The following is a 111,576-nucleotide window of genomic DNA, read 5'->3' as shown; positions in this document are numbered from 1 at the left end:
TGTTATTTTAAACTATTTTATCATTTGTTATTTATTATTTAAATCTCCAGTAAAATATCATATTCACATCTTTATCAAATACTTCAAAGTTAACCTGACTGGTGACTGAAATAATATGGGTAAACGTGGAATTTCCTACAAACTATAATCTACCAGTATCTAAACATCACAGTTTGTTTACCACCTCTGTTTGTTTTGCATTTTAACTGATGTGTATTTTCATGGACTTTAACCTCACACACAAACATTAAGGGACAATAAAGCAACTCCAGTGTTGATATCGTTATCTTCTCAGTGTCGGAGAATTAGCAAAAGGCGGAACACTTTCTTCGGTTCCGCCCGCACGGACGTTTTACAGCGTAGCACACGACATGGACGCATGCTGCAGCGACTTCCGGCAGCCTCCATCAACACAGTGTGTGTGAGCGGAGTTTGTGTGTGTGTCCGCTGAACAGGAGAAAGCAACATGGAGGTGTTAGGAGGAGAGTTCTGTGAGATGACTCCTCAGGAGCTGGCGGCTCCTGTCAACACGGTGGAGGTGAGTTCCGACCAGACACACACTCACAAGCTGAGACACACACAAGCTAACGTGGTGGAAATAGAGAGCAACACAACATGGACACACGTTCAGTACAGTGTGTGTGTTCGTGTAGTTAAACTTAGTCGGTGCAGATGACAGGAGACGTTTTGTCATTTGATCCTGAAACGAGCTTCGGGAATAAAAATGTGTCAAACAAAAACTTCAACTGTTTGACAACAACTGACTTACTGTGTTTTTCATTTTGACAGGAAAAATGGAAACTGTTACCAGCCTTCCTGAAGGTAACACACACACACACACACACACACACACACACACACACACACACACACACACACACACACACACACACACACACACACACACATACACAGACACACCAAACACGCACACACACACACATACACACCAAACACACACACACACACACACACACCTGCTTTTTACTAAACTCTATCCCCTGTCTGTAAAATAAATGTATAACCTCTGTGAAGACATAAGCAGTTATAATCATATTGATTGTTATGTGAAATAGGAAAACGTACAAGGTGATATGGCTTAAGTTATATAAAAATTAAATATATCAGTCGTTACTGATAATTACCACAATCAATTTATATTATTATTATGATTAGTAGTAGTAGTAGTAGTAGTATCAGTAGTACGTTTAAAGACAGACTTTTTGCTCCTGAGGGAAGGTTGTGGGTTTTTTACTCTTCTTTATGGAGAGAGATTGACAAACAAAAAAAGCTAAACATTAACAAGTCTGAAGCAGATCACTTAAATTGTTAAACCTCCTCACTGTTGTAGTGTATATAAAAAAATGATTTCCAGTGTTTTATCTCTAGTCGCTTTAAGGGTATTACATTATAGTTGCCCATTCAGCACTCATACAAACTGTATTTTATTTCACTGTGCGTAACTGTTTTCCAGGTGAAAGGTCTGGTGAAGCAGCACATTGACTCATTCAACTATTTCATCAATGTGGAGGTAAAAACGCCTGTGTCTGTCTCTGTGTGTGTGTGTGTGTGTGTGTGTGTTTGTGTGTGTCTGTGTGTGTGTGTGATTGTGTGTGTGCAGTCACAGCTGCCTCGGTGTCGTCTTGATTTCAATTCATCGTGAGTGTCTTTTTTTGCAGATCAAGAAAATAATGAAAGCAAATGAGAAAATCACAAGTGATGCTGATCCGATGTGGTACCTGAAGTAAGACCCACGTGAAACCTCTTTGTCTGATTTAACTAACTCACTGTTTCTCATTCAACACGGTCAACCTGCAGTCATACGTGTGTCCACTTAATCGTCAAAACTAAATATATAAACGTTTCTCTTCTAGATACCTCAATATCTATGTCGGGATGCCTGATGTAGAGGAAAGCTTCAACGTAACTCGACCAGTGTCACCTCACGAGGTCAGTTTACTATTAAGGTTTTCATGTTAAATCAATATAACTTGTTATTTTCAATTGTCAGAACATCGGGCTCTGTTGTGATGCAGCTCATCGTCCTGTATGTTTCCTCAGTGTCGTCTCAGGGACATGACGTACTCCGCTCCCATCACAGTGGACATAGAGTACACCCGCGGCAGTCAGAGAATCATCCGCAATGCCCTGCCCATCGGAAGGTAGCAGAGCTTTTCTTTGTTTGTTTGTTGTCTTTGTTTTGTTCCAGAGTGTCATTTCCTGCCACAGCAACTTCACCTCTGACCTCACTGGAAAGAAATCATGTTCACATTCAGTGATTTCAGTTTTTTCCTAAATGCCACTAACAAGCATCATCTCCTCACAGGTTTGTGTTAATTGTGTTGTAAAACTGACTGTGTGTTGTTCTCAGAATGCCGATCATGCTGCGGAGCTCCAACTGTGTTCTCACAGGAAAGACGCCCATGGAATATGCAAAACTCAACGAATGTCCTCTGGATCCAGGTACACAGTATGAATACAAACTATAAAAAAACATCCAGCTCACAAAAACATGAAAGAAAGAATAACAAATTAAAACAGCAACAGCACAAGTTATTTTTTCTGGTGTTTATTCACCGTGTTCACTGTGTCTCTTCACAGGAGGTTATTTCATTGTAAAAGGTCAAGAGAAGGTCATTCTGATTCAGGAGCAGCTGTCGAAGAATCGAATCATCGTGGATCAGGACAGGAAGGGAACAGTGGGAGCTTCAGTCACCAGGTACTGTGATTACATATCCTTATTTATTCAAGAGTGTGTACAGCCAATAATGAAACACACAACAACTACCAACAAACTCTTAAGTTCAAACCCTTTTTTCTTTATTTGCATTTTTTAAATACTTTGTGTTCCAAAAGTTAATTTATGGTTCTAATTAAAGAATCTTCCCGCAAACAAACAGTGTCTGATTAATTTCAGTGTTGCACATAGAAAACATGACAAACGAGTTACATCTCCTTCCTGTGTGTTGATTTTCAAAATGTGGAAACCTGCTTTGTCTACATCGAGGTTTAGTTGCTTCCTCTTACTATTTATTTAAATGTGCCTTTGACCATTGGCACGACTGTGTATGAAGTCACCTTCACACTTGTTCACAACACAAACAAAACAGGCAGTTACTCATAAACATATAATCCACAAATTCACTTCATGATTTTTGTTAATTTCTTGATATGAATAATTCTTGTTCATTTGACATTTGATTATTTAATTGTGCCCCATTAAGAGACACTGTTAAAGAGAAATGTTTAAATTTAATGGCGATTCTATCTTTAAAAAATGTCTCTAGACACATTTATCTCAGTTGCACATATTTACCTCTTTAGACAAAATTATTTCCTGAGTTTTGTGAAGCTGCTCCTTCTTTCTCAAAGTTTTCTTCATCTCCTCTAACGTCTGTTTCATTGTATCTTGTTCTTATAATTCCAGTTCCACTCACGAGAAGAAAAGCAGAACAAATATGATCGTTAAGCAAGGACGGTTCTACCTGAGACACAACACGCTGTCAGAGGACGCTCCCATCGCCATCATATTCAAGGTAGAAGGGATTTTCGACTTGAGTCTCTGACAGAGCTGATGCGTCCAGTAGAGGGCGCTACAGGACATTTAGATGATGTTAGATGAAGCTGTTTGTCATGATGACTTTCCACAGGCTGTATAATAGAGATCTGTGTTTGTTTCCAAATTAACTATCTGATCATCAATGTATCTTTAACTCTGCTTTACTGAATATCTAGATATTTCACACAGTATAAGTAATACATGGATTTGCTGCTAGGTCTAGTTTATCGTCACTGAGCAGTCGGAGATCAGTATTCAGTTGTTTTACGTCAGATTAATTTTCGCGTGTTGCTCTCTGCTCTCTTGTGAAAATGTCAGTGAGCCAGCTGGCATCATTAACTTCTGTCCATGTGAGGACAAATCTCTTCAAACATGTCAGCCTGTGAGCGTCGAGTGTTGGGAGCTGAAGTCGTTATCCACAGGACACAGTTTGCTCGCTCTGTTTGCCGTGTACTTGTATATCCTGGGTGACTTCTTCCAGATCCAGTGTGGGACACGGATAAGTTCCCACAGCCTCCCATTTCCATAAGCAAATGTCACGGAACCATATGACTCCCAGTTCACCCCTCGCTCCCTGTACACACACACACACACACATCTCTTACGTCTCCTGTCTCACTGCTCCTGCTCCAGGTGCAACATGTCTGAGCGTTTCACCTCCGCAGCGAGCTCTTATCTGGCCCCACATATTGAATATTAAAACAGTTATGCACTTGTCCACCATCTTGTCTCTCATCTTGCTTTCTATACAGTTTCAGTGCTCACTCTCTGTTTCCATGTCCTCCACACAGGGTATGGGTGTGGAGAGCGACCAGGAGATCGTGCAGATGATCGGCACAGAGGAGCACGTCATGGCCAGCTTCGGCGCCAGTCTGGAGGAGTGTCAGAAAGCTCAGATCTTCACGCAGACGCAGGTACATCAGTGATCCTACTGAGCCTACGGAGCTTTCATTCTCTTCTAATTTGGATTTACAAAGACGCTTCAGTTATTTAAACATAATGTTCAAACTATGTGTTTTTAAACAATAAAGGTCACAGACTGCAAATCGAACAAATAACAGGAAAACTATTTACATATAATATTTAAGACAAAAAGAGAAAAATTCAAACACAACAGCATAAACAGAACCATGACTTAATTTGGTTTTAATGTGTTGCTAAACAATCTAACCACTGAGGAAGGAGCTTTTAAAGTTTTTGAAGTAAAATTATGATTTCACATTTTTCACAACCTGAGCTGTGAAGTTTAATTGATGTCTTAGCGTTTAACACGGAGAGAGGGTTAAATAAGATTTGGGAAATTGACCAGTATTTGTTAAGAAATGTCGGGACATCTCGTCCTCTGCCGCTTTGAGTTTTCTTCCTTTGATAGAAAATAGTCACTAAAAGACTAATTCAACATTTTGGCAAATGCACTCATTTGCTTTTTTTAACTTTATGACGACTGTTCATTACTGTACAATAACAGCACAACATGCAGCCATTGACCACAAATAACAGGCTAATAGCTAGCTTAGCTTTGTCCAACAGTAAAATCAGCACATTGATTTGGATTGTAGCTGGTTGCCTGGCAACCTCACCCTGACAACAGGAGTCAGTAAGTCACATGACTTTGTGTCGAACCGCAACTTGTGTGTTTCCTCTGGTTTTTGTTCAGATCAAACAAACAAGATGTTACATGTTAATTAGGGAGCTTTCTTTATGCTAAGCTAAGCTCAGTAGTATTTAGCATAAATATGTGTAAGTGACTCGCTCAGCACTCATAAACTTATTTCCTAAAGCTAATGACATTTTAAAAAAAACGTGTTTATTATGATGATGTTAAGTTTTAAAAAGAAAAAATAATTCAAGCTGAATAAACTGAATTCAAAGTTAATTTGTAAATTTGGTAATTGTTTATAAATCAAAGCCTGTTCAGACCACAAAATCTGTAGAACAATAGTATTAAGTATTACACATAGTATTTACAGTATTATTCAGCCTTATATATAAATAAACAACGGTATCGAACACAGCCCTGATGTGTGCCTATTAACTTTGATGCCGATTAACTTTGATGCTGTGGACATGAGGGTATTTTCTTTGTCCCCCTGAGATCAGATGACTCAGGCTTTGTCTTATGAAGTTAAGTGATGGTTCTCACTCCTCTCGGTCACTGAGGAGGCCCACACGTTTTTCTTTGACATCTTCAGGTGAATGCGAGCGGCCAAATAAAGATTATGTCGTTAGAGGAGGAACCACTGATGCATTGATGAGGCCATATTTGCCTCCTAGTAACCAGTCGCTGTAGCTCTCGTGTTCGTCTGTCTGGGAGCAGCCATGATGTCTTTTCATGGTATTCATTGGGTCATTGTACTCTGCACAATGAGGCCTAAATCTATATAATTAAAGGCAGATAAGGCTGAAGAAACATTATCAGATTATCAGATGGTAAGTAATCTGCCTAAACCACATTTGTAAGTCATGTTTTTCTCCTAGTGATGTATAAATAGACACCATCAATATTTAGATAATTGTATATATATTTATATGTGTGTTGATAGATTATAGTTTTTTTTTTGTTTATTTAGAGTTGTGTATTTACATATTATTATTTCTATTTTCTATATGCTCTTTGGATCATGAAGGGCAGGGTGGGTGGTCTTTCAGAAAGTCTTCAGCCTCATTAACCTTTGACCTTTCCTATAGTTGTGTAGAGGGATCCAAAGGCACACTGACTCAGGTGTTAGTGTTGGTGTGTGTGTGTTTGTGTGCGTCCATGCAATGTGCATTATTTCCTTTGTGATTTACTTGACCTACCACAGTCCTCATACACACGTTTTCTGTTCTCTTCCTCTTGAAAATAAAAATAATTCCACATCCAAACATGAAACACACGTCTTGAAATGCAACTCTTGACTGTTGATGCCTTTTAAGGCTTCAGTCAAAAAAACAGTCAAAGTTGACAAACAGTGTCCTGGAGTCTGAGCCTCTGCCCATGTAACTTTAACATCTCCAGTTTGAATGGAACTGAGGAGCTTTGAGGCCTTTATGTCCTCCGCCAGCTCTTGCTCCTGTCACTTCTCTTTTGTCTCTTCTTAAAAACAAATTAAGGACACTTTTATACTTCAAAGTACTACTGTAATACTGTATAATGTATGAAACACTGCATAACGCATATTATGTAAACACTTCTTAACCTCACTTTCACTTTTCAAATGGTCATGGATGAGTGAAACCTTGTCACTGTTGTGCTCGATGCTGAGGACGACAATGATCCCACAACACCCCCAACCTCCATAGTGTTTAATTAGTAATTCAATGCATTAGCTTGTATCAGCTACTTAATAATTTATTTTTGTATATATTTGTAAAGGTTTTATACACAGCAGGTTGAGTTGGGTGGGCAGATTCTATTTTATGTTAGATTTTTGAAAAAGTTCAATATTTTAGAAAAAAGATTTGTTTAAAAATATAAATCTTTAAACGAAGGAAACATAAACGTTTGGTTATGATATCTGTTTTCGAGATTGACTTGTTCACTGCTCTCTGACCTCTGCTGTGTCTGCCCCATCATCTCAGGCTCTGAGGTACCTCGGGAATAAAGTGCGGAGACAGCGAATGTGGGGAGGCCCCAAGAAAACCAAGATGGAGGAGGCCAGAGAGCTTCTTGCATCTCTTATCCTCACACATGTGCCCGTACGTAAACACACAGACAGGAATCATGGGTAATCACACTCCGTGCATTACACAAACTATAATCACTGTGTGTTTTCTCTGCAGGTCAAAGAGTTTAACTTTCGGGCTAAGTGTATTTACCTGGCTGTGATGGTGAGGAGAGTGATTCTGGCCCAGGGCAACAAAAACAAGGTGGACGACAGAGATTACTATGGCAACAAACGTCTTGAGTTGGCGGGACAGGTACGTCTTCATGCACCCGTCCCATTTACAGCTCGTACACGACCCAATTTAACTTTTCTACTTAGTCTCCAACTAAACATTAGTCCCATTTAGGGTTGCAAAGGGGCGGAAAGTTTCCGGTAAATTTACGGAAACTTTCTGGAAACATTCCATGGGAAGTTAAGCTCGGGAATTTAAATAAAAAAAAATAAAAAATAGACGCTGAGCAATAAAAACATAATTTTAAACTCTATTTTAAAGATGGATGGAATGCAGCACACGCTGCACGTTGAATTTCAACCGCTGTGCATTGTGCATTCTTCCATCATAATAATTGCTGGGATAATTCCCAGCATCCTGCACACTACAGCAGGGCTATTGAGGCCTGCTGTAGTGTGCAGGACTAGTCAGGTAAGTTTCGATGATATTACTGGAGAAAATATATTAGCATGCTGATTGAGGATTGTTCATCTGTTCATCTAGCCTATTTCCATTTATTTATCCATCAAATATGAGTACAGACGATTCCAATTGTTTGGCTAACTATTTATATCTCTGGCATTGCATTAGTGTTTTTTTACAAACTTTTTTCTCATCTTATTCTACAGAACAATGCCACGTGCACTCATGTGTGGAGACATTTCACCCAATCCAATGTAGAAGGAAAGGCTGTGTACATTTGCAAATACTGTGCAGAGACCTATGTTAAGAATGCCACAACGATGCAGAAGCATTAAGTCAAGTGCCCAAAGTTTCTCAGGGCTCAAATCAGCCTATGACAAAATAAATGTTTATATTTATGTCTGTATATGACAAGGTTAACACAGTTAGTATAAATTACCCACAACATTTCCAGTTTATTCCCGTTAATTCCCGTTAATTCCCATGGCAAGTTTCCAACTTTGAATATTCCCGGAATTTTGCAACCCTAGTCCCATTAGGTTCCGTTTATTTGTTAATTTGTGAACTGATCAACAGGATTCTGTAAATGAGCCGAACTTCAGTTCTGATATTAAAGGCCCCCTGTTGTAGTGTTGTTTATTCATTTCCATGCAACTACCTTTTCTTCACCCGTAGAGCCCCCAGAGCACAACACACGCTTGACGCTCATTAATAATATACGTATAGAAATGTACCAATAATGCTCACACGCTTTAGTGCAAATGGATCACAGGAGCGGACCAGAGGACAGAAAGCTGTTCCAGCCCTGATCTCTCACCTGCATCTTTGTTCCAGCCTCCGTCTTTTAATAAGACTCTCATTATTTCCCCTCAGCTTTGTTTTTCCCTGTTTTGTTTTCGTCCCCCCTCCCCCTGTATTTCAGCCTGGCTTTGTCAGGAGAGAGATATGCAGTGGCACCAAAATCCGGAGGCTGTGGAAGCATGGGGATTTTTCAGCACCGTGACAATAGAACTGCTGCCTTGACTGGAGCGATTGAGCTAATCCGCAGGCCCGGCTCTGATAATGTAATTACTGCTGTCTTAAGGCCTTTAATTTCCCCCCCCCAACCTGCTCTGTAGAAGGAGCAGGAGATGGGAGGAGGGGGGGGCCCAGAGCCCTCTTTCAATAGGGGGCTTACACACTAACAACGCCAGCAATCTCCTCACTCTCCAATTATGGTTCCCTGACATTCAACTAATTGGCCTGGCTGCGCGACGGAAGCTTAATTTCTTTATTAATTTCAAGCAGAGCTGCCTGTTTGTTTTGATGTATGCTAATGCACAGGGTGGGTGGGGGTTGTGGGAGAGGTTGCCTCCTGTAGGCCTGGCAGAGGAGGACAGGGACCTGGGACGGAGGCCAGGTCAGGCTTATCAGTGAGCCGGCACACCTGGTTATTAAATCTGACTGTAAACGCACCTCAGCGCTGATTAGAGCTGTGAGCAGATGCAGGGACGCCAGGAGATCTGGGAGTCAGACTGTGTGAAGAAACAATGACATCTCAAACTCTGAGAGGATTGTCTCCCTCTGTGTTCAGTTTGGAGACTTGACGACTGACTAATATCTGTCAAACGTGTTTTTTTTACAAACAACGCTCTCCCTTTCTCTGTTGTTGCCTTTTCCAGCTGCTGTCTCTGCTGTTTGAAGATCTCTTCAAGAAGTTCAACTCCGAGCTGAAGAAAATCGCGGACCAGATCATTCCCAAGCAGAGAGCCGCTCAGTTTGACGTGGTGAAGCACATGCGGCAGGACCAGATCACCAACGGCATGGTCAATGCCATATCCACGGTGAGTGTGCGACACCCTGGATGTAATGAAATCATTAAACAGAGAGGATTTACTGTTCCCCTGGAGGAAGATGTTCAAATCCTTCTGCCACAAAACATCTGTCATTCTGAAGAATCTCTGCACACAGTCTCCCTCTCCCTCTCCCTCTCCCTCTCCCTCTCCCTCTCCCTCTCCCTCTCCCTCTCTCTCTATAGACAGCTCTGATGTGCAAAACAGTCATTTGATATTTTTCTGATTTATGTAAACAGTCATTAGTTACTTTAAAAAACCCAATCGTAAACTTTTAAAACTTAATGTAATGCTCAGTGGCTGAAAAACCTTACTTTCATTTTTAAAAACACTCAGTAGCAGTTGAGGTGAACACTCGTTCTTGAATATATTTTATCATTTTTCAACGTGTGAAGTAAATGATCTATACTCATACTTTACTTTATATACTACACTATACACATGTCAGAATGTAAAACATTATCTGACCTGAGACAACAACACTGTCATCACAGCAGCAGGATGTTAACAGATTCTCAAAAGTCAGCTGTGATCAAATAATGAAATAAAAAAGTGTTAAAATCACCAGCACACTCCTTTTAACCTAATTTTATATAGAAAACCTACATTTCCTGATTCATTGATTCTCTTTCTTCACGACAATGTATTAAGAAGTCATAACAGTGTTTTTTTGAATGTCCACAGGGAAACTGGTCTCTGAAGAGATTCAAGATGGACCGTCAGGGCGTCACTCAGGTCCTGTCTCGTCTCTCCTTCATCTCGGCTCTGGGCATGATGACCAGGATCTCCTCCCAGTTTGAGAAGACCAGGAAGGTCAGCGGCCCGCGCTCCCTGCAGCCGTCCCAGTGGGGCATGCTGTGTCCGTCTGACACGCCTGAGGGAGAGGTGAGTGTCGCTGCACACCTGACCTGTTCCTGCCGACCCAATGAAGGGGGGGCAGTAGTGGTCCCTCCACACTGTGCAGTTTGAAGCTGTCTGAGACGGTTGTCAGAGAGAAATAGTAAAACCTTTGGTCTTTAATCCAGTGGTTGTAATTCTCACTGGGTGCTGATTGAGAGGTTTGTTAACCACAGATATACTTCAGCAATGTTAGATAGTTTCAGAAGTAAAGGAACACATTGAGATTATTTTATATGGTTGAATATTGTGAGTTTAAAGAATGTGCTATATATTAAGCTATATATATTAGATCATAGATTTCGTCTCCTCTAAAACTTCAAGGGCAAACAACATAAGAGGAAGGAAAAACACACTGTCAGCCAGTTAGATGGGTTTTCCTTCCACTGTTTGTTTTGCTGCATAATGTGAATAGAAGTTTTGTACCTTGCCTCATCCGTGAACATGTTCTGTGTCTGAGTCACGTCAGGGAGACTTTCATAAGCAGTGGTGGTGAAAGACAAAAACTCCCATGATCCCCAGCTGCTCCGTGACATCATCAAGCCCTTTTTTTTTTTTTTGAACTTTATTGAAGAGAAACACAAACATTCCTTGACAACATCACAAATTATATAAGACAGACTGATTAGTGAAAGATAATAAATAAATAAATGGACAGTTAAGACATTCCATCGTACCACAGGATTCCCCTCAGTTAGAGAGGTATCCTGCAATAGGTAGCCACCTCCTCACAAAAACATCAGACCTTAATTGTAATTGAGCAGTTAAAGCCTCCATATCATACACCTCCCTCAGCTTCTGTTTCCACTGTGCCACTGTAGGTGGCTGTGGATTCAACCATTTCATTGTCACCATTTTCCTAGCAGTCATCAAGAATATATGTAACAAGTGCTCTTGGTCTCTTGTGTACATGCCTTCAGGAGTTAGATCGAAAAGAAACTGACTTGGGGCGAATAGTATATAAATTCCCAAAACTTTATCTATCTCGCTCTTTATCCCTTTCCAGAAAGGAGGCATCATTGGGCAATCCCAAAATATGTGTGAGTGGTCGATCATCAAGCTCTTTTGTTATTGTTTTGATAGAGAGACTCCTAACAGCTGAAGTTGCACTTTGAATGTAGAAGTTTTATTTAGAGTAAACCCACAGAGACGAAATGCTTTCAAACCTCGTTGTGCTGGTTGTGTAGGCCTGTGGTCTGGTGAAGAACTTGGCTCTGATGACCCACATCACCACGGACATGGAGGACGGCCCCATCGTCAAGCTGGCCTTCAACCTGGGGGTGGAGGACGTCAACCTGCTGTGCGGCGAGGAGCTCTCCTACCCGAGCGTCTTCCTCGTCTTCCTCAACGGTAAAACTCCTCCGCAGCCGCGCCGCCTAATAACTCCACAAACAGCGAGAGAATTAACACTGGATGCTTTTGCTTCAGATCACTTGAAAAGAAATTCTAATCCTCCCTGTTTGGAACGCGTTGCTTATGAACATGAATGAGGGGAAATATTCTGTTTAGTTTACCGACGGTAATTTTGTATTTTGCAGGGAGGCTGATAAGTCATTAATTTCATGGCAGCAGTAGGTATTATTTTTGAGTCAGAACTTGGCCCCTTAATTACTGTATATGTTTGTCTCACCGCTGATAACTGTCAAATTATATTAGCTGCCATACCATTTAATTAGTTGGTAGCAGCAGGTGTCAAAGCCCTTCAGAGTGTGTTCAGTGCGAATGTGCCCTCACACAGAGGCAGAGCACAGTGTCTCCTCTGTTCTCTGCTCGTTTGTCTGTCGGACTTGATATGAACAAACCCCTGCAGGCAGTTGGAGCTTTGCTTTCAGCGGCAGTGGAGGTTCAGAGTGCCCCACTGTATATGCACGCTGTGTCTCTCTTTCTTTCAGCTTTAAGTTTGTGGATGTGAGTTTTTCACACAGAACTTATCCCAAACGTTGAATCTGTTGAACCATTTGAAGTTCCCATAACCTGCTGTAGCTTGTTGGTTCATTGTCGATCAGAGGTGAAACAATTGACTAGAAAATGAATCGGCTGCAAGCAAAAATGCCAAATCTCAAATCTCAGAATTTGCTGCTATTCTGTGTTTAATATGAATATCTTTGTATTTCCGACTGCTGCTCAAACCATTTAAGAAATTTGATGATGTTAAATTGCACTGTAGGAAATGATGACGCATGTTTTTCACTCTGACCGCTTAGAGACAAGATGATTAACTGAGTTATGAAAGCTACAAATAGTTTCAACTTTACCTTAGACTCAAAATGGGAAAGACGAGCAGCAAACAAACACGACGTTACTCACTTCATGTTTGTCTCACCTGAGAAGAAAGTTGGATTATACCTTTAATCAAATTTAAATTATTTGTTGTGATAGTTGATAGATATATTTTTTTAGTCGTTCTTCTTTAAATCTGTGCTTGTGTCTGTATCTGGTCCACAGGTAACATTCTGGGTGTCATCAGAGACCATCATAAACTGGTCAACACCTTCAGGCTGATGCGTAGAGCAGGTTTCATCAACGAGTTTGTGTCCATCTCCACCAACTTGACCGACCGCTGCGTCTACATCTCGTCTGACGGAGGACGCCTCTGCAGGTGAGGATGACAATACACCTCCAAACTTAAGGCTTTAATAAGTACAACAGACTTTACCAATACAACTGGGTACAACAAATTATTTTGTTTTTCTATGTTTCCCCTTCAGGCCGTACATCATAGTGAAGAGGGGGCAGCCGATGGTGAAGAACAAACACATTGAAGACCTGACGCAGGGCTACAGGTGAGGCCAGGAGTCAGGGGAGCTACACGTTTTTGAGTGTAGATATTTGTTTGCCGATAATTGTGTATATTGAAATAGCAAATAGTCAAAATTAGTTTATATATAACTTTCTCTTTGAATAATTTCTGAAACACACTTTTCTATCCTCCAGAACCTTTGAGGATTTCCTGCACGAGGGTCTCGTGGAGTACCTGGATGTGAACGAGGAGAACGACTGTCAGATCGCCCTTTATGAACACATGATCTCCAAGTGAGTGACGCACAATGTTGCTGTTGTAAAAAAAGTGGAAAAGGATCCTTTTGGTCAACATGATGTGTTTATTACATCTCGTATTTGTTTCTTATTTTGTCTGCAGAGTCACAACCCACTTGGAGATCGAGCCCTTCACGTTGCTCGGGGTGTGTGCCGGCCTCATTCCCTACCCCCACCACAACCAGTCCCCCAGGAACACGTACCAGTGCGCTATGGGCAAACAGGCCATGGGTAAGACTGAGCTGAGCAGGTAGCTTCAGTGAGCGGGCAGGTCATTGAAAAGTGAAGATCTCCAATCCCTCCTCAAACATCCTCCACACAGCTGCACCTCTTTGCATGCACTCACACACACAAACACTTACAGTAATTTAATCTCACATGAACACCGTTCTTAAGCCTTTTAAATCTGCCGGTTCAGAGTTTAGCATTTTTATTTGCACAAGTTAAAATCATACAAAAGGACATTAGAATAACAAACAACATAGATACAAGCAGCCTGCTGATTCGTCTCCCCCAAAACTCTGCTCCTGCTCTACCTCTTGTCACAATACATTTGTATGTGTGATTGAGTGTTTTTCGTGTGTGTGTGTGTGTGTGTGTGTGTGTGTGTGTGTGTCTGTGTGTGTGTGTGTGTGTGCGTGCGCGTTTGGACATCAAACATTGGGCGCTTGCGTAGGTTCTCTATTGTGCGTGTGTGTGCGGAGGCCCTTTCCCTGCCAGTCACCCAGAGTGTCATTAGCAATTCATTGTGTCTGCTCTGGCTGTGCTCGGGGGGTCAGTGTGCTCAGCTGCGAAAGACCACAGAGTGCGCACCCGCAGCTCCTTGGTAACCAAAACTTCCCCAAACGGCATCGCTACCATTCGTAAGAACCTCTGTCACCCCCATCCCACTGCTTTACCTCGGTCCGTCCCTTCCTCCCCTCCCCCCGTCCTTACAAAAACACAGACTGGAACTATATTTGGCACAATATCCTCTGCCTTGTCTTTTTTGTGTGGACGGCCCTATACATGTGCAAATCTGGTTGTGTGGCCCGGGCCTATTATCACAGACTCGGTGCTTGTAGCCTGATTGTGAAGTAATAGCATCTGACAAATGTCAAGGCTTCCATGGAGGCTGGGCTTTATGTCATAACTGGCTTGTTCCTCCTCTGTGTCGCTCTGTGATAACCAGGCATGGCCCTGAACAGGAGGATTAATCACCTCTAATAACTAATCTATAGACAATCAATTTAAAATGTGCAGTGAAACACTAAAATTTTGTTTTGAATATAATTTTTCACCAAACATTGCCGATTATATATCCATCTGTGTCTCCTCTGTCCAGGCACTATTGGCTATAATCAGAGGAACCGTATCGACACTCTGATGTATCTGCTGGCGTATCCTCAGAGACCGATGGTCAAAACAAAAACCATTGAGCTCATCGACTTTGAGAAGCTTCCTGCTGGTCAGAACGCCACCGTGGCTGTGATGAGCTACAGCGGCTACGACATTGAAGACGCTCTGATCCTTAACAAAGCTTCACTCGACAGAGGTGAGTCCCACCGGAGTTAACAAGAGCTCATCCTCATAAGACTCTGCCTAAAATTGAGTGCAGTAGAAAAGGCTATTACAACCTATGTAATGTGTGTGTTATGCTTCCAGGGTTTGGCCGCTGCCTCGTCTATAAAAACGCCAAGTGTACGCTGCGGCGTTACACCAACCAGACCTTCGACAAGGTGATGGGCCCGATGCTGGATGCTGCCACACGAAAGCCCATCTGGAGGCACAACATCCTGGATGCTGATGGCATCTGCTCCCCTGGTGAGTAGCAACAGGACCAGGAGAAGACCAGCATGCTTTGCTGCTCCTCTCGTCAGACACCACTGCTCCAGTAAATTAGATGAATCATTAAATCTTTAAATATCAAGGATCATTTAATGTGCTGTGTTTTACTTTGGCTTTTTACTGTTTTATGAGCAGTGTGGCAGTATGAACTCACTTAGTATTATGTAATCTAATAATTGAGAGTTGGACATAATAATAAATAGACTGAAGTCCTCAGTTACAGCATTAGTATTAGCTGCTTTTTAAATCGCAGCTTCATTTTGTGATACCACGACCCAGTAAAGACACTCAGGCTGCAGACAGTCAACATTACTTCAGAATAAACATTCAAGCAACAGTTACGTTGTGAATCGGATACAGCTTTGCATGTCAGAGATGCACTGGAAAAAGTAAAAAAATTTACAATTATGAGCTGCACTGAGTTTGTGTGACACCGTCCCTCACACACATTGTTATTCCCGGTTTTCCCTATAACTATAGTCATGTGTAGTGTAAAAAATCAGCTCAATCAATGTGACCACCCCTTCTCAACCCAAATATCTACATTTTTGTCCAGACCCTGCCCAGCCTGTGTGGTCTGAGCCTGGGTCGGGGGGTATCCACACTCTGTTGGTGTACATCAGTCACCTGTTGCCATTCAGAGCTTGATCCACATTTCAGAGCTCTGCACTGAGGGGGGGCAAAGGAGGGCAGAACCCGCACCTGCCCGAGACGCGGGGGTCTCAGTTCATCTCAAAGAGCACACAACAACAACCGTTAGTCCAAGTGGGCTGCCGTACCAACGTCGCTTTTCTAATCTGTGATCGCCCTTCTGTTTGCCACAGGTGAGAAAGTGGAGAACAAACAGGTGTTGGTAAACAAGTCAATGCCAACTGTCACTCAGACACCACTGGAGGGCAGTAACCAGCCAGGCCAGCCCCAGTACAGAGACGTGCCCGTCGGGTGAGTGCACGTTTGCTCCCACCACCACCCACACACTTACACAGCCCCCCCTACAAGTTCACTGTGATCTCAGCCTGCGTCAGCTCGCTGTGGACCCACCTGTAACTACACCTGTTACTACACTTGTTACTACGCCTGTTACTATACCTGTTACTACGCCTGTTACTACACCTGTTATTACACCTGTTACTACACCTGTTACTACACTTCTTACTACACCTGTAACTACACTTGTTACTACGCCTGTTACTATACCTGTTACTACGCCTGTTACTACACCTGTTATTACGCCTGTTATTACACCTGTTACACCTGCCGTCACCTAACTGTTTGCAGACATGAAGAATAACATGATTTTGGCGTTCTATTTGTTTGCAGCTATAAGGGCTCAACAGACTCGTACATCGAGAAGGTCATGATCTCATCCAACGCCGAAGATGCCTTCCTCATCAAGATCCTGCTGAGGCAGACCAGGAGACCGGAGATAGGAGACAAATTCAGCAGTCGTCACGGACAGAAAGGTGCCACCCTCAGCACGGTCACTCTGTCTTCTCTCTTAAACAACCTCCAGTGTCTTGAACTCAAAACTGAATTTGCACAAAACAGAAAACTGCGTAAACTTTCTATTCATTTCAAGGCCAAATTTGAATTTGTCATGAAAGATTGTAAATGACCGGACCAAGAAAAGACTCCTCGGCCGTCTCTGTGTCGGAGCATTTGTTGAGTCAAGTCCCAGTGGCTGTTGCTCTGTCACTGCCCCCCTGTCCTCATCTCTCAAGAGCTCTTTTCAATTAATTGGCTCTTTGTCCTGTGCCAGACTATGTAAATTTATTACACCACAGCAGTATTCTGCTGCTGCTGGGGCGAAAAAAGTGTTTACAACCTCCATTGTTTTGCTGCACCTCCCCTATAGAGGGCTTGTATGATGTTTTAATCAAAAAGCTAACTGGCGCCATGCATAATTTACTCTCTTCATTAACGCCACGGCCACTGGGCGGTCAGCTCAGGATGGGACAATGTCCTCTGTCTCAGATAATGACGGAGGGAGAGGGGTCGCCGCTGGGTTAGCAGGAGATCTGGATGGAGAGGCCCAGATGTGTAAATGATATATGGCCACTTTTTAATCAGATTTCACTGCACATGCGTTCACACCAACTTTAGAAAACAGACAATTTGTAAAAGCCTGCATTTTTATTCCAGTGGGTTTTTTATTCTACATCAAAATACACATTTTCTTTCTTGTCAAATGTTTTAAAACAGAATCTGGAACTAATCCTAAATCAGGGTTTAATTATTTAATTAGAAGTGAATTTAGCGATAGATCAACTCATGACCAGTCTCATAAGTCCTGGTCAGCAGAGCAGAATAAGTTAATTATTTACTGGTCTCACACACACACACACACACACACACACACAGCTGTGGAGGTGGGGGAGGAGGTGGAGAGGTTGTCAGTAGTAGGGCCCCATTGTGCGAGCCTCCAGCGTGGAGCTGTGTGAGCTGTGATGGAGGGCTCTGAACCCTCGCTGTTGTCTTGCCTTTCTCTGCTGATTTCATGCCTCTTTTATCATTCACTTTCACACAAAACAAACAACACCAAGGATGTCTGCTATGGGAACTAGTGTCTCTCTCTCCCTCTCTCTCTCTCTCCCTCTCTCTCAATCGTTCCCTTCACCTTCTCCTCCTCCGTTTTTCACTTTATTTCCTCCTCTTTCACTTCACTTTTAGCCTGATCCTCAAACTTTTCTCTCAACTGCCTTTTCTTTCCTTTTATTTTGCCCCTTTCTCCTTCTCCTCTGGCCCTGTCGCACTCGCCTTTTTCTCTTTTCTTTCCACCCTCTTCCTGCTGTTGGATGACTTTCCAGCAAGTCGTTGCACTTGTTCCCAGTCAACATCCTGTTGCAGCGTCCTATAATGGCATCAGCAGTCCGCACCGTGTTGTGTCGCTGACTTGTGGACTAATAGTGAATTTTATCCACGTGCTCGAATTCAATTTCTCCTCTCCAGTTGATCCCCTCCACTTCCTCTGAGTTGAACAGAAAGTCATGGATGTGTAATCCCGGTCTCCCTGTCGCACTAAGCACCTTTCTCCACTTCCTGCTCTCCTTCTCTTCTCCCCTCTTTCTCTTTTTTCATTTGCAAATGGGCCTACAATCTGTTTACCCTGGCCTGGGAAGAGTGCTTCGGCCCCTCGGCAAACATTTGCACTCGCACTTAAACTCCTGGCTACCAGGGCGCCTGTCCCCCACGTCATGTGAATCAAAAGAAGACCCTGTCTGTCCACATGAGTATGGAAATGTGATGCTCCGCCAGAGGTCCTCAGCTTCCAGCAGCAATACACAACCACAACAACAGTTTTACCAGAAGTGCGAGAGTTTTTTTAGTGAGAAGTGGGAGGACACTTCAATTAAGAAATAAATCTGGTTTTAATGGTTTGATATCGCTGCAGCTAATATATTTTTTCTTTTCTTTAATCTCTTGATTATTTGATTTATCTGTAAATAATATATAAAAATGCTTATCACCTCCAAAATCTAATTATCACACATAAGAAGCTACAACCAAGAGGATCTGTTTGGGGACAGCTTAAACAGTTAAATATTGTACTACTGTTTTTGTTTGTCTATTGATTCCCTGATTAATTAATGGACATTTATTTTAACACTACTAGGAAAAAAATCTATTTAAATGGCTCTTTGTGCTTCATCTGCAATTTCTGTGAAGGGGCAGTCACATGATTGTTTGTACAAACGTGCATTAACAGCAATCTGTGTGTGCGTGTGTGTGTTTGTGTTTGTGTGTTCAGGTGTTTGTGGACTCATCGTCCCACAGGAGGACATGCCGTTCTGTGACACGGGCATCTGTCCAGATATCATCATGAACCCTCATGGGTATCCCTCCAGGATGACGGTACGACTCCTCTCAGCTGAAAGACATATGTTATAGGAATCAACAATCTGTTATTACTAATTAATTTGCATGGTATTTTTCCACTTCCTCAGAAAATATCAGAAAATATTTAAAACACCTATCAACACCTTTTTATGTCTGTTCAATTGTTTAAAAACCAGATGAATCCAGATTACTGTCATATATAAGAGAAAGAAACCGTGTTTAAATGTGGGCAGTTTTCCAACTTTGGCATTTTGGCTAAAAAAGTGATTTAAACAGATAATTATCAAAATAATTGCTGATTCATTTTCAGTTTCACATAATCATTTAATCTCGAAAATTTGTGTGAAATTTATCAAGAAATCAAAAACTATTATTTTTAGTATAAAGGTTTTAATTTGACTTTTAACCATGAACCTGTTCACAGTTGTTATAGTGAATTCTTTTTGGCTGCAGCTCCGACTGAAACCACCTCAGTCTCCTGTGTTGACCGTCGCTCTTCATAAGTTTGTGTCGGCTCTTCTGAGACAAAACCCTCATTATCCCACTCGTCTCCTCTGGGTTATCATTGGCTTCCAGAGCACACGTCCATTGACGCTATTAAGCAGCAATCTTACTGGTCACAAACAGATATTTGTTGCTGCCAGGGAAGCTGGCTCCCGTCGCAGCGTGTGGATGTTTTATCAAACACGCACAGTACATGATGGTGCTGAATATGAATGACATGGAACTTGGCCCCTGTATCTGGCGGCTTTTTGTCCTTTTACACTATAAAAAACGTGCAGGATCTTTACTGCTGAAGTTGTCAGTGCCAGTGTGTTTGCAGGCAGCGGTTGTCATGGCTAAGGCTCAGAAATGTTTGGCTCGGGAGGATGTTTCTGTGGCCTGAGAGTGAAATGAGAGTAGGTGTTTCCTTTTATGTAACGGGGTCAGGGGTCCTCCGGGTGTGACCCCAGAGGAATTGTTGAAATCAGTCATCCTTGGACTGCTGGTCCCACCCCGATGGGTACATGTGTATTCTAAGCTCACCATCTATATCAATATCCTGTGACAGGGAGGATGTAAATTAGGTGAAAGTGGTCTCAGACTTGAGACTGTACAGTACATTCAGAAAGACCCCATTATCTTTTTCACATTCTGTTATGTTGCATTCTCATGCTAAAATACAAGTTATCACCCAGACTACACTCAATGTCCCATCATGAAAAAACTAATTAAAAAAAACAACAATAAAACAAATGTCAGACATTTATTGTGAAGGAACACTTGCTTGTGTCCTTGGGCAGTGATTACAGTCTTGAGTCTTCTTGGGAAAGTTTTGCTCTCTTGGATTTGGGGATTTCTTCTCTGCAGATCCTGTGAAGCTACTCAGGTTGGATATTTATTTTCACGTCTCTCCAGAGATGTTAGATTGACATTCAGAGAGTTTCAGTGAATTCTGAGACATTGTCTTGTGCTGAACCTTCAGAAATGTTTGTGTCTCATCCCAATCCGGTGTTTGAGCCCTGCAGGCAGCTCCCTCATCCTCATGACTTGGTTTTTCCTCTGGTATTTATTTCCAGCTGGGAAATCTTTTATATATAGACTCTTGTGTAATTTTCCAAATCATGTCCTCAATTCAGTTTACGAAGCTGTAATCAAACCAATGTGAAGAAACATCATGGGAGACACCTGAGCCAAGTTTCAAGCATCACAGCAAAGTGTCTGAAAGCTGTTTGTTGGATTTCCTCTGATCGTGTCAGGTGGGGAAGTTGATCGAGCTGTTGGCTGGGAAAGCCGGAGTCTTAGACGGACGGTTCCACTACGGCACGGCCTTCGGCGGCAGCAAGGTGAAGGACGTGTGTGAGGATCTCGTACGTTACGGATACAACTACCAGGGAAAAGACTACGTCACCTCAGGAATCACTGGGTAATAAACAGTTTCCTCTCATTAACCACAGATATTTCCACTTACTGCTTAACATTCTCTAAAGTATGAGTCCTTTTAGATTGTGAGATGTTTCTCTGTGGCTAATTAGTATTTATTCAGCACGTGATGCAGAAAGGAACATATTAGTATATATAAATATATATATAAGTTTCTCTGAACAATGTCATGATTTCATGTTATTCTTCCTCGTCTTCAAGGACACACAGATGAGTCTGCGCTGATCTTTAAGTGATCTTTTCTATAATCAAACAGCACATTAAAATATACCTTCATGAATATTCATAGTTAAAATTTAGTGTTTTTCCAGCAGCCCCTGCTCTCACAAGACAATAAAACATCTGTGATTAATGAGTTATTCTTTTGTCTGTAAAAAAAACAACCAAACAACACATCCATCAATGATCATTTTACAAGAAAAACAGAAGCAGTCATCCCTTGTATTTCATACATGTATGTAACCTGTAAACATGTGGATTTTACATTTGATTTTTTATCTGACACTAAACTGCATCCTAATGAAATGTATTCTGTAAAGTAGTGTTAGTTAAATATTAATGATCTTTGTGTTTTTCCCCAGAGAACCACTGGAGGCTTACATCTACTATGGGCCGGTGTATTATCAGAAACTAAAGCACATGGTCCTAGACAAGATGCATGCCAGGGCCCGAGGCCCCAGGGCCGTCCTCACCAGGTAAAGTCAACCATACGGGAATTTAACCCACATTTCGCTGACTCCTGATAGAAATACAATGTTCTTTTCAGAGCAGGTGGAATAACAACCTACATTCCTCTGTTTCCTCCGTCCTTCTCACCGACAGGCAGCCGACAGAGGGCCGCTCCAGGGACGGAGGTCTGAGACTGGGCGAGATGGAGCGCGACTGTTTGATCGGCTACGGAGCGAGCATGTTACTGCTGGAGCGGCTCATGATCTCCAGTGACGCCTTCGAGGTGGACGTGTGCGGACAGTGCGGCCTGCTGGGATACTCTGGCTGGTAAGCAACCCACATACACTGGTCATCTTATAATGGGAACTAGAAATCTCAACAATGAACATTAGGGCTTCTGTCATTTACTCATGACAACTCACCTGATCCATGTGTTCTCATTGGCTACTGAATCTGCTCCTTTTAACATTTAAACCTAAGGATCTAAGCTTGTGGATTCAGATTCATCAGCGAAAGCTTTTCCGATGTGTTCTGACGACCTGTCGCCTTTTTAAAATTAAAATAAAATTATTTTCATGTTTTCAGGTCACATACTTTTTGCTTCCTCTCCTTGAAGTGGCAGGCAGCATAATAAGTGATTTTGCTTACATTTGAATAGTTAAAGTGTGTTAAATATGATAAAATAGGATCTTTTAGCACATCTCACAGTGCAGCCATTGTTGAGCAGCCTGGATGATGAAGACCCATATCTTCTGGTTTGTGTCCAGTCTAATTCTCGGTCTCTGTTCCCAGGTGTCACTACTGTAAGTCGTCCTGCCACGTTTCCTCCCTGCGGATCCCGTACGCCTGCAAGCTGCTGTTCCAGGAGATGCAGTCCATGAACATCATCCCTCGACTCAAACTGGCCCGTTACAACGAGTGAAAAGGCGAGGGACAGAAACACGGTGTATGTGAGTGAAAGAGTCAGATTTGTTATTGACAAAGTCTGAAACACGGTTTATTTGTAAAAAGCTTTTTTTGAACGAGCAGCAAGAAACAGGCTGACGATTTTTTGTTTTCTACAAAATGTTTGACCTGTGACTCATTTCTGTTGATACCTTCTCACCATTCTACTCTTTGTATATGTAAGTAATAAACACAGAAAATATTTCAAATCAGCCGCTGTGTCTCGTACATTCTAATTATTTTCAACTCAACATATTCTATTTAATGACAAATAGGTAAATAGGATATTTTAAAGGAGTTATTAAACATGGATAATAACTCAATGGAAAAACTGCAGATGTTTCTTTTGCATCCTTAAGCTCTAAAAAATATGGGCTGCATTCTTTGTTAGTCTGTTGAAAGATTTACAAACCAACAAGTGTTCCGGATTGTTGAGTAAGTTTTTAAACTTCAGAAAGCCACTGGTGTTCAAATCAGAGACCTGAAACTTTCTTACTTTTATCACAGTGGTTGTATCTAGTTTTATGTTCTGGCTGCTTCCTGATGGCTTGTGCGAACGTCCAGGTTTGATTTCTGCTGAGGACGTTTGTCTCATGTGATGACGTCACATCTACAGAGATCCAAATTGTGAGACGCTCAGCTGACAAGTGATTGTATTATAATTTCCACCCCAGAAAACAAACAAGGAGCAAACATTGGCCAAAAACAATAATGTGAATTTAATTTTATTAACATCACATATAATATAAATCAACTTCACTTAATATTTACAAACCCGACAGTGGTGAAAGTTCAAACCAAATCATTCACATGTTCAGGACAAAAACTCAAGTTGCAAATGTTTTCTTCTTTTTTTCAAGCCTGCTTTAAATTAGTCTTTTATTATCGCCTTGATGAATTGATTAATTTATTTGGTCCATAAAAATGTCAAAAGAATCTGGCAGAATGACCTTTTTTAATTTAATTTCATCAAATGTCTTGTTTTTCCTGATCGTTAAATATTTTCAGCGTTCACATTTGATATTTCTTCTCAAAACCAAATCAAACAATGACATTATGTTGCAAATTAATTTATTAAATAAATAATAATTTATGAAAAAACAAAAACATTTAATTATCTTTAAGTCCATGATGGACTGATGTAATGTGCAGACATATTTGCTGCTTGATGTAACAACATCCATCAGAAACTAACCATCTGCTTATAACCCGGTTCGAATGAGTTTTATTTGTGTTTATTATTTATCAAAAGATGTTTTATGTTTGTCAGTGGAAAGTGGACGAGGACTCTGCTGGAGGACAAACACAACGAAACCAACAGAGCAGCAGCCTCATTCATGTCAGCAGGAAGAAGAGAAAGTTTCTTTGAGTCGTACAGTTTCCTCTTTTTAAACCGAAGCCTTTAACACCAGCAACGCGTCGTATGTAGCGTAACCGTACCCCCCACTCGCACATACACACATGACTCAACTGGGGCCTTTTCACTGAACAAAAGCAGCACACATCCGTTTGTGTGTGTGAGAATAGGACGAGTGGAAGAGGCTCTCTGGAGGCTGCACCTGTCCTATTTTATGAGGCTCTAATAAGCAGATAACGGGATGGGGGGGGGAAAAAGAGCGTCCGCCGACTCCACCTTCTCCTTATTTGACAGAAATTAATTAGATCCTATGTTGAGGTCACGGTTTTGCACTAACGACCATTTAGGCCCCTTTTGAATACTAAGTTATTAAAGGGTCGTTACAGTGTTTTTACTTGTGATTTATTCAGTTTAACGTCAAAATGAATTTCTTTAGTGTTTTTAGTCGTTCCTGTCCTTTCCTCCCGTTCCAGCAGCTTTCTCCTTCCTGTAGGACCCTGAACACTTGCACATCCCTGTTCTAACAAACTGTGACTGTGCACGTTGTCTCGTGGCATGTTGCTGCCGCCCTGTCCCCCCCGTGCTCCCAGGTGGCTGCACGTTGTGTGTCGGCGAGCAGCAGCAGCAGCAGCGCCTGCGCAGTGCAGCAGTGGGTCCTCCCTTTGCTATCCATGGTGTGGTGAGTAATTCAGCCATAATCCGCCTTTCTCCTCTCCCCTCTTCTTTCCCCTTCTCCTCTCCCCCTCTCCTGTGGTTCCATTCATATTCTAATCACAGCTTTCCCTTCTCCAGCTCTCAGGCACTCCATCAGAGCCCTCCCAGCCTCGGGCTTTGCACTTTTACTTCCCCCCCTTTGTGACCGTTCCCTCTTCTCCCAGGCACACCAAAACTAAGCAAAAGAGTGAGCGAAAAGAGGTGAAAACGCCCATTAATAAATCCACACTTGTGCCGTTTGTAGCATGTTTGGATACATGTTCGAGCACATGACGGAGTCGGCCGGGCGGCAGAGTTCCCACAAACACGGTGTAACGGTGGAATGAGGGGATGAGGGAATGTGGCAACAAGTTTCTAAAGGGACATGAAGCCGCAGTTAGAATCAGCAGCGGAGGTTGTGTATTTTTGTCTGGAGCTGGGAGGTGTATAAAACTTAAATTAAATGCCATAATGGAAGATGGGGAGGCCACAGTGTTGGGACTGTGTAGATCTAAGCCTCTTTTTTTCCGTCGGGAGGGAGCTTTTCTTATTCAAAACAGCCCCACAAAAGACTTCCAGTGAGCCTTGCCACATCCCCATCTGACTTGGGGCCATTCATCAGCCTTCCAAGCCTATCAATGACATGTCCCCATCAGGGCTCCTATAAAATCAGCCCCTTTCCCATGAAACATCAGCAAACATTTTGACGGGTCTGGCTTTCCCCCCGCTGGATTTCTGGAGTCTCTTACCCCCCCCCCCCATCCCCCCACCCCACCACCACCACCCTCTTCCCTCCCTCATTCCCACCTCCCCCCTCTCCTCCGCCAACACCACCCCTCTGTGGGCGAACCTCAGATCCTCAACATCTCCTGTGACGGGCAGTGGTCACGGAAACACTGAGCGAGACCAGGGGAGAGCCGCCGAGGAGGGGCAAGCGTGCACTAAGCCATTTTCTTGGAGGAGCCGAGCGTTGTTGATGGGAAGAGGATGCATTGCGGGCTGCTGGAGGAGCCTGATATGGATTCCACAGGTCAGTCCCCTTCAACTCTGCTCGTGTGGATGTGTGAAGGAAATCTGCTTCTGTTCAGAGACGTTGTGCGTTGAGTGTTTCTGCTGCTGCTCCTCTGGACGACTCAAACTCGCCCTGTGTGGGTGTTCCGCTGCCTGGCTGTTGATTTCCAACTTTTTCTCATCTCTTTTTAATGTTTTAATGACTTAGTATCAATTAGACATTGTTTTTGGTCACATGCAGTAACGAGAAGTATGACTTCTGTGGATTGAGGAAAAGTCACAGACAACATGGAGTAGTCTTTAAAATCTACAACAGGTGGTTTCTTGTCTGTTCAGTAGAAGTAGTTTTAGAAATTGCACTGATCAGTAGTTGTGGGGAAATAAAAACAAGTGCATGTGAATGAGCAGCATCATGCACCTGTTTTTAGTTTCTTTTTCTGCTTCTGGTGTAAAGCTGGAGAGCTAAAGAATTTATTCAGCTGCAAACTGAACAATTTAATTAAAACAAAATTTTAAAGAAAATCAAGTGATGCAGAAGTGTAGTTATTTCTTAAAATTAAAGCATGTTTGATTAATGAATTTTCCTTAAGCCTCAGTCATGGAGAAAGCTGATTTTGCTGCTGCAGTTTAAAGCAGTAAAGTATTGAATGTGTGTTAATAAATGAGAGAACAGCTGTTTCACTTGTTGATCAAATTTAATCCAATTATTTCCATCCCCAACTTATCTGCTCCTGTGGCAAATGAAGCTTGAGAGCTGAGCCTCTGTGGAGAATTAGCTTCACTCCACTGGTTTCACTTTTTCATCTGGTTTCATTTGCTTTTCTTTAGTTTTTTTCTTCCATCAAACAAAAACAAACGCTGTCAGTAAATGTTAAGAAATGTCAGCGACAACATGTGGTGTTTTATTCAATTCTCAGGCTGTTGTTCTTTTATTGTGTAAGAGACATTATCATTAGGATGTTATACAGAATACTTATAATCAGAATAATATTAAATCTGACGATAATCACAGCATCTGTAATAGAGTCAAAAATAAGCTTCTAATTATTATAATAACTTAATCAAAAAAATAAATCAAAACTCTATGCACGTCTTCGTGGTCTGTGACGTTGAGACTCTTTACGCAGACACATCTTTTTTTCTGTCAGCTCACGCCGAACACCGACATGCAGAACCTCGTCGTGTCTAAACTTCTCAAACTTTTCAGTGTCCCTGACCTTCTGTGAATGGGCTGCAGCAACAGGTCCTGCTGCCAACATGCTGTCCTAGCAACAGATGTAATGGTGACTGTCGCCAGGTCACAAACAGAAAAAAAGAGATTTAATTAAATAATTAAATAATGTTTTCTGAACAGTTTATACTTTAGATTTGATTAGTAAAAGCTTTTTACTAGAGTTTTGCATGTGCACCCTAAAGTTCTGATCATCTCCATTTTACGTTACATAGTAGTTTTTATTTTCCAGTTCAATGAAAAATATTCTCCTTTTTATTTGGCTCTCCATTCGTAATGTTAGGTTTAATACAACTGGCTGATAAAGAAGAAGCTGTGAAGAAAAATTAAATTAAGAAAATGCCTTCTTGCGTTGAAATAAACCCCTAAAAATAATATTGGCTACACACAATTTCAAATTTTGTATTTCCTGATGAAATTGATCAAATACTAAATCCTTTCTTTGAAGAAATCAAAGACATTTTAAATGGATTTCCACTCGGTCAGGCAGGTTCCACATGAAAGCTCTGGTGTTTTGCTGCTGTTCGGTCACAGAAAGCTCACCAGTCGTGCTATTTCTAAGTAGAAATTAAAACGGGACAATGGCCTCTATTCCAGCAGACCGCCTCAGTAATGTGCACAGGCTCTTTTAAGCAAGTGTGTACGCTCGTAGTCTCCTGGGAACAATGCTGGATTCCTGCCGTCTCGGTGAAAACATCTCAAATAGAGCCATGGCTGCTGCGCTGCCCATACAATCCACTGTTGTCAGCTCCCCCTGTCACATTAGTGACATTTATAGTGTCTGTGCACGCAGCGATTTTCATGTTTGTGTAAATATGCCTTTGGCTGCGAGTTCAATTCAGTTTTTAAATTGTCAGGTTTTCAGTTTAAAGTAAAATGCTCAAGTTAGTAGAAAACAGCTGCAAGTGATGTTTTACCCAAATGACAATAAAAAGTGTCCAGTGTTAAATTCTTAAAATATTCTTCTTACAGATCCACAATTTCATATTCGCTTGTCTCAATGACTTTATTCAACGTTTTTGCTGAGTAATAAGAGGAGATCTTTGGTCCTTGGTGTCTTTTCTTAGAGAGTTGGATTGAAAGATGCCTCAACGAGAGCGAGAGCAAGCGATACTCGAGTCACACGTCTCTGGGGAACATGTCCAACGATGAACGTAAGCACGACAAATGCTGTTACACCTAATCTACTGAATTCACTGAGGATTCTTACAAACTGCTGTGTTAGTTAATATCATGTCACGTTTTGCACATTGTGTCCGGTTATGTGTAAAACTCTGCATGTGTTGTTTGTTACAGATGAAGAAAAAGAAAATAACAGAGCTTCTAAACCACATTCGACACCAGCTACTCTGGAATGGTGAGTTTGACAAAAAATCTAAATGTTTTTTTCTTTATTCCTCTGTCAAAACTAAAGCTAATTTAAAAAATAATACTTTTACGTTCAACAGCACACAATATATATTAAATCAAATTTAAAAAATTTAAGCTAGGCTTCTAAGGTTTTCAGATGTTTTTTATTAATCATTATTTTTACTTAAGCTGTCCCTCATTTTGTGGAACATAGAGCAAAAAATAGATATCAAGTTTACAATTGGTTGATTTTATTCTGACTTTAATAATACACACATGAGAGCATTTTTACAGTGTGGTTCATCATTTTCAGCCATGTTAATATCATAAATATATAAAACACACACTTAAATCAGTGTTTATATTCATTTAAGCCCATGTGTGGTTTATTGGTTTGTATTTAACTTCATAACATTGATCTAAATAATCTAATGAGATTGTATATCTGACTTCACATCCTCCACATGAAAAAAATACAAAGCTCATACTTGTGGCCTGTTGCCGAGCCCCATGACCAATGACACCTGTTACTTAACAGCATTAAAACACACATGGGCTTAAATGAATATTAATACTGATTTAAGCTGCACTGTGGGGGGGCTTAAACCCAGGGTGAGGAGGATGAGTGGAGTCACTTACCAGTTATTTTATTCTTAAAGGGGCGCATTATCGACTCAAATTATATTTGAACTTCCCCCCTTTAATATATTTATAATGTTTTTATAGCAGCATTAAAAGTAAACTGTTTTATTTTTATTATACAAATGTATTCATCAATTTTTGATTGAGAAAAAATCCAGAAACACAACATGTTGTCACAGGATGTTGGATCCTAATTTATATCAAATATTGGATAACTAAGATCTACACCCGGACAAAATGATAAACACAGCACTGATTTAATTAGTTTTGAAAATGTGAAAACTTTAAAAGAAAATTGCCTTTTTTATTTTTGTTCTGAAGAGTTCTCAGCTTTTTAAGGGGCATAAAAAGTCAGGTCAAAGACTTTATCTTCAATAACTCATAAAATAGCAGCATGAGGCTCTTACAGCAGGATAGTCCCTTCGAAAAAAAAGTGCAGTATAGAGGAATTTATTTAAGATGTAGAAATAAGGTAAGAAATGCAAAACAATATATTGTTAGAAGTGAAAATGCAGTTTGTTCCCGTCATGAAAGTCCAGACTCTGAATTCTGTCCTTCAGAGAAGTGACCACATGATAGTTTCTATTTTTTAATGATCAGGGGCAACGAATGTAAAGTTGGTCATTACATTAATTAATGATATTATACATTATAAATTTGAGTCATTAAAGAGGAGGTTTTTGTTTCAAACATATTCAAAACTGCAGAAACCGGAGTAATTTCCAAATCTGGTGGCCACATTATCATCATCAACAAAGACAGCACAGTGAGCGCTATTCTGCCAGATACCTTCTCTTTCGGTACCTTTTGAATATAATAAATCATATGAAATAAATCAACTTAATATAAAATTTCCACAAATATGTGCGGTTCAATGCCACGTCAGCACTTACTGGTGATGATGTGTCCCTCAAGGCTCAATATTGGGCCTTTTCTAATTTGGTAAATTGACATTTTGTTGTTACTTGTAAGTTGTGGATGATGTTTTAAAGCTGCAGTGAGTGGTTTCTGTTCGGGACCATTAGGGGGCGGTATACACAGTAACGCATCATCTACGATGAAAGTCAATATTACGTCTCGGCAAAGTTTGCTTCAGCGGCAGAATGTAGATGGTGAATAAAAGGAACCCAGAAGAATAACAAAGAACATTAGACATTTAAAAAATATAAAAAATCAGATCAACATCAGTGACGGCAATAAAGTTCTTCAGACATTTGTCGACCTAACAAACGCAACAAAAAGCAATTTAATGACACTGACAACTAAAGGAACAAAGTGTTGGGTTAGGGTTAGCTTTTCTTTGGGATCTGCAATACTGGACATTCTTTCACATTCTTAACAAGTGTGTCGATACAAATACATTTTAAAGTAACAGGGCGACTATGATGTGCATCATGTAGAGAGGATTTATTTACATAAATTGCTCTAACTGTCTGGACCCTGACATTCAAGACAACTCCTGAACCAACACAGCGGTTTATAAGCAGGAACAGCAACCCGAGAAATATCCAAACAATACGATAGAAAGTCTGATACAATAGGGTCTGTCAATGTTGGACAATTTGACCAAAATGCAGATATGTCTTGAATTTATCAGGATTTTTCCACAAAATCACCCTCTTACATAAATAAATAAAAACATTAACATTGTTGTCACCTCATTAAATGCTTTTATTGCTCTGCTGTCAAATCCATACACATTTTCCACTATATCCACCAGAATTGTCATTGTTTTCTCAGTTCATCTAATTTATGTTGACATGTTATATTAACAAATACCAGAGTTGTATTTATTCTGATGAATCTCATTGCTCACAGGCTAGAGGAGAACTATGAGATCGCCGAAGGTGTGTGTATCCCCCGAAGTGCCCTCTACATGCATTACTTAGACTTCAGTGAGAAGCAGGACACGCAGCCTGTGAACGCAGCCAGCTTTGGAAAGGTAAGACTAAATTCTTCTGTGCGTATGAAAGTCAAACAGTCTTGACACGTCCTCATTCACACCTTCATCCAGTTCAACTCGAACCCATCCTGAAATGTATTAAAAGTCATTGAAAGTCATTAAGGACTCAAACAGAAGAAGAGACCAGGCGGCAGTCAGATGTTAGAGCCTCTATGAAAAGCAATAATCACATCCAGTCAATCAGCCGTGAGCCTTAGTCGGACCATTTCATGCCTGGCTTGGTTTGGCTCGGGCTCTGGCTGCTGTGTTGGAGTAATATCGTCTGCAGCTCAGTGTGAAGCAAAGCTCTGTGGCCGCTCACTGAACACATCATCCAGAGCCAAAGGAGATGTGCTTTCGTCTGTTCCCACAACCCCAACAAGTTCCTCAGCCTTCCTACCCCCGGCCATCCCCTGTACCCTGGACTCCGGCCCCAACCCCCAACCCCAGGCCCACCCCCGCCCCTTTGCAGCTCCTGTCGGAAGATATTGAAAAAGAGAAGGGGCCTGGATTAATGTGTAATTAAAGGAAATTTGGAAGGGTGAGATGTTGCGGAATGTTAGATCAGTGGCTGGAGCAGTGTGGGGTGTCCTTTAGGAAGGCTTCATTGATTCAGGACAAAAAAAGGAGAGAGGGCCCGGACTGCCTCCCTGTCTGCTCATTTATCAAGCGGGGCCTGACAGAAACTTCACAGCTTGGCCTCTTTTTTCATCCCACACAATGGAGAGCTACACTGTTTGCTAAAGTTTCTGCACCAAGAGCTGGACCAAGGATCCAATCTCTTTGGACAAAAAGAGAGGAGAGGAAGAAGGAGGGCGTGGGGGAGAGAAAGAGAGCCGCGAGGGAGAGGGGATGGATGAGGGGAGACTGTTGATATAGAAGAAAAAAAAATAGTAATACCCCTGGATGTCATAAATGGATGGTTCTCAAAGCTTTTATTTTCCTCCCAGACCTCCCAGTGGACACAGCGATGAGACGTTCATGTCGTTCTGCTGACAAACTTTATTAGACACTTTATCATAAGAGCCTGAATGATCAAGTACAGAGTATTACAGAGTATACTTTATATTTACATATTTTTCTGTTCATTAATACATACTGGTACTGACACATAGATTTCTACTATCCACCGGGTAAAAACTACACAAGTCAATATTTTATAAAGATTTTATTTGACTTCATTTGACTCCTTTTCTTTTTCACTTCATTTTCTGAATTCATGTAAAAGGATCAGATTAATCTGATATAAATTAACTGTTTCTCTCCCACAATCCACAGATCATAAGGCAACAGTTTCCAGCGTTAACTACTAGAAGACTGGGGACGAGAGGGCAGTCCAAGTAAGTTGGTCTAGATGGGTTTTGTCTTAAAGAAATCTAAAGACAAAAATACATATTCATGAAGAGAAAAACATGAAAAATCTCTAAACATAAAGGAAAATTTCTTCTAATTTACTGGTAATTTATACAAATCTATCTGGCACAAAGCAGATTTATGTTTAGTTTGATACTAGTAAAGATTTAAAATTGTAGCATAGGTGAGAATAGATTCATGAGAATGATCTGATAGAAGACATTTGATGAAACACTTGTGCATTTATACAAAAAGCTGATTTTTTCTTTCACAGTTGTCGATAGTAGTATAACTTCTACTGGACGAGGGAAGAATAACCCGCGTCTCCTCCTCTCCGCAGGTACCACTACTACGGCATCGCGGTGAAGGAGTCCTCTCAGTACTATGACGTGATGTACTCCAAGAAGGGAGCGGCGTGGGTGAACGAGACCGGGAAGAAAGAGGTCACCAAGCAGACAGTGGCGTATTCACCGCGCTCCAAACTGGGGACGCTCCTGCCAGAGTTTCCAAATGTCAAAGACCTAAATTTGCCCGCCAGCCTGCCAGAAGAGAGGGTAAACAGGAGTTTTAAAAGTCCATCCTTACAGCCCCCCCCACCCAATCGCCCCTCTCATCCCACCTCTCCCTGCCATCTCTGCGCCCCCTCTGGCTCTTTTATCTGGATTTCCACTCGGTCTGCGTTTAGAGAAGGACCCCGAAGGATTTATATGCTGGCTCCTCACTAACTCTTAATCTTTTGGGGGAGATAATAAGATCTAGGAATGACAAAGGACAGGCACTAGCTGTCCAGCTTTTAAAGAGGGGCCATGATTTTAAATGGTTTGTGTTTTGCTGATCTCTAAAGCTCGTTTTATATTACTCCGCTCCAGCCTAGACCTGTTACGAGTATTTATTGGTTCACATGCTTTGTTTAAGATTTATTCTCTTGTTTTTGTACCACGGTTTTCCACCAAAAGAGGGAGAAAAGGCTATTAAGTGTGTGATGCAATTAGATGAATGTTGTGTTGTTGCCCACAGGTGTCAACCTTCATCATGATGTACAGAACGCACTGTCAGAGGATACTGGACACTGTGATCCGAGCCAACTTCGACGAGGCAAGGCGTCTCTTCTAACCCTTGTTTTTTTTAAATCAAATTCTGTTTTGCAGAAAGTTTGATTGTGTGTAACTCTTTGTGTGTAACGTCATGGTGTGTGTGTTTGTTGTGTGCAGGTCCAAAGCTTCCTGCTGCACTTCTGGCAGGGCATGCCCCCCCACATGCTCCCTGTCCTCGGCTCCGCCACGGTGGTGAACATAGTCGGTGTTTGTGACTCCATCCTCTATAAGGCCATCTCTGGGGTGCTGATGCCCACCGTCCTGCAAGCACTGCCTGACAGGTGAGTCGGGTCGGAGCCTCCACTTGACACACACTTTTATTTTTGCAAACCTGCAGTTTGTCTTTCGAATGATCTTCATACATTTTAAAATTGTATTTAATGATCGTCGGTTTAATCATTTCACAGGAAAGATCCTCTTTTCCAGAAAAAATATTTAAGAATTGCAGAAACATTTTTAATCGACTTTGGAAAGTTTGGAGAAAGCAAAACTTTTAAAAAAAAGTCCGCTTTAAATTCTGTTCTGGGTTTTTAAGCACGGTTATTAAATTTGAGTTTAAAATGAGGAGTCAATAAATCAATTAACCAGTGGAAAAACTCAATTGTTCAAATGCTTTTTCAGAAACACCATTATTAGTCATAAATAATATTCCGCCATGTTTCCAGCCTCCCAAACGTGAGGATTTGTCCTTTTTCTTTTCCACTTACTGGATTTTAATTTCTCCATAGCTGTTTACCTAATAAGATTTCCATGTTTCTGTTTTCTCTCATTTATAGTTTGACTCAGGTTATTCGAAAATTTGCCAAACAGCTCGATGAGTGGCTTAAAATAGCACTTCATGACCTTCCTGAAAACCTGAGAAACATCAAATTTGAATGTAAGTATCGAATCCACTGGTAACAAAATAAAAGCATGATGAAATAAATGATTATTCACAGGAGTAACCACTCTCTTTTTTTGTTTCCAGTATCGAGGAGATTTTCTCAGATTCTAAAGCGACAAACATCGTTAAACCATCTCTGTCAGGTACGTGTCGGGCTCTGAATGTTTTTTTCTTTTAATAAAATCCATATGAAGGGCTGATCGCGGCTGATAAGCGATATGGGTATATGCTCGTGTGAGTAATATTGTTGATGCAACCGTCCCCAAGGCGTCGCGGACTGTGATAAACAGCGCCGACATCACCTTTCAAATGCTGGAGGACTGGAGGAATGTGGACTTGAACAGCATCACCAAGCAGACACTTTACACCATGGAGGACTCACAAGAGGAGCACAGGCAGCTCATTATCCATTGTAAGTCTATGCAGCTAAACTGACTCCACTCTAACACGTCCAGCCGCACACAGAGTTACACTTTACCTTCACGCAAACAACACACCGAGCGACAATCATTCCCACGACCGGCAGAGTCAAAGCAGTAATGATGGAGAGCTAAAGGTTACAAAGGTTCCCTCTGCTCTGGAACACCCTGCGGAGCATCTCCAGTCATCAGTCCTGATGGGGTCAGGGGTCACAGATACGCAGAAGCCGTCGCAGGGAGGCGTTTGTTTTAGTCTCGGTTGATGTTGAATCCTACGTAACCTGACGTTCTGCCTCCTCCTGTCACAGTGTATCAGGAGTTCGACCGGCTGCTGGAGGAGCAGTCTCCGATCGAGGCGTACATCGAGTGGCTGGACACCATGGTGGACCGCTGTGTCGTCAAGGTCAGACAGAAAACAATGTTATCCTGAAGAACTGCTCTTTAAACATGCACTGACTCAGCGCATTTTTGTAAAACGGAAATGTGTTAAGGTCAAGTCCCACAGATTTAAACAGATTCTGAGAAGTGACTTCAACTAAATGTTTAAAGTATTTGCACAGCAGATCCCTTTGCCCTTAAGAAGACACCTGCGGCTCACAGCCACTCGTTTCTGCGTGTCTTTTTACACACAGGCACTTAGCCGGCAATCCTCCCAGTTAATGATGTCTTCAAGCTTCCCATTTGCGTCCATTATGGCCAGATATGGGCTTGTAAAATGTGGTCGCCCTGGCAACGTCTTGGACTGCCCAGACAATAGTTCAATGGGAAGGCGTGTCCCCGGGGGCAAATTAAATAGTTGACTTGTTGACATGTTTTTCGTTCCTAAGGGTTAAGCCCCAATACGGACCCGGGGGTTAATTCTACCCCGGCGTCCCGACCCTTCCCCCTCTTTTCTCATGGAAATGTTCTCTCTAGGTGGCAGGGAAGAGGCCCGGCTGCCTGAAGAAGGTGGCCCAGCAGTTCCTGCTGATGTGGTCGTGTTTCGGTACCAGAGTGATCCGGGATATGACCCTCCACAGCGCGCCCAGCTTCGGTGAGCGGCTAATGCTTTGTCATCATCCCTGCAACAGGCGGGAAATACGCAAGTTTGAAGGCGTGTCCAGGGAATAATTACTTATTATGTCATGCACATTGTAAGATGAGCATCAAAACCTGAAATGGATTTCAATTAGATTTGTAGTTAATTCTGCTCAACATAAGGATCAATGAACACATAGAAGAATTTGCACTGACAATTTGACACTTTAACCAATTGAACAAAATTAAGAAATTGAACCTAAATTTAATAACCCTTAACCAGGGATGTCCAAAAAGAGCGAGTCGCGTCTTCTCATATGTCTAACGTAATGATAATACATTTTATTTATATAGCACTTTTCAAGCCCAAGCACAAAGTGTTTTCCAACGATGTCTGGAGTTTGTCATATATCACCACTGATGAGTGAAACTGGTTTAAACTTTCAGCACCATCCTATAAACATTTCAAGATTCTCAAATAGGAAGAACAAGTAAATCACTCTGGAAATTGCCGCTGCTTGTTGTGCGCGGCCGAGGTTTGCACCAAGTCAAAAGCAGTGAAAATGAAAGAAAAGCAAATGGCCTCTCTTTCCTGTACTGGTGTCTTTGGCCGTGTCTGTGAATATCAAAGACACAGCTGGTTGCGGTGTTTTGATAGAGCAGGTCTCCGTGCACAAACAGCTAATTAACAAAAGCCGACCCCCCGCCACCGTGCACCCGATGTGTTTGCCTGTCTTTTCCATTTTACGACCGGTCAGTATTATACCCTGCTCCCCCCTAAATAGCCACAAGTGTTTATTATGCGCACGGTGGCGGAGGCGGCCAGCACAATGACACAATTGTGACACTCCCTCACAGGCCAGGGTCTCATCTTCCGTGCGACCCCGGGGTCAGCTGACATATTTCTGGCACTGGGTCGGTACATGGAAACCAGCGCACATGCTTCCTTCTAATAACAGGGGCCGTGCTGTCAGTGTGCAGGATGTGAGGTCATCAAACAGATGCTTTTAGAAACATCTTTATGGTCGTCATCATTAATGTCTTCCACTGGCATCTTTTTCCAACTGAGCCTCACTCACTGCCACCAAGTCACTTCTTTAACCTGATGAAGTCCAAGCTGTTTTTGATGAATAACACTTGTCCTGTGTGTTTGTGTCCAGGCTCCTTCCACCTGATCCACCTCATGTTCGATGACTATGTTCTTTACCTGCTGGAGTCGCTGCACTGCCAAGAGAGAGCCAACGACCTCATGAGGGCCATGAAGAGTGAGGGCAGCACAGGTGAGGCCGCTGCACGCGAATATATGCTATGTAGTAGTTTGTTGGGTTTATATTGTTTGAATTATATACGCTTGTTTAGTGTGAAGCCATCAGCTTGGGCTAAGGAAATTAAGATGTATATTTTTCACTTTTTTTGACATTTTACGTTCCACATTGTAAACAATTAATTGAGAAATTAACCAATCACTGAAATAATTGTCGGTTAAAATTTGTACTGGTTTATAATGACATAATCAACAATATAATAAATAAGTTAAAAAAATCTTTACAGCTTTAAATGCCCTAGTATTTATTTAACTGTACAATTATGGGGCCTAATTGCAGATTAGAAAGAACCCCCACCCAATAAAAAATCTTTTGTGTTTAGTGCCCATTTTGATCTTCTCATTAAGTGTTGAGGAACTGTAACCTGTGCCTGTAAATCTGTAATTATGGGTTTGTTAACTATAATATATATAGAACAGTTTAATAAGTTGAATGTAATATACCTTCAACTAGAAGAACAAGAATAGAAAAATAGGAAACTTGAATTATTCGTTCTTTTTCATGTAATTGAGTTTCAATCCAAACATTTGTTTCTCTAATGAACACAAAGAGTTTGAACCTCTCAGAGTAACTGTCGATTTATTTTGGCTCTTTGACTCCAAACACTGCCTCTTGTATTAAAATTTCAAATGTTCTGTCGTCTTTTCTCACCTTCAGCAGAGAGAGAGGAGGAGTTCCCGGTGACAGAAACCACTCCCACCTCCCCGTCCCCAGGATCCTTCTCTCCTGCTCGCTCCGTCCACTCTGTGGGCGTGTCCTCCACCAGCTCCCCCACAGCGGCCGTGTCTCCAGAGTACACCGGAGTCCCCACCACCACAGGTGAGGCAGGCGTCAGTCATACACACACACACACACACACACACACAAACACACACACACGCAGGGTGTAACAGGGTTCACTGAGCATAGGTTCTCTGCGCCAACACATTTGTCTCTGTGTCTATATATGTCTACCAGGCGCTGTTCAGTCATATACCTGGTCCCTTACATACACAGTGACAACAGCCGGCGGCTCCGCTCCAGAGGCCGGACAGCAGCTGTCCTGTATGAGGAACAGCGCTCCAGTCCCCCCTCCCTCCTCCGCACACCGGCTGCCAGTGTACACCCACAGAGAGGAGCATGGGTAATTACATGATTTTCACGATTATGTTAAGTTTCAGTACGCTTAGGAAACTAGTAACTAAACAAGTACATTTTGCTGAATACTTTTTTTTAACACATTGCTGACTGTATTCTAGGTATACTGGCAGCTACAACTACGGCAGCTACGCCAACCAGCATCCTCACTCTATCCAGAGCCAGTACCCGAGTCTGGCCCACGAGCCGGCGCTCCCCGCCCCCCTTCACTACTCCGCCTACCACCGCTCATCTGCACAGGTCAGTGTCCGTCACCACAAAGACCAGCCAATAGCAATCAGTCAATGAATTCGCTAATTGAATTTAATTAATCAGTAGTGTAGGCACGAGTTTTTAAAGTGTAAATCACAAATATAGATGAAACAATTCAGGCAACTAAAGTGTTTATATATCATATTATATATATTCACTGTATTAAGTTAAATGACCAGTTTTATAAGTTACTCATCATTGATGAGAGAATACTTTAACTGGAGATATTAAGTTAACAAATCAGCTAAATTAAAAACTGAAGTACACATTATGCAAAATTATGCACATTTTCTGAATATAATGTTATATATATGAAATTATGGGATAGTTTAATTAGTTATTTAGTTGATAAGAAGAAAAAGATGAAGAAGAAGCCTGAGACTATAACTATGTCCTGTAATACATGTCAGGATACAGTTTTTATAAAATTATGTCTATTTAATTAATATATAATAAAGTACTCCTTATTTGTCAACTAGCAGCTCATGTGCATTTGATTTTTGAATGAGAATATCATCAGGCTGTCTCTGAACTGTCCTGTGAAGACAGACCTACACTTGAGTGAGGTGTTGTTATGACGAGTCGGGGGTGTTCCAGCTAATGTCCCGGCTGGTGAGAGTTCACTCTTCTGCTGGTAATTTCCTGTTAAGGGTCCTCGAGCTTCAGCTGCTCGTTCAGCAGGAGGAGATCCGACCGGGGCCTTAGCGCTCAGCGTGTTTCTTAAAGTCCCAGAATCAGCCTCTCCTCCACACAGCGGAAGCATAGAAGTGAAAGGTGGCCCGGCCGGGGCAGAGAGGGGCCCTGCTCTGTTACTCCTCTCTCCAGCTCTCAATAGTCTCTTCATCTGTTTGAGCCAGTCGCCAAAGAGCAGGGCAAGGGGGCGTTTATTAAAATATTGTTATTCAATGGTTTCTTTTCTGCCTGTGAACAAGAGGCAGCTGAGGCGTCTGTTCTGCTCTCTGACCTGCAGCGACTGTCTTTTTCCATGCCGTGGTCGCCCATAATGGATTCGACTGTCGTGTTTATATTTAGTGAGAAAAGGGAAAAGGGTCTGACTTCCTTTTTTTGTTTTAAAGACCGTCTGAGCTTAAATCGGGCACAATGCCGGAGCTTTGTGCGTACGAGAGGTTAGAGATGGAGCTGAAACCGATAGAAAACTTTGTCGGATCCACATCTGTCCGAAAATATTTCCGTCCACACGCAGATTTCCTCAGCTGGTGTTTGTGGTCGGGCACCAAGGGCAACAACAATAACACAGGAAGAGCAGTTTTCCAGCTGATGTCTAATTTTCTTAAGTGGCCTAATTTTCTATTTTGTCCAGTCTGCTAAAACTTGTAAAGCAATTGCTCCTGACAGGAAATGATTGGTGGCAGGGTCAGTTCACACCCGAGGTTACATGGTTATCACAGCTTCACATATAATATGAACAGGACTGAAGCTTGGAGGACATGGGACTTATGTCTTCTCTAAGTGATCTGAGAAAATTAGTGTTTCAGTTAATAAGTTAAAACGTGTGATGACTTGTATTCCACTCACGTCTCTCCTCTTCTTCTCCTCAACAGTACCAACTCAACGGTCAGATGTCTCGGATGGAGCCTTGCTTGATGGGCAGCACTCCTCGGTTGCACCCCACACCTGTGGCCTCTCGCTGGCCGGATGTGTCACCGACCAACAGCTGTTACACCAGCCCACCTATGCATTCATCCCGCTATGCCGCCTCTGGGGACATGTACTCCCCCCTGGGCCCACGCAGGAACTCAGAGTACGAACACTCGCAGCATTTCCCCGGCTTCGCCTATATCAATGGAGAGGCCACCACAGGCTGGGCTAAATAACCTTCAAACTCTGATTTGCTATGTACGAGCTCCAGACCTGCCACACAGGTGGATGCAAAGTCTCTGGACACTTCCAATCAAGTAGATGAAGGAGGAGCAGAGAGCGGAGAGTACCGATGCAAGGTAAAAGGAATCATGGTGTGGACGTACAGACAATTCGAAAAGACTCATTCCGTCAATCACGCTGATGATTTCGGTGTTTGTCAAAAGTTTCTTCAGCAAGCGGTGGAAGAAACCTATTAAATCATACAGATTGTCAAAACTTGCAGCAAAATCATTTTGACAGTGCAATGCTGCTGCCAAGCTGTGCCTTTGTTTTTAGGAATGTACACCTCTGCCCTCGTCGGTCTCACAAGTCACCGCGCACATCCTCCCACCAGCCGCCGGTCAGTCACCTCCCTGGCTGCTGGACCAGTGTGTTGTAACCTGTTACTGACACCAGTACAATCTCAGTGACACCCCCCTGTCTGTGGTTTCTCAGCCCTGTGCAGCGTCATGTCGTGAACTCACTGCAGCAGATAATTGATGAACTGCACTGCCTTAACGTTCTCCTGGGACACCGGTATCAAACAGCGGCACAAAGCTAGAACTTAACGAGTGACAGATAGAAACTCATGAGACCTTGATCTGCGTGTGAAGGTGTCTTCATCTTGGATAGTGTTTTTAATGATTGAATGCTGTGACTCAGAAACAACTGTGTGAGTTTGTTTTGTCGCAAGCTTTTCTGCTGTTTCCCTGTGACCACATATATACATATACATATATGTACATATAAATGTATATGTATATATATATTTGAGTATGTATTTTCTGTAACTTTGTAACATGGTTTGTTCTTTATTTTCTATGTTACAACTGGTACTTTGTTCTCTGTTTTGTATGGTTAGTAGAGGACGCATTAACCATTAATTAGGGTTGTGTGTTTTTATAATGCACTCAAAGCAACTGAGGACCTATTACCCTATGGGTATTTATAAAAAGGGAAAATATCAAAGTGTACAGTAACATGAATTCTAGTCACTTTCTTCTGTAAATAAAAGCACTGGAAACCATTTGTGGTGACTGTTAAACTATCACAGTCCAAACTGATGTGTATGTGGGTAAGATGTTGCCACATAAATAATTTCACAATCTAAAGCAGTGACTCATCTTTGTCAAAGTATCTTCTTAATATAGTCTATTCTGTTCTCTATCTCTTTATACCGTCTGTGGAGAAATGCAAGAGATGATGCACAAAAACCTGTTATTGTATCTTGATAATTATCCGAATCCATTTCAGCACTGGAGCAAAGTCTGGAATTCCACTGATCTGTTTGCTTTCTATGTTTAATATAAGATGGCTAATACAATTATTTAAAGCACATCCTACTTTTTTGTCAAATATTTTGATTTTTGTAACTTCAGATATGTGTTGGACTCAAATCCATGAAGTGATCTCAGCCTTCTCTCACAATCCCCACACACATTTAGATGTTGAAAAGAAGGTGATTTTTACTTCTCTCTCGGTGCATCCCATTGACAACACATGGGGGGGTGGGGGGGTTGGGCCAGCAGCACAGAGGCCACACTGCCGAAAGAATCACATTTGAATAGAGAGAATGTCCCGCTGTGCTGAGGTCATTGTAACTCAGTCCCGTAACCTTTGACCTCTGACCCCTGCCGAGGTTTGTATTTATTAGAACATAGATCCCCTGTGTTCTGTTTCTTTCTGCGGGATTCACAAGGGATACTTTCAAAAACCGAGAACGTGTTTACAGCAATGGACAAAAAAAAGGGGGCCGCCTTCATTGTGATTTAATCACCTGACCTGAGTGTCAGTATCAATATCCGCTGAGGATTTCAGAGGAAGATTGGTGAGAGTGGGGGGGCACCAGGAGGAGGAGGCTGTCAGCTGTGAGAAACTCGTGCACATGTTCCTCCTTCAAAGAAACTGGTCACGTGCTTAACAAATACTATAACATAAATGTGCAGCGTAATGATTAAATGCATATTCTAAAATAGATTTTCTTTCTTTTAAACTATAGACAAGAAAATAACTGGATTTTTTACTTTGAACTCGCAGTATTTATAAATGGATAATGTGCATCATCTGTATCAGTCACATGCAACAGTGCATTGACAACAATGAATTACTTATATTCAGGGCTAGGCTGCAGCCTGCAGGAATATATATTTAAAAGGAATACAGAAGCTCACACTGTTGGTCCTCACTTCACTGTGCACGTCTAAGGGGCTGCTGGAGGAAGATTCAAACTCTGAGGTTGAAACCCAGAAGAGTGAGGCAGCTGTGGCCAACACATCCTGATCCAATTCAATGATGTGGTGCCATAGATCTCTAGATCCACAGAAGTCTAAACATCTGCAGCACCACTGCCTCACTCTCTGTCATATTGAAAAACAACAATAAGGCTTTATTAAGATTTAAGATGCAATATAAAAGTAACTTTTAAGTAAGGCTGTAAAATAAATGTAGTAAAGTAGAAAATACAATGGTTTTCTCTGAAATGTGAATCAAAAAAAGCATAGAATGATACAGACACACACATACACAAAATAATGTGTCCATCTTCTTTCTGTGCTTAGCTTCTCATTGGAATAAGCAGGTAATCCAATCCTTAATGTTAATGTAAAGGCGGTGTGGCCTAGTGGGTAGAGTGGATTTTTCCGTTGAGAAGGTTGGGGGTTCCATCCCCACTCTTCCTTACCTGCATAACGAAGTGTCCCTGGCAAGATACTGAACCCCTAAATTTGGCAGAACGTCAACCACCTATGAGTTGCACAATATCTTAAACTATGTAAATTACAAAAAAATCAATTAATTAATTTAATTAATTAATCCTGCGCAGTCCGCTTCTGCACAGGAGCTAAAATGAAAATTAAATTAAAAAAACAAATAAATTAAAAAAACTAAGATAATGTCACGATTCTCAATTAACACGTTTCCTGTACACTTCCTGCTTTAAATGGTTAACTAATAAAGCTGGCTGCTTATTGGATGATTCCATGTTTATATACCTGTGTTCGTTTTCACTCTTTTTGTGTATTTTCCTTGAGCAAAACACATGGATCACATGTTGTCTTGTTACACATGTGCATAAACCACATGTCCCTGCAGGAGACCGTCATTCACACCTGGTTTAAGTGATAAGGTTTTGTCTCATCATATAGACAAAACCATGCTGACACTACTTCATCAGGCTTGTGTTGAGTCTGTTTTATCCTTTTCTTTGGTGACATGGTTTGGTGACCTGTCTTTGAAGGGTAGAAACAGACTGAGTCAGGTTGTGAAATGGTCCCAGTACACCAGACAGTTACAGAGGTCAGCCAGCTCCATCACCAATATCTATTGATAGTGAAGCATTTGAGCACTTTTTGTTTTCGTAATCTTCTTTTCTGTGTGTTACCATTTTGAATTCTGTTTGGATGGATGCCTCCTCTTTTATTGGCTGCAAAACAAATCTACCTACGGGTACTAATAAAGTAACCTCACCTCAGGATACAGTAATGGGAGTATTACAAATTAGATATGCTGTGTTTTGTGCAGTAGTATAAAGTATAGTAAATAGTATACAACAAGTTTACTGGTGTGTGGAATATGATATATGTATGTATATTGTATAACTGTACAACATTGAATAAACTCAGAGGAGAGCAGCTGATGGTGACACACACGCCCTCCCTCCCTCCCTCTCCAGGCTAGCCAGGCAGCTAGCTCGCTAGCTTCACAACACTCGCGGGTAACGTCAGCAACCAGCTGCCTGTTCTACTCGTCCATTGCTTGTGTTCACCATGGATTTAAACGCCATCCTGTCGCAGCTGGAATCGAACAACGAGCAGGAAACCGAGGAGCTGCTGCGTCAGTACAACCGAGAGGTGAGGAGCGGCTCCGCTTTCTCTTTTTTACGTCAACCAAAACAAACCGCAGCGCTAACGCTAGCTAGCTAGCCGGGCAGCTATGCTAGCCGTGAGTTAGCTAAACACTTTGTTGGCAAAACTCAACCGAATGAAAGCAGCGACATGAGATGGTTGCGTCGTCGATACATCAGCAGAGTAAACTATGAATGAGCCCGACGTGTGTGTAGCGTGTGGTTCCCAGCAGCCATGGAGAGCTGGAGATGCTAATGCTGCCTGTCAGAGGAACAGCAGTGTTAGCATCAGCTGGTTCTCCCATGTTCTTATTGACATGTATGTGTGGTTGGATGTGCTGAGGCCCTGTAGGACTAATGTGCCATGTGTGTTGTGTTGTATGACAGATGAAAACCACACCAAACATGTGTGATAAGACGTGTTTCATATGTGTGTGTGTGTGTCTGTTTCACCAATGTGCATCGTTTCTGTTTCAGAACACACACATCTTCACGTTCGACCCACAGGAAGAAGCCCTGCGGAGTGTAAGCACCGTGAATCTGAGCTGCTCCTTTCTGAATGACCCAGATCTGCTCCTGTCTCCTGGTGATCAGAGTGTTTCTCCTCCTGCTTCCTCCACAGAAGCTGTGTCAGAGTGTGCTGTCAGTGCTGGGGAGGCAGGTGCAGCCCGGCTGTCAGAAGACATGTCTGGAGTCCCTCCGCATCCTGTCCAGAGACAAGCGTGTCCTCGCCCCCGTGGCCACCCGGGAGGGCATGCTGACCCTGGGGGGGCTGGCCAGGCTGTGTGCAGGAGAGGAAGGAGGTGACGATAGGGGTGGGAATTGGCAAAAATGTGACGATTCAATAGTATTGCGATATTTGGGCCACGATTCAATAGTATTGCGATTCTGCGATATATTGCGATAGTGCAAGTATTGCGATTCAATTCTGCGATTCATGTCCCCCATATTATTCAAAGGCATTACAAAAAATGAGGAAAATAAGACTGCTCAACTCACTTCAGATAAGATACATTTGTATTTGTCCCACACACATGCACAAACATGCACACACTCATGCAATTGAGGGAAATTTGTCCTCTGCTTTTAACCCATCTGGTGCAGGACACACAGAGCAGTGAGCAGCCATGTACGGCGCCCGGGGAGCAGATGTTGGGGGAGTAAGGTGCCTTGCTCAGGGGCACTAGACAGGGTAGGGAGAATAGTCTTTTGATTTTTTGGACAGATCCAGGTTTGTCTTTTGTTGTTATTCCATCCAGGTAAGTTTTTGTTGTAACTCCGTGGAGTCGAACCAGCAGAGACCTTTTTCTGCCAGTAGTCCAGGTTTCTGCCACTAGTCCACCGCCTCTCCCAAATGTCACATTTAATTCTGTGAACAACATTGTCTTCTACACATTAACTGAAGTGCAAAAACTAAGAATGGGTAGTGCAAAAACTTTGTCCTTGAACATTCAGGACACAGGACCTTTGTAATTATTTTCTGAATAGGAGACCTCTCACATGAACACTGAGCTCAATCATATAAATAAGAGTAACCTAGAGCTTCAATCAAATTGAGACCTGCAAGGTAATGACCCTAAATGTTAAATTCTTTTGGGAATATTGGCATTTTTGTTCAGAAAAAGGAGTTGGTCAACATGCTCAGATGTTAAAGTTCTCCTCTGGGCCGTTACTTTATCTCCTGCAGTGGAGAACATCCTTTCCGCATACACACTAGGTATCTTTTAAACTCTGAAAATCTCCTCGTCATGCTTTGCCAGCCAGCTTGCTTTTTTTTTTAAATATTGCAATACTTTGTGCTACAGTATCGATATAATCGCAGGCGCAAAATATCGCGATACTGAACAGAATTGATTTTTTCCCCCACCACTAGGTGACGACCAGACAAGCTCACAGGGAGACGCTTCGGAGGAGGAGGAGCGGGTGGTGGTGGAGGCGCTGAAGTGTCTCAGCAACGTGATCCTCAACAGTCCGGCCGCCCAGCAGGTCAGTGTGGACGTGCAGCTGGTCAACGGCCTGTGTGCCAGCCTGCGCTCGGCCCGCACATGGCACCACGAGGTGGGCCTGTTCACACTGCGCCTCCTCTTCCTGCTCTCCGCCCTGCGTCCCGATGTCAGGGGGGTGCTGAGGATAGAGAGGCACGCGGTGAAGCTGCTGACCGAGGTCCTGGAGCACACCCTGGACGTGCGCTGGGTCGGCCCCTATGAGGCTGCTCCTCCAGATCCGCAGGCGCTGCCCATGCCTGCAGAGGACAACGAGCGAGCGATGGAGGCACTGAAGGCCTTGTTCAACCTCACTTTGTGCGATGCTGGGGAGGTGAGTGTGTCCGCCGGTTGTAAAGCTGTGACAGTGTGTAATGTTACAGTAAGAGCTCCCATTGCTCGTCACTAATCAGGGTTTGCACTGACAGAGCAGAGAAGATATGTTTTCATGGCTCTGTCATTTGCTCAATTAGGGATTAGACCGTCTAGGACCACAAATATCATATATTCGATCCCCACAACCGCCATTTATGTTTCACCAACCATTAGTTCTGGTAGCATCCTTCTGAGGAAGGCGCAGCTCACTGCTAATTCACTCCCAGTGAGTCAGTAAGAGCCTGATGTTGTCAGACTCATTATTCTAGTGAGAATATGAGTCTGAGACCGATCCATTGGGCTGTGATTATGGGGCGTGTTTCAACCGCACCAGGGAAAAAAATGCCTCTTCGCTCAATTGGATAGACCTACAACCAATCAGGGCAACGTAGTATGTGACGTAGGAAGGACGGCAAAAACATCTTTTCGATCTACAAATGCCTTGATCGCGTTTCTCTGTTCCTCTTTCAAAATGAATGCGCTGTCGATGTCTGCTGAAACAGACTCAATGGCAGCATCGACACATCTCAGCTCTCCAGCGGCAGGCATGTTTGTGGAAAACAAAGTCAACCCAAGCGCTGTTTGATGACGTAGTTGATTACGTAACTGTTGATCATCTGTCCATCATTGTATAAAGCCCGCCCGGACAATTTGATTGGTCCGAACAGCTTCTGTTAGGAGATAATTTCTCGCCAACGGAGCGACTCCAGACCGAACTTCCCGACCAAAAAATGTTGTGGGCGGGGCTAAGTTCGTCTGGCACCCAGGCTAGAGAAGATATGTTTTTCTGGCTCTGTCATTTGGTCAATTATGGATTCGACTGTCTAGGACCACAACGATCATTCATTTGATCCCCACAACCGCCAGTTATGTCTCACCAACCATTAGTTCTGGTAGCATCCTTCTGAGGAAGACGCCGCTCACTGCTAATTCACTCCCAGTGAGTCAGTAAGCCTTGGTCAGCTGACTCCCTGAAATGTACATGTGACATTAAACACACATAAAACCTAACCTCACCATTCAGTTTACACACAATCCCTTTACTGAAGCTGTGACCAGTGTGGCACCTAAAGGGCCAGGGGGGGCAGTCGCGTCAGTCCGTGTGACTTTATTATGAGACGTTCGGGGGAGACTTCATGAACAGATTTGTATAAATGGTCCACAGCCGTCTTTAATGTTATAATACTTGTTCTTTTCTACCTACAACAACTCAAAGTGTCCACCAAGAAAATTTGAGGTTCAGTCGGGGCCCTAACAAGATGCACTAACCTTAAAAACAAAATAAAGGGTGAAATACAAGCCATTTATTTGTCTCCATATTAAACTTGTCCTGCATCAGTTCCACTAAATCCTGATATGTAAACCTTTGAAAGCACAGATATGGTTAGACTGGTGCCACTCACTAAAATGGAGCATTTTCCAGTGTTTGGCACCTTATACTTTCTCTCTCTTTAATAAACAGACAAGAAATGTTATCTTCTTTCCCTGTGAATCAGATTAGATGAGATATGAAAAATACACTGTTAGACAATATGTCAGTATCGTAGTAATATTGTCAGTCTTGTAGTAATAGTGTGTAGTTACAGTAGATTTTAGATTATGATAATTAAACTTGGAACTCTTTCTAAGAAGATTTCAAACATGCTACATTTCATGCAACTTGCACTGAAAGGCCCACACGACTACAAAGGGAGGCGCTAACACAGTGTAAGTCCTAATGGCTTTATATGATTTAACCTCTTAGACTCATGTAGGACCCTGCCCTCCTCGATCATCTTTTACAAATTCCAAGATCCCAAGAAAAATCCTTCACCCTAGAACGCTGCTGTCCTCTGCTCTTATCTTTCTTTAGTCCACCTCTTAAAATATTCAAGTTCCTATTTTTAAAGCTGGGCATTTGCTTTTAGGGTCCCGTCCTTGTAGTTTGAACATGTTTAACTTTATTGCTTGAGTCTTTTTTATTTTCTTCACAATAAAACAGCCTTCTTGATATTATTGTTTCTAAAACTCCTTTATTTGTCAGGAGGATGATCACCAGTTGCGGCTAATCACTGCCATCCTGCGTCATCTGTTGATGCTGAGGACTGAGACGGAGGAGAAAACAGAGGAGGCCCACAGGTAGGAGAGCTGAATAGAAGCGCTCTGCACTTTATGACCTGTGAAAGAGAAACAAGACCAACAGCCAAGATATTTGGCAAACGTCATTTGAAACTGATTTGCATAGAAACGCACACAGACAGACAAAGGACAGGGAAATAACCAGATCCGTGAACCGACTGGAACATCCCCTGCTGTGACTCGCATGTAAGCACCAACTCTCCACAAGCCCAGAGTGTCCACTGAGCAGCTGTGAGTTAGCAGCTCACTACAAATGAAGACTGATATCTGGTAGACTTCAGTATCGTGGGAAAAACACCACAGCAAAGATGTTTCTCTGGAGCCTTAGTGGGTGTTTCATCTTCTAAATGCTCTTAGCGGTCGTTATACGGCAGCAGTATCTTATTCTAAAGGTAATTTAATGCAGGAATGCCAAGAATCTATGGCCCCGGATTCAAACTCAAACAGTGTCACGTAAAAGTGACTGATGTTCCTCATTACCTGTCAGACTGGCGGCTGAACTGCTCCTGGGATTCTGGCCCAATGACCACAATTAACATAGTGGTAGTTTGTTTAAATGTGAATAAGTAACAGATCCGGTCTATGTCGAAATTGGGGCTGAGGGTAGAACAAGTCGTTTTTATGTAGTTACAATGCGTTGAGTTAATTAGGATTTATTTTGTCAAATTCAACTTCCAAATTTAGTCTGTCGTTTATTTTAGTCTTTTTGTTATTTAAATCCGTTTGCACCACTCTTGCACCATAGTTTCACCAATTATCTCTTATTGGCTAATGTGGAACTTTTTTCACAGGAGGAACATTTATTTTAGACCAGAAAAATACAAATGTTTTTCTCAGTTTATAAGTCAACTTTTAACCACACACATTTCCATATCATATCATAACTAAGTATACTGAGACAAGCAAATCAATGCCAAGGACCATTTTTCTCCTCTGAATATTTGAAGAGAAAATGGTTAACAAATTAGCCCCAAACTCTGGGTTTTAATTAACAACGTATATAACTTTCTGTTTTATTCACAGATTCCCCTTTTGTACCAAACACAGCAGCACACTACAGAATGGAAAACTATTTAAATCCTCGTATCTCTCTACTGCTCTGTAGCCGTCTGCACAACATTGCATTGTGTCGGATTAAATAATGTGGTACAGATGTGTGTTAGAGAAGTTATCATGAGAAGTGATGAGATCACATTGTGAAGTCATCAGGCAGCTTCTGACCAGCTCCTCTAAAGTGTAGATTTAAAACAATATGCGATCGCAGTCCTTTGGCATCAGGGTCTTTGACTCTTCTCAAGCAAACTGATCCAAAGCTTAAAACTATATATTCTATTTACTTCTTTAACATTCTTCCACAGGATAGAATCAAAAAGGTTTAAATAATTAAAAGTGTTTTTTTTTTTTATTACCAGCCATGCTGTCAACTTGCTTAACAACCTGCCCGTGTCCTGCCTGGATGTGTTAATCGAAGTGCCTGTCCAGGGTGGACATGAGAAATATGGTGGGAAAAACATGGATGCAGTTCAGATGTTACTGGATTTCATGGAGAAAAGGATCGACAAGGTAAAGTTCATCCTCTGCAGTGATCATAGGGAGGATTGTAGCTCACTGTCTGACTGTAGCTCACAGTCTGATAGTTTGCGCATTAATTGTTACATTATTTGTGTTAATGTGTTGTTGATAGTTAATCCAAAACTGTGATGCATCCTAAATATTAGTACGGTTTGTGAAATATACTACATTACAGTGCAATTGAAACTGACCGTATAAAATATTAAGGAAACATTTTGCATGTAAACTATAAAGCATTTCAGGACTCTTGCAAGCAGCAGATTTGGGACACATTTTGGGGGAATTTTGCTGTATATTATATTCAAGGAAAATATCAAACATAGTTTAAGTCCCTGGTTGGTCTCTTAATTGGACACATACAGTTAATTTGTCCTAAACAGCTGCTACGCCAATGTGACACGATTTACCTGGTGTTCTCTCGTCTTTCTAATTTCATGTATATTCAACTTCTCACCTGTCCTCTGTCTTTACCTCCATCTCCCTCATATTAACCATGTGTATTACCGGTGGACATTAATCCAGCGTTTCAGTTCGTGCCGCGTGTGAAGTCCTTTTTGTCTGTGTCACTACAAGCAGGGCTCCAACTACAAAGAGGGGCTCACTCCGGTGCTCAGCCTTATGACTGAAGGATCCAGACAACACAGAGAGTTCCGCAGATATATCAAAACTCAGGTACAGTCACAGGCCTGGTGGTAAAGTGTGTGTGCATTCAGCTGTAACTGGGTTTAATAGCTTGGTTATGATGGCAGAAAAACTTGATTCTGAGCTGTTGGAAATCTCTGTATTTTCAGGTACTCCCCCCACTGAAAGAAGTGAAAGTCCGGCCAGAGATTGGCACCACCGTCAGAAACAAGTTGGTTCGCCTTATGACTCATGTCGACATGGGTGTGAAGCAGATGGCTGCAGAGTTTCTCTTCGTTCTCTGCAAAGAGAGCGGTAAGAACAGGGGATACAGCAGATCAAATAAGAGAATAAAAGAGTGGGGATAATGTGTCTGTAGTTTAGTTTAGACTGCTTTATAAATATAACTCCATCTTGCTTTATGCTCACACATGAACATTTATATATAATGTCACACTCTTGTGTCTTTATGCTGTCCTCTTCCAGTGGACAACCTGCTGAAGTACACAGGATATGGAAACGCAGCAGGACTCCTGGTGGCTCGAGGACTTCTTGCAGGAGGGAGAGGAGAGACTCAGTACTCCGATGATGAAGACTCGGACACAGAAGAATACAAGACTGCCAAACCCTTGTAAGTAACAGTCTGATGTTTATGCCTTGACGATGTATGAGTTAGTTCACAGCTGCACATCAAGCCCACTCTCCTCCTTGTCTGCAGCATCAACCCCATCACTGGTCACGTGGAGGAGCCCATGACGAACCCCATCGAGGAGATGACGGAGGAGCAGAAGGAGTACGAGGCCCAGAAACTGGTCAATATGTTTGACAAGCTGTCAAGGTAAAGAAAGCTTCTGCTCGAGGCTGCAGAATCTTAATCAACACTTGGATCATGAGCTAAATGTACTGGATCATTTATATTGAAGTTAACATTGGCATTAAAGTCAGAAACGGCACTGAGGATAAGTTTAAGAAATCCTGTCCATGTGGCCTCACAGATTTGTTTGGGCAGGTTTATGCTACTGTGTACTGTATATAACTGGAGGCCATAGTATGAGAGAAATCACAGTGTGCGTGTTGCCATGTCTACTCTGGAGGATTTGTTGATTTGTGATGGTGGAGAGCATCTGTGTGCAATGGAAAATAGAATAGACTGGTTTAAAAAAAAGTTTTTTCAGGTATTGTAAGAAACTAACAGAAAAACATCACGGAATTCTTTGACAAACAATTATTTTACCTTTGCAAAGGCAAAGACTAACATGATTAACTTTTCCCTTTGCTGCTTCCCCTGCTCAAATTATTCATATTCGTTATTGTTCCCTCTGCAAAGGGCCCTTCTGCATTTATGTTGACCTTTCCTTAGCGAGCAGAAGCTAACGTTAGTCGAGCATGATGCCTGCACAAAAGTAACAGTGAGCTCGCTCCCTGCCAACTGATTCATCATAGGAAGAATCTCTTGCCATTAGCTGCAGCTTCAATTAGGCCTGGACTTCCAGCACGCAGCAGCATTCAGCTGGAGGAAATGGAAGCTGCCAGGACGCCACTGCAACATCATTACCACCTCTCCATTAATTATCACCTAATTGGTACACAGTCGGCCTGTTGGTCCTGGCTCCTTTATGTGTCGCATTCAGGTTTTTAATAATAACACGTGTCCTGACTTTATTCTTCTCATTCTGAAAAGCCAGACAGGGAGTGGACTGAGACAGAGGTACAGCTAGACAAAGCAATTTAGATGGAACGTGGACGAAGAGGAAGAGACACGGGTGAACAAATGCGCAGACATAATAAAGCTGACCTCGTCATTGTGGAGCCAAAGAGGGGGTTGAGCTGTAATGAGGCACGTGTGGCCAGAAGAGGAAGATTCCTTTCTGAGGCTGCGTCCTCTTTCTTCTCCTCCTCAGTGAAGGAGTTTTAAGGAGATGTGGTGAAGACCGAGAGGTGCTTCCTCACTACACTTGCCGCTCTGGGGAGATCGGTCAAAGCCCGACAAGAATGTGCTCCCCTAACTGCTTAACTGATCCTCCAATTAGCACATTTTTTACACCCCCCCACCCGACCACAACCAACACCCCCTCACATCTGCCAGCCTCTCTGCCACTGATGAGGAGCAGAGGTTTCTTTTGCTCTTATTGGTAGAGATGAATGCTTCATGTTTTTGTTTGTTAGGTCTTGTTAGTTCTCATTCTACTGACTTTGACAAATGATGGCTGAGGCTGGAGACAGGTGATGCCTCTGCAGATTTATTCAGTGGAAATATATCAACTCAATGCTACAATATTCTCAGATTTAGCCACCTTACGTTCTCCTCAATTTCTCTTTTAAGAACTTAACCTGCAGTTTTTTCCCAGGATAAGTTAAATTTAATTGGAGGAATTACATTGCCGCTCGTGTTTGAATCTTTGAGATGAATGAAAACGGGGTCCTCTTTAAATCTTTGATGATAAATCATCAGGGAGGGAGTGGTGACACAAAGTGCAGGTATAATTGGATTAGTATGAAGGGGCGGCCGTGGCTTTGAGGAGATTAGGCTGAGCGCTGATCCTGTAATTAAACTGCCACAGGAGAGGAGGGGGCGAGGGCCGGGGGGGAGAAAGAGGATGGCCCGACAGGGGCCAGTGTCCATAGAGAAGGGGGGAGGGGTTTGTTGAGTGAGGGTCCTCGAGTTGTGGATGTAAGAGAGTAAAGATGTACAAGTGAAAGCTCTCTTTAAGACTGACACAAAAGGTCCCGGCCATAGAATTTTACTTCAAATTTCGTTTACTATTAAAATATATAAGAAGTCGATGAGGATCAGTTCTATGTTTGAGGCGATCTTATCAAACAACAGTTCATCCAGCTGCAGATGTGTTTGCCTGATGTTTTTGTTTTTGTGTCTGCAGGCAGAACCTGATTCGGCCCATGGGCGTCAGGCCGGACGGGACGTTAGCTCCTCTTGAAGAAACGCTCTGTGACCCGTCTGAAGACAACTCAGGATCAGACTCTGACTAGTGCTCTGCACAGCCGAGGCCACATTTTCCAGACTCAGCCCAGCAGGCCCCAACACATCTAAAGCTGTGTCCCATTTCAAGGGCTTGGATCTTTTGAAGAGTTGCACCATGAAGGGGGGTCCTTCAGAGAACCTATAAGCTGAACCTCTAAAAGAGAAAGTCTAAACGTCACAGACACACAGAGTATAGAGCAGTCACAAAATAAAAAGTACAGGTGCTGGATCAGAAAGCATTTCATTTTAAGTTGTAGTCAGACAAAACACCCACTATACTGTTCTGATAGCTCCCTATAAATTAAGTTTATTTAAATTGACAGCCATCAGTATTGTGGATGATTTATCTGACTTCTACTCACAGAAACCCAAACTAACAGCAGCTTCACTTTTCAACACAGTTCAGTTCATCACCAGGAAGTTGCCCCAAATTAGCGGAGCGGAGTTAACACTACAGGTTCTGATGTTCAGGTAATTCAGGTGATGTGGTCAAGTCATATTCTGCAATTTTGTGAAGGCAACATGGTTAAACCACGTCAAACAATTGACCAACCTGCAGTGGATTGTGGGAAACAGAGGCCTGCAAATACATTGTCCTTTTCTCAGCCTAATTCAAAGAGTATCTAATGGAATTTGGGTCGAATTTTCCGCCTGTCGCAACTTCTTCAGTTCAGAAAAACAACTCCTGATGACGGAGCCCTGAAGTGGGACACAGCTGATTTCACAGGAGACTTTTGGGGCCGTGTTGCTGCCGTAAGCACTTCTTTAAAGCCGAAGTGGACTTGATGCGTGATGCACCACAAAGCATCGGAGGTCTCCGTGGTTACTGTTGCACCTTCATCGCTTATTTTCCGGCTCCCTGAGTTGAGTGGGTAAAGGTAATATCATACATTTTGCTGGATCTTGTGTTTCTCATTGAAAACACTGTTGTCCTGGTTTTTTAAGTGTAATTGAATCTAAATTAACATTCCTCCACATGTGCTTCTTGTTTCTCACTTTATTTCTTAATTTGTTTCTGCTACATGTTCTGTCTGCTGTTTGTATTTGGAGATAATTCAAGTGCACATAATACAACACACATTAAACATGAACTTATGACAGTGAATTTTCTCCTGGGTTTAAATCACGTGGCCTGTCCGGACCGGACCTGAGGATTGATGTCCGTGTGGATAGTTTGAACTCGCAGCTCACAGCGAGTCTTTATTAGTTTGTGTAATTATCATGAATGCTGCACATCAGTTAGTAGCCAAGGAAACTTTCTGAATTCGGGGCTTGTTGGCTCGCTGTTACGTCACTGGAAGGTGTTTGGTGCAAGAAGTGAATTCAAATTGTTTTGAATGGATGGTACAACACTAGTTAACAAATTGTTTTCAAAGAATTGATTTTCTTATCTACATTTCTCTTGCCAAATCTGCATGATGTTAAATCCGTTTGAGTAATGTGATTTGTTTTCTATATTGAAATATTTGCTAATTTTATAAAAAATCCAGTTAAGTCTATATATATATATAATTTCTTTTTGTTGGTACACTTTGATTAAAACCAATAAAGTGCCATCTCTGAAGTCAGATGCGTGTTAGGATACTCAACAGATTTGGCCTCCGAGCTACAATCTTTGGTTCTTTGTGGCTAAAGGAATACAAATTTATCGCTGATTACAATCCAAAGAAACTGAATGTTGCTTAAACCAGAGAACATGTTTCATGATCACATACTGTGGTGACGGCTCAGTTGTTAAATCCTGAGCCCACTTTACACCTGGCCTGTGAATCACCACTACTGTCTCCTCACATAAACTAATGTGGATAATGTGACTGATTAAAGAGAAAACGTGTCTTAGGAAGGTTTAAGGCTGAACAGCTTCAATGCATCATGTCTGCAAAGGCATAAAAGTCGCACAATTTCGATTGTTATCAAACCATCCAGTGGCCATTTGTTTTGTTTCCCTTTAATTTGTCACTTGTGGATCAGTTTCTTCTCTCACACATGTAAATGCCTTGTTTTTTCTGCACAATCATCGTTGGATACATTTAAACTGCATGTTGATCACACTCTGCAAAGACTATGTTACTAGAATCCCTTTTTTTGTTTTTGCACACTTACAAACTGTAAATAGCACCACTTTTATTTTATGTAGTCAGTCATCCACTGAAAAGTTAATAAATTGGAGAATAAGTTAATGTTTGTGGTTTTTTTGAATCATGCAACAGAAAAGATGCAAATGACACAAGACGTTTATTAAATATTGCTTAAAATACAATGTGCGTATATCAGACATAAACAAGTTGTTGCTTTTGTATAAAAAAAACTTGGAGAAACATTTTATTTATTTTTACAGGGATCAGACTTTAACGGAGCCTCACCCACATCATAATAAGTGCTTTAAATGTGGTTGAAGTAGTTAAAACCTTTTCATTTGTACATATGAACATCAAACTCTGAATAAAATAACATAATTTGAATTTAAATGAATACATTAAACTGAAGGAAAGTCTTAGTGTGAACTTAACAGAGAGGAAACTGTCGCAAAATGTTCCTGTGTCACTGTCTGAAACCTGAAGAGTCAGTGGCTCATGTTGGATGATGCAGAACTCTTGCTGTCCGTCTCAGAGTCGGTCTCCTCACTGCCGCTGCTGGCTGCTCTCTGCCCCCCCGGTGTGGGCCCGGACGTTTCCATCAGACCAGGAGGCTCGGACATTACCCTGCCTTCACAAGACATCTGTACGGGAAGAGGGAGATTATGCCTTTAGAGTCAAGTACCTTAGTGTTACGACTTGTTTAGCTTGAGCTCAAGGCGAAACCCACCGACGTCTCCTGACTCCTCATCAGCTCTGTGATCTCGTCGTTCCAGCCTAGCATTTCAGCAAACCTCCGGACTGTGTCCTCCAAGTCGCCCAGCTCCAAATGGTCTCCTCTCCGCAGTGGGGTCTTCACAAAGGGACCCACGGCGTGTCGGTTCAGCAGGAGACGTGGGACAGTGGAGCGCACCGTGTTCACCAGGCTGGCAAATGGCTCGATCTGACACAACGAGTTCATAAAAAAAAGAGCTTAACATTTACCTACTTTAATGAAGTCTATTATAAGTAAAAACGTTGGCGTCTACCTGTAAGGACGTGCCCATGATGATCAGCAGGTCTGCTTTGGGGAAGTCTTTCGTGTGGAGGAAATAATTTTGCGGGAGGTCCTCTCCAAAAAACACAACATCAGGTTTGACTGTCGCGGCGCAGAATGTGCAGATGGGAACGTTGCCATTCATGATAGCATGCTGGGAAACAAAGAAATACAGGAAATATTACTGCCTCCGTACTCATGTTACTACTCTTGTTGCTGGTGTTGGAGCCGAGAGGCCGACTCACCTTGGCCTCCACAGCAGGATAAGGAGTGTAGCACAGGTGACAGGAAGCTGTGGCAAAGCTACCGTGAGCTTCCACAAGCTTGTCGTCTGGGATGCCACATACTGTGATAAGGTTATCAGATATTATGAAGGACATTTAGAGCAATAAAGGTCATCCGTTCAATAATACACATTATGCATCTAGACTAGGGTTGCTAAGGGGCGGAAAGTGTCCGGTAAATTTCTGGAAACTTTCCATGGGAAGTTTAGCTCGGGAATTTTGAAAAAAATAAATAAATACGGAAATTAAACGCTGAGCAATAAAAACATCATTCAAAACTCTATTTTAAAGATGGATGGAATGCAGCACACGCTGCATGTTGAATTTCAACCCTCCACTGTGCATTCTTCCATCTAATGCACAGATAACTCCCAGCATCCTTCACACTACAGCAGGGCTGTTGAGGCCTGCTGTAGTGTGCAGGACTAGGCAGGTAAGTTTTGATGATATCACTGGGGGAAACATATTAGCATGCAGATTGAGGATTGTTCATCTAGTTTCCATTGATTTATCCATCAATTGTAAAATATGTTTACAGACGATTCCAATTGTTTGGCTAACTATTTATATCTCTGGCATTGCATTAGTGTTTTTTTACAAACGTTTTTCTCATCTTATTCTACAGAACAATGCCACGTGCACTATCTCATGTGTGGATACATTTCACCCCATCCAATGTAGAAGGAAAGGCTGTGTACAATTGCAAATACTGTGCAAAGACCTATGTTAAGAATGACACAACAATGCAGAAGCATATAGTCAAGTGCCCAAAGTTTCAGTCTATGACAAAACAAAATGTTTATATTTATGTCCGTATATGACAAGGTAAATTACCCACAACATCTCCAGTTTATTCCTGTTTATTCCTGTTAATTCCCGTATATTCCCGTTAATTCCCATGGAAAGTTTCCAACTTTGAATATTCCCGGAATTTTGCAACCCTAATCTAGACTACATGTTATTTTGTGTGTACGTTTTTTAAACATCTATTTCTGGCTGTTTTTCTGCTCACTCACATTTCTCCAGTCCGTCGATGTTCTGTGTGTAGAGGCGGAGCAGCAGCCCTTTGTGATGAAGCATGCGGATGAAATAGTGGATGTAGTTGGGTCGATGGCTCCCAGGATACAGAGCTCTGGCCAGGGAGAAGAAAGGCTGCGGGTCATCAGAGAAGTAGTCGATGTTGAAGATGGCCTCTGGGTACGGGATGTTGTACTTCTCCAAGTTGGCGTACAGACCCGTGCCTGGAGTTCTGAAAAACAAATGTGGACGACCAAACATTTTTCACATTTTCGTTTGATGGAAAGCAGCTGATCTCGTGTTTTTCCATAGGGCAAAAAAAGTTCAATGTGTGGGTATTAGTGACATCTAGTGGTGAAGGTGTTGATTGCAACTAATGATAATAATCGTAAGATCTGCCTCTCCCACCAAGCATGACAGAGAATCTACCGAAGCCTTCAGGTGACATTTTGATTTGTCCTTTCTGAGCTTCTGTAGAAACATTGTGGACGACCAACTCCTGATGTAGATATAATAGGCTCAAAGGTAATGGAAACACACTCATATTATATTCCATTTCTGCCAATACATCCCGATAAATCCTACACACTGTCCTTTATACATCTTTTTGAAACACCGGACAGTTTCCATAAACACAACACAGGTTTACACTTCAGGGTGAAGAGTGAAGCACAATCAAGGTAATAACAGAGAAAACAAGCGGGAGCAGAGAGAGTAAACCCAGAGACACCAACCTGAAGTCTGGGATGCCGCTGGCCGTGCTGATTCCCGCTCCAGCCACCACCACCACATTCTTACAGCGTCCCAGCTTCACCAGCCGAGCCACAGATGCCAGACCCCCCCGGGACGAGGGCTTGGCAGCAGAGGTAGATGGGATGCCCTGAGGAGATCCGGACCCAGAGGACTGTCCATCCTGCACAGGGTCTTTGGACGTCTTTTCTTTACTGGAGAGTGGGACGAGCAAAGACACATAAACACATGCTGAGACCTTTTCATTCTTTCCATTAAATAAACCCCATGTGTAACCGCCACCAACATGAAAATTAGTTTGTCAATCTCTCTCCTATCCAAATTACAAGAGGGTGGAGCCTGAATGGGTCTGAAATCGTTTGCATGGTCCAGGTTCATGCAAATCTAAATATTTCTCAGGCCTCAAGTTTCAGTCAGACTCTCCTTCTTCATTTCTCCTTCATGGAAAGTAGAGATCGTAGCCTCACTCACTGCTTATGGCCGTGTGAGAGAAAATAAATCACACAAGGGAAGTTGATCTTTGGTGTTAATGTTAGAGAAATTAATTCTGTACTTGACTATGTTCCTCAGAGGAAGAATCCTCAGACACCTGCAGAGACTCATCAGTCTCCACTATACTTTGTATTTAGTGTCATTTAGCAAATGTTAACTTCTTAAAATCAGCATGCCAGTAAACTAAAGTACAGCCTCACAGAGCAGGGAAATTGAACATAGGTTTCATTTGTGTGGTTTCATTTAGAATCTATGTATTTTGGTATTTAAGTGTATGTAGGGTTAATGTGTTTAATTACTAACATAAAGGACCTTCTTCTCTGATCTTGACGATATCGATATCTTTAATTTATCGCCTCGGTCATTTTTTATCAATAACAGCAATTACATCTCCTTCTCATTCTTTTAAAGTCCCTTCCTCCTCACCTGGTGGGGACAACGTTCTGTCCGCTCACGCTCATCTTGCTGAGGTCCTGTGCCAGAGCCGAGTCCGCCTGCTTCTTACGCAGTTTTCCATACGGGCCCGGCCCAGAGTCCTGGCTCTCTGCTGGGTCGGTGGGTCGGACCTGGGGGACGGAGCTGCGGGTTATCCTGGGGACTGCAGGAGGCTGGGGGCCTTTCTTATGGCAGCTGGACCTGGATCTGTTCATTCCCACACCTGTTGACAGCGAGATAGAAACAAAAATCATTCAAGTGAAACATGAAATCATTGTTCCTGGCCGTGAAGTTTCTGTTTTTCGGATTTGTCCAATGAGATTTGAATTGTCAGACATAAAAACTAAATAAAAAGTGGCTGCTTGTTTGTTTTCCTTTCAATGCACTTTCTCTTTGTTTGGATTGTTTTAAAATGCACTAATTAGATATTAACCAGTTTCCAGCTCTTTGCTTTTTTATTTGCTCTTCCTCTGTTTTCCGTGTCCCATATTTAAAAAGCTGTTACACAGAAATCACGGGGGTGTCCTTTTCTGCTCAGTGCACAGAGAGGAGCTGAGATGTTTTAAACCTGTCAACTGTTGAACAAAAGGTAACTGCTGCAATATATTTAGCACCCCCCCCCCCCCCACCTCCCTGCGCTCCTCAGCAGCTATGCTAATACAGTCCACAGCTGTGGCAGCTTTACTGTTCAGGGAAAGCGGAGGGTCGAGCTGTGGGGTGTGGGGGGGGTGAGAGTTAAAAAGAAGGGTGGCAGAGGTGAAAGAGAACCATAGATTGACTGTGTGTCAACAAACCCAGCTGGGAGAGAAAAGAGGATGCCCCCTAACGGCCCCCTTAAACTGAGCAGAGAGGGGGAGAGAGGGGACGCAGAGATAAATGATGCGGAGGCGGGATTCGGTAAAGAGGGAACATAGGAGAAGGAGATGAAGAAGAAGAGAAGGAGGAAAGGAGGTGGAAAGGGGTGGGGGGGGGGTCTTCTTTTCCAAAGCTATTCTAGGCCTTCAAACAACTTCCATGAGGAATGAGTGTGAGCGATCAGGGAGAGGCAGCGGACGAGGACACAAAGGAGCTACAACCCATAAAACACGACTGCTCCAGAGGGCGGACGAGAGATAAGACCAGTTTTTTTACTCCGGCAGCAAACTCTCGCCCTCCGGAGGGGGGGCGGGTGGGGTCACCGGAGGTTTACACGGCAGCAGCATGGCCGGCAAATAAAAATAACAGCGTCTGGCATTAGAAACGATGGTCACAAAGCGTTTCTTTAATTGCTACATTAACAAATAAGGAGAATTAGTAATTAACAAAGAGATTAATGTAAAAAGTTGTCTAACACAAAATCCTTTAAGCGATCTTAACAATCCAGCTACTTTCATTTCAGGCACTCAATCTTCTCTCACTTTGCCCGCACATTACTGCAGTCCTTTCTCTCCCCTGCACATCCTAAAGGACTATTAAAAACAGTGGGGGGGGGTCTCGCCTTTTGTCTGAGCTCCTCTCAAAAAGACACTGCTGAGTACAGGCAATAAATCAGCAGCCCAGTTATTAAGGTCTCACACAGATGGAGCAGAGCAGCAGCAGACCCAGGCTCGATCTGAACGCACACACATGTTGCCTGTTTTCCCTCCATTCTATATTATGAAATTTACTCAACTAAACTGGACTGATGGGGTGGGAAACGTTAAAGAGAGAGAGAGAACTTAAACATGGGAGCTCATCTGTTGACTGGAGGAAACTCTGATGAGGCAACTAAAGGTTACAACAAGTGAAAAGAGAGCAGCAGAGGGCAAAGTGAACTAATGAAGGACACTTCAGCAACAACCTGAAACAGACGGAGCACGTGCACAGTTCTGCACTCGTTTGTTTGCAGGATCACACAAAAACTACTCAGCTCAAGTTTAAATGGATGAGCGGGACACGACCCCGAGGAAGGAACTGTTACATTTTGGTGCGGATCCACAGAAAAAAAAAATGCTCTCACTTAACTTGTTTTTCAACATTTTCTTTATCATTTTATTATAAGGCAGATCTGGTCAGGTTCAATTCCACCACGCATGCTGTCATTATTCTTTAACGACAAATAAATCTGTGTATAAATGACAAAAGGCTTTAAACAGATTTGAGAGCCCCTCCACCTCCCACCCTCTCTTTTGGCCTTTCACACTACATCACTCTCCCCAGTGGACAAGCTGAGCTCAGCGTGTCCCAGGCCGGGACCACCAGGAGTGTGGCTGCTCATATGAGGGTTACAGTCATCTAATTAGGACAGTCCCACAACACTGGGCACACCCCAGTGTTCACCAGTACACCCCCGAACAGTAATCCGTTTACAGCACCAGAGGCTGAGACAAAACGATGGGAGCAACAGGAGTTTGTGTCGAATCAACAAAAACATTTGCTGCTCAACTTCCTGTTTTGAATAACCGATGTGAGGTCAAAGATCCGGATTATTTCTATTCTTAAGAATCACTAATTGAAAGTGAATAGTATTTGAGTATTAATGAATTCTCTCTCTGCTTATTCTTAATAAGTCATATATTTTTCACACAGAGCAGATATAGAAATTTGTATTTTATGACCTACATGCACAGGTTTATTTTATTTTTTTATTTTTAATAGATATTTTTAAGATATTTTTTCCTTAATCATTTATTAACATACTTTTATAATTTGGAAAAACATGGTTTTAGGTCTACTGAGCAAAAAAAAAAGCAGCACACAGCAAAAGCAAATGCTCCTGAGAAGAAACTATGACATTTTAAATAATAAAAGCCATTATACAGATGAACCATAACTATACAAACAACACATTCAGTTATTTAAAGAGCCTGCGCCTACACAGTCATTCCCAGACACTGACCCATCGGAGCTCTGGTCACACTGAGGTCAGCTGAAGTTACACTTTACTGAGAATTACACATCTTCATCATCTTCATCATCCAGGCTCACACCAACTCCTCTTCCATCTCAGTGCATCACCTTATAATCATCACAGGCTATGTTCCATCCTCTAGCTCCCCCCCCTGGTCCACCACCATAGAGAACAAAAATCACACTCGAACCAATTTGTTCCACCCAGTGTCTCTTGTGATAGCGCCACCTGTTGGCCTCGTTGCAGCCTCTCACATCCCAAGTTAGCTCGAAGTCAAGATCCAGCTCACATGCTTTTATTTGCCTCAGAGTCATCGGTACTGCACTGTATTCACTATCTGCCCACTCGGACCTGTTAGACGTCCAGTCTGTTTTCATCAGGACCTTCATTTGCACTGGTGATTCTTTCATGTATCTCTCCTGTCACATGTCTTTGTTACTGAGTCTCCTATAAACCACGTGAAAAGCTGATTAGTAACCAACTCAGTTCAATGACTATTATAGGGATTCTTTACAATAAAACAAAAACCGGGAAAAAAAAGCAACAGCTTTTTGAGAAGCTGGAATCAGAAGATGTTTGACATTTTTAGCTGTGATTAATAAAGTTGATGAATAAATATTATTTTAGCCCAATGATTAATTAATTATTGAAATTGTCTGGTCAGGGACTAATCAGATTTCTATATTAACAGTCGGATCATTTCAACAACAGGTCTGCTTCTAAGAAATTAAAAAAAACTTCCTGACACATATCTGAAGTTTTTTCTTAATTACTCAAATAAAAACTGCACTATATAATACTGCCAACCACTGTAATGAGTTTGCATTTATTATTCTTTTGTGTCTGATTATATACCAAATAAAAAACTGCCTTTTCCATTGGGCAATTTGTTAAAAATTAAAAAAATTATCTTTTGATTCCAGTATAAATACTTTGCCTGATGTAATTGTTTTTAATCTATAATCAGATTCATTGTGGACGTCAACATCTACCTGTAAGTAACATGTCAGCTGTGTTTTAAAGGGGATTTGGTCAATTTTAATGAGGCTCTTTTCCCCTTCAACCCACCATTTAACCCTCCACTTACAGCAGATTGACAACCGCCAGCTTTGATCTCTAGCCACCCCCTCCCACACACACACACCAAAAGAATAAAGAAAATGCAGGAAGGGCACCAGGTAACCATGGAAACCTCTTCATTACTTATTTGGAGAGGGGACAGCTCTATGTTCTCCTGCCCCACCTGCTCGCTAATGACATTTCACTCTGCGTAGCATCTTTGTCGAACTCTCCGATGACACAAAGCAGCGAGTCCTAATTTGTTTTGGTGTTTTGTTTGTGCAAACAGAGTGAGGAGGGGGGGGGGGGGGGGGGTTGAGAGACAGTTGTGTCCAGTGGGTCGATGACTGACTAACGACTCGTCCTGTGACTCCTCTGACGAAGCACCGGCCCCGAATCAAACACCACTCCACCAATAATGAGACATGGTGTAAATTAAACCAACAGATTCAGATTCGGAAAATAAACAGTGCGTTTTTTTTGTTTTTTGTTACATCATCCCACTGAAAACACACGTCCACTCACAGTTTGCACCAACGTGTTTAGTAGGGGTGGGAATTGGCAAAAATGTGACGATTCAATAGTATTGCGATATTTGGGCCACGATTCAATAGTATTGCGATTCTGCGATATATTGCGATTCATGTCCCCCATATTATTCAAAGGCATTACAAAAAATGAGGAAAATAAGACTGCTCAACTCACTTCAAATGTCACATTTTATTCTGTAACCAACATTGTCTTCTACACATTAACTGAAGTGCAAAAACTAAGAAAGGGTAGTGCAAAAACTTTGTCCTTGAACATTCAGGACACAGGACCTTTGTAATTATTTTCTGAATAGGAGACCTCTCACATGAACACTGAGCTCCCAGCACATAACTTATAATTATTTAAATACAATACAGTAACATCAAGCAGACATAATAGAGTAACATAAACCTGAGAACAATTTTTTTTTTTTTTTTAAATATTGCAATACTTTGTGCTACAGTATCGATATAATCGCGGGCGCAAAATATCGCGATACTGAACAGAATCGATTTTTCCCCCCACCACTAGTGTTTAGCCTCCAGTCATATAACGAAGCATTTTGACATTCTACAAAATAAAGTCTGTCCATTAATACAAACAATGTAACGCTCCAACAAAACAGGAAAGTCAATATCACCTGTTCTCCCAATTTTAATTTTAAATACATCAATATTTGACTATATATACACACATTTGTAAACATTTATAATTTCATGAAAACTGATCCAGAAAAAGAAAATCTTCACATTTGAGAAGTTGGCGCAACATAAAGGTTTTGATTTTTTTGGGGCTTTGATGATGAGTTTGAGTTGTACAGTTAATATTTATTTGTTGATTGTTTAAAAGATGAAATGTTTCCGCACTATAGCCGTCGAAGGGTCGGTTACGCTCACAGAATCGACCTTTGGAAAACCCAAGAAACATTGAGGTAATTTTGCATCAAGCAACTCGAGTCACTGTGTGTGAGACAAATCCTGAGAGGAAATATCTTCTAAACATCACAACTTTCCCGTCGCTGTGCAACTGCTGACTGAGTTCTGATCCTTTTTATGCAGTCCATGGTTCTGACACACAGAGTTCACCACCAAGCTGTTTTGCAGCAGTAAGGCCACACTGCCACCTGCTGGAGACTCTGTCTCATTACATGTGAAAAAGAAAAACAACCAGTGCCACACAACACTGTGGTGTGTGAATAACTTCTATATAAGGGTTTACTGTTTAACAAAGATCCACAGTCCTCGAATCCTCGAACCAGTTTAACCAGCAAATAAAGTTAATATGCAGCCATTTGTCTCTGTGATAGAATAAATAGCATATGGCACAAAATGAGGACGGTTTCAGTTACATGTGGATATGTTGATTATGCCTCTTGTGGCTGAAAGTCATTATAGTTTGCTCTGTTGACTTTCTTTATAAAACGATGTTATTATGGTTGAGGATTAGACTCAGAAATCATGTCGGGGACATCGTTGTTTTTTTAAATATTATGTTTTTAACAGATTAAGAAAATGGCTATTTGCATTTGGATCATACATTAGTTACAGAATAAATAGTAAATAATAAATCAGCACGTATATTCCATCCAGACGTTTTAAGACATGGGGAATGACGTGGGAATGAAATCCAGAATCTGTGGATTTAAGAATACATTTCTAACAGCCTCACTGTGTGTGCACTGGAGGATTTCACATCACACCGGTGTCAGGTGCATATTGACCCTCAGCGGTCAATAAACTTAAAGTAAATAGGCTCAATAAGAGTATTTCATTAAAGAGGAATAACACTGAGCAGCGTCACATGAGATAAACAAACTCTGGAGAGTCTTCAAGAGTCTGGAAACAAACGTTTGTGAATATTTAGTGACATGAATATATTTACCTATAATCACAGCATAAGCATTGACTCCACTCTCAAGGAAATCATAGACACTTGTTATTGCAAGGTGGAAGACCACATCCCCAGACCTCCTAATAATAATATTAATAATAATAATAATAATAATAATAATGATAACTGTGTATTTAACGTGAGAATAAGGACATGATTGGTGATAGCTACCTGTCTGTGCAGCCGGAGGATGAGGAGCAGTCTCTGTTGTTTCACTCACATCCAGCAGGATGAGCTCCCCTGGTGTTTGTGTTGTTTACAGTCGGATCAACAACAACAACAACAGCCTCAGCTTCACTCGACGGGCAGATGTCTCCTTCTCGAACTCACTCTGTGGATCTGCAGATGAACGGGGAGTTTTTAGAGGACAGAGCTGTCACTCTGCGGCTGTTTCCGGCTGCATAATAAAGCATTACGAATACGGGCGGGAAACAGTGTTGGAGTCACGTGGTGCTGCACTTCCGTTTCCTATTCCGGTGGTGTTTTTTTGTTTTTTTACTATCAAATTATATGCAAACAAAAACAGAGAAGGCAAATTCCTGTTTTCTGTCTTTAGACTTTAGAGAGCAAAAATTACATACAAGTAATTAAAAGACAACAAAAATCTGTGTGTGTGTGTGTGTGTGTGTGTGTGTGTGTGTGTGTGTGTGTGTGTGTGTTTGTGTGTGTGTTTGTGTGTGTGTGTGTGTGTGTGTGTTTTCTAGGAGCCCCGCCCCCTTTTTTTCAATTATTTTTATTAGATAACTCCTACACAATAACAGTTTATGTAGCCAGCACAAGAAAGAAGGAAGAAGAGGTCATGCATTTTAAAGGATGGATTGACTGTATCACCATACATGGGAGAAAAGGGTAGAATATTTAGTTTGAGGCCAAGTTGTAAAAGTTGTAGAATAGTCTGTAATTTTGTTTTGAAGTGAAACACAATGGTAAGTTTGATATATATATATAAGAAACTATATTTAAAAACTGCACTAGTTCCAGCAAGGTTTACTGAATAAGCTATACAAAAAGTGAGTGTGTGCGTATGAAAAATGAAAACTTTGTTCCTTCCTAAAAAACACAAGTTCTGCCTCTGACCCTTAAAAGCCTGTGAGAACATCAGGTTGTTCAGTTTGGTTTTAAATATGTCAGGAGGAGAATCAGTTAACTTTAAAATATATCTTACATGTCCTCAAAAATATGCAAACAACCAAATTACCACAAACAAGCTGCCATGCGATGAATACATAGCCTCCAGGCCCAGGAACAGATTCCTGATTTGCCTGTCAAGTAACTTAGCCATGCAAAATTCATGCATTTTAACATTCCTGGTGAGAAAATACATGACAATTAGATTGTTTCACCGTTAAAGGGATCATATTTGATGTAGGATCTAATACAAGGAAGGGGAGGAGGTTGTCTTGTGGTATTTGGGTGATTATTGGATTAGAGTCCTCTCTCTCCAAAGTTACAGCCTGGGCCCCTGCACAAAACAAACCTCCATGTTGTCATCTGTTTCCACATGCATGGATTCCCCACACAGCAAAGGGATGTGTTCGTCTTTAATTATCACCAAAACCTTTAAAACAATTTCTGGGTCTACAAGTTGAAGTTTTAGTCCAGGAAGCAAACACCCTCTCTTTATGTCCATAGGCTTAAAACCTTTCTTTTTGGTAAAGATTATATTAGAGGTGGCTCAGGCTTGACCTGCCTGGACCAGCTCGTATGCTGCTATAGGCCGATAGGCTGCTGGAGGACACATGACACGTGGAGCTTGTCTTTCCTCCTCTACCTCATAACCACATCAATGTCTTATTAATAAACGCTACTGACTTGACACAGTCCTATCGCTGCAGCTCCAGGATCAGGACCATGGATCATGGACGGTGGATCGTGGTCCCACCTGATCATGGATTATTAACTAGATTGCTTAGATAGGCCTACTCGCATTTATTAACAGTATCATTACAATTGTCATTTCTGCTCCGTTCATCTCTGTCAAGACATTGTCTTTTGTATAAATACTTGAAATCTTAATACAACTCTCCATCTATATTAGAAGCCGTTGATGTGATCTGTCACAAGCAAATCCTGGATGAGGGATCCCTCACACGTGACTCTCTCTGAGGTTTCTATATATATTCTTCCCACAGTTAAAAAGTTTTTCCTCACTCTTGTGAGACTAATTGTGAATATGGGCTGTACAAGTAAAACGTGATTGATTGATTGATTGATTGATTGATTGATTGTGAACTATACACACTGCACAGTGAATCCTAACCAAACAGGTTGTTAACACGGACAACACCAGCTTGTTTTTTGTTTTACATGTGTGAAGTCATCAGTGCAGAGTGTGTGTGTTTTTCCTGGGTGGAGACTGAGATCCTCCTAAAAAAAACACACACACAACCTAGTCACACACCAGCAGCAGCAGTAGATCCACTGTCCCAGGACCGAGGAACCAGAGAGCTGCCCCCCCTCAGCTCCACACACACACACACACAGTGGATCTCTGCGTCACGGACCAGGTACGTGCGTTGTGTACTTTGTGTGGACGGACTCGAACCCTTGTGTTGTTGTGAGGAACCAGCCTCACCGCGGCACTCTGCCCCGGACACACGCTGCCCAAACACGGATATAAGTGTGTGGGTGGGGGGGGGGTGAAAACCGTTAGTGGTGTTGTGTTTTGTGTGTGTGTGTTGACGTGTCTGCTCTGTTCCCACGTCAAAGAGTCAACACACAATCTGCTCCTGGAGACGAGACGAAAAACAACACGCAGCTTTAAAAACAAAAGGAAAAGTTTGGTGCTAAGTTTTCATTCGTACGGGAACTTTTTTAGCGAGAGTCCTGCTTCTTTACGTTAGCTTCAGTTTAACGTAAAGGTACGTGTATACAGATGCTGTGCGTTAGCTACCTAGCTCAGCTTAGGCCTCCATCCAACTACCTGCTGCTCTAAATCTGACTCGAAAGCCAGTGATCACACGTTGTGTAGCCACCGACACAACAGTCAACACAAACAACAGTGTCCCCGTGTGTCGTAACTTCTAATAACAGCACCCGGATGAGACACGACTCCCGGGGAGAAGCAGCGTGTCATCACCACAAGTCACACAACTGTCCAAAAAGTGTCTCTAGGGCTTTAACAAGGTGTGAAATCCAATGTCACAGAAGTTCTGTTGTTATTCAGCATCAGACGCGTTTGCAGGCGTGTGTCCGTGCTGCTGTGTGTTATTGTAACCTATACAGTCTATGGTTGTAACCAGTTGTGCAGCTCCGGGACCGGCTGGGAACTGGTCTGCCTTGTTTTGGGATCAGCAGCAACACCCAAAGAGCAGGCTCCTTTATGACTGTAACACACTGGGACTATTACAGCCATAGATACAGCCCCATTACGAGCTCACTGGTGACAAGGCTCGTTGACAAATAGGAAAACACATCAGCACAGGGTCCACCTGCACCCCCATCAGTCCTCTGAGATCAGATAAGATGCAATTTTACTGCAGCAAGATTTCTAAATAGGCATCGGTAAGTAATAATCAGTACTTAAGTGTAAGGTAAGGACATATAAATCAATCAAATGTGTCTATAGGGCTTTAACAAGGTGTGAAATCCTCTGTTCTTAGCCCTCAACAAGAGGAACAACTGCCCAAAACAACCTCAGAGAGCCACATGTGAGGGATCCCTCTCCCAGGACGCACAGACCTGCAATAGATGCTGCATGTACCTGAGAACATCAGCAAAATAACAGTATTTACAACATCGATTAGAAGAAAGAGTTTGTTACATAATGGAATCAAGTGTGTCAATGTTCGTAGGCCTAAATAAGAAAAATGTCCAATAGAGGTGAAGGGAGCAGCAATGACAAATTAATTGAGGAGTTACTGTCAGTAATGTTAGAATGTGTGAGTCGGGGGCATTGTATATTAATCTGAGTCTTGTTGTCATGATAGTCCACTTCATGTTCATTTGTTTTTCAGTCACTACTTTCACCGTGAACTCAACCAAACAGTCACCTCCTCTCTCCAGAATCTTTGCTTTAGCCAAAACCTCTGTCAAGGAATTCCATGTCTTAGTTAGTTTGTTTGTGAGCTAGATACACTGAACGTATTTCCAAGAAACTCTATGGATGGATGGGACGCGGGTAAAGGAAGAATTAATTTAATCTGATGCAGGTCAGGATTAAGGGACAGATCTACGAATTTTATTTCTCACTTAAGTCAGCATTGCGAGATTGGCTGATTTCAACATTTTCATTTTATATCTCAGGGAATAATGCATCGATTTTAATGGGGATGGGGGAAATCAGGCATATTAAGTGAATCGATATCTATCAGTGTGCGCAATCTGGTGTAGCTTGATTAAATCTGAGGGGGCTGTTGTGCCTTGGTGGAGGTTCTAAGTGACACTCTAGTTAAATAATGGGTAATAGAATATACTAGGGGCGGGGATATTTCAAAAATGATACCAAGAAAAAAATGCTCATATCAGACGGTATTGATAAGGACAGGTGCCCCGGTCCATTCGGCATGAGGGCTATGGAAATGGATGAGAATCATTTTCCCTTCAGTGTCTTGACTCAATTGAACTAATTTGGACTGACGAGTTCGACAGTGCTCTTCACCACCACCTTCTAAACAACAAATCAGGGAATACGTTTTGTAAGAATCATGCTCAATCCCTCCAGGAAAGTTGTACAAAAGCCTTATACCTAACAAAGACACTTAATGTTGTTTTTTCCTTACATTTTTTCATTTGGATTTCCTCTTCAATTTCTAACCACTGACTTGGTCTTGAAGGGGGAAATCTCCACCAGTTTATTTGTGATGCCCTTTTTACACAAGAGCATCAAGAGGGCAAAAACAATTTATGCGTGTGGATCATATATACGAGACTGGAAAAACATGGAAAAGCAGATGCCTGTGGCTGCTGTTTCTCTTTCGACAAACAAGACTGGAAGAAAAAAACAGACAAAATATGCAACAGGCACTGGACTCTGCAGGGTTTACATCATAAGGGTGAAAACTATTTTGGGTAACAGCATCACTGTTGGATGTGGGAAACCTGCCCTTTACAGCACGTGTGTTCATAATGGATCTGAGTTTTCCTCTCTGTAATTATGTCATTTACTCTCTTTACCCAGCGAGATGAGTCAGGCGGGTCAGGCACCTGAGGACATGCCTGCATGCCTCGAGAATGAGCCAGATGCTACAGGTAAGCTGGTCCCACAGTTCTTTTGAGGAGGGGAAACTTCACTTTATTCACGCCTGTGTGCTTAAAAGATCAACGTCATGTCATAGAACAGTTTTCAGCCAATGATCAGAGACATGAATCACTGCTTCTGCGTAGTGATTGGCTGTTTTTAAGGAGTCAAAATACAGGTGTAACAGGCAGAAAACAGTAATAAGCTGCATGTTGCTCTGGATGACATGGTCCGTCTCTTTCATTAACTCAGCCACTGTAGTCAGTCATATACAGTCAATCATACAAAAAAACTAAATATAACGGCAGATTTACCCTTGAAGTGTATTTTTCTGGCACTTTTGCTTTTATATGACGGAGACAGTGAAGAGATGACAGGAAATCCGGGGTGTTGAGATGATATGTCCACCCCTTTAAACCCTGAGGCCACCAGGAGGCCCCATTAACCCATTTTCAAAAGCAAAAATGAAATGTTTGAAATTATAATTAACTTTTTATTCTAAATATTTAAACAGTTAAACACACGTTTTATTTAAAATGTTTTACCCTTTTATAGCTTTTGTATTTTCTATTTGTTCTCTGTTATTTATATATATTCTTTTATTATCTTGTTAAGCCTGTTCAGCATTGTGGTCTACGTTGGTTGTTTTTAAATGTGCTGTCTAAATACGCTTTGACTTGACAGAAGAAACATAACGAAGGTGGTGGTGACATGTTGAATCTTAAACTGTTGCTCTTGTCGTTTTAAATCAGAGGGCAACAAGGACCACCCACAGGCACAGCCGGGCATGTTTGGCAGGTTGGCGGGGGGCCTGTATGGTGCCACCAGGGGAGCTATAGGAGCAACGGTGGGCGGCGTGGCGTGGATTGGAGGAAAGAGTCTGGACCTCACCAAGAGCGCCGTCTCCACTGCAGTGGCTGTGCCTGCCAGGGGAGTGGGGCTGGTTAAGGGCGGCGTGTGCGCTGTTGCTGGAGGAGTGTGTTCTGTCGGCTCCGCAGTGGTCAGCAGAGTTCCCCTAGGAGGAGGTAAAAAGAAGGACAAGTCTGACTGACGGGGAGAGGAGGAGGAGAGTGAGCCCACTCAGCCGAGTTGTGTGAGCACACACTGTTCGGATTCATTAGCAAGTAAACACCAAAAGAGGACAAAAACGTTCAGTGAACATGTTTGGGTGAGGGGGTCTGTGCTTTGTTTTATTTCTTTAGCTTCTGTTATAATGTGGCATGGACCCGCAAAGCAAGAACTTACAAAGACTCTCCGACTGTTAAAGGAAAATGCATCAAACCATTCTCACCAGTGGCTGAAACTGCTCGAATGAGTTTAATTTTTTATAAAAAAGTCACGTCTGTGTTTTCCCTACAGTCACTTTTGCAGCAGGAGAACAGCTCAGGGTGTAAATGCTACATTTCACCTGCAAGACAATCAATGATCAGTGATGATCTAAAACTGTCTGGAAATGGAAATATTTCACTATCAAATACCAGACATGTATTCACCTTTGTTCACAAATAAACAAAACAGTCTGATGAAGATGTGATTTTATACAACTACAGTCCAGTTTCATATCTACACTTAATCACCTGAATATTTGAAATACTTGTGGTGATTATATTATCAGCTCAGTGGAAGGCAACTTGTATTTTTGTTTCAGAATCTAACATATTACAATAAAATGTGTCGTAATCTAAAAATAAAATAAAAAATAAGAATATTTACATTTTGGTGCGCTTTATCTGCAGTCAAAGCATTAATTGATTTACTGTGACTGTACCAGTAGAGTCCAAGTTCATTGAATCATGTTTTACATTCTGCTCTTCTTTTGACTGGTTGTTTTGACAGTTACTGCGACCTGTCGGTTTATTTTGCTCTCATAAAGTATGTGTCCTTGAAAGAAAATAAAAGCTGGATAATGGCATTAATCTCTTTGATTGCACCAAAGAAGATAAGTTTCAACCCAAGTTTTCCTTGTAGTTGCCTCCATATTGCTTCAGGTCACTGTGTTTACTGTTGTTGCAATCGGACGGCTGGTTTTCTTGGCAATACACTTTGAATTTCAAATATGGAAGGTACGTTTTAAGATGACAAACCTGTAAAACACCTTTTTCTAGATTTGCCTTTACCTTTAAAATGCTATTCAAGCCTTGATAGATGATGCAGAACTTAGGCTTTCAAATACCTTTTTTATCAGTTTGGCAGAATGTTGGCTGAACAGTTAGAATAATTAAAACATTGTAATCAGAACTTGTAAAATATGCTGAAGGTTGGTATGCATTGTATTGTGTGCAACCTGTGACAAAATGAGTATATCTATAAATGTTTGGATTTCGTTTACACACTAAGTCCTGTCAATATTGGTCGAGTGCTGACCAGATTACATGAAGTTTATCTTTTATCACCTTTACATTTATAATGAATTAATGCTAAGATCACATCAGGACAGTAAGGTATAAATAGAGTTGCTACTCTTTGCTATTTACAGCCAACATGTATAGAAACATTTATTTTTATTTAAGGGGGGGCATTTTCAATCCAGACGATCCCAGGGGATCATGTTGGTTAGAATATCGTTGACAATTAAGAAAAAGTAGGTTATGCACAAAAATAATCAGAAAACATTCATAGCGTTTCAAAGCCAATCTTTTTAATACATATTGGGTTACAAGACTTTGGTGATAAATTTAATTCTTACTGTTGCAGACTTGGTTTTTTAGTTTTTAGCTTAACTGAACCATCTTAATGCTCCAGATGAAACATTACTTGGTGCCAGAATGTGAGCGGTCAACCATGATCACAGGTCCAACAGTTACCACCACTTTTGGCTCAGTCCTTGTCTGGTCTGATGCTTCAGCCTCTCTCTCTGTAAACAGACATACAAACATGGTCAGATCCAAGCTCATATTGCTCCTAAACACTGCACATTATAAATTCATCCCTTACTTTGTCTGAAGCATGAGGGCTCACAAGTGCGGCCTTCGGCACGAGTGCACACAGCTGTACTACAGTGAATGTACACCTAAACAAGGACAATAGTGTCAGCAGGGCAAAACCAAAATCTTTTTTTGCCAAAGTTTCTCATCAGCCTGTGTGATTATTACCTGCTCCTTCTGGGGCTCTAGTGTGCTGCTGTCCACAAAGGCAAACATTTTGAAAATGAAACGCCTGGCGTGAGTTGGGAAGGTCAGACCAGAGGAGGCATCGACTGGAACCAGTGAGGACAGGTAGCGATCATCCCTGTATGGACACCTGGATGGAGAGCAACATATATGAAGTTAACGCAGCTGAACGAAGAAGTCTGAGGTAAGCAGCAATTTCCCGATCACTGTTTCTTGTGACCAGACCTGAAAATGCTTTATTTACCCATCTATCAGCAGGTCCCATTGAGGCAGTGCGTGAGGATTGGGGGAATTAGTTGCCCAACAGCGACCAAGAGTCAGGACAAGGTTTGGATCTGTCTTTTCAACGAGCAGAACCTCCACGTACACTGGGTCCCGCAGTACTTCAGTCACAGGGTATTCGTCATCCGTATAGAAAGAGGTATAGGCTGCTTCAACTATGAGAGCAGAGTTAGTGGTTAGTAGGACAGCCAATGTTATGAAATGATCTACCAAAGCAACGCTGCCAGGCTGTCCTACACTTACCTTCATTACAGCCCTTTGATGAGCATTCTCCATTAGCCAGCCTCAGTATTACTCGAATAGGTCCCAGAGCAGCAACTGATAGAGGAGGGTCCAGCAATGGTAATACTTCTATAACCACAGTTTCTATGGAGGTGCCCGTATACCTACACTGGAAGAGCAATCTGACAAGAAAAATATGGGATGAATTAGCTGTTTAGACATTTAATATTAACACTGAATTACTCAGAGATGATCACCTACTCAAAGGAGCTGTCCCTGGTAATGACTCCATTAGGCCCAATTCCTACTTCATAGGAGGATGACATCCTGTTTGTATAGATTATAACACCAGGCCTCTCCTGCAAAAGGCAAAATAAGTAGAGTGAAAATATGCACTGGTCTTATTTAATTTTTTTTGGGGGGGGGGGAATAAGTAGGGAATAGATATGGAAAATCAAAGTCTTACCGTAACAATAGAACCACAATAAGTGACAGGGAATTGGAAGATAGCAAATTCTGAATTGGAGCCAACAGATGTACAATAATGACCCTCCCCATTCAGTGAAATTGTTTCGATGTTCAAGTTGGGCAGAGTCGCATCCTTGGACACTACAACAATGAACTGGGCATCCTTTGTGCACTGGACAGTCACTGGTGGCACAAAAACAGGCATTGATAAGTTAAGTGATGACATAATATTGACAACAGAATAATGTAGAACATCTGTTTAACAGATTGTTCTTTGAACATAATCATGCATTTACAATTTTACATCCCCATTGCTATTAGAAGTACACTATACAATCAATACAAGTAAACCACAATTTTCTTCTCAATAAAGAGTATTAAGACCTTCTCAAAAACTCACCTGCTTTTCCGAAGTAGCACTGTTGGCCATCAAAGCAACAGTTTATTGCTTGACATCCCTCAGCAGAGATACCATGACCGCCACATGGGATTCTCACATGGTGGTCTATATCACAAAACAGCACTCCAGGTGTGTCTGGCACATTGTGCTGTGGTTGCTTTCCATGCTGTGGCTGCTGTGGATATGTTGGAGGCTGTTGATGCTGGGGTTGCTTTGGATTTGTTGGAGGCTGTTGATGCTGCGGTTGCATTGGATATGTTGGAGGCTGTTGATGCTGGGGTTGCTTTGGATTTGTTGGAGGCTGTTGATGCTGCGGTTGCATTGGATATGTTGGAGGCTGTTGATGCTGGGGTTGCTTTGGATTTGTTGGAGGCTGTTGATGCTGCGGTTGCTTTGGATTTGTTGGAGGCTGTTGATGCTGTGGTTGCTTTGGATATGTTGGAGGCTGTTGATGCTGCGGTTGCTTTGGATATGTTGGAGGCTGTTGATGCTGTGGTTGCGTTGGATCTGTTACAGGCTGTGGAAGGCTATCCGCGTATATAGGTTGTCTAAACCGAGTATGCATTGACTGTGAACCTTGTTTGATATTCGGTTGGAAATTTGTCTGTGGATTTTTTCCAGGACGTCTTGGTTCCGAAGTCTCTGGATTCTGTCCAGGATAGCTTGGCTTGAAATTCGGTTGGAAATTTGTCTGTGGATTTTGTCCAGGATGTCTTGGTTCCGAAGTCTCCGCTGGATTCTGTCCAGGATAGCTTGGCTTGAAATTCGGTTGGAAATTTGTTTGTGGATTTTGTCCAGGATGTCTTGGTTCCGAAGTCTCCGCTGGATTCTGTCCAGGATAGCTTGGCTTGAAATTCGGTTGGAAATTTGTCTGTGGATTTTGTCCAGGATGTCTTGGTTCCGAAGTCTCCGCTGGATTCTGTCCAGGATAGCTTGGCTTGAAATTCGGTTGGAAATTTGTCTGTGGATTTTGTCCAGGATATCTTGGTTCCGAAGTCTCCGCTGGATTCTGTCCAGGATAGCTTGGCTTGGAATTCGGTTGGAAATTTCTCTGTGGATTTTGTCCAGGATGTCTTGGTTCCGAAGTCTCTGGATCCTTTCCAGGTTGGAAATTTGTCGGTGGATTCTGTCCACCACCCTTTGTCATCCCGCCCAAAACCTCTACATTTGTCCCAACTAAGCAGATTAGCAGTACTTGTGCCACCAAAGAGTTGGCACTCCAACGCTTTGCCATGGTTTCACTGCAGTTCAATGACAGTCACCGAATGCACTACTTATGTGTGCTGCCACATTTATAGGTGAACAGATTTGAGTTTAAAACCCCACCTCCAAGTCCAAACTACCACCAATCAAGTCTTCTGCACTTTCTAACGCCACCTAAAAGCATGTGGGGGGATTATGTAATGTTTTATAAGCGGTTGGGAAACTTTACAAAATAGTGTGTATGGCTGAAATAAGAAGATAAAGCGTTTCCTATCAGTGTCTGTGAACTATCTATTGACAAATCAAAATGTTGGGTCACAAAAACCTTTTTTAAGGTCTTTGTGGCCTTTATATTTTCTTCAAAACTGTAAATACTGTGTCATTGTATGCTCTTCAGTCCAAATTAGTTTTTATGTTGCTGCTGTGTTACAAGTTTGGAACATAGTCACTCAGAATGCCTTTATTTAATCAAAACCTGTTGCCCTTTAAATAACTGTCTAACTAAGAACTTTTAATCCACTGCATGAAAAACTTGCTGCTAAACATGACTCTGTACAGTATTGAATGGTAATTTTAGTTGTCAAGGTAACAGATAAAAACTGTTTTATAAGGTATCTTTTTATCTGTTATAAGAGCTCAGAATTGTACAGTAATAAGGTGTTAAAGTGACGATAGTGGGGATGTTTTTTTATTATTTCATTAATATTTTACATGTTCCAAATAATAATTTTACCTACTTAGTTTAACTCATATGCCCTCTTTTAAATTCTTAGCTCCGTGGGCTTTAATATTTAACCGCACCCTAGCTACTTATCATATGCCCGTATCCCCAAAACTCTAAAAAGATCCAAAAATTATCATATTTCAATGGGAATTTTTGTGTATTTAAAATCCTCTGAACTTATTGAACAGTAGCAAGTTCTACCACCACCATTGCCATGACAACAGTGGGTTAGAAAGTTGACTGCAATGGGATCCAAACATGTATGTTACACAGGGTGAACTGAGTCTAAGGTAGTTAGATAACAGTAGCAGTCTTCATAGAAAATACCTTTTACAATCTTTTTCTGTTAACCAAACACTAGTACCAATGACATTAGCTTAATACCAATAAGCCAACATTAGTGCATATGGCAGAAGTTAGAATTACAAATATTGCTTGTTTGCAAGATAGTAAAATTCTAACTAAGGGGTGATGCATATATGTAAGTGATGGCACGCCTGTCCTTAAAAATGCTAATTTAAATAATTGGATGAAATCGCAGATATTAATTATTATCATATTATAATATATTATCTGACATCCGAAATTAGCAAAAAGAAATGAAATATTTAAATTTTTTCAGCTGTTTCAGATAACTTATGGCATTCAAACTAGTTGTTAATGTACATGAAAATCATGTTTTGACTCTTTTCTGAAGAGAAGAAATCACTGATAAAGTTATTACAGTTACATTTTCTAATTTAGTTTAGCTGTAATCTGGAATATATTTGCAATGTGTTTGCACACATTGCTACTGAAACTTGTTGATCTCACAGATCAGGTCACGGACAGTTTGACATCACAGTATTTATTTGCAAGTCCACCATTCGGGTCACAAAAACCTTATCAAAGGTCTTTGTGGCTTCAAACTTTATTTGTCACCTCATGTTTATTTTGCTACTGTTCAAATTACTGGACCTAGTTTAGGTAACACTTTGTAAATGGTAAATGATCTGTATTATTTAATGCTTTTTCTAGTCTTGATGACCACTCAAAGCACTTTACAGTACCTTGTTTTGACATTCATATATTCACACATTCAGTGCATCTATAGGCAGCAGGTTTTTTGTCGCACTCCAAAAAACAGTAAAAGATTTACAATGAGAGAGAAAGATATTAAGTCACAGGACAATCTGGGACTGGGAGGTTTTGCCACACTAAACCAAATGTTACACTAGTTCAGCTGCTGTAGAGTGATTGCAGCAGGAGAAAACTCGCAGTTAACCTCTGTGAAGGGTATGATAAGCAGTTAGAGCATTTACTGCATCACATTTAATTTCCTATCACTATTTTTAAAGTCACCAAGCAAGCTAACTCAAAGAAAGTGGAATATTTTTTTTTTATCCTTGATATACTATTGTGATATTACCAGTGGTATAGCTGCCTTGATAAGTATTGAGGAGTCAAAGTAAGCAGACTGACTTAGTAATGTCTCACACACATCAATACTCATATTCAATACAGTATGGAACCGAGCAAGGGGGAATTCTATTACATAAGAGTTATACATTTATTTGTAAAAGGGATGTTTATGTATTATAGCTTGATACTGATTGAATCAAAGTATAAAGCGCAAATATATAGCCTGCCTAAATGTAGATGAATATAATAGATCACAAATCTACTTACGCAAATGTAAAAGTATTGATCCGAGAATGTACTCAACAAAACACCTGATTCATAAGATTAGAGTTGTTTTTTTAAGACGCCTAGTTTCATTAAGTTTCTTTTGGACGAAAAACACACATAGTTGAAAAATAGCCCTGTGTACTAACAAAATACACAGCCACCAACCAGCAGCCAAGTCTGGAGAGAAAAAAGAGAGAAGAGAAATAAAGTCCATGTAATACTTGTGTTTGGCCATGTTGTGGAGGTATTTGTCTCAAACAAACATCATGCATTGCATTAATGGCTTCAGCACTAACATTTGGATTTTAAAGGAAAATCTACAAAAACTAGATTTCAGGAAGTAGATTGAAAATAAATAAATATTGCTGTGAATAGGTTTTCCTTATTTGTTTTATGAAATATTTTTTCATTCATTTATTAGTGTTTTACAGTTTTTCTTTTCAAGATTGTTAATGTTTTTTTGAAGTTATTTACTGACACATGAATTGATTATTTTGGGGAAGATGTTATATGATGTGTTTGACCATATTACTGATGCAAGAAATAGATGGATGATGACTACACCTGTTTTATAAAGCCCCAAAAAAAGGTTCATTAATTACCAGCAGTCCGGCTGTCAACTTAATTTAAAGTCTTGATGCTATGGTTTCCTATCGAATGTTAAGGTCGTACTTTAGTTGAGTATTTCCATTTTAAGACCTTTCTTCATTTAAAGAAGGAAATGTAATTTTTACGTCAATACATGTATTTGACAGCCACTGCATTGGTTATTTGGATTTTATATACATGAAACTTGATCAACTTATGTAAAATTATGTCAAGTAAAAGCTTTGACCAATTGCTGCTATGGAATGTTGTTTAAATTAGATAAATGTACAACCTCTGATTACATTACTCCACAGCAATCACAATTTTGGGAGAGCCTTCTTAAATTCCTTGATGGCCTTTGTACAGGAAACTGCAACAACACCATGGTGGGAAACCACAAAACAAGGCCTTATGCCACAACTACTTCAATGTTATTATTTTTTAAATAACTATTATCATTTTTGGTCTTTATTTAAAGGGAATAATTCAGGGATCTTAAGGAAAATGATCTGTCATAATTACGTTGTGTGCAACATGATGCAGATCCAAATACAAATGCAGATTAAAATGTGTTTTCATAGGGGATTGTTGAGCCTTGGGGGAGGTCTGAAAGCCACTGAGGGCCATTGTGATCTGGTAGCATGTGGGAACTGTCTGGTTTTAGGATCTCGACCGTTCTATGTGAAGTGGAGTGAGATAATGGATAGCATGATTAGGTGCTATTCTATGGTGGCCTAGAGAGCTCCTCGCACTGCAAGTTAAAAAAAACAGAGGAAATTAAGAAAACAACATAATTTTGACTTTATGGGGTAAAAACTGAAAATCTAAGGGACACTTGGATGAGACCACAGGAGCAGCAGGGAGGGAGGTTTCTTATGTTTGAAGAAGTGGCCCCCATTACAATTGTAATCCCTCTCCATCGGCATAGCGGTGATTAGATAACGAGTGAATTTTCATTATTTGGGTGAACTATCCCTTTAAGGAGCTCAACCGCAAGGGCCTACATTCCCCAGAAGCCCCTGCGACAGCCTCTGCGATTCAGTGCGTCCGCGGCGTACGTTCCAGTGAGGATCATCGGACTGAAGCGGTTTAATATCAGAGTTCAAGCGGAGGCAGACATGTCTGTGCCCGACGCGCACAGCCCGGACAGCAGCAGCCGGAGGAGGAGGCCGGCGGAGCTCCCCCCAGGTGAGAGGCTGCAGAGAGGAATCTCGGTTCTCTGGAAAGAAAAAAACTTTATGTGCAGTCACACGAAGAGCGTCTTTAACAGCTGCGTGGTCACACCGGTCTCCATGTTTATGTGTCAGCAGCTGCGGTTTCACTGCGAATGGATGGAAAGAGTCAGGACGGTTGTTATTCACAGAGCTGTCACATATGGTGCTGTCACGTTGTGCTCATTACGAGGGCGTGCGTGTGTTTGTGTGTGTGTGTGTGTGTGTGTGTGTGTGTGTGTGTGTGTGTGCCCGCGTGTGGGTGTGTTTGTGTGTCAGGGACAAACCATAGACTGTATATATAAAGGGACAAACCAGGGACAGACATCCATTATATCTCAAAATCACAGAGCTCCGGGTATTATTGTTATTATTACTATTACTATTACTATTATTATTATTATTATTATTATTATTATTATTATTATTATTATTATTATTATTATTATGCCAGAAAATAGTGATCTAGACAATTGGTTTCCGAACATCCCAAATATATTGTATTCTAGGGCTTGGTTATAGAATAGCAATGCATTAGTTATTGTAATATGACAGTGAGGAGGTATAACTGGATAACTAATAATTGATCTACTTCTGTTTTGTTGTTGCCATTCTCTCCCCATAAAAAATTGTTTAAACTTGATAAAAATAACAATGGGACATTTACATGTTTGTCACGTAATCATAAACAAATACCATCTGTTGTAAGGTTTTATATTTGTTATGAAGCTGAAGGTCTTCCTCCTCTGCACAGAGGGGTGAAGCTGAGTGAATCAAGATAATGCTGCTTGATCCTCTATCTTTGCACACTCACTAACACAATCACTACCATTCTCTCTCTCTCTCTCTCTCTCTCTCTCTCTCTCTCTCTCTCTCTCTCTCTCTCTCTCTCTCTCTCTCTCTCTCTCTCTCTCTCTCTGGGCCATCTTTTGTACCCCAATTTATTTCAGGAAACAAACACAGAAACAAAAAGAGGAAACAAAATCAGACTCTACCTCAAACTGTGCAAACTGCTCTTCACCGAAACAAAAAGGAGAAGTCATGACTTTGGTGGTCGCTTGTCTCATGACACCAGTGGTTTGTTAGCATTTGTCAAGGCTCCGTCTGAGAAAGATCAAATCCTGGTAATGAATGAATGAATGACTGAACGACCCAAGCAAAATCTTTTACCCTTTGATTTAATTACAGTCATGCCATTGGTTTGCCTGCAGAACAGATGCATCTATTGTCAGATTGTCAAAGGCAGTAATATGTTCACATATGAAGATGCCCTGAAGCGAAGTTAGTTGATATAGTGAACTGTGCTGGACTCAATAACCTTTGCACTAAGCTTAAATGGCAGTTTTTGTCTTTCATCTTTTAAGAGTTATATCCTTTTAGTGTTTTATCATTTTACGTGCTTTTAGGGCAGGTGTAATGTTCAACTCACTTTTATTCTGGATTATTATTCTGGGTCTTACATGACATGTCCTTGTGCACTGTTTGTTTGTTGTACAATGTACTGTTCTGCAGCTGCTGTAGCACTCTGGGCCCAGACAAATGTCCCCATGGGAACAATAAATCATATTTGATTTGATTTGAATACTAAGAGTCGATTGAGGTGATGTTCCACAGTAAGGGTCATGCATGTCTCCGTTCGAGCTCTCAGAGGTTTTGGGTTATTTTTAAACCAGTGTGTGTGATTTGAGTTTCCTTCCAGTGTGACTCCAAGACGTCTGAACCTTCGTGCGAGCTGCGTCACCACTTGAGCGACAGGAGGGGGGGCTCTGGTTTGTGCAGCTCCAGTCATTTGACTCAGCTCGTCTGACTCTGCACTGTAGACAATGGAGATAAATCGAAATAAATTGTGTAACTGATGATGGAGATGCGACAAGTCAGAGCACGAGGACATTGTTGTCCACACAAAGACTTGTTTTCACAAAGTACTGTCTGTATTCTCTTGGGGTTCACTGGGTCCTCCTACAGTACAGAAGAGAAACATGCAAATTGGGGTTAGGTGTAAGGTGACTGTAGGTGTGAATGTGCGTATGAAGGGTTGTCTGTCTCTGGATGTTGGCCGCGTGAGACACTAGGTGTTCTCCTCCACTGTCAGCTGGTATTGACTCCAGCTCTCTCCCCAACCTTAAAGGCAAAGGGGTCTGATGGATGAATGGTAATCAGTTTATTGTTTTTTTATGCAGATCCTTCGTGGGATCATGATCTCCACGCAAGTTACAATCATGAACAGCTCCACGACCCAGGTCAACCACTTCTTTCAGCAGGCACTCCACCCACACATCCGTCCGTTTGTCCACAACATCGAATATGCACCACACAGTGCATATCTGCACACACACGTGAGTACTGAGCACCACCTGGTTTGGATTTGTTTCTCTCTCTCTAGATTTACAGATGTTTAATTGTCATGTTGTCGCTCGTCATTTTAGGTTCAAACCACAACACATGTGACGACAGTTGGGAGGAGATTCAAAGCAAGAGAACCATCAGGGCAGAGAACGAAGTGGAAGCCAACAAACTGGTCAACAACTACAGGGTGAGTTCTCTTCTTCTTCTGCTAATGAACGTGGTTTGAGTTCCGCAGAGATGGTAAACTCATCCTCAATCTGTTTGTGTGTGTGTGTGTGTGTGTGTGTGTGTGTGTGTGTGTGTGTGTGTGTGTGTGTGTGTGTGTGTGTCTGTGTGTGTGTGTGTGTGTGTGCGTGTGTGTGTGTTTCAGTTTGGTTTTCGAAAGTGGAAGAGCCATGTGACAGAGCGTCCGTTTGAAGAAAGGTCGGAGGTCGTGAAAGAGCTCTACTCCGAACTGAACGCCATCAAACCATATTCAGGTTCAGGTACAGGTTATTGTCCTTTATGCTGATGAATATTTACAGTTTATAACATTATTATATGATATTATTTTTCGTGGTCATTGTGTTTGCATGTGTAATGCTCACATTGACCTCACCAAAATACCTGCTGAGATCAGAGTGGTGAGATGATCGTACAGGTTGTAAACAGGTCATTTTATTTGGCAGTAAATCCGTACAGGTGACACACTACGTCTTTTCAGTTTTTCTATCCTCTGATGTATTATATGTTTTTTATAGATGTAAAAGTTCTGCCAAGGACAAGTGAGCTGCAGAGTCTTTAAACACTTATTGGTGGAGCCTGATAATAATCAAGTCTGGATGTAACAAAGGCATGGACACATTTTTAGATTTGTTTTAAATCAGAAACACATTTCTGGACCACTGACTCGTCCCCTTGTGCTCGAGTTCAAGCAAACACACGCTTCCTCCAGGCCGTACAGCTCTGGGTCAGGCTCGTGACTGAGATCGCTCTCCAGGAGAGAAGTGTGTTTGTTTAAAACCTGTCTGATCATCAAACCACAACACTATGTTCCAGGATCTCAACAATTCACCATACAAGTTTGATTTTATTATTACTGATAGAAAAGGTTTCTAAACTAAAACAAGAGTTCCTGTGAACTTAATTCATTTTACATGGAGGAAATGTTTTCATGTTTAATTGTTTTTTTTCTTCCTGGTGTCAGGTCATTTTATCACATGTGGAAATGTGCTGTATGTGTTTCTCTTTGGCTGGTGGGTCTCCCTGGCATATTTCCTGGTCAGCATATTGATGTTCATCACTGTCATTGGTGTACCATATGGTAGGTGAGCTAACCAATAAAGAATAGTGATGGGGTTCATTATCGATAATCAACCATTCCTCTCATTCTTTTTCTCTCTCTCTGTCTTCAGGGAAGCTTTGCTTGAAGTTGTCCTGTTTCTTCTTGTGGCCTTTCGGCAAGTCAATCCACGAGGTACGGTTTGGATCTGAGTTCAGCTCATGTTGGGACGTTCCTCCGGCCTCTTTTCCACCTTCTACTAAAGTAAAGGACATTGATTCACAGTTCCTCATCGTCTCGACCGACTAGCGGTCATGAAAGCAGAACGTTTGTGTTTCTGACACACGCCACAAGTCCGCAACGTGTGCCATTTGCAGCAACTTGTCATTGCAACACTTTGTGACAGTTGAACACAGTTGAACAAGCACCCGTACAAATGATTGTGATTACACCATATCAAGTTAAATAGCCTTTATCTGTGAGTCATTAATCACTGTCCTGCGGTTGTGTTCCTCCAGATTGGAAATACACTGAGGAGATGTTGTGAGCAAGCCCCAGACTGTGAGTGCAACTCAGACGGAGCTGACGAGAACTCCCCTGTCCTGCTGCCCTCCCCCACAGAGGTGACAGTCCCAGAGAGCCCGAGACGACCTCATTGCACTCCCTTCTGGGTAAATTTACACACTTAACGAAATGTATGAAAACCATTTTGCACATTCCGCCAAATGGAAATCAAGTGTACCCTATCATTACTCTGCTCTCCCCTCCAGCGTCGTTTCTCCACCTACGTGTGGCTGCTGCTGGGATACCCGCCTCTGGTGGTCGTCCACTCTCTGGCCTGCTTCATCTCCTGGATCCTGATCTTCACCATCCCCGTGTCCAAGATGAATGCACGGACGCTGGCCGTCATTCTGCTCCTGCCTCCTGAGGACGTTTCTTTTTCCTCCTCCTCACAAAGAAAGGTAAGAGAGAGGATTGGAACACATCAGCCAAAAAAACATAAATCATACAAATCCTAAACATGTCAGTTTGATGCTTGTGCGCACGTTTCTTGATTTTTGTTCTACCTGACCTGCAGCATCAATGCTACGAGACCAGAGCGCTTCTGTGCTGCTACCATGCTACCAACTGGTACTACTACAAGTACACTGTTGATGGGATCAATGTGTTCGCTGTCAGTATCCTTACACTTGTGTGTGTGTGTGTGTGTGCCAATGTGTGTGTGTGTGACAGTGTGCGTCACATAAGGAGCTGTTATCATCTTTGACCCCACCTCAGACCTCCTCCCTCTGGTAATCGTTGCCATAGTAATTGGATACATCGACAAAGAAAACGATTACGCCAGCTCTAACGTCAAGTTCGCCATAGCGCTCGGCTCCATGATACCTCTGTCGTATTACATTGGTATGGGCATCGCCAGGTGAGCTGTTCCCATCACCTCCAAACACCCAATGAGATGATTGAGTTTTGACGGCACATTAAGTGTATGAAACACGTAAATGTAAGTGTAGATTGATGATCAGTTTTTTGCATTTGCAGCATCTCGGCTCAGAGTAACTTTGCTGTGGGTGCAGTGGTAAACGCCAGCTTCGGCTCCATCACAGAGTTGACCTTCTACATCACGGCTCTGATCAGAGGTCACCAGGCCGCCAACCCGTGTCTGCAGGAGGTCGTTAAAGCGGCGCTGACTGGGACGCTGCTCGGATGCATCCTCTTCATTCCTGTAAGCCCAGCCACATTCACCTCACTGTTTACATTCAAAATAAAACAAGGTCATGGAATTAGATTATTACTTAAATTGCATGTCAGTTCACTTACAAGGATAATTTCAACCTGTAGACTAAATCGGTGTTAACACAAATAGTCACACAAATCATGTTCCCACGCACACACACTCTTATTCTGCATGCTTTGTCCTCAGGGCATCTGCATGATAATCGGTGGACTCAGACACAGCGAACAAAGATTCAACAGTCGCTCTACAGGAGTGAGCTCTGCTTTGCTTTTCATCTCTGTCGGAGGTAAGTTTCCAAGAATACTCTCTCACATTTTTGGAAACGTCAGACACAGGAGGTCATAATATTAAAGGTCACTGTATAAAACATTTTATGGAGGAAGGGGCAGATTTTCTTCTGCAGCCGGGTTGTTTTTTTATGCCAATCATCTCATGACGCTCACTTGTACTGGTTCACATGATCTACAGGAAAGTAAACAGCAGCAGTCTCTTCCTCCCTATGTAAACATGGTTCTGCCTCCTAAAGAATAACAAGTATGCCAAAATGTTGAGCTCTTATGCCACCTACAGGCATTTCATGTTACATTTTTCCTTTTTTGAGCTGCTGTTCTCACGTTAGTTGTTTGTGTTTACATATATCTCTTGTACCGACTTTTTGATAATTTTTTTTTAAAGAAAAAAGAATTGGGTCGCACTGATCTACAGTGAATATTAGATAATCAAATACTGGCACTACTAGTGGTTGTACAGAATATGGTAATGTGATGTTAATAATTTTTCTGATCAAATTTTATATATGTTTTAACCAAAGAAACAAATATATACAAAAAAATACACATTCACAAAACATACAAATGATAAAAGAAATACATTTAAAGAAAAACAAATCACCTGACCCCTGGGTCTAGGGCATCGAACCCAAGAATTTGCAAATAAATTTAACAATTAATGTTCCTTTCTTTTTTGAAAAAACTTGTCAGTGAGTGTCTGGAGATCATAAGATCACACAATCAGCAGGAGTTCAAAAATAACTGAATGTTGTTCAGGGGTTGACAGCAGCGACAGAACTGGCTGAGCAGGTCCTTCTGTCCTCCAGCACTAAAATCAACTGCAGTGTAAAATAATACCACAGTGTCTTACAATGAATCATCCCTCCCACTGTGGATGGCAGGTGTATTTGCCCCCACGTTGTTCTCCAAGGCTTATGGGAACCTGGTGTGCGAAGGCTGCACCAACTCCAGCGGACCAAACCCCAACGGCAGCGCACCGTTCGTCTGCCACAACTGCCACTACGATCTGGTCAGCATCAGGAGCCCGGAAGAGCTCACAAACCTTCGTAACACAACTTATCGTACACCGACTTACAGGCACTGTTCTGTGTATAATGTGCTTTTATTTTTCTAATCAACAGAGCAATGGAACACTGTTCCACAACCACGTTGAGTAAGAAATTACATTTAATTTTTTTTTACTACATATGGATAGTCATGTAAAGGACAATAATGGTAGTTTTGTGTGTTTTATTTGTGTTTTACCATCAATTGGTAATGTGGACAAAAATACCAAATTCTATCAAAAGTCAGTAGTTTTCTCAGTGGTTTGCAAAGATGTAAAGTGAAATAAAAGTAAATGAGCTAAACCCTGTTCAATTAGGGTCCTATGGGTTTTTAAAATAATTTACTGAGTTTTAAAAACCTCTCTTTATTTCCTCCCTCTCATTAATTGTGTGTTTTTCTGCGCAGACCGCTGGTGTTCACTGTGTGTACCCTCCTGCCGATCGCCTACATCATCGGTCTGATCTTCACACTGAAGACTCACTCCCACATTTACAACATCCAAGTCGGAGAGGGACAGGGTACGAACCGATCTCAGTGTGAACAGTGCAGTGATCAGTGAGGGTTTTATTCACCTCCCGCTCACACACCATAGTATCTCTGTGTTTGTCTGTTCAGTGAGCCGCCAACATGGAGCAGTGGTCCACTGGTCTCGCTGGAGGTCTCTGATCATCCTCATCATGGCCACCGTGCTCACGTCTGCCTGTGCTGATCTTGCCACCGAGCACATCCAGCCGATTTTAAACCAGCCCAACATCTCTCAGGTGGGAACGTGCATCAGATCGTACTGGAAGACGTGTGTGTTGACTCTTTTTGTACTGACACTTTCTTTCATTCTCAAGTATTTCATCGGGGTGACAGTTCTAGCTATGGTTCCAGAGATCCCTGAGATTGTTAACGGGATCCAGTTTGCTCTCCAAAACAACATCAGTCTCAGGTAAATCATGTCTCATTGAATCAAGTACCCACACAGCTTCTTTACAGCATTACCTGTCTATAAAAAAAAATTGTGTTTCAGTTTGGAGGTGGGAAGCTGCATTGCTGTGCAGGTCTGCATGCTGCAGATTCCAATACTGGTCTTTTTTAATGCTTTCTATGTAAGACACTCTTCTCTTCATTGATTTATTCATATAAATATCACACGTTTGCAATCTTTTATAGTTTTCTTCGATAAAAACACCATCTCTGCTTCTCGTAGGACGTGGGCTTTGTGCTGTTATTCAGTGACCTGCACCTGTGGGCCAGCATGTTCAGTGTGATCGTCGTCAACTACATCTTCATGGACGGAAAGTCTGATTATTTTCAGGGTGAGTTTAAAAGTGTCAAAAGTGCGATAAAATAACAAACAATTGATCCACTGACATTTCATTCCACTGATGTTTTGAAGATTCCTCAGTTAGTCTCCCAATTGTTTTAGTCAGGAACACACTGGTCTTTTTTAAAACACCATTCAATGAACAGACTAATAAGTAGATCTTTCCATCATGCCTCAGTAAGAGAAGTAACACCAGCCTCTGTTTTTCTATCTGATCGTAATTACCTCTATCCCGGTTTGTCATAAAGATCATGCAAAAACTACTTTACAGATGTTCACCTTACTTGGTGAAACGATGGGACAGGGCCTAAGCAAGCATTACATGTTTGCACAGATCCATCCCAAAAATGATTTTAATCCCTGCCGGTTGATTTTCTTAAGATGGCTGCAAGAAACAGGAGCCTAAATATACTTTAGGATTGTTTATCTAATTTGGTGGTTCAATAAAATGACATGTAAGAACAATAGGTCTCACTTTTCCCTTTTGTTTGCTGTCTTGTTTTCCTCAGGCGCAGCTCTGGTGGTTGTCTACCTTATTCTTCTGGCTCTGTATTACTTTGCTCCGTCTCCAGCTGCATGCTGAGTGTGGATCTTTGATTTTCACCCAAAGTTTTACTTTTTAAGCCTGAAAGAAACTCAAAGTACAAATTCAGCACCACTCCATGTTGGTTTATATTTACTGATCATGTGGGGCTTTTAATATGTTTTTTTTTATGCTTTACTCTGAGTCACACAGGTGGTAAAACTGAACAGTTTAATGTGAGCAAGTTACTTTTTTTTTTTTGCTCTGCTCAAACATGCAACTCCTACTACTGTAAGTTTGTAAGCTGACAGATCTCTTAGTGAATTGTGGTGAAAAGAGTTTTTATTTTAAACACAAATGGATATTATGATGTAAAGAATCTGCACTAATGTTATTTTGTTGTTAGGTTACTGTCATAACTTTGTATACTTTTTATCTCCAAAATGTAAATATGGAATGTCTATGAAGTGACTTTTTATCCATTAATATTAATATGGTTAAAATGGCTGGACGCTCACCTAGGCAGGTCTCTGCTAAAGTGGCAATGAGTTCCCAGTGATAAGATCCCTGCACACTTCTCCGTGTGTGAAGATCTGTCAGTACTACAGTGTGTCAATGCTGCACAGTGTAAAACAATAACATCTGAAAACATAATATTATGAAAAACCGACTGCCTGTGTCTTTATTGTTGGTACAGACAGGAATTACAAAACATAATGTACATTAAAACCATAACTGCTTGCGAGGAGGGATTCACCCCTTACTCTCCCAGGAGTTTACGAGAAGTGACATGCACACCATACCGACATGCATAAGATCATTTAACTTACATTAACATCCAAAACGATGCAAGTATAAACACATAACTCTTTAAGCAACGTGGGACATTAACCAGGTGTCAACGTGCAGTGAGGCAGATATAAATAAGGCCAGAGCTCAGGGGAAAACTGGGATTTTGAAAGTGAACATGAGTGACTGAGTATTTCTACAGTATTCAACATTTACAGTCAGAGCTAAAGATCTGTTTGTGAAAACCATCCGGAGTGTGACGACATCTGATTTCACAGGAAATTACCGAGCCTGCTGACATTTAACAGAGCGAGATTCTGATCACAGTATTTTACATCCTGAGTACGACCGACATACTCTTCACATACCACTATGACCTTGGTCCTTGTTAAAAAATAATTAAAATTAAAAAAAGAGAATGGTCCCGAGAGAAAACAGACCAAAAGTAAAACAAACAATCGAGTCAATGTTACAGTATAAAAAAAAGTTTAAATGGAGTTTCGTTTTGAAGTGAGAACTGAAATGACAGCCAATCAGGTGAAAAGATATAGTGCAGCTACATGACCTGGTTCAGTTTAAAGTTTGTAAATAAAAAGGTTAAATCATCACAGTGATAAAATAAATAGATCTAATGTCTTTGTGGAGATGAGTCGATGATAAAACCTTTAGGTGCAGCCGTGTCTCCTGATTAATCATGAGCAGGAAAGTTCAGCAACAAAAGCCTCGTGTGGAGAGCACCAGGTAAATTACATGGGGAAAGAAACAGTGCAGGATTGTAAAGAAACCAGCCTTTAAAAAACTAATTTACAATAATATAAAAAAATAAAGCGCGTGTGACATTTTGGAAATTCAGAAGGCACCGAATGAAGAAATCAAAAAAAGGCTTGAGAATCGCTGTGGAGCTACAAGTGTGTAAAATTAATCTCTAACTTTAATTAGCTTAAATTTCCCCAAAACAGAAGAATCCAAGAGGCACAAGAAGCTTCACAGTGATGCAACATCCCAGATGTTTAAAAGAGGCTTTGTTTTTTTTTTTGTCTGATCACAAGCTTCAGTAATGTGACCAGTGACGTGAACACTTTCAAATCGGAACAGTGGAGTTATAATCCCAGCTCGAAATCAGCATGCAATCAGAAAGTCCTCCAGGCTCAAACATGATGCTTTGAAAAATGTTGACTGTTAAAGAGGTATCATGGTTATGCATCACCAGCTGTGTGACACTTTTCAGGGAATCTCACACGTTTCTGATTAAGCAGAAATGTTCCCGTCCCTCAGGAAACCGGTCGCAGTTTTCTCCTGTTTGAAACCTCAGTCATTTCTAAAGCTTCACAACATCACAGTGGACCCAGCAGCAGCTGATCGGCGGCAACGTGTCGGCATCAGAGAAAACAAGCAGACAGTATCTCAGCCCATGAGCAGAGGCAACATTCATTCAGCCTTTCAGAAAGTGGTCTTAGGAACATTCAACTATTTCTGCTCACGCTCCGCAAGTGTCTGTAACAGTGATGAGTGGTAAAAAAGAAAGTGCACAACGTAAGTTATGAGCATAACACAAGATACGTCTGAGCAACAAGCAGTCTAAGAGAGTGAATTTGGTTTCCACACTGACATGCGATTTCTGACGGACACGTGCAAACTCAAATCTGACACGTTGACATACAGAGAAAAATAAATCATTGCACTTTGCAAAAAAAATAACTAAAAACACACATTCAGATAAGACGTAAGTCAAAAAAAAGAAGCCATTCAGAGTATTTTCACCACCATCTGACATCAGACTTTGTTTCAAGAATTGTTTTTTGTCAAGTCATCAGCGTTGACCCAATGACGGGCCGCTTCCTTCAGTCTCTGTGCTCGCTCTACTTGAGCCGCTGGATTAGCGCGTGTGTCAGTCCGAGGCTGAGCAGCTGGAGCGTGGACAGCTTGGCCAAGTGAGGGGAGGATTTCAACAGCTTTTCCCAGGTCAGTTCCAGCAGGCTGGGCACCACCAACCACACTTTGTACAAAGAGCTCGTCCTCCGGTTCCCAGACATGTTGACGACACCGCCGTGGACGTACATGCAGCCGGCCTGAGGGAGAGGAACGGATCAGGGGATGAGACGCTGCAACATGTAGTTCATTAATCAGTAACTGACAGTCAATTCCTCATTTTATGTCAAATTCTCTGGTTTCTGTTTTATCTCGGTTAGGATTTGCTGCAATTCTGTTTTAAAATCATTGTTCATCATAAGTTGTGAAACATTCTTTCCTTTTATTGTTAGATATTTTGGGCATCAAGCCTTAATTGCCTCGAATTGAGCTGCCTAAATACATAGGGTGTCAATCTGCATGTGATTCTCAATACCGCCTTCATTTTTTTCATTATATTTATATTTGCAGCCCTTCAGCAAATAATCATAGACCAGGTTAGACAATGTGATACTGTGCCGTAGATATTTGTACTCACTGGAGTGACTGCAGCACAGTGGAAGTAGGCTGGTTCTGGCATTATAGCGGGCAGCTTGGTCCACTGAAAAGTCTGCAGGTTGATCTTCCACAGGTCCGCCAGTATCAGCTCTCCATTATAACCCCCACATATAAACACCTCTGTGGTAAAAAAACAGAGTGAGACATGGATAAAACACAATATTGTGTCATAAGAAGTGTGTTCACGGTGATGCTGTGTAGAAAAACTCCTCACCCTGTTTGACCTGCACACAGCTGTGACAGCGGCGGGCAGCAGGATAACCTGTCGGAAAAATGACAAACAAAACAAAGGGAAATTATTGTCAGCAAAAAAGAAAATTTATGAAAATGTCATAAAAAAACAACTTGATCACAAACCTAATTTTTCATGAGGTTTGGTGATGATTTCCTCCCAGTAATTTGTCTCCAAGTTGTATGCGTGAATCTGATGAAGGCAAACAGTTAGTTATAAATAAAATATTCAACTAAAGCTGTGTTTATTTAAAATTCGGTCAGTGCTGGTTCCTCTCACCTTGTCCAGGGGATACGACGTCCAGGAAGTTCCACCTCCAAAAATGTATATTCTCTGTCCGTCATGAGCAAGCTCGTGTCTGTACCTGGAAAACAAAGCCTTCACTTTCTGAACGCTCTAACTACCACGATGGGAACGGACAACAGGACAAACATGAGCTCTGCTAACCAACCTCTCCTCAGGCAGATCCGACGGCGTGTTGTTGGGTTTGAGGTGGGTCCAATCCCTGGTGGTCAGGTCCAGCCTGTGAAGGTCGGTGCTGTAGAGGTAGCCCGTTGTCCCCCCAAACACATAGAGGTAGCCATTTATGATGGCCATGGCCTGGAGAGAGAAAAATATATCAGATATTTTTCGGTGGAATAATCTGCCACATACGAGAATGTTGTTGACTTTACACTCAACAGCTTGACAGAGGAGCTGTTACCTGCCCATAGATCTTGTTGGGCTTCCTCCCACTGCAGCTGAGCAGGTTCCATCTCCTGTACTGAACGTTGCAAACATGGACGTCGTTGCCATTGCTTTCCCCAAATGGAATCCCAGTGCCACCGAACACAAGCAGGTTGTTCCCATGTAAAACAGCTGAAAGTGTCAGACAACAACAGCGTCAAGCCTCAGTTTAATATCTGGTTATAGATCTGATATCAGATTTTCACTGGTGTCTGTACCAAACAAGCACGTTCCATTACGTCTACATGTGTAGGTCCCAATGCTTCAGTCATAATAGTTTGTTGTGACACATTTTATCTTTATCCAAAAACATCAGCTCCAGTGACTTGGATACTTCACAAAGCCATAATGCAGGTTCAATATTATTTAGATTCATTCTTCAGACTGGTCTATTCAAAACAATATGAGGCGTTTTCCTTTTATCAGTCACACCCATCAGAACAAACATAGACAGTGTACACCTGGCACTGATGACCACTTTTGATCTAATCTCACTTCTCTACATGCAAATTATCGTGTGCTTCATTTCTGTTTACAAACTCCAAATTATGTTTGTTTTTTAAGCAGTGTGATGATAAAGATCGGTCCGTAGTGGATGGGAGTGTGTGTCTGTGTGAGAGGGGAGAGGTGGTCTGCGACACATTCTGTCAGCATTGTGATCACAGATGCATCCTGGGACCTCCTCGGATCCACTACAGTAAACTGTTATCTGGTTACTCCACTTGAAGTCACTGCACTGATTGTTTGCAGTGTCAGTTTACACAGACGACCAAGTGTCCTGAGGAGTTTCGTTGAAAACAAAGTTTCTGTTTACATTCAACATTACTCACTAAACTCACTCCTGAGGTCTGACAAACACGTTAAATGCATTCTTCCTCACATTTGCGAAGACATTTTTTCTTTAATAGTATTACAGCTATGTTGTTTACATCCAAGTCTATTTGTTTGCAGACTTCATGGCCTTTTCTGACACAATGCTGCATTTCTTGGTGTTGCACAGCTAGCTGTAGCTTTGTCACCTGTGTGCACAATGATTCCTTTGTGAAACACTCAAGTGTAGTGTCCATGAGTCTCCTCTAAAGCTTCTTTCAGACATGAAGTGTATGGAAAATTGGGGCTGGACATTTTACAGTTTGCCTTTGGAGTATAAAGAACGCAGCAGGATATTGTAACAGCTGACTAAGACATTAGCTTTCTCACATCCAGACACTCTGGACAATTTCAGGACAATGTTTGGACGTTCAGTGCACGTCTGACAGCAGCTTAAATAAGACCAGTAGCTGGTTTCTAATGAAAACAAATTGGTGCAGTCTTTCCGACCCATTTATTTGTGGTAGCCTGACACAAATTGATTTCCTTTTTTTGTTTCACTTTTTCAAATGAGCGATCGGACTATCTTATTTCATTTTAATGCACTGATTCCCACAGCTGCTCTCTGGGAGCCATACTAATAAAATAAGGACAACCCATCTGTCCTTACCTGACATAGAGGCCAGCTCTGTGGGCATGTAGCCCTCTGTGCGGACTTGTTGCCATGTGGCTGTGGCAAAATGAAACCGCCAAAGCTCCCTGAAAAGCGGGTAGTCTTCATTCTCTGACCCACCGGCCTCATCAAAGTCTGGGTTGTATCCTCCGAACACGTATAGGTTTGTGCTGTCGGCAACACAGCGGTGACCACTGCGGGCGGGAGGTATGCAGTGTCCTGTGGGAGGAATAGGGTGAAGACTTTTTGAGTCAAAAATGTGGATGGAAAAGAACTGTAGTTTATTTGCTTTACAAAAAACACACAAGGCATAAAAGACAAGGTGAATGATGAGTTTTACAACATTGGTTACAGTTTATATTTTACAAGAACGGGATCCCAGTCAGTTTACATCGACGTTTGTTTTCCTTCTTTATCGTGAAAATAAAACTAGCAGAGGGAGATCAAACAGTGTCAGCTTCACCTTCTCTCAGAAACCTGTTGGGGATCCGCAGGTTGGGGCAGGAAGGGGAGAAGATGCGTCGAGCCTGAAGCCATCGAGCCCGCTTCTTAGAGCCTGTTAATCGTTCATCAAAAAAAGAAGAGTGACATAGAAGCCGAATGAAACATGTTAAGTTTATGAACTGTGTCTTTTTCTCCTCAGCTCGCTGAACGGAGGTAAGGACACACAACACATTCTGCAGTGTGTGAGGAGCGATGTGAGAGGCCTAGACTTTGTATACATGACACTTTGGATGTGAAGCAGGACTCATCTTTAGCTCTGGTTTAACTGTAAGAATTCATATCAATCTTTTTTCCTTTCTTACCATCTTTCCTTGTTATACTCATAATACTCCCAACTACTAAAAACTGTAAGATTTGACCTTTTCTTTTAGAACTGGTTTTACGGTTTATTACCAAAACAGGGTGATAACATTGAGAAAAAACCATGTCAAAGTCAACAGTCAGTTGGCATATTGCTAATGATAATAATAAAACAAGCTTTATTCATAAACCACCCCCTAAAAAGTTACAAAGCGCTTCACAGAAAAAGAAAATGAGAAATAAAAACAACAACCCGTCAAACAAGAGAAAGAGAAGCAGCTCATAAATCAGTGGGGAATAAGCAGAGCGAGACAAGAAAACTAAAACACTACACATGTTCAATATTCATTAAACCGTTCAGGTTTTAAAAGACACATGTTTCCTGTCTGACACAGATAGATTGACCTCTGTTTGGAGGCTTTAACAGCAAAGGCCCGGTCACCCAGACTCACTGGTATTGAATCTAGGGATAACCAGTAGAGTTCCATTGTTCTAAGTTAGCACCCAGGCACATTGGGGTTAATTCCTTGATGTAGTTTGGGTCTAGAACATTTCAGGGCAAGTTGAATCTTTAACTCAATGCGGAATGTAACAGGGAACAGATAGAATGTTATCTTAGCGAGCATCTAGTGGTGTTGATGCTCATTAAGACATATAAAGTTCGACTTTTTAAACTCAGTTTTGCAGGTGAATAGATATGTTTTCTCCTCAGTCTCAGTAAAGCTAACGCCATGTGTGCTCTCCTCCTTCTCCTCCTCCTCCTCCTGCAGACTGACTCATCACTGCTTCACTCTCACGTGTTAAATCCCCATTTAAAGACCATAACAATAACAAAGGCTGTGCAGGTGTCTCCTGGAGGACCTTCTCGCTTCTGCTAGCTTCCGTAGCAGCTGAAGCTAGCTCTGGCCTGTGTGCTGTGGCGGCTGGATGCTCAGCAGCTAGCTCGATGCTAACTCGCAGCCTGAAGAGCATCCTGATACAAACAGAGAGTCGTGTTTACTCTGCAGAGACTGAGCCGCTGTGTTTACTGACCAGAGTCCCGGGTGGAGGGCCTCCACGACAGCTTCTCAAACTTATTGAGCTGACTGCAGGTCCCGTTGTGTTGGGCCGACGACATCTTCACAGCAGCAGCTACACAACACACACAGACACAGACACACACACACAGAGAGAGAGAGAGAGAGGGAGAGGGAGAGGGGAGGGTCACAGCTGATCAGGGACCGAGCGCCGCCACATCCGATCTCAGGCTCCAGACAACCAGAGCGAAGAGAAGAAGAAGAAAACGCACACAGCTTCCGCCCACACCTGCTGCCACGTCACAGACAGCTGGTCTTTACCGACCAATCGCAGGAGGGGGAGCCTCAACGAGTCACGTGGTGTTGTTTATAGTTTTTTTACAGGTTTTTAATTTCATCCACCTAAAGTTCAGCAGTAATACAAGACAAGACTGTTACTATTTATAAAGTACACTTCCACAACGAGGTCATTCGAAGTGCTTCACACAGAATGTAAGAGGCTCATTGTAGAAGCAACCAAAGACAACACAAAAAGGCAATTAAACATATTGAGTTAAAAAGAGTTAAGGATCAGAATGTATTCATTAGTAGAGAGGAAATAAAATAAAATGCTGATTAGCCTTGGCTAAGTGCAGCATATCCAGTTACTGCTATACAGGATTGTGCTGTTGGTCACAAATAAGTACAGCCGAGTCGTGAGTATCCAGAAACAGTCCTGCACCTTTTTTGGCATTGCTATCACACCAGGAAACTCGGGAAGGACCTCTGTACGCTTATTATAGATTATATTTTTCAATAGGAATTTTCATTATTTGGGGAAAATGTGATATTTAGTTTTTCCCAACTAGTTTTTCCTAAGCCCTATGAGACAAATTGTGATTTGTTAATATGGGCTATACAAATAAGATTTGATTGAGTGATTGATTACAACAGAAGTTTATCAGTGACTTCATTACTTCTTTAAAGTTTGGTCCATGATAAACTAGTCAAGTTAAAGTTTAACTACAATATACGACACAAAACCTGCACATTTAAATTAGACTTCTAACTTAATAGAATAAAACACTAATTTGCTTTGAATAAGTACAACATATCCAGAATGCAAGCAAAAGCTTGATAGAGAATCAAAGCTTCTGCACTGTTAGAAAGCAGAGGCAGAAACTATATTTCGGTGTGGTTACAGACAATGTAATAGAAAATATGGCAATTAGGCTCTTTGTGTTTTTAAATACAGTCTTGATTTCGTCTCCAAGTTATTATTGCACCACTGACTTTATGTTCGGTAATTTGTGTGCTTGCTGCAGTAAATCTAGCTCTAAACTCTCAGCTAAAAAAAAAAAAAAGCATATTCGATGCTTGCGAGACACAGACATGATTTACTGTAAAGGTTCCGTGAGGGACAGCTGTTCAGTTACTCTGAGAGAAACGTGTGGTTGAAGAGATTCCTTCTGATCAAATGTGTGTCAACCTTTCCCCCAGATCTTCAGGGGCTGCTTTGCTGACATGTGGTAATCTGGATTTGAGGCTCACTGGGATTGGCCGTCGGAGCAAAACAGACCAGAGAGATCAATCAACCGGTAGAAAGCTACCACGACTTGTTCTCACAGGCTTTGGGCAAATAAAAGGTTAGTCCAGACTTGTCTCAGATAGTCCAGACTCGTCTCAGTGGTAATATTAATGATCAAACATCATCTTTTCTGTGTTGTTTCCCTGCAATTCACATGTTTAACATGACACTTTAACACTGTGCAGCCTGTGTGTTACTGTGTCTAGCACTCGTGTTAATGTTTAACATTTAAGGCCCTCTGTGCCTGTCCAGACCCTGAGGTTGTCACAGTAAAATAACTCTTTGCAAACTGTTTCTGTTCAGATAGCAGTGCACCAATCATTCAGACAGAAGTAACTCATGTTTCACAGGGTACACTATGTTCCTTCATACATTTACTGCATTACAGCTTCACTTCAGCAGGTTCACTCGAGGTTTACATCGGTAAGAAGAATCTCAGTGTCAGTCACTCAGGAAACATATCATTACTTCACACAGACAGTCGCTCAGTCAATAAGAAAATCCTGAAACATGAGCTGCAGTAATGAGATTGACAGAGTGATGAGTCGTCAACTTTTTGTTCCATCCAGTGATCTACTCATGGATCTCTGGAGGTCAGCACTTTACACAATCTCTTCCAAGTGACTTCTTCATTGACTAGAGTGATTGGGGGATTCAAAGTCACTGTTTGTTCAATGGTTAGAAGAATACAGCTGATAACCCAGTGATTCTGCTACAAAATCATGTTGGCGAAGCTTGTTTTAATCTTCCATGTAAAACGAGCTAAACATAGTTCCGTTTGATGGTTTGTGTCAACTTGCAAACAGGAAATCTCTCTTTTAGAAAAAAAGATACTTCACAAATCAAGATTAACAGATACATATATGAAAGTACTACATAGCTTATAGATATGTTCATGGTTGTAGAACAAGTTGATCAAAGACAAAACTATTAGGTGGAAACAAAGCAAATATTAGTATTTTTTCAAATTTAGAAAGGATAGATTCCTTCTTTCTTGTTATGAGCAGTGGTTTTCAGTTCATCAAGCCCGACGTTGTCATTGTTTTGACAATCTTTAAAATATCTTAAATATTTCTGGTGGTGTCTTTTGACTGTGAAAGGATGGATCTCTAGCAGGAGTCCCTGCACCTCATATGACAGCCTTGAGATACCACTGAGATCTGCCTCAAGCACACGTATTTACCTTACTGTACACAAATACACACACAGCTACAAAAACAATCAAAAGTTTGCACTCAAAATATGTTCTCCACAAATCTGCCCCTTTAGAATCTAAGAATCTTGACTGGTTACCACTTAAGTTTGTCTGAGGACTCCTTTGCAGTTTGGTAACATGATGAACTTATCTGAGGTCTTCAGTGTTCCACATTTGGAGCGAGACCTTTAAATTGTCAAACTGGAAAGAGATGAGTGGTGTGGTGCTCAGACACCATCAAGAGTGACACCACTTCACAGCCACCAGCACTGGCTATGCTAACATGAAGATCTACAGACTGAACTACAGCATGAGGGACATGAAGGTCTGACAACTCAGACAATTAACAATGTGGTATTTGCTTCAATATGTTATGATTCCAGGCAGCAGACACTTTATTCATATCAAGCCAAGGTTTTGTATCGTGTTCACCTTTTTTACAGTGACATGTGACATGTGACATTTTGTCTTAGTCAAATCCGTGACTCTCTTCTCTGCTCTGAGTGGAGTTTGAGAGGAATCACACCACTACATCAGTATAACAAAATGTGTTGGTTTATTACTGGTTGTTTTTTTATGAGAATCAAGAGGTCCTGTGATGACCACCATTATCTCAGGTCTCAAACAAGTTGACTTTACCTGACATGGAAACAAGTGTGAGATGATCTTTAGTGACTTATGCTCTGTCTGAAAACAAAGGATTAACAAGCATACTTTTCTTCTGTACTCATGGGCTTTAGAATATTTAAATAAAAAACAGCTATCCCACCTGGACAAACAGAAATGTAATAGTATGTCATATGTACAGAATAGGCAATATAATGTGAATATAATGAAACACAATGGCAATATGAGGCAATTGAACAACAATAACAGTACATCTGCAGCTTTCCAGATATTTTGAGTGCATGGATTGGTACGTAATGACTGAAATTTGGCTTCAGTCCATTTCATTTCAATAATTTTCACTTTATTTTATTAATGGTAGAACTTTTATTTATTTATTAAGACTGTACATATTCATATAATGATTCATATCGAGAAAAACACAACTTTGGCCTTGTCTGCTTGTTATTGAATTTCAAATAAGCTCATTTCACCATAGATCTGTGCGTGATAGAAAAGCACACCCTCACCACTGGGGCTTCTATGACGAGCTTCTGCTTCTAACAAAACCACCCAGAGGAAACGTTCGTGTTTAAAACGTGAATCCCCGCAGGATCGAGCACATCGGCGGTATTCACGGTGACGAATACGCCCGAAACGGAGGAAAGATCGAGTTCTGTGACGTGTGCTTCTGCACCTGGGCCCTCCCTCCTCCCGTCGCTGGAGGTTGATGTCACTGGCAGCAGCAGAGTCCCCCGGACAGGACGCGAGCAGTGCGGGTAGAGAGCAGCGCATCGAGCCCCTGGAGATCCACGGTGAGAGGAGCAGAGGAAAGCGGGCGATGGTGTCTTGTTTACGGACGTCGCGGGGAGGCTGCTGATACGGTCCGTCCACGCTGAGAGTCGCAGTGTTTTTTAGATCACTTCTTTAAACAACAACACAAAAAAAACAACATGTCGTCTCCAAGTCCGGGCAAGAGGCGAATGGATACCGACGTGGTGAAACTGTATCCTTCCCCAGAACATAAACAAGCCGAAATAACCCGAAGCTAACAGGCTCGTCTTGTTTTTATGGCCAGTGTCATTGCGCTGGTGGGGGGTTAAACGCTCAGTTTCTCCATGTTGGATGTTGTCGTGATGTATATTGTGTGTTTCCTGCCTGTGAGAGATTAGTCGATCTAGTGAAAAAAGTGTGTAACGCTCTCCACCCCGTGATGTACAGGGGCAGCTGTTAACGTTAGCTCGCCCAAGGTAGCCGAGTAGCCAACGGGGAGCTACACGTCAGCTGCTGTTTGTGTGGTGTTACTTGCCAGTTAGCATGCTAATACATTACTTGTGTGTGTTTTTTTTCTTTTCTTGCTAGCAATCTAATTGTTATCACCAGTGGAATCTGCTGCTACGTTATAACTAGCCTGCGCGAACTCTCTGGTTAGCCGTTGGCCGTTGCTAGCATTAGCTCGGGGGGAGCGATGCGATTGCCAGTTGGCCGTAAAAAATGAGCTCCCATCGGACTGACAACACCACGCCAGGGATGGTCGAGGGCTTCTGTACATTTTGGAAACACTCGTTCGGAAAGACACGTCCGCGAATTCGTGTTTTCAGCCCCGTTAACGCATGCGAAGCTAGCTATGTAGCATGCTAACCACCGAGCGAACAAATGAGGTCGTTGGAGCGTAACAGAGACGATCTTTGACAAATGATCGAGTAGAGACATAACAACTTTTAATACCGTTATATAAACGGACTTTCATACTTTGTGCTTTGTTAGAGATTGAGGCCTGAACACCAGGATGGTACAAAGGGACTCAAAACAGGATGCACGTCGTGTTTTTTGCTGAATAAGTCACGGCTTGCGTGTTTACAACATGTTTTACAGTAAAAAAATAAAAAATCTTCACATATAATTGTTGGATTGAGCTGTCGAAAGACGAGATGGGGAAAAAGGCCAATGATACGTTGTCCTTTTTTAAATATAATTATTTTCATTAACATCGGTCTCTCTGGGGCTGGATTCCCGACGACATTGTGTTTTAATGTGTTGGCAGCTGACTGGTGTTGTCCTGTCGTGTGTGTATTGTTGTGTTGCTGCACGTTATTCGCAGTTTGCACCGAAGTTTGCTCGAACGCTTTAATGACAGCGTGAGCTGCATTGTTTTGTTTTTGTCCTGCAGCGAGATGCTGCTCTCTGATTGGTCGGCCTGTTACCATCCGGAACATGGCAGGGGGCGGGGCTTCACACAGCTGATCGCGGAACAACAAGCGTGCTGTCTGGGGCAGGGGAGGGGGGGCTGGGGGGCTGGGAGCGTGAGGTCCACGGTGGGGACAGGGCGTGTTGTTTTCCAGGGTCATTAAACACAATTAGACGATTAGTTGATTCGTCAATTTAGTCCGTGGAAGTTTTATATTGTACCGATACTAGTTTCGCTCATTCCATATCGTCCCAGTTTGTGAAATGTGACTATTACATGTTGTTTTCTGTTTTTATGTAAAGTTTGGTCATCTGGGTCTGTTTATCAGACAGGAAACGCTTTTTGAAGACGTCCCCCTGGCCTGGGCCTGGATTGCAGTCTCACAACGTATAAATTAAACGATCAATTGATTAATCAGAAGTATATTGATATGTTATCGTGAATTACATTTTTTGCAGCCCTGACCACATAGATATCCGGTAATGATTGTGTCCTCTGTAAATAGAGTACTACTAATATTTAAGTATTTCAAGTTTAAGTATTTTTTGAAGAGTTGAGGACAATCGGTTTGAAAACAGGCAAATTTACCTAATGTTACACAGGAGCTGATTCAAGGATTTACTCATATTAATTTGATATTTTAACACTTCCTCCTGCCCATGTTCAGGCAGATTTAATGTTCAGGTAATTGGTACATGTTTTTATTTTGTGTGCATGTCATTTAAATCAGATATATAAAAGGTGTGATCATGAACATACAGTCTTGTCGTTAAAAAGGACACAAACAAAGGGGAAAGTCAGATTACAGTAAGTGTTTTTGTTTTTCGTCGATGTGATTTATAAAATATGAATGAGAGATCTATAAATAGACATCAGGAGTCACTAAGGAAAAACACATTTCATCCTGCAGTTCTTCCATTTGTGGATCTTAATCCAACAGTTCCCCAACCTGGTGTTCAACAGAATATACCGTATATATAGAGTAGTCTCATGTTGTGGCTTTAAATCACATGTGTGGGATTAGACCAGCTGATTCAGGCCTCTTGCCACAGCTACAGTATGTCACCATCCTGACAAACATCACTGCTAGTCCACCACATGTACATCAGGCTCAACCAGATTTACTGCCACATGGTTTACTGCAGGTGAGGAAATTACATTTTTTGGATTGCATAAATGGACATAGAGCCAAGAAGCACAATGTCATGAGAAGTCAGTGCTCTGAGAGCTTTAGGCCAAATAAAGCTTTTCCCTTGTGTACTTACTTTACTCTTGAGTGAGCACATGCCTGGTTTCTATGGATAACCCTCAGGGAAAGGCAGGAGAGAGAGAGATGTCCTTTTCTACTGCACAAGCCTACATCTATAACATGTTTTATTTGTAAGAGCCATCACATCACATTCAGAGCAACCTTGTCTCCTTGGTTAGTGGTTTGCATGACTTTTTCTTTGAGTGACTGAGGTCTTGAAACCTTCTGTAATTTGAATTATCTTGTGTTCGCTAAATTGACATTATAGCATTACCTTGTTAGAATGTTGGGATGAGGATGGAAAAAGGATTTATGACTGGATGATGAAACGGGGTGTAACAGTTTCGTCTGTTTTAAATTTCCATGCCTCATTGAGTCAGTGTCATGGCCGTTGACTGACTTTCCGTGTTACAGTCAGACAGTTGACTCAGCTTCGCGTCTCTGGCTGCAATTATGACACATCCTCCCGCCCAAGTCACCTTCCATCTTCTCCAGCTGTCATCGGCCTGGAAACAGGAAAGTTTACATCAGTCCACAGGTTTAGCACTCAATGCACACAGCATCTCAACGTTTGGTTGTTGATAGACCCTCTTCTAATGCTAGTACCTTATAATATGGAATGAATGAGGGATGTGTGATGTGTGTACTGTGCACTGGAAAAGTTTCTATTCTTCCTTTAGATATACTCCTCCATCCTGACTCATTGTGAAGTTATTTTGTTGCCAAGGAGAGCGGTTGTTTGTTGTCTGAGAGTGGCCACTGCATTATTGATCTCCCCGCCTCACGCTATTGATCCTACGTTTGACTTCTGCCCCAGACAAGTTCACACAGGGTGAGAGTCTGAAATGTAGGCACAATGGAAATATGCTTAGTTGAAAATGTGTTTCTGCTGTTTTGGGTGCTCCTTTTCCTTAACCACCTGTTCAGCATTGAGAGCAAGCACGAGGTCACCATCCTCAGTGGACTCAACGAGTTTGTGGTCAAGTTCCATGGACCACCTGGAAGTAAGAGCCGCCTCCAACTTACCACATTTTTTCACCTGTGAAAAATATCAGTCTTCTCATCTAACCCTTCACAATAAAGCTAATAAATGTGTTTTCCAAAATGCCATACTGTATATTCCTTTAACAACATGGACAATGCTATTTTAGTACTGTGTTAGTTTGGAGAATATTTTTGATCAATCTCACTTTCTTCCAGCGGCATATGAAGAAGGTGTGTGGAAGGTTCGGGTGGACCTGCCGGATAAATACCCCTTCAAATCTCCATCTATAGGTATGTAATAATCATCAAGAATCAACTGTTGTGCTGATTCTTGATGAGCAATATAACTGGAATATAACTTTGCCCACCACTACTGTTAAGTGTACTGTTAGTTCTGTTAAACCGAGGACAGCGTCATAATTAAAGCTTTTCTTCCCAGGATTCATGAATAAAATCTTCCATCCCAACATTGATGAAGCGTAAGTAAAACTATTATTCTTTATTTGTTCTTCTTTTGTTCTTCTTTATTGACGCTGCCGTTGATATTCAGATGTTTGGTTTTGTTGAATCACTCCAAACTCTGCACCTTCCTTTGCTTTGACAACCTCTGTGAGGCTCTTATTTTGTATGAGTCACGGTGTTGTGTTTTGTCGTCTTTCAGGTCAGGCACGGTGTGTTTAGACGTCATTAACCAGACTTGGACAGCTCTCTACGGTGGGTCACAGTCACTGCTCTCATCGCTGCACAGCCTTATGTAGTCATACCAGTCACTCGGTTAAACAGTAATGGCCAATAAATCAACGCCAGGCGAGCAGCGTGCACGTCGCCAGTAGAGCTGCAGGCAGAGCATCTTGGTTTAATCGGCTTACACTTGAGTGATAGCTGCCTCTTGTATTGAGGTCATAGTGACAGATAAGAAGGTGCTGAGGCTGAGAGGACTCTGAACACTGAACACTATGTAGTGAACACACTCACTTTGTTAACAACAATAATAGTGATTGCTTTCTCAGCAATACAACTTTTAGAGAGGGTTTGATTGGTATTAAAGGGGAACCTAAAAAAAACAGGCAAAGTGAGAGTAGAGTCGGCCATTTCTGACATGAGCTGGAAGCTGTTGACCAATCACAACATAGTGGGCTGGCTGGCCAATCACAGCAGGCTTTATCAGAAAGGTTCAAGTAATAACCCAAATATAAATATGAACCTGAACATGAGCTTCCTTTGTCTCCTCTAACATTTCAACCCACAGCCATAATGTGTCAGATTTGTTTTTTCCAATGTTTTTTAGTGGATGAAAATGTAGCTGTAAACACAAGAGGATGACTCCGTTATGTAATGAAAGCAAGTCCAGCTTGTTGTAACTTGTGTGGGTTTATTGTATTTGTTGTGTACTGACTTACCTTTCTCCCCACATCCACCAGACCTCACCAACATCTTCGAGTCGTTCCTCCCTCAGCTGCTCGCCTACCCCAACCCCATCGATCCTCTGAACGGAGATGCGGCCGCCATGTACCTGCACCGGCCAGAGGATTATAAACACAAGATTAAAGGTAGCACACAAGTTTCTTACAACATAATTATTAAAAAGTCGATATACTGTTGGAGTAAAAATAATTCAGTGTTACTGTTTTTCCTTAAAATATAAAATTTAGATTTCTTGCAGTCCTAGAATGCAGCTTTGAATTTGCAAGGAGCCACTGAAGCAATTCAAGCTGAAAGGAAAAAAAACACAGAGCGATATGTCTGACAAAATATGAATCTGTCGACCTGAAATCACCTGACACTGTGTGAAAGTATTAGAAGCCGCTCTGTCGTTGCTAAGTTACTGTGAACATCCCATGGTCAGCCATCTCTCTCCCTCGTCGTGTCTTTCTTTCAGAGTACATCCAGAAGTACGCCACCGAGGAGGCTCTAAAGGAGCAGGAGGAGAGAGAGGGCAACTCTTCCTCCGAGAGCTCCATGTCAGACTTTTCGGAGGACGAGGCTCAGGACATGGAGTTGTAGTGAAGGGGAGGACGATCCCGCCCACTTCACCTCACAACAGACTATTATTTCCTAAAGAGCAGAAAAACTCAGTACTATATTCATATTTAAGACAATTTTTTACAGCAACACAAACGATTTTTATTGCTACACGAGGATTTGCAGTATGATATCGCTGAATATTAACCCTTACTTAGGAGTTCACGACCGCCTGCCCCCTCCTTCACACCGACAGATCAGAGAGGAGCTCGTCATTCAATCCCATGATCCTCAGCGGCTTCAGTCAGGGGCTTTGACACTGCTGGGCGGAGCTCGCACTGAGCAGTGAGACCAGCGCGGGGAGCAGGACTGTCATCCAAACACAACTAGACTGTTTACACTCGGTTTCCTCTTTAGATCCACAACCTGCAGCTCATCAGCTTTTCTGTTGTAACGCGCTCTCGTTTTTCTTTTGTGTAGTTTTTATTCACATTTCATTCGACTCGCTCACAGACGTCTGCAAAATCACGATCCGTTATATCTAGGCAGGCTCAAGACTCAGAAGAGCGTGGATTCGCCCCCCATCGTCCCCTTTCATTTTTTGCCGCTACAGCCCTGAGGAGCTACCCCTACAATCATCACCCCCGAGGAGCCGAGGACCGGAGGGACACAGGCGCCCTGCTGCAGGCGCCCTCTCTGCTGACACATCACACACACCATCAAACAACCGATGCATCAACCAGAAAACACCAGTGGGTGTCTGTGTGTGTGTGTGCATGTGATCCAGGAAGAATCATGGCGTTTTGATAACCCGTGTCACACTGACCACTGATTTCTCAGGAGAAGTGGAGGACAAGGTTCACGATCCTGATCCCTCTTGTTTCCAACACCCATCCCCTCCTCCTCCTCCTGCTCCTCTCCCTCCTCCTCCTCCTTCTCTCCGTTTTAGGAAAGTGTTTGTCATTCTCTGAGTATCTTTGTATATTGTGGCATGACACAGAAGTGAAGTTTGTGTAGGGCTTTGTGGAGCTGTAACGCTGTAGAAATGAAGAGGAGGCCTGCGTCTTCTGTGAGCCGGGCGGGGTTTGTCGGGAAGGATTAACCAGGTCCTTGTGGAATTGTTGAACTTCTTAAAATTTGCCTATTGCTTGTGTTGAACTATAATAGGTGTTTGACTTGCGTAGGGATAGTTAGTTTTTTTTGCGGGTGGTGAATTCTATCATAATGTATGGTTTAATACTTAATGTAACCCACTAGTTTGAAGACTAATGTCCTGTAAAGATGAGGAGAATTAATACATCTTTGTCTGTGGGATGACTCTTTGTTGAATCAAATCCTCCAAAGACGTGTTGCACCCCTGCACCCCCTTTCTTATGCAAATCTGTCCATGGAAGAAGATTTACGTTGTGAGACAGAAGTGCTCTTTGTTTCAACCATTCAACGCTGTCGCATTTCCTTTTGTCGTGCTGTTTGATGGCCTGTTGTTTTCCAAGATGGCGGGACAAAATTATAATTAATCTACAAGCCCTAATTTTTTTTATATATATATATTTCTCCCTGAAAAAAGCAAAACACACAGGAATTACTCCTCAGGCTGGATTTGAAAATAAAGTGTTTATGGTGAAATTAATAGTGTTTTCAAAGTGTCAAACTCCTGCATGGCCATCTCCGATGAGTTCAAACTCAGAGCACAGGTTTGTTCTTCTTCAGATTCTTCGCTTTGGTCCTGATTTAACCCCGAATGGGTTCATGTGTCTGTCAGCAGTTGTGCGGAGGAGGTGCTAACAGAGAAGTGACAGTTTACTGTTGAATTTCCTGGTGGTGCACTGGCCTGTGTGTTTTGCAGGCTCCAAGCCTGATACGTGTTTGCAGCGTGCACTCAATGCACCTCAGACCTGTTTGTAGACTTTGTTGTATCTGTAAGAAAAAACATCTGTAAGTTAGTATCTTACTTCATCACCATCAAAATGGGCTATTTCTTTCTCTTTGGAGAAAAATAGGATTATAGTCAAACTTGAATTAATAATAATAATAATCCCTTTATTTTCTTTTTAAATGATATCAGGATCTCTTCCACGGTGTCTTGCAAGAGGGTTTACCTTCATTTGAGAATAAGATAGGTTACTAAAACCAGCATGTCACAGTTTTTGACATGGAAATAAAATGTATTTGTTAAATAGTTAAACTGGCTGGAATTAGCCTCGGTAACCAAATATATGTTGGTGTAAGTCGTAGGACGACATGATACACAGTCAATTGTCACAAGAACAATCCACTGTCCAGCCTTGTTTGTCATCATCTGGATTCATCAGTGTATTATGTATTTTTTATTAATGAGACATATATCTGATGCCTATAATTTCTTTGAATGTTTTTATTTTTGTCTTTTAAGCCCGATGTCCAAGACACAAGTCAAGATATCCCAGATTTTTTTTAAAGGCAAAAAATTAATAAATGTGCTTCCCTTGTAACTTGGAGAAAGAAATAAAACAAGAAAAAAATACACCTGAACTGTCGATGTTACTATTCTGTTTATGACGCGGTGTCAGAACATCTCAAGAGCTGTGGTAAGAAAATGACTGTTTTTGCCTTTTAATTTTTGTATTTTCAAAATGTTCTAGTTCTGATACTAGTTTAACTTTATTTACTCGGATGTTGTGGGACAAGTCACATACCAAATGAATTTACATTATTGTTACATTTTTCTCTCTGGCCACTAGATGGCAGCTCTGTCTTTCAGACACAAAGGTACAAACACTAATTTCTGTTTTGCCCTATTTAAAACACCTTCACCTTTAAATATATAAAACATAAACTAACTTATGAGATCACGTTAATAAGAATTAAGTGACCCATATCTATAAAAAATGTTTAAAGTGCATTATTCTGTCTATCGAGACATTTTGACATGTCAGTAGGAAAAGCACGGGAGTGAAAATAAATAAATAAAAGCAATGATTCCATTTAGCTGCTTCAGTTTCAGGTTTCAGGTGTTGTACATGCTGCCTCAATGTCACACTGGGATGCTTATATAGAACAGGGCCATTGCTGGTGTGATACCTGTTATTAATGACATGAAAAACCATAACAACAGATGGAATAGTAGTCATAATAAAAATGTTGACATACATATAATTTTAAAAATGATTATCTGCTGTATAGATATTTAGTCAATATGTCAAAGTGTGGATAAAGGTGGGTTCTGACTGTAATTGTAAAATATTAAATATATTATTTAATTGAATGCCACACTACTGGAGTTGGTTGGAAAACTTAGTTTTTATTAAGTGCACAGTAAGTTCCTGACTTTTCAAGACAGCATGGGTTTGCCACAGTTAAAAAACAATAATGATGAATAAATAAAAAGGCCCAGCACATGAGATGCTGGAGAATGATGCTCTTTGACAGACACAGGCAGACAATAATGATCTCATGAAATATTCATAGGTGTGTGGCTATCGAGCCTCTTTCTGTGCAGGTTTCCTGTTTCAACATCAGTTTAATTTGGCGTCAGGTTCGTTATGGTCGTGCCTGTGGATGACCAGCTCCTGTATGAGAATAATATTAAATTCTATCTTCTCTGTTTTTAAGTTTAGACAAGAACGTACACAAGGGAAATCCTCATCAAAAATATATTTTTTAAAGAAAAACCCAAAATGTAACAGAAGGGACAAAAAAACTACCAGAGACACTGACAGAACTACAAAGAGACGTCACAACGAGGAAACAAAAAATGTGAATATTTGTTTCTAGTAGGGTTTTTCCTCTGCAGGGGGTGGTGGGGGCCCAAGGCCCCATTTTTTCATGATGCGTCCATGTCTGCATGCAGCTATGAGATACAGTCATTCACTAACAGTGTGATAAAAACGACTGTATAGATATGTGGTCATCAGTATGATATACAGACACTAGCTGGTTAATAGTTGACAGTAATATTTAGATGATAAACTTGTAACAGAGTCAGTGTGGAGCTGCTTTTTAAGAGGTTCAACAACTGTAATCCACCAATAACGGATAGAAACGAGTGAGGATGAGTTTCCTGACTTATGAATCATTGATATCAGAAGGTTATATTTGAATAAATAAAGTCCTGTGTCACAGTAAGTCGAGCAGCAGCAGCAGCAGGCTGCTGGCCGGCTGCGCCTCCTTCATAATGTATGGAGAGGACAAAGGGTGACCGGGTGGATTTCAGCGTCAACTTTGAAAAGAGCCGTAACCCAAACCTGTCCTGTGGCATCATGACGGCTTCACGTCAGCTGAAAGGATGATGCCTCTTTTTCCACCTGCAATCTGGCTAATAATCACCGACAGCAGGTAAATGAGCCCTGCACGGACCTCTGGGTGCGCGTATAAAACGAGGAGCTGAGGAGGCCATGGACTCAGAGAAACTCCTCAGTCCCGTGAAGGGATGAGAGAGGAGGAGGGGAAGGAAGAGAGGGAG

The 111,576-nt window shown here is 41.7% G+C and overlaps 9 protein-coding genes across 10 annotated transcripts; 6 read left to right on the top strand and 3 right to left on the bottom strand.

Annotated features, from left to right (window-relative positions):
- The first annotated feature begins 411 nt into the window (after positions 1–411).
- Positions 412–22,994, top strand: polr3b (polymerase (RNA) III (DNA directed) polypeptide B). Its single transcript, XM_061076289.1, has 28 exons — positions 412–538; positions 790–822; positions 1,475–1,531; positions 1,680–1,744; positions 1,875–1,950; positions 2,062–2,162; positions 2,372–2,463; positions 2,602–2,719; positions 3,428–3,536; positions 4,351–4,473; positions 7,121–7,237; positions 7,322–7,459; positions 9,502–9,663; positions 10,357–10,557; positions 11,757–11,919; positions 13,015–13,168; positions 13,278–13,352; positions 13,504–13,602; positions 13,709–13,836; positions 14,930–15,139; positions 15,250–15,408; positions 16,257–16,374; positions 16,753–16,895; positions 19,181–19,284; positions 21,009–21,175; positions 21,774–21,887; positions 22,015–22,188; positions 22,654–22,994. The coding sequence occupies exons 1-28, from the start codon at positions 467–469 to the stop codon at positions 22,781–22,783; spliced, it is 3,402 nt and encodes a 1,133-aa protein (XP_060932272.1). The 5' UTR covers positions 412–466; the 3' UTR covers positions 22,784–22,994.
- Positions 22,995–25,822: 2,828 nt separating this feature from the next.
- Positions 25,823–41,570, top strand: rfx4 (regulatory factor X, 4). The gene is made up of 18 exons (XM_061076833.1): positions 25,823–25,886; positions 28,166–28,252; positions 28,395–28,455; positions 30,909–31,032; positions 32,311–32,372; positions 32,726–32,939; positions 33,403–33,480; positions 33,597–33,760; positions 34,256–34,356; positions 34,447–34,505; positions 34,630–34,774; positions 35,090–35,184; positions 35,697–35,814; positions 36,959–37,078; positions 37,781–37,942; positions 38,081–38,246; positions 38,362–38,500; positions 40,075–41,570. Exons 1-18 carry the CDS (start codon positions 25,844–25,846, stop codon positions 40,345–40,347), a joined length of 2,211 nt encoding a protein of 736 aa, XP_060932816.1. The 5' UTR covers positions 25,823–25,843; the 3' UTR covers positions 40,348–41,570.
- A 2,483-nt stretch (positions 41,571–44,053) lies between these two features.
- On the top strand, positions 44,054–56,041 carry ric8b (RIC8 guanine nucleotide exchange factor B). Of its 2 annotated transcripts, none has more exons than XM_061076599.1 (11): positions 44,054–44,220; positions 44,691–44,738; positions 44,836–45,016; positions 46,087–46,529; positions 48,594–48,688; positions 50,101–50,251; positions 50,837–50,932; positions 51,052–51,196; positions 51,368–51,512; positions 51,600–51,719; positions 53,761–56,041. In XM_061076599.1, exons 1-11 carry the CDS (start codon positions 44,137–44,139, stop codon positions 53,867–53,869), a joined length of 1,617 nt encoding a protein of 538 aa, XP_060932582.1. In that variant the 5' UTR covers positions 44,054–44,136; the 3' UTR covers positions 53,870–56,041. The 2 variants fall into 2 exon arrangements, with proteins under 2 accessions (XP_060932582.1, XP_060932580.1); XM_061076597.1 differs by having other exon boundaries at positions 50,834–50,932.
- Positions 56,042–56,389: 348 nt separating this feature from the next.
- si:dkey-103i16.6 (uncharacterized protein LOC557125 homolog) lies at positions 56,390–60,165 on the bottom strand. The gene is made up of 7 exons (XM_061076950.1): positions 59,942–60,165; positions 59,008–59,217; positions 58,273–58,505; positions 57,218–57,318; positions 56,965–57,126; positions 56,671–56,879; positions 56,390–56,605 (listed from the first exon to the last, which is right to left on the bottom strand). The coding sequence occupies exons 1-7, from the start codon at positions 60,163–60,165 to the stop codon at positions 56,425–56,427; spliced, it is 1,320 nt and encodes a 439-aa protein (XP_060932933.1). The 3' UTR covers positions 56,390–56,424.
- An 8,496-nt stretch (positions 60,166–68,661) lies between these two features.
- On the top strand, positions 68,662–73,390 carry tmem263 (transmembrane protein 263). Its single transcript, XM_061076136.1, has 3 exons — positions 68,662–68,806; positions 71,419–71,489; positions 72,231–73,390. Exons 2-3 carry the CDS (start codon positions 71,423–71,425, stop codon positions 72,527–72,529), a joined length of 366 nt encoding a protein of 121 aa, XP_060932119.1. The 5' UTR covers positions 68,662–68,806; positions 71,419–71,422; the 3' UTR covers positions 72,530–73,390.
- Positions 73,391–74,094: 704 nt separating this feature from the next.
- On the bottom strand, positions 74,095–77,194 carry LOC133009124 (zona pellucida sperm-binding protein 4-like). The gene is given in 11 exon segments (XM_061076534.1): positions 74,095–74,332; positions 74,413–74,488; positions 74,571–74,718; positions 74,833–75,025; positions 75,114–75,274; positions 75,354–75,451; positions 75,559–75,743; positions 75,961–76,266; positions 76,268–76,487; positions 76,585–77,049; positions 77,156–77,194. Coding segments are annotated over 11 exon segments (1,995 nt in total). The 3' UTR covers positions 74,095–74,228.
- A 4,045-nt stretch (positions 77,195–81,239) lies between these two features.
- On the top strand, positions 81,240–90,528 carry LOC133009382 (uncharacterized). The gene is made up of 20 exons (XM_061076873.1): positions 81,240–81,331; positions 83,535–83,690; positions 83,781–83,887; positions 84,071–84,185; positions 84,887–85,003; positions 85,095–85,156; positions 85,480–85,632; positions 85,732–85,923; positions 86,040–86,139; positions 86,240–86,381; positions 86,501–86,684; positions 86,883–86,982; positions 87,868–87,995; positions 88,108–88,139; positions 88,439–88,551; positions 88,649–88,794; positions 88,873–88,967; positions 89,049–89,127; positions 89,229–89,337; positions 89,855–90,528. The coding sequence occupies exons 1-20, from the start codon at positions 81,262–81,264 to the stop codon at positions 89,926–89,928; spliced, it is 2,274 nt and encodes a 757-aa protein (XP_060932856.1). The 5' UTR covers positions 81,240–81,261; the 3' UTR covers positions 89,929–90,528.
- Positions 90,523–97,632, bottom strand: LOC133009383 (kelch domain-containing protein 10-like). Its single transcript, XM_061076875.1, has 10 exons — positions 97,401–97,632; positions 96,028–96,120; positions 95,562–95,783; positions 94,059–94,213; positions 93,807–93,955; positions 93,635–93,719; positions 93,481–93,547; positions 93,338–93,385; positions 93,104–93,243; positions 90,523–92,726 (listed from the first exon to the last, which is right to left on the bottom strand). The coding sequence occupies exons 1-10, from the start codon at positions 97,483–97,485 to the stop codon at positions 92,517–92,519; spliced, it is 1,254 nt and encodes a 417-aa protein (XP_060932858.1). The 5' UTR covers positions 97,486–97,632; the 3' UTR covers positions 90,523–92,516.
- Positions 97,633–101,476: 3,844 nt separating this feature from the next.
- On the top strand, positions 101,477–109,646 carry LOC133008812 (ubiquitin-conjugating enzyme E2 H-like). The gene is made up of 7 exons (XM_061076135.1): positions 101,477–101,758; positions 105,117–105,193; positions 105,390–105,464; positions 105,613–105,652; positions 105,835–105,887; positions 106,595–106,723; positions 107,053–109,646. The coding sequence occupies exons 1-7, from the start codon at positions 101,706–101,708 to the stop codon at positions 107,175–107,177; spliced, it is 552 nt and encodes a 183-aa protein (XP_060932118.1). The 5' UTR covers positions 101,477–101,705; the 3' UTR covers positions 107,178–109,646.
- The last annotated feature ends 1,930 nt before the right edge of the window (positions 109,647–111,576 follow it).

This window comes from Limanda limanda, chromosome 8 (assembly GCF_963576545.1).
Source record: "Limanda limanda chromosome 8, fLimLim1.1, whole genome shotgun sequence".
Lineage (NCBI taxonomy): Eukaryota > Metazoa > Chordata > Actinopteri > Pleuronectiformes > Pleuronectidae > Limanda > Limanda limanda.
Note: the sequence above shows the minus strand (reverse complement) of the source record. Positions and strands in the feature narration are given on the sequence as shown.

What these genes read in the sequence shown, in the direction of transcription:
- LOC133009382 (XM_061076873.1), top strand. Translation starts at nt 81,262, where the DNA reads ATGTCTGTGCCCGACGCGCACAGCCCGGACAGCAGCAGCCGGAGGAGG. An exon ending in GATCAATGTGTTCGCTGTCA is followed by an intron (nt 86,140 to 86,239) that starts GTATCCTTACAC and finishes ACCCCACCTCAG; the next exon opens with ACCTCCTCCCTCTGGTAATC. An exon ending in CTGTTCCACAACCACGTTGA is followed by an intron (nt 88,140 to 88,438) that starts GTAAGAAATTAC and finishes TTTTCTGCGCAG; the next exon opens with ACCGCTGGTGTTCACTGTGT.
- polr3b (XM_061076289.1), top strand. Translation starts at nt 467, where the DNA reads ATGGAGGTGTTAGGAGGAGAGTTCTGTGAGATGACTCCTCAGGAGCTG. An exon ending in AGATCTTCACGCAGACGCAG is followed by an intron (nt 4,474 to 7,120) that starts GTACATCAGTGA and finishes CCATCATCTCAG; the next exon opens with GCTCTGAGGTACCTCGGGAA. An exon ending in CCCAGGGCCGTCCTCACCAG is followed by an intron (nt 21,888 to 22,014) that starts GTAAAGTCAACC and finishes TCTCACCGACAG; the next exon opens with GCAGCCGACAGAGGGCCGCT.
- LOC133008812 (XM_061076135.1), top strand. Translation starts at nt 101,706, where the DNA reads ATGTCGTCTCCAAGTCCGGGCAAGAGGCGAATGGATACCGACGTGGTG. An exon ending in GATACCGACGTGGTGAAACT is followed by an intron (nt 101,759 to 105,116) that starts GTATCCTTCCCC and finishes CCACCTGTTCAG; the next exon opens with CATTGAGAGCAAGCACGAGG. An exon ending in GTTCCATGGACCACCTGGAA is followed by an intron (nt 105,194 to 105,389) that starts GTAAGAGCCGCC and finishes ACTTTCTTCCAG; the next exon opens with CGGCATATGAAGAAGGTGTG.
- tmem263 (XM_061076136.1), top strand. Translation starts at nt 71,423, where the DNA reads ATGAGTCAGGCGGGTCAGGCACCTGAGGACATGCCTGCATGCCTCGAG. An exon ending in GAATGAGCCAGATGCTACAG is followed by an intron (nt 71,490 to 72,230) that starts GTAAGCTGGTCC and finishes GTTTTAAATCAG; the next exon opens with AGGGCAACAAGGACCACCCA.
- si:dkey-103i16.6 (XM_061076950.1), bottom strand. Translation starts at nt 60,165, where the DNA reads ATGAACAGATCCAGGTCCAGCTGCCATAAGAAAGGCCCCCAGCCTCCT. An exon ending in CAGAACGTTGTCCCCACCAG is followed by an intron (nt 59,218 to 59,941) that starts GTGAGGAGGAAG and finishes CCCACTCTCCAG; the next exon opens with TAAAGAAAAGACGTCCAAAG. An exon ending in ATCCTGCTGTGGAGGCCAAG is followed by an intron (nt 57,127 to 57,217) that starts GTGAGTCGGCCT and finishes TTTGTTTCCCAG; the next exon opens with CATGCTATCATGAATGGCAA.
- rfx4 (XM_061076833.1), top strand. Translation starts at nt 25,844, where the DNA reads ATGCATTGCGGGCTGCTGGAGGAGCCTGATATGGATTCCACAG. An exon ending in ACACCAGCTACTCTGGAATG is followed by an intron (nt 28,456 to 30,908) that starts GTGAGTTTGACA and finishes CATTGCTCACAG; the next exon opens with GCTAGAGGAGAACTATGAGA. An exon ending in ACGCAGCCAGCTTTGGAAAG is followed by an intron (nt 31,033 to 32,310) that starts GTAAGACTAAAT and finishes CACAATCCACAG; the next exon opens with ATCATAAGGCAACAGTTTCC.
- ric8b (XM_061076597.1), top strand. Translation starts at nt 44,137, where the DNA reads ATGGATTTAAACGCCATCCTGTCGCAGCTGGAATCGAACAACGAGCAG. An exon ending in TACAAGACTGCCAAACCCTT is followed by an intron (nt 51,513 to 51,599) that starts GTAAGTAACAGT and finishes CCTTGTCTGCAG; the next exon opens with CATCAACCCCATCACTGGTC. An exon ending in ATGTTTGACAAGCTGTCAAG is followed by an intron (nt 51,720 to 53,760) that starts GTAAAGAAAGCT and finishes TTGTGTCTGCAG; the next exon opens with GCAGAACCTGATTCGGCCCA.
- LOC133009383 (XM_061076875.1), bottom strand. Translation starts at nt 97,485, where the DNA reads ATGTCGTCGGCCCAACACAACGGGACCTGCAGTCAGCTCAATAAGTTT. An exon ending in GCCCTCCACCCGGGACTCTG is followed by an intron (nt 96,121 to 97,400) that starts GTCAGTAAACAC and finishes AACGATTAACAG; the next exon opens with GCTCTAAGAAGCGGGCTCGA. An exon ending in CAAACCTCATGAAAAATTAG is followed by an intron (nt 93,386 to 93,480) that starts GTTTGTGATCAA and finishes TTTTTCCGACAG; the next exon opens with GTTATCCTGCTGCCCGCCGC.